Consider the following 134,526-nt stretch of genomic DNA (forward strand, 5'->3'; position numbering starts at 1 on the left):
TCTCCAGAGTTTACTTGCCTTTAATGTCTGTGTCTGGTGTTGACCTGGGGTCGTGCTGCCACCAGAAGCACATTTGAGGTCTGTCTGGAAAAAGTCCAGTCCTTGTTAATATGACAAGAACGGTTTGCATGACATTAATGTAACCCAGCAGCCAAGGGGAGGGGACTGGAATGCACATGTGTGAACAGTGACAACTTCACTGTACCAGTCAGTGGGGGCAGTAGATGCTGTTGAGTGAGCGTGGGTACTGTGTGGCCGTCACATTCAGAATGACTGAGTGAGTAGAGCAATGAATCTGCACCAGATTCTGCATTAAGCTTGAACACTCCCCCGTGGACGCTATTCGGGCGATTCAGGAGGCCACAGCTACGGCAGCTGTTGCCCGGCAGCTTCGTCACGACCACGCGCCTGTTCATGCGTCACGTCTCATGCAGTTTTCTGGCGAAACATCGAATCACCCAGGTGACTCAGATTTGGTGCCCTGAGACTTCTGGCTTTTCCCAAAACTATAGGCACTTTGGCCCTGACTGGTGTGGCTCAGTGGATTGAGTGCCGGCCTGTGAACTAAAAGGTCACCGGTTCGATTCCCAGTCAGGGCACAGGCCTGGGTTGTGGGCCAGGTCCCCAGTGCAGGGCATGTGAGAGGGAACCAGTCAATGTTTCTCTCACCCATCAGTGTTTCTCTCCCTCTCTTTCTCTCTCCTTTCCTCTTTCTCTAAAAATAAATAAATAAAATATTTTTTTAAAGTCAGTCAATAAAATTGCCTTTGAAAGGGAAGGGATTCCAACGTGGATGAGATTCGGGACTGCACAGCAGGGTGTCTGAGGGAGGTTCCCACAGAGGGTTTTGCTCTGAACAGTGGGAGCGATGCTGGGACAACGGTGTGAGGCCTTGAGGTGCCTCCTTGGAAGGGGACAGAGGTGTCACTGCCCCACACACCATGTTTCTTGTGCCTTCTCCAACATGTGTGAAGGAGGCCTGGCTGGAAGCTTCTGGACAGACGCACGTCTCTGTGGCCCACAGGCTGCACGGATGGGCGCAGGCCTGCTGTTTGCTCGGTGGTCCCGAGCCCTGAAGTGACTCCAGGGGGCGAGTGTCCCCCCTCAGGGAACGTCCAGCCGTGCTGCCCTTCGTCCTGGAACGCCGCTTCCATCCTTGCATTTGGCCTTGGTCTGTAGAAGCTGTTCACCTTTTCTTTTCCTTGCACATTTGGGGCCTGGGCCTGGTATCTGTGCAAAGGAGCCGTGTGGTGGGGTCTCTGCCCCCCGCAACCTGCTCACTGGGGTCTCTGACCACCCCTACCTGCTCACCGGGGTCTCTGTCCCCCCCGCCTGCCCACATGGGCTCACTGGCCTGGCCTCATCACTGAGGTCTCTGGCAGAACCCCCGAGAGCCATGCTTGGGGTCTGGAAACCCTGTGGGGTGTTCTCGTCTGTGTCATTTACAAGGTGAGCCCGGTGAAGCCAGGCTGCCCTCTCGTCTTGTGTCTGGTTATTGCCTTGATTTTACTGTCTCTTTTGAACTTTGGGAATGCCACTGCACTCTGACTTTGCCATTCTAAGCGGGGACCCGGGTCAGCAGCAAGCACATCAGTTTGGGGGGCGTTCCTCAGGGAGATGGTGCCCCCACACATTCCCTGCCCCTGGGGCCTGTTGGCTTAGCACCTGCTTTTCCACAAGTTCCCCAGGCCATTCTGTGCACATCAGGGGCTGTGCTGGTGCCATGCTTGCAGTCCATGCTGTTCTATGTATTTCGTGGTTTCGAGGCAGGAGATGGTCAGGACGGAGGAAACCGCAGGTACCCAGAGCTAAGTTACAGGACATCGACGCAGGACTGGGACCCTGTTTCAAGACCGGTTCCTAAGGAATGAAAAAACTCTGCAGGCGCCCAGGGCTAAGATGAAGGACATCGATGTAGGACAGGGACCCTGTTTCAAGACCGGTTCCTAAGGAATGAAAAAACTCTGCAGGCGCCCAGGGCTAAGACGGAGGACGTCGATGCAGGACAGGGACCCTGTTCTAAGACCGGTTGCCCCCGCTCTCTGGAAAAGCACTGCATCACAGTGACTCATGACTGCACCTGCGCAGAAGATGCTGCATGACCCCTGCTTCATTGTAACAGTGTTATGATAGATGAGCATTGTGCAACCCCCTTCGCCAGTGGCCAATCAAGGAAAATCACGGGAGACCACACGCGCGGGATCTTTAAAGTGATGTAACTACGTGTAAAAGCCGCCAGAACCAGCCAGGAAACATGTGTCCTTAAAAACAGAACCCCTCCAGCCCCTGAGGTCCACCTCTGCCAGGCGTCGGCCCACTCCCGCGTTCTGCAGAGTACACTGTCACCTAATCAGTCTGCTCTCTTTCTGTTACACACTCTCTGTGTGTTCGGTTCCATTCTCTGTGATCACCGAGAACCTGGTTACCTGTGCCCACCAGTGATGGTTTTTGAAGAGCCAGCTAGGAGAAGACGCTGGAATGGTGAGCCCCCTTTCCTGCCCTGGTGCCCGGGGAGGCCCCTTTCCATTGCCATCTACTGCATTTTGGTGAGTCTGGTGAGTCCCTGATGGAAGGGCAGCCGCTAAATTGCGGGCACTGATGGGGCAGTTCAGAGCCACAAGGGCATCCGCTGCTGGAAGACACCTTCGATAGGATAACCTGGGTGTGGGACGGGGTCAGCCTTAGCCCCCACCAGGTGCAAGAAAATGTCCACACCCCAGTCAGGCACACTGTGGAAACCACAGGACACCGCCCCACCCTGCAGCCCACCCCTCCTAGGCATGGGCTGACCTTCCATTCGGAGGTCAGTCACCACTGTGCCTGTGCTACAACTTCCTTTTGCAGTCTCCTTGTCAGACCCACAGATGGTGGTCTTTTACACGTGTCCTGCCCGGCTGACTTTTGGACCTTTATGCCTGCGCCTGTACCCCGCTTGCCTTTTGTGTGGGAAGGGTTCCCGCCGTCTTTGTACCCAGAATATCCACTTCGGGGTCACTGATAGGCCCACCACTAAGTATGGCTGCAGGAATGGATCACTCCCATTTTCGGCATGTATACACCATCATTGTAAGCAGCTACATTGGCCAGGGCCGCTTCACAGGCCCCTCCTGGGTCATTTGTCACCAGAAATGGCCATGTGGAGCCACTCTTACCCAAGCAGCTGAATCTGAAATTCTAAGGTGGTGTACTTGCCCCTACAGGGGTATTTTAACTTTAGAATCACCCACCAGCCCATCATCCCACTGCGAGATCCACCTCCGGTTTGAAGGGGGGAGCTTCAGACACCCCTTGAGGTCCCTTCTGGGGAAATTTCAGGCTCAGGTGCAATTTCTTAAAGCTCTAGCAAAATTAGGTAGGAGAATACCTGAGGGTCCTCTTCGTGATTTGGGAAAAAGTCATTTTGTAACAAGGTCCGTTGTGGTGGTTTCCGGGACCAGAAACTATTTTGCTAGTGAGATACTTCCTTTGCCCCAGACCTGACGGCTTATGGGAAGATGAGGGCCCCACCGATGGAGGGTGCAGGAACAGACACACACTCGGGCCGCCCGGGTCTGGGGGTGTCAGGGTTATAGGCAATTGCTCAGGGATGCTGCCCTGGTTCCTTCCCAACAGTTCTCTGCAGCCTGCACGCTCAGTAGGGCCCTGAGTTATGCAAATGGCGTCAAGGGAACTCACCACCTCTGAACTAAACACAGAAAAAGAACCAGAATGAGACTGTGGCAATGCTCTCAGGTCTTTCACTGGGATTTCTTCCACCAGAAACAGTGTGGTGGGATCGGGATGCCCTGTGGCCCACTAGGCAAGCCCCTGAGGCAAGCTAAGGGCTACGCCTATAGATTACACAGGAATGTCTTTGGGTTTCTGCTTTTCCCCCTTTCTCTTTAGTGTCACCCAGTCCAGATGGGAGCCACGCCCTCCGTCCCTTCCAAATCGCCACTGGGTGCATTCCTAGCGATTGAGATACCTTTGACCCTAAGCAGTTAAAAGGGAAGAGATTAGTTTTCTTTTGAAATGCTGTTCGGCCCCAGTAAGAATTAGGGGATGGAGACACACTGTCTGGGAGCAGAGCGGGAATTCCAACACTATCCTACAGTCAGATCTATTCTGCCTGAGGGAAGGCAAAGGGCCCGACATTCCTTTCGTGCAGGCATTTATGGCTCAGTATGGAGATCCCTCCTTTCACTTCCCCCCCCCAGTACCTATGGGCCCCAGTGTTGATGGGTTAGAAGACCCCCTCCTTGGCTCCCCACCTGTCTCTCAAGAGAGGTTAAGGGGACCCCAGAGCGCAAGAGTCTCTGCCCCTACCTTAGAGGGAGCAGCCTCTCCATCTTACGCTACAGGCAACCTAAAGCTAGGAGCTGAGGAAAAACTCAGCCCCACAGGACATACTAGGAGGGCTGCCTCTTATCTCCCTTCCAGGCCTACACTCCTGCCCTTGAGGGAGGGAGCAGGCAGCAGGCCGAAGCGGCTGTGAGGGTCCAAGTGCCCTTGTCTGTAACTGACTTACAACAATGTAAAGACAGGCTAGGGCGTTTTTCTGAGGACCCCTCGTGTCTCACTAGTAATTTCCAGACTCTTCCTTTAGCCTTTAGTACATCATGGAGGAATTTGTACATAATTCTGATCACCTGTGGTTCCCCAGATGAGAAGCAGCGGGTCTGGGAGGAGGCCCATAAATATGCAGACCAGTTGCATCCCAGAGTCCTGGCACCAACCAGCCTGCTACCCAGGCTGTCCCAGATCAGGATCCCAACTGGGGATACGATACTCAGGCAGGAATCCGGAGTAAGGGATGCAATGAGCGATTGCCTACTGGCAGGAGTGAGAAACTGCATTAAGAAACCTGTAAATTATGAGATGATTAGGGGAATCACCCAGGGCAAGGAAGGGAACCCAGTTCTCCTCAGAAACAGGCTAGTAGAAGCCTTCCGACAATGTACAAACTGGGACCCATCACCCCTGGAGGGTGGAATCTTGGTAGGACAGCATTTTCTAAGTCAGTCCACCCCTGATATTTGCAGGAAGCTTCACAAATTACAAATGGGCCCACAGGCCCCCCCAGACCAGCTCATGGATACAGCCTTTTTGGTCTTTAACAACAGGGACTTGGAGGGAAGAAACCAGGGAAATGAGGAAGGGGGAAGCGAGCTGAGCTCCTTGCACTAGCCTTTCGTAGTGCTGTGGGCGGAAACCAGCCCAGTCAGGGGAGCTCGAGGACGCCTCAAGAGAATCAGGGGCAAAAGGATCAGACCTGCTGTAAGCGCAGCTGCCCTCGGCCCCTCCAGGACCCTGTGCCCTCTGCAAGAACCTCAGTTCCGACCCCTGGCCCTGGGAGGTAGACTGCCCCCGTTCCCAGAGTGGAAAGGGGGCATCACCCAAGGCCATGGCTACCCTTGGGGGCTGAGGGTGGCCAGGGAGCAGGTGGCCGGGGAACAGGTCATCCCCAGGGAATACTCATGTTCTCATCTCTCCCGGGAGCCCCGGGTGACTCTGCATGTGGCAGGTAAGAAAATCGACTTTCTTGTTGACCTTGGGGCCACTTACTCTGTCCTCACCTCTTACTCTAGACCCCTTTCCTCCCAATCAGCTAAGGTAAGGAGGATCCAAGGAAACCTTAAGGCCTATTTCTCTTTTTAAAAGATTTTATTTATTTATTTTAGGCAGAAGGGAAGGGAGGGAGAAAGAGAGGGAGAGAAAACCTCAGTGTGTGGCTGCCTCTTGAGTGCCACCTACTGGGGACCTGACCTGGCCCGCAACCCAGGCACGTGCCCTAGACTGGGAATCGGACTGGTGGTCCCTGGGTTTGCAGGCGGATGAGCAGTCCACCGAGCCACACCAGCCAGGGCCATTAAGGCCTATTGCTCTACACTCCCTGTCACTCACCCATGTGAGAGTCAAATATTCAAACACTCCTTTCTGAAGGTTCCTCAGTGCCCTATCCCTCTGTTAGGCGGGGACCTTCTGGCCCAAGCAGGAACCATCCTGTCGTTCCCTGAAGAGCCACTGTGGTTAAGCGAGGTTGCGAGTCAGTAGGAGCCGAAACCAGGATGAGATCGCAAGTCCAGTTCTGGACGCAGTAAACCCTTGAGTTTGGGAGTCAGGGATTCCGGGGAGAGCAAAGACTGCGTTACTGGTTGTTACGATCCAGTGAAGCCCAGGTCTGGTCCCTCTCCAGGAAGCAGCATCCTATCAAACGGGAAGCTTTGCAGGAAGCAGCCCGTCATAACTACATTCACAGGCCACGGGCTCGCAGTTCCTTGTGAGCGTCCTTGCAACACTCCCATCTTCCCGGTGGCGAGCCCGCCGGAGAGGCTAGTCCCGGATCTGAGGTTAGTCGGTGACGCAGTAGTCCCTTTACATCCAATGGTAGCAACCCTTACACCTTGCTATCGCAGGTACCTGATGATGCTCAGGTGTATTCGGGGTTAGATTTGAGAGACGCCTTCTCCTGCATCCCCTTTGCATCCCGACTCTCAGCATTTGTTGGCTTCTGAGCGGACGGACCCAGAGACCTCAGCAATGCACTTGGACTATACTGCCGCCAGGGGTCAGGGACAGCCCCCACTTCTGTGCTAGGGTATTAGGAAAGGATCTTAGAGAGCTGCAGTTGCAAGGAGGAGCCATTTTCCAACAAGTAGATGACATACTCATCTGCAGCCCCTCCAAGCAGGCTTCCGATCAAAATGCCATCCAGACTCTGAATTTCCTCGCTGAAAGAGGATATCGGATGTCGAAGGAGAAGAAGGCTCAGATGACCAAACAAAAAGTAGATTATTTAGGGTATATGTTGACTCCCGGGTCTAGGCAAATATCACAGGAGGGAATTGAAGCCGTTACTGAGTTAACTCCACGGACCACTAAGCAGTTTCCCACCTCTTTAGGGACAGCAGGATTCTGTAGGATTTGAGTCCCTGCTTTGGGCTAATTGCCAAACCTTTGTATGAAGCCACTGAGGGGCCAGACAGGAACCCATTATACGGGAAAAGGAAGGTGATCGGGCTTTTAACAAAATTCAGCAGGCCCTCGTTGACGACCCAGCTGTAGGCAGCCCTGACTTAAACAAGCCTTTGTCTCTATACATAGCAGAGAAGCAAGGAATGGCTTTAGGGGTCTCAGTCCCACGACCAGGGAATGAACCTCAACCCGTTGCCTATCTCTCTACAAAACTGGACACGGTAGCAATGGGGGGTGGGGGCCTCCGTGCCTCAGAGCAGTTGCAGCCGCAGCCACGCAAACCGAGGAAGCTGCTAAACTAACTCTCGGGCAGAAGTTAGAGGTCTTAACTCCATCCACATCAGGTACAAGCGGTATTGGAAACGAAAGGGCACCTCTGGTAACAGGAACTAGACTGACCAAATATCAGGCCCTTCTCCTAGACAATCCTGAAGCAACTGTGAAGACCTGTCATACCTTAAATCCAGCCTCCTCAATGTCCACAGCATCAGCCCCAGACTTGACCCATTCCTGCTCACACATTATTGTCTTCCTCACTCCGGCAGGACTGACTTGCTGACTTAGAAAACCCTGACGAGCGGCTCCCTGAGGGGAGCGGCTTTGTAGAACGGGGAGCAAAAGGCGGGAGACGCAGTGGTTACTTTATATGACATCGTTCAGGCACGACCTCTTCCACCCTCGCCCTTGGCCCACAAGGCGGAGATTACAGCCCTTACTGAGCTCCATCCTAGGACAAGGAAGAAGGGTTAATAATCTATACAGACTCCGAACATGCCTTCCCTGCTGTGCACGCTCACGCTGCCACATGGAAAGAAAGAGGGCTTCTCCCTGCTCAGAACTGCCCCACTGAGCATGGGCCAGAAACCCTGGGTCTGTGGGGAGTGGTCAGGCTCCCTGAGCAGGTGGCAGTCATGCATGGCAAAGACCACCAGAAGGGCATGTCCCCTGTCTCTCGGGGAAATGGGAGAGCAGGCCGAGAAGCAAAGAAAGCAGCACTAGGGCCTGACAAACAAATGGCCTTATTTTCCTCTGTAAGTGGCTCAGATATCAAGGCCGACTACACATCCGAGGAAATATCTTGGGCTTTGGAGCAAGGAGGTGTCCACGAAGGACCCTGGATATATACTAGCCAGAGGGTCTTCCTTCCCCAGGCCTCCCAGTGTAAATTCTTTTTTAATATATATATTTTTTACTTATTTATTTTTAGAGACAGGGGAAGGGAAGGAGAGAGGGAGAGAAACATCAATGTGTGGTTGACTCTTGTGCGCCCCCTAGTGGGGACCTGACCTGGCCCACAACCCAGGCACGTGCCCTGGACTAGGAATCTAACCGGCGACTCTTTGGTTCCTAGGCTGGCGCTCAATCCACTGAGCCACACCAGCCAGGGCCCAGTGGAAATTCTTAAAGGCTTTGCAGGACCCCTTGCACTTGGGAAGGGATGCTACAATGACCATGGTTGATAAATTATTCGTAGGCGGGGGAATAGCTACTGGCATGAAGAATATTCGCCAGGCTTGTACTCTGTGTGCCTACGGCAACCCTGGGCGAAGCCATCCTTGCCCCTGCTGACAGAACCTATTCAGCAAAGAGGGACCTGCCTGGGAGAGGACTGACAGGTTGGTTTTACAAAATGCCTCCTTGCAGAGGACACATATGCTTACTAGTCCTGATAGATACCGTTATTGGGTGGATCGAGGCTTTTCCGAGAAGGACGGAGACGGCCGCAGAAGTAGCATAAACTCTTCCTAAAGGAAATGATACCCCGGTTTGGTCTCCTGTGATCCCTACCGAGTGAGAATGGGCCATCCTTCACCTCTAGGGTCCCTCAAGCAGTCTCTGAAGCTCTAGGCATAAAATATTATCTCCACTGCACCTGGGGACCATGGCCCTCTGGAAGAGTAGGATGGGCAAATCAAACTTTCAAAGGGACATGAGCAAAACTCTGTCAGGAGACTTCTGAAAACGGGGCTAAGTTGCCACCTACAACCCTCCTGAGAAAGAGGGGCTCCCCTGAGGCAAATACTGAGCTCAGCCCACGTGAAATGCCCACCCTTTTTAACTCTAGATCGGATATTTGATACGGGGGGGCCAATTAAGTATATAATAAGCTTAGGGCAACTGCAGAAAGCTTTCCAGGAATATGGAAACAAAGTTTCACCAGCCCCAGAAGGGAACTTTCACACTGCCATATCTCCGGGGGCACTGGGTACTCCATAAAACTTGGAAGGAGGGGTCACCAGCAGACCAACTCAACCCTGAGTGGAAAGGGCCCTACCAGGTAGTCCTGAGTACCCCCGTAGCTGTAAAACTTTTAGGGGTGCATAGCCGGGTTCATATTTCCAAGGGAAAGCTGGCTCCCTCCGATCCCGATCCGACTCAGGACCAGCTGGAGACCCGAAGCCCAGGCTGCACCAGCGCACGGCTGGAGGGCCTCAGGTTCCCGTTCAGAAGGAGGAAGCCCTAAAGCGCAGGTGGCAAACACAAGGCCCGTGGCCGAATCCGGCCTCCACCTTGTTTTATCCAGCCCGGCACCTTGTTTCTATCTGGCAGCAGCGCCGAGCTCTCGCTTAACTGTTAAGGAGTAGTTACATTTACACATTCCTAAAATTACATTCGGCCCTTTGAAGGCAACTGCGAGGCTGATGTGGCCCCCAGCGAAAATGAGTCTGACACCCCAGCCTTAAAGGGTAAGTGACAGTTGATGACGCTGTACTGACATCACCCTTGTTCTGGAGAGTCTCGCTTCTTGGAAATGTCCTGTTGATACTGGTCCTCTGCATGAAGGCCTGTTTACTTCCTTCTGGGTGGAATCCTATCTACAAGTGCCCGAAATGGAAATGGCTTTGTTTCCATTAGCCATTTCCTACTCACCTACACCCCGGATAACGGAATGGGATGAAACTTTTTCAGTAAACGCTTCTCGAACCTTAGCAGCAGGAGAAAACCCGGCCCAATGTTGGATGTGTCATCCTAACCCAGAAACTCCTTCCATATATAATACTCATATAAAAGCCTACCCAATAGCTAATGAACCCTTAATCAATGCTGTGAATTCTTCCTCCAGTTACAAGCGTTCCTCTTTTTCCTTAAGAGTCAGTTGGGAGTGGAACTGTCCTTTGTGCTTCCGTGGGACCCCAGTAGAATTAAAGCCATTTAATGACGCCAGTACCTCTCCTAAGTGCGCAGTCCTGTAGGAGGCACCCACGTTATAATAATACTCGCAGGGGCCATTAACCCATCTGAGGCCCTGGCCTCTCTGTCAAGACCCAGCTTTCTAGAGAATCTTTCTGAGGGAGAGACTGTCAAACCTTTGAATTGGCCACATACAGGATGCTAACTGAATCATGATTCCAACTGCATTCCTCATAGTGCCCACTGCTGCTTCGACAAAACTCATAATGCAGATACGAACAGCACTTTGAAATGTGTTCGTTGGAAATTGAACCAATCCCTTCAAGGGGTATTAGCCAAGTTCTACCACCTCCTGCAGGAGGGGAAGATCGGGGAAATAATTTAGTCCCCCTTAAGGATTGCCTTTCCCCTCACCATGCGCCCTCCTTAACCAGCACGACTCCAGTCACTGCGGCAACCCTGGGCCTCGTCCGGCGGTGTGGGCCTCCCAATAACTGGCTAACAGATCATTCAGAAGTTCAAGAAGCTGTTGCTTATTCACATCTCAGCAACTCTAAAACAGGGGGGCAACTGTACCTTAGGGACCTTGGTACCCCAAGACCTTACCATTATAAACATAACCCAGGGTCCTGGAAGTCCGTCTCTCAGCAGAAAAAATGAGCTGTTGGTCTGGTAGTGGCTGGAGCTGCTGCCACTATAGCCGCTGCAGCCCCCTGGGGAGGCTCTGCCGACCACGAGGCCACCCTGAGGGGACTCGCTAAGAGTATAGAAGTCTCCAAAGGTCCTGCTGATTCTCTAGCTGGATTCTCAAGGTCAGCAGACTCACCAGCAAACGTAGTCATGGATGACCGCCTCGCCCTTGATTATCTTGCAGAACAAGGTGAAGTGTGTGCTGTTATCAATAAAACCTGCTGCACCTTGTAAATAACTCCAGAATGGTTGAAAGTAACATAAGGAAAATTTTTGAACAGGCAGACTGGTTACATAAATACAATCAACAGGGCCAAGGAATTAGGGATACCCTGGCCTCCCAGCTCCCTAGCTTAACGTGGCTATTACCTGTCTTAGGTCCCTTAATAACATTGCTAGCAGCTCTTGCTACTTTTAGGACTGTGTTTTTTTAGTTTACTTGTTAAATTTGTATCTTCTAGGCTTAAGCAGTTCCACGTCAAATTGATGATGCTCCAGGGTTTCCAACCAATCCCTGAGAGCGATGTTGAAGCTGACCAACACACAGCGTCTGTGGCGGCCTCGGGAGTTCTTCTTCGACCTCTAGAGAGAATAGGGTGAGAGTTTCCTGGTTCTCGATAGGCAGGGACAACTGCCCCATATAAGCTGGAAGAAGTTACAGAAGGATGATCTTTGTCCTTCAATAACCCCCAAAAGATTTTTGAGAACCATGTCTCTCAAGGGGGAAGTGGAGGCAGGAGATGGTCAGGAAGGAGGAAACTCCGGCCCGCCCCCCTCCCCCAGGGCTAAGACGAAGGACGTCGATGCAGGACAGAGACCCTGTTCTAAGACCGGTTGCCCCTGGTCTCTGGAAAAGCACTTCATCATAGTGAATCATGAATGCACCTGCGCAGAAGATGTTACATGGCCCCTCTTTCATTATGATAAATCAGCATTGTGCGACCCCCTTCTCCAGTGGCCAGTCAAGGAAAATCATGGGAGACCACATGCATGGTAGCTTTAAAGTAATATAACTACTCACACATGCACAATAAATCCCGGCCAAAACCAGCCAGGAAATATGCGCCCTTTAAGAACAGAATCTCTCCAGCCCCTGAGGGCAAAGAGGTGACCAGCTCCCATGTTCTGCGGAGTGCATTGTTGCTGAATCAATCTGCTCGCTCTCTCTGCTACAAACTCTGTGTGTTCGGTTCAATTCCATGTCTGTGATCACCAAGACCCTGGTCACCTGTGCCCACCTGCGACAGTTTTATGATTTTGCTCTTGAAATTTGGTATTTCAGTCAACAGAAACTAATTTTTATGTTAGGTGTGGAATAGTGCTCTAAGTTCATCTTTTTCTCAACGATTAATCCGCTGCCCTGGTCTCTTTCACCGACCATTCAGTCCGTCATTTCTCTACTGGGGACGTATTGAGTGGGAATGAAGAAAAGCAAGTTACAAAGTCACATACTACATAGAATGAGCTTGTGTTTATTCAAAGAAAAGATACTGGAAGGGACACAGGTGGCATCCAAAGACTTTGGTGTCTAAGCAGGGACAGTGCAGAACCTGCTTGGGAGAAAACCTCCATCAGGAGCCTTTCAGCACCGGTTCCCGTACACAAAACCAACCATGTGGCGAGCCGGGTGCAGGTGCGAGGGTACAGTCATTATTTTGAGGCTGCAAAAGTAAAGGGCACCTGTTCTATGATGTTACTTACACAGGATGCGAGATGTAGGAATAGACAAACCTTTAGGGACAGAAAGGAGAGGAGCGCCCGTCGGGGGTAGGGTGTGGGGAAGGCGAGACGCAGCTCACAGGCACCGGCTTCTCTCTCCCGGAGCGACAGTTCGGCGCAGTGAGCACTACCGGCCCCTGAACCGCACGCTCACGTGGACGAGCGGTGTGGACGGGGCGTAGTCTCAGCCAAGCTGCTCGAATTGAGCTCCTTGGCCAGCATTCGTGGAGGGCATTGCTGCACGCCCGGCGCAGCCCGGGGAGGAACTGGGACCTGCTGGCTGTGTGCATTGACCGGACTTCCCAGCCGGCACACCTGGATTCGGGGCCCCGTTTCCCTTGTCTACTGTTGGGGCGCACGTAGACTGCGTGCGCCCACACGCAACCCCTGGAACCCGCGGTGGAGGCGTTCCGGCCCGCGGAGGCGGGCACAGGGCAGCCTGGCCCCGCCCCTCACCCCCGCGTGCGCGCGCAGCCCGGGTCCGGCTGCCGCGGGCGAGGGGCGGGGCGGCGGGCGGTTGGAGGGCTGGGCCAGCGGGCCAGGGGTGCGCAGGGGGAGGGGCTGCCGTTGGGGGCGGGGCCGCGCAGGCGCGCTGGCCCGGCGGTTTCCGGCGCGCCGTCTGCGGGATCCCGTCTGTCGCCGGCCTGCCCGCCGCGCGCCCCCCGCCGTTGGCGCCGGCATGTCGGGCCCCGGGCCGCGGGAGCCGCCGCAGGCGCAGGCGGGCGGGCCGGCGGGCCCCGAGGGCGCGGACGCGGCGCTGGGCGAGGCGGGGCTGAGCTTCACGACCACCGACCTGAGCCTGGTGGAGATGACGGAGGTCGAGTACACGCAGCTGCAGCACATCCTCTATTCGCACATGGAGGCGGCGGCCGAGGGCGAGCTCGAGACGCGCCTCAACTCGGCCTTCCTGGCGGCGGGCGGCGCGGCGGCGGGAGGCGCGGCAGCGACGGGGGGCGCGGCGGCGACGGCGACGGGGGGCGCGGCGCCCGTGTACCCACTGCTGTGTCCGCCCGCGCTGGCCGACGGCGGCTTCGCGGGCGCCAATCCGTGCCTGGGCCACATCGACTTCCAGGAGCTGCGCATGATGCTGCTGAGCGAGGCGGGCGCTCCCCCTGCCCCCGCCGCCGCCGAGAAGACGCCGGGCGCCGATGGCCCGGGCGCAGCGCGGCCCAAGGCGCCCGACGCCACCGGCAAGGAGAACGCGTCGGCCGCGGAGGGCGCCCCCGAGGCGCGGGCCAAATCGGCGGTGCGCGTCCGCCTGGAGGACCGCTTCAACAGCATCCCCGCCGAGCCCCCGCCCGCCCCGCGCGGCACAGAGCCTCCGGAGCCTGGCGTGGCGCTCAACAAGTGGGTGCCCGGGAGCGGAGGGCTGGCCCCGCGGGGTCTGGGTGTGGAGGGAGGAAGGGGTCCTGTGCAGGGACGCCGGCTCCCCTCTGACTGCTATCCCCTAGGGAGCAGGCCTGCCGGTCTGGGAGCAGGAGGTGCACAGCGAGGCTCTGAGTGGAACTCGCAGCTTCCCCTGCAGCGATGGGGCAGCGCAGTGACCCCTCAGCCTTCTACCCACCCCCACGCTGAAGTCCCCCCCCATGCTATGCACTGTCATGACCTTTGGAGGATGGCTCTCAAAGGAGATTGGGGTCAAGGGCGGGACAAGGAGAGAGGATACACAGCTCCTCCCTCTGGCGGGAGAAGGTTGGAACTGGCCCCACACCTGCTGGCAGTTGCCTTGTGGAGGTTTTCCTGATGGGGGCGTTGCTCTCCAGAACAAGCCGTGTTATCCCCAGCGAGGAATGGATGGCAGATGGGGCCCCGTGTCAGGAAGCCTTTTTGCCACCATATCGTCATGAGTTTCTGGGTTTTCTTTTGTCTTGGCAGTTTGGTGACTCTTATTCGACACCCGTCGGAGTTAGTGAACGTTCCTCTTCATCAACAGCAAAACAAATGCACAACGTTAGTGAAAAATAAGACGGCGGGTGCGGCCACCACGCTGCAACTCACCTACCCCCTGTTCACGGCCAACGCCTGTTCCTCTGGGGCAGGCACCGGCCTCTCGCAGACACAGGTTCGGAAAGCACGGTCTCTGTTACCTGTGGCCCAGGGGCCTTTCCCTTTCATGGAGCTTATTTTATTTTAAGATTTGACGTATTTACTTTTAGAGAGGGGAAGGGAGGGAGAAAGAGGAGGAGCAAAACATCACTGTGTGGTTGTCTGTCATGTGCCCCCTACTGGGGACCTGCCCTGCAGCCCAGGCATGTGCTCTGACTGGGAGTCGAACCAGCGTCGCTTTGGTTCGTAGGCCAGCGCTCAGTCCACTGAGCCACATCAGCCAGGTTGAGTTTATTTTAAAATCGAGACCACTTACAGGTTTGGGGATTTTTAGAAGTCATCAGTGCACCAAAGCTCTTCCTCTTGCCTATGAATAGCTTTGAAGTCACTTTTGCTGCAGTGCATTTTATTTGTGCAAGAAAGAAGTCACACACTGATAAAGTTCCCTTGCTTTGTCTTTTCCAGAGTTCTAGTAACTCCTGTTCTATACTTGAGGCTGCCAAGCATCAGGATATTGGGTTGCCCAGAGCGTTTTCTTTCTGTTATCAACAAGAAATTGAGTCCACTAAGCAGACTTTAGGTAGTAGAAACAAAGCTTTGCCTGAGCAGGTTTGGATTAAAGTGGGAGGTAAGCCACCTAGTGGAAGGCAGCAGGTCCTTCTGCTGCTGCCTGACCTTTGCCCTCTTGTCCTTGTGGCCTGGGTGGGGGGGGAAGGGGCAGGTAATTTATGAACATGAATGGTCTTGGACGTGTCTCTCATCTTGGGGCTCCTTCCATTCCTGCCCACTCCCAGTCACCTCACTTCGAGCACTCTCCTGAGTTACAAACATCAGTTACAGTCTGTGGAAAGAGTTCAGGGCTGCCTTTTCTTAATAGTAAACATGTGAACACAAAATCTCTATGTTAAGAGATTTACATAAATTTCCAGTTACCGTCATACCATCAGAGCACATTGGTTTTTTCCCTCCTATTTTGTTCCTCATCAGTGAAGCGGGGCCCAGGTTGGAGCCAGCCCAGGCTGGGGTTGGCAGCGAGCGATGTAGCGTGATTCAGACGTTTTGCAAACAGACCCTGCTGAAGGCACACCCGGCCCCCTGGCCGGCCACTCCCAGTCCCTTTTTCCCTGAAGACCGACCATCTTTCACGTTGCCCACCACAACAGCACGGCTTACGCCGAGCTTCTCTGGGAGCCGGTGAACACAGCGTGGGGTGCAGGGCTGCTGCTTTCTCCTGTGGCAATACTTAGTCTCCCTCGTTTTTGTGACACTTTCTGCAGAAGCATATGCTGACCCTGTGGGGTGTGAGGGCGACATTAAACTATCCTGTACTGACTGCGCAGCAGACGGAGTAAAATGTGACCCATGCCTGTGGACCCATCTGTCTCCCGTGAAAAGGTGTCCACCAGCGGGACTGTGCTGAGGGACTCTTTCAAACGTGGCCTGGCGTGGCGTCTGGGGATGTGGGCCCATGCACAGCAGTTAGACGTCTGCTGCTCCGTGTTTGGTGGGGAGTTGATGAATTTCTTCAGCCCGGGCCAGGGCGATGGAGTGACCACCCCCCTCTCGTGGGGAAACGCACTCGTCAGGGGAGGTGTATTGAAACCTGAGCCACTTAGCTGTTGTCCGCTCCTGAGAACTGCAGGTAGAATGTCAGTTGTCACATCAGAATTCCAGTTTTCCCTCCACTCTGCAGATCAGAAAAATCAAGCAACTTCTTGCTTTTTCAGTTCATAGATGACAGTTAACGCCTGTTGATTAGCGACGAGGCTTTGACGAGATTTTGTTGGTAACACTCGGCGTGTTGTAGTGTAGTTCTGGGTTTAGGCCCGCTGGGCTTTTGGACACGTGGACCAGCCACCGGGGCTAGCTTGTATTTTGCGGGTCTCTGCTCCTTACTAATGTTTATGTCTTGGATTGAAGATGCCAAAAATGTAGTCAGCATTAAGGTAGATCAGTTAAGGAAAATAAAAAGTTAAAATACCTGTTTTTTTTCCTTTTGCAAAGAAGAAGCGCTGTGCAAACAAGCAATAAATAAGAGGAATCGGAGTAGGATACGGCAGCTGGACACCAGCGTGGAGCGAAGAGCCCTGGGAGAGATTCAGAACGTGGGGGAAGGTGCACCCGCGGCCCCGGGCCCCTGGCAGTCCACGTCCACCGAGCCGTCGCAGCCCCATCCCGGGGAGCAGGCCCAGAGCGCCCCAGGTGGGAGGTCACAGCGCAGGGAGAGGCACAACCGCATGGAGAGGGACCGAAGGTGAGGTGCGCGCGCCTTCCCCGCGTCAGCTCGTTGGTGGACGCGTACCTTAGACTCACGTTAGAAGCGGTGGGTGCCCTATCGTATACACAAGAGCGGCTGTGACCGAGTTCAGAGGGAGGAAGCATCGGCATGAGGAGACACGGGCTGGGCTTTGCTGGGTGGGTTGAGGTCCTCAACACCCCAGGCCCTCCTGGTGGGTGAGGAGGGCTCGCGGCTTTGATTCATTATAGAGAAAAGACGTGACAAAATTGGCAAAGGCTCCAGGGGAGGAGGGGGGACCAGGGACTCCACCTGGGGGAGTCCCTCAGGGGCACTTCACCCCCAGCCCCGAGGTCTGGGACACGGGGACCTCTGCCAGCAGGCTCGGTGCCTGGGACTTTGTCGGGGTCAGTCCTGTGGGCGTCCCCTGCCTGGTACACGGCCAGGTGGCTGACCCAGAAGGAAAGCCCGTGTTTCACACACACTGCAATGCTTGTACAAACCACTTAGGCACAGGGAGCCCCACTTAACCAATGGTGGAGGGGGGGCCCACCTCCCCACAACCCAGGTTCCCAGAGGCCAGCCAGGCCAGCCTCGTGGGCAGCACTTCCTGACAGGTCGTCCCACCGGCCAACTCCCTGCACCTTTGTCACCAGTGCGTCCTGGTTCTTTTGAGAATGTTGGGGACAGAGGAGGTTAAAACTGTTACATTTAAGCCGCTCTGTCTGTAGATTTTATTTGTGCTGTTCTGCGTAGAACCAAAGGGTAGTGAAGCTCTCTCTCACCACGGGGTTCTTACACAGAACTCACCAGCCTCGTCACACACTGAGCACGTGCCCATTCCTGTCCTGGGCTCGGCTTGCCCATTCTTTCCACCTCGTCTTGAGCTTCTGTCTGCCAGACAGAGATGCCGTCTGCTGCGCAGGTCGCAGCAAGGAGGCGAGCCGCTATGGCGGGCACCAGGAAATGCCGGCTGTGTCTGCAGAAAGCCCCACGTGTCCTGTGGGGGGCGAGACACCAGGGCCATGCCGTCTAAGTCGTCCAAGCATCGGCTTCGGTTGGGCTCTGCCCGTCACTGCATACGCGTGTGAGAGCTACAGATGGCCCAGTGGTTGCTCTGGCCATGATTCGCGTTGTCTCTGAAATTGCCTGGGTTTCCTCTTTGAGCCAGGCCCCTGGAGAAGCAAGGCTAGGGATCCGAGTCCTGGGCACGTACGGGCAGGCTGCCCAGAAAAACCACACACAACACTTTCGTCCGACTTCAGGGGTTTGGCTCCATCCTTGGTCTGGACACTTGTACTCGGCCTCTGAGAAGCAAATAGGGAAGCTCCTGGGGAGGGCGCCTGAGGCAGCAGGGGCCTCTAGGGAAGGCGCCCGGCCGAGGACAGTGGTGTGCTCTGGGTCCTGAGAGGACGGCAGGCCCTGCCCGAGCCCTCGGTGCCAGGTCCCTAAGCGCCAGCCCTTTGAGGGCGGACGGTCCTCTGTGTGGTCACGCCGGGTTTTGCCGCACAGGCGCAGGATCCGCATTTGCTGTGACGAGCTGAACCTCTTGGTCCCGTTCTGCAACGCCGAGACGGACAAGGCCACGACCCTGCAGTGGACCACCGCTTTCCTGAAGTACATCCAGGAGCGGCACGGCGATTCTCTGAAGAAGGTGAGTCTGCGGGCTGAGGCTCCCATCCGGGCCGCTATCGGGGCGCTGTGGCCTTTCCCCTGAAGATCCCAAACCGTCGTGTGAGTCCTGGAACCTGATGTCACGCAGAGTGCGGTGTGAGTAGGGCTCTGTGCACTCACAACAGGACTTATCATTGGTGAGCACGGTGGCTACAGCCTGGACTGTTCACTGGACGTCAGAGTGGCCAGAGTCAGGGGAAGGGTCCTGACAGGTTGAGCGCCTGCTGTGTGCAGTGGGTGGTGCTGGGCACGAAGGGGCTTAGAGACCTGCAGGGGGAGATCTTTTGTTTTGCCCTCAGAAAACCCAAAGGGATGAAGCAAGAATAGACGTCCCCCCAAAAAAAAACCCAAAAGCAGAGAAATGTCAAATGGTCTGGAGTTCAGAAGGCAGGAGAGAGAGAGACACCTGCACGGGCTGGGTGCCTGTGGACGACTTGGGCCTGGGGCCCGAGCACCGTGGTTCCTTCGTGCGGCCAGTGAGCGCGTAGCGGGGCTCCCGTTGGACCGAGTGTGCAAGTGCGGGGGCCTGTCTGCCCCGTCCCTGGTTCAGAGGAGAGAGTGGAGGTGGTGTGGGGGCCTTGGCTCGGGTACTGGCCACAGAGCGGGCAGCCTGGGTGGCGGGTGATGCGGCCTTGGGGACGGCAGCCTGCGCTCCCTGTCCGAGCCGTGGCGCGGTCGGAGAGCTGCGCCTTCCACGCCCGAGTGCCGGCTGTGCAAGTACCGGCTGTGCGGGGAGCGGCTGTGCGCCTGTCTGTCTCATGTCCTTGCATCTCCAGGCAGCATGTTAGTAGGTCGGGTTTCCTCCAAAGGACCACTGTGTGTCTGCGGTTAGTTACTCCACCGCCATTTGTTGCAGGTAGACTGGTTACTTCTGTGAAACAAAGCCGTTACATTTCTTAAATGATTTAGTGTTGCCTCTGTGTACCTGCTAGAAAATTACTGATAGAATTCATTCCAGTACAAGGAAGGCATCACAACAACAAAAGCCTCATCTCTGTGTGTGTGTGTGTGTATAATGCGCCCCCACACACTAAGATTAAGTAGATTAATAGCTTATGGATGTTCTATTTTGCGGACGTTATCCTTCCTGAATATTTCTGAAGTTCAGTTCCACTGAACGTGCTCCTTCCTTCTGTGCTGCGCCCTCGGACCCATCCAGAAGTGGGCTGCCGCGAGGTCAGCTAGCGTTGGGGGTCAGGAAGTGATCAGCCCACACGCACAGGGGCTTCATGCTCTCCCAGTGACCCCCCTCTCACTTGCCGAATATTCTTGTTCTCCAGATACGGCGTGTGAGACCGAAGTGATTTTCCTGAGTTACTCTAGTCCATGTTTCATTCCGCAGACCTTTCCTGCGCCAGCCAGGCTTCTGCGCTTAGTCGTCTTTAACTTCATTTGAAACAGTTTTGTTAGGTTGTGTTGTGACAGCTGTCCAATCAGTGTGCATTTAAAAAAAACTTATCAAAATTAGTGAACTCTTGGGTAACCATTCTTTTACTTTCATTTTTTAAAAGCTCCTATTTATTTCTTTTTGGTGGGGGGAGGGAGAGCAAAAGAGGAGAAAGATATGGGTGAGAGTTACATCCACTGGTTGCCTCTCACACACCCCCTACTGGGGGCCTGGCCCGCAACCCAGGCATGTGCCCTGACTGGGAATCGAACCAGCGACCTCTTGGTTCACAGTCCCGCGCTCAATCCACTGACCCACACCAGCCAGGGCTATAGCCATTTAATATTGAAGTTGGAAAAAAATAAGCGACATTTTCAGCGTGTTATACTTTATTATTTCAAGAAAGGTAAAAACGCAACTGAAGCGCACAAACAGGTTTGGGCCGTGCGGGGAGAAGGCGCTGTGACCGATTGACGGGGTCGGAGTGTGTGTGGAGGTCCGTGCAGGATGCAGCTTTCTCGCTGGGTGGTGCTGTGCGGTTGCGTAGACCAGGTGCAGTTGACAGATCCAATCGAGACATTAATTGAGAACAGTCAACGTTACACCACGTGGGAGAGAGCCAACATACTCAAAATATGCAAATCAAGTGTTCCTGGTGAAAATGGAAAGTGTCTTTCTTTTTGCTGACAAAACTAAACAGACTTCCTGGCCGACCCAGTACTTGGAACGCAGCAGAGACTCCCCTGGCCTGTGGGCAGCTGTCCCCAGTGTCTCAAGCAGGCGACATGGCTGTGCAGACCTGCGGCAGTGGGCGGCTGCGGCCGGGCGTCCAGGGGCCCACAGGGTCAGGCCCGAGCGTCCCAGTCTGGTCGGTCTGGTGGACACTTGCTGTGTGGGGAGCCGGGGCTCTGGGAAGGAGAGGTTGGGGCGGGAGTGAAGCCTCTGGCAGGGGCCGCAGAGCTGACTGCCTAGACTGTGGGGCGCGGCAGGGGAGCCGTGGGCCGTACTTGCAGGGATGTGGGGTGCTAGGTGGGGATGGGGGGGGCGCTGGGGCTTCTGGCTGCAGCGCCCCCCTCTCACCCCCCCGCCCCGCCCTGCAGGCAGGGAGAAACTGTGGTGGGCGGAGCCCATGCTATTTCAGGTGCTGTGGCACTGGGTGTGGCTGTCGGCGGACTGGCGGGTCCTTGTGGGCAAGCAGGTGCTTGGCTTTGTGTCGTGCTCAGTGAAGCCCACCGCACAGCAATGCCCGCGTGTGTCGCCGACCTCACGCAGCTGCCTGTGCGCCCTGAAGTCACCCATCGTTACGGCCGTGGCCATGCCTCCCCAGGCGGGCTGTACTTCTCTGATGCTGTCTGATATCCCCATCCCCAAGATGACTTTATTTTATTTTATGTTTATTCTTACCTGAGGACATATTTTTCAGTGCTTTTAGACAGAGGGGAAGGGAGGGAGAGAGGGAGAGAAACATCAATGTGTGGTTGTCTCTCCCATGACCCCTACTAGGGACCTGGCCCACAACCCAGGCGTGTGCCCTGACTGGGAATCAGACCAACGACCCTTTGGTTTGCAGGCCAGCCCTCAATCCACTGAGCCACACTAGCCAGGGTTTGAGGTGTTTTGATAAATCGTGAAAACCCCTTAAAACTCAGCTTTTTCTCTGATGTCTTGTTGAAAACAGATGCTAATTGACAGAAGTGAATGAGAACGACCAGCTGACCATCAGCTCAGCTGAGGAGGGTTGGGCAGGCCCCCGCCTGTGTCACAGTCACCCCCAGCTCCCCATAATTTGGTCCCCCAGGACCGAGAGAGTGCAGGCGGGGCTACAGCTTAACCCTTCTGGAAAGTATTAGAAGTACAGGGGCCCCTGGGGCTAGCCTCACATGTGAAGATGGCTTCGAAATCTCTGCTCGGACTTTCTTGTCTGAGAAATGGCCGTTTTGCTTCTGACGCCTGTTTAGTTATTTTAAAAGGCAAATTCTGCCCTGGTCGGGTAGGTCAGGTGGGGAGAGCGTCATCCCAATAGGCCAAGGTTGTGGGTTCGATCCCCAGTTAAGGCACATAGAAGAATCAACCAGTGAATGAAATGCATCAATAAGCGGGCAACCAATCAGTGGTTCTCTAAAAAACAAAGTCAGTGAAATAGAAGACGGCCTTGCCGTCTGGCCAGGCATTCGGGAAGCAGTTGGAAAACTAAGTGAAAATATGCATCACTGACTGTGTGACAGAAGTGTTTGAATGCCCGTTTTTATCAGGTAGGCCCCAGTGAGATGCGCCACGGATGCGCCGCGAGTGTGCAGGTGGCGCCCTGACGTCCCCGTGTGCTTGGAAGCAAGCGGCTCAGCGCTGAGTCCAGCCTTCTGGGTGTGAAGGCGGCAGTGCTCACGTCTCAGGTGGTGCCCTTTATCGTCCGTAGGAATTCGAGAGTGTGTTCTGCGGTAAAACCGGCAGGAGGCTAAAGCTGACCAGACCGGACTCCCTGGTGGCGTGTCCCGTGCAGGAGAGTCTACAGAGCAGCCCCGCCACGGAGATCAAGTGACCTGCGGGGACGCTGGTTCCTGGGAAGCACGCGGCCCTCCCGGCCCCACACGTCCGCAGCCCTGGGGCTCACGCCGACCGCCAACTCGGAGGGACGCAACTCCAGTGAGACTCCAGGGGGGACTCCGAAAGCACATTCCATAAAAATATTTATCTAAAACAGAATATCTGTCCACCAATGTCCTCTTAGACCATTCGGGCTGAACACACCTTGACAATTAGTAAGTACTGTTTCAATTATCTGTCTGATTCCATCATGTTTTCTTAACATGATAACTTAAAAAATTAACATCCTTTGTAATTTCTTTAGTCTTACCAGGCACACCGCTTTTTAATTATTTTATTGACATTTAAATATGCCCCCTTAGCAATTGGAACAAGTCAAAATGTTCTTCACTAGAAGTAGTTGGAAATTTATTTCATTTGTTTATCGCCTCCCCTTGTAACAACCTCCGGCCTCACGGCTGTTCTACAGAGTGCGGCTGAGTTCCACCTCTCGGCCGGAGGTGCCCAGCACGCCCCTCAAGCCCCTTTCGTCCGTAGAAGAGATGCTTTCCGGGGCAGGGGCCGCTTCGCCGACCTCGCCTCCACGCTGAGAGACATTATTTTCCGTGTAATAAACTATAGTGTTCAGAACCGAGTTTTCAAACGAGTGGCTTTATTCAGGACAACAGGTGACACCGACAGGGTTAGTGCAATACAGAGTCACCTCCCACGAATACTGCTGGTCGGAGACGGTGTGAGGCCCACACATGAAGGAGCAGGCGGCTGGACTGGGCCGGGCCGGGGCATGGAGGGCGCTGCCTAGTAGGAGCCCTTTACCTCTGTTGTAGCCCTGCGGGCGGCTGTGACGCGGGTCCACTTTATCATTTCACTGGGGCCGCACCTGGCGTTACACCAGTGCTGGTGAGCATGCCGCCGAGCCTTCTTTCAGGACTTGTGTGCGCCCAGGCCCTCCCTGCGGTGCCATGCACCGCCCCTGTCCGAGGTGCGAGCTCCCCGCCGGCCAGGCTGCTGTGAACACAGGAGGAGACCACCTTCCCAGCGGCTGGGGAAGGAAGCTCGGGCACAGGTGTCCAGGTGCTGCCACTGAGGATGCAGGTGGGGGGGGGGGGGCGGGGGCAGGCCGGCGAGGCTGAGCGGGATGTCAGCGCAGCATGGTGTCCTTGCGGGGCGCTGCTGAGCCCCGCTGTCCCCCCGGAGCCCGCTGCTTTGGTGGGCATCACCCTCACTGCCTGGGTTGTGCTTTAGGAGCTTCTGGGACCCGACTTCTCCCCGCCCCCGCCCATCACGGCTCCTTGGCAGGCCGAGGTGTCGCAGATGCCGGGGGTCCCCTGAGCACCAACGGCGCCGGGAAGGCCGGGGTCTCCGGGCGGCCCAGGCTCGCCGTGGGCCCCGTCTTGGCCGTCTTTGCCTACGCCAGGCACGCCTTGCGGTCCTTGAGACAGATGAGCAAGGTGAGTGTGGATGCAGGAGACCTGCTGGCAGTGGGCCCGCCGCCGCCCTGCCCTGCTGTGTGCTGGCCTGGGTCTTACCCGGAGGGGCCAGGGAGGGGGCCCGGGCGGGGGAAGCGCAGGGCAGACAGGGTGAGCGAGGGGAGCCTGGTGGGGACCGGTGAGGACACCCCCACCTGGGCGGGGTGCAGGTGGAGGTGTGTCAGCAGGGGAGAAGCCAGGAGCCTGGGGTGCGGCCTCAAGGGCCCAGGGAGGAGATTGGGGGTGTTGGTGGGGGGGAGTCCTGTGCCCCAGAAGCGGCAGGGCTGGCCTTCGCTGGGGACAGTGCTCAGGTGACAGTGAAATGTAAACATTCAGGGTCAGTTAGAAGGTTCTGTTAGAACTTAACTGACATGGACACTAGATGGCGGTAGTGAGAGTGCACGGAAGGGACCTGTTTGGAACCGCAGTGGGATTAGCCAGGCCTGCTTACGGGTCAAAGGCCCACCGGCCCCACTGCTGAGGGGGCCGCGCCTGGGAAAGCTCGGGCGCTCAGAAAAGGTGCCAAGAGACAAACGCGGGTGACCCGTGGCCTCATACCTGGCAGCCCCTGGTCTCCGTCAGGCCCGTCCAGACCCGCTCCGGTTGCGCCCTTGTCTCCTCTGTCCCCCGGGTTTCCTGTTGGAGGGGTTTGGCAGACACACGGGTTTAGAGCTTTGGGGCCGCGACATGAGCCTCCCGGCACCTGGGACCCCGCTGTAGAGCACTGTGACCCGAGGAGACTGGTCCGTCTGCCCTCTAGTGCCGAATTGTCCAGTGCCTGAGCTCTCTTAGAACAAAGTTGTGTGGCCAGTAGGTCAGAGCAAGTTGGAACCGTGAGCTTTAAATTCTTCATTTGGGCCACAAGTTTCCACGACGAGCTGCCGGCCACCGTGCATCTTACGGTAAACTAAGTGCTAAAGGCCATTCGGGGAAAGGCTCGTGTCCGGCACGGTCTGTGCTGCTGCCCCGAGGCACACACCTGGGATTCCATCCCCTCTCTGAGTTGCGTGCCCTAGTTCTTTGTACGTGGACTGTGAGATTTTGAGCATTTGCATTTCTGGAGAGGGGCCCTGCGTACTGTCCGCCAAGTGCGGTTCTGGTGGTTTTGGGGGAAAATAGCGCCTTTTAAACAGCGTGGGGCCGGCCTGCAGGGTGGGAATGTATGTGGCTGTGCTGGGCCCCAGGCAGCTCCTGGCGAAGGCGCCGCCTGCCACAGCTTCGGGCGGCTGTGTGTGGGACACAGGCACAGAGTTCCCTCGGGTTCCTGTCCCTCTCTCGTCCCCATGGAGGGGACATCTCCTTCAGGGGATGCAGAATGTGTGGGGTTCCTCAGGGGGCTGTGGTGGGGCCGCCTGGACTCACCTCTGGGTCCGGGGTCTCCCAGCTCTCCGGTAGGACCACGATATCCAGGGGGCCCCCGAGCGCCAGGGTGACCGATGGAACCTGGGGGGCCTGGGGGGCCTGGGGGGCCCGCAGGTCCGGGCCGACCAATGGCTCCTGGCTCCAGTGGCTTCCTCAGGTGAGCGGCCAGCTGTGCAATTTGTTCTTTGGAAACAAAGGTGCGCAGTTACCTGAGGAGGGTCACCCAGAGCACACTGTGCGAAGCATGGGGACTCGGTGCCGCCTTTCAGAAGGGGGTTTGCTGACTGAAAACGGCTTTAGCGGCTCAGGGACTCAGGACAAATGCCGTCCATTCTGCGTGCGCCCAGGAGTGAGTCACAGCCTGGGCCAGAGACTCGGCTTGTCTGAGCTCCTGAAAAGTGTCCTCATACTGGCCAGAAATGTCCACTTGGCCCGCCAAAGCCGAAGGGGCACAATTCTGTGTCCTTGTATTCTGTTCAGCGGACACTTAGGACTGCCCCACGTGCCGGGCATGACGTGGCCTGGTGTGTGGGCCCTCCGGCGGCGCAGCTGTGCCCCGATGATCGTGGGGCACAGGTGGGGGCTGGGGAGGGAGCACTTACCGCTGATCATGCCCCCACACAGCTCCCTGATGCGCTGCTCACTGGCTTCTTTCCCCTGAAATTCACCCAAAGTCAGTCAGCACACGATGGCATGCTGGTCCCCCACCGAGGCCCCCCGACTCACGCTCTGAAGGAAACGTACCGGGACTCCGGGCTTCCCAGTGATGCCAGGCATGCCTTGGACGCCCTGGATGCCCACGGGCCCAGGGGGGCCCGGGACACCATCTACGCCGCTGGTGCCGTTGGGACCCTGGATGCCTTTTGGGCCCAGCTCCCCTCGATTGCCAGGCTGTGGGGGGAACAGCAGGACCAGGTGGCCGGGTGGCCCAGGGGGCCAGTGGGCTCCTTCACAGTTTGTCCTCTGACCGTTGTGCAGCCACTCACCTCTCCTTTGGATCCGACGGGGCCCCTGGGTCCCTGCAGAGAGAAGTGGAGCATTGCGGTGACTCGCGTTGTTACTTGGTGGGAAGCAGTTGCCAAGGAACTGGTTAAAGTCAGATCGTCCATGAAACTGCCACACGACTCTTGACTACATGTGACTCCTGGCGTGGCTGTCTCCTCCTGCCCGGGGCCTGCAGGCGGCCCTTCTCCATGTGGGCGGTCCCCGAACCTGGCCGCCGTGCCCAGCTGTTACAACAGTGAGGTCAGCGGTGCCATCACACTCACCGGCTCGCCTTTGTCCCCGGGAAGACCGTCGGAACCGGCAATGCCCTGAAACGACAACCCGAAGTTAAAGGGACTGTCCACACTGTTCCCAGACCTCAGTGCAGCCCGGGGCACGAGACCCCAGCTGGCATCGGCTGTTGACCCGAATGGGCTTTCTTCCCAGGAGAACCTCAGCCAGGTTCAGATTGTCCCAGGTCTCCGGACGGTATAAAAAGGGCCTTGGCAGCCTGGAGAAGCAGGCGGATTCCAGACCTGCCCCTGTTGCTGGCCTAAGCCAGCAGGGGGCCCACTCTCCTGGAGATTGGCCCAGTGTTCTCTTCGCCACCCTCCTCTGGGAGAAACCGGTGAGAGCCAGAGGACAAAGGTGGAGGAGGGAAGTGAGAAGCGAGTCACCACACCCGGAGGTCAGAGCCAGGCCTCCCCACACCTGCCTTGCAGCTCACCTGGTCGCCCTTAGGGCCTGTGGCTCCTTCTGGGCCCTGCACAGAGGGAAGGCTCAGTGTTAGAGGACTCGGAATTGAAGGCATGCGCACCCTCCCTGGACGCTCGGCCCCAAGGCCAGGTCCATGTGTGCAACCCCTCTCTGTGCCTGTCCCCTCGGTGTCTCAGGATCTTCTGTGGAACCGCCTGTCTCCCAGGGGCTCCGCAGCGTCTTTCATTTGGTCTCGTCTCCATCACCGGGAGCGGCGTGGGGCCCCTTGCTGCCGCAGCGTCGGAGCTGCTGAGTCAGAGGGTCCAGAGCACCAGGTGGTCATCTCCCAGCGGCCCGGGAGCTGAGGGACATGGCTGGGAATCACGGGCTGGACACTGAGGCGTGACACACAGTGGTGCCTCTGCTGAGATGGCGGTGTGAGAAGGGCCCAGTGGTGTGGCCAGCGGGGCCCAGATGCAGGCGAGGGCACGGCGGGGCATCGGTGGCTGGCCCCTGCCTTGCCCCTTGGAGGCCCTGCCGTGGTTGGACCTCCTAACCCTGGAACATCCCCCCGGAGGCTGAGAGAGCACCTGCTGTCCCCCCAGTGCTGCCGGAAGAGGGAGCATCTCCAGTGTCTGGGGCAGATGTGGCCTTGAGGACACAGCCGGTGGAGGGGCCCCCGCGGCGCAGCAGGGCAGGCAGCCAAGGAAGACGATGCCCAGGGGCCCTCTACAGCCCTAGTGGGAGCCTACTGTCTGTCACGAGACGACTGGGAAAGGCTAGAGAAGTTAGGTGCGGTGACGGTCACGGGTTTGGAGTGACGGTTTTCAGGCTCATTTCAAAGCCATGTGACCCTGCACCCCAGGGACCCTCGGGAGAGCCGTGCTGGTGCAGCCACTCACCCGGTCGCCCACACCGCCACGGAGGCCCTGGGCGCCTGGCAGGCCAGGGTCCCCGATGCTGCCCTTTGAGCCCTGCAAACAAAGGCCCACTGGTCAGCACCCACGAGGGAGCCACACAGGGACCCCTCCCTGCCGAGCTGGCCCACCTGGGCTCAGCCCACACCAGGGCCCCAAACTGAACCGGACCCACCTGGAAGCCTTGGGTGCCAGGGTTCCCGGGAGGGCCTTGTGGGCCGAGAGCCCCCTGAGAATCAGAAGGGCAGTGTGAGTTCAGCTCTGCCTCCCCAGGGGCTAGGCAGACCCAGGAGCCTGTCCAGAGCCATCTGGCCCCGTTGTAAGGGCCTGAGGTGGGGGGTGTCCTGTGGGGTAGCTGGGGGTGCGGGTGGCCAGGTCAGGCACACACTGGGCTCTCATGCATCAGCCAGACTTGGTGCCTGGAACCGAAGCCCAGGGCCCCTGGCTCTGGCCATCATCGTCCCCTTCTGAGGTGAGGACATGCGGTTTGGGGAGCGCCCAGCGCACCTGCTGGCCCCTGGCTGGGTCTTGGCTCTGTCTCCTCTGCACACAAGGAGGGCTCAAGCCTGGCCTTCACCACCCCTGGGTTTCACGCGCTCGGCCCTGGGTCCACACCCACCCCCTGCCCTTGCTTGCTCCCCACTCACCGCCGAGCCCCTGTGGCCAGCCTCACCGCGCTCCCCAGGCATGCCCATGTCTCCCTACGCAGGGAGGGAGGGTGTCAGCAGGGCCGGTGCCCAGGGGGTGTGGAGGGGAGGGTAAGGGAGGGGTGGGGAGGGGTCCGGGGACACTCACCGGGATGCCGGGCTCTCCCAAGGGGCCAGCCTCGCCCAGCTCTCCAGCTCTGCCCTGTGGGGGACAGGAGCCCTGAGCGCCTGCCGCCCTCTGTGCAGGGCCCTAGGCTGGCCTCCCCTCCCCCTGAGAAAGAAACCACCTACCAGTTCTCCTTTCTCACCCTTGGACCCTGCTCGACCCGGGAGGCCCTGCAGGACAGAGGTCAGGGGTCAGAGCTGCTGAGTCCAGGGGAGAACACTCGGGCCAGAGGCAGAGCGGCCCCAATGGATGTGAGCTTCCTTTCTGTGGAGCCCCCGTCAGGCACCCACAGCAGACGGCCTGTCCTGGGAGCCTGGCCCCTCCCACCCGGCACAGTCCTGGGGCCCCCTGGAGCCCCACACTCACCGGCAGTCCATTGGGACCCTTCTCTCCTGGGGCGCCATGGTGACCGGCCTCTCCCTGCAGGAGATTTGGGGGGGCGGGGAGTGAGGGGGTGCTGATGCGGCGGGGGGGGGGGGCAGGACTCCCCGCAGACCCCTCCCCTGCAGGCCACTGGCTGAATACTAACCTTCTCGCCATCCAGTCCCAGCATGCCGTTTCTGCCGTCCTTGCCTGGCATGCCCTGGGGACAGGCGAGGGTATGAGGCCTGATGGGCAGTGTGCTCCCCATACCCCATCCTCCCCAGCCCCGTTGCCCTCGGGTGGACGCCTCCTGCCGCCCCCCCCCCCCCCCCCCCCCGCACTGACTCAGCCTTCTGAGCTAGCAGACCCTGAACTGGCCTCGAGGCTCCGTGGCCGCAGGTTACCGTGTGCCCCCGCTCAGACCCTCCAGGTGAGGGGGCGCCCTGTGGGAACCTGCGTGACCCTCCACCTCTACCCGACCCCTCACGGCCCCTAGGGAGTCCCGTTTTACAGGTGGGGAAACTGAGGCTTGGGAGCCGGGCTTCGGCCCAGCCTGTCTGACCCCACACTCTTGACTGTTTGGAGCTGAGGACCCAGCTGATCCCGGGGAGGGGGCTGCCCAACAGCGCTTCCCTCATTGCTGCCCTTGGCCCTGGGTCCCCACTCCCAGGCGTCCTGCCCAGAGCGGGAGGTCACCAGGGGGTCTGGGCTGAGTGTGGGCACAGAGGGTGGGTGCCCAGCACTGTGTTTGCTGGCCCTGCTCAGCCCCCTGCGTCTTGCGGGCCCCAGATGCAGGCAAGTTCAAGCAAACAGCCCTGGCCTCCACGCAGCCAGGACGGCAGCCAGCGAAACGAAGACCTGGGGCCTGTTCGACCACCGTGACATATTTCCAGGGGACGACCGCATGGTGTGAAGCCCGAGGACATGGGCGCAGACGACAGGAAGCTGTGGGGTAGCCAGGCGCAACAGCAACGCAGCGACACCCGTGCCAACCCCTCGCCGCAGCGGCTGCAGGGACTCACCGGCTCTCCAGCCAGCCCGGTCACTCCGGGGGCTCCTTTGGGGCCCGGTCGGCCCTAGAAGACATGAAAGTTGCTGCAGCCGGGACCCACGAGGACCATCCCTCCCAGTGGGCTCTCATTCCTGGCCAGCTTGTTGTGCTGGGGCCAGAGGATGGCTGTGCTGGCCAATCCCCAGGGCCAGGGGCCTATCCTAGGGCCCTGCAGCGCCTCCAGCACTGGGCGGCCACCTCTGTATCTCTGGGCAGCCGCTAGGCTCAGCCCAGGGAAAGAACCAGTGTATTGGGGGGTCCACAGGCAAATGCCGGTCCGGGGACAGTCACTCTGGTGCTTAATCACCTCTGGCCTTACTGCATTTTCTTAACCTGAGTCACCTGCTCTGTGTTGGTTCCCCTCACAGGGCAGCCTGGGCTCGGGTCAGGCCACAGTGCCCGGGGCCCCTCAATGGGCGTGCATCAGGGCCAGCAGCAGCCGCTGCTCAGGGGAGGCTGGTCGGATGACGGCCGCTTCAAGGAGCCACTTGGAAATGGGCGCTGAGGGCCCCAGTGGCTCACCCCTGCCATCCCCGGGAAGGGGCAGCCACCCCATGTCCCCAGCTTGGGCCATCTGTGTGTCCTCCCAGACCCAGAGATGCACGGGTCTCTTACTCACGAGGTCGCCCTTGGGGCCGCGGAACCCATCGGGGCCCCTCTCGCCTCTGTCACCCTGAAATGACAAGGGGGGACAGGGACAGAGCTCACAACTCAAGCAGGTGGGGAGCTGTACTGAAGTGTGACTGGCTGGGGTGACAGCCCAGAGGTGGGCAGAGGTGCAGGTGGCCCATGCTGCTGAGGGTCTTGAGCCCCAGGGGATGCTGCCCCAGTCCACTTCATGCCCAGAAGAAGGAATGCAAGTAAGTCTTCCACGAAGCACAGAGAGCCTTTGGGGGACTTGCCCCCTGGGGGGCCCACTGGCTCCTGCTCAGGTGTACCCATGGGCACCTGCCCTGGGGTGCCCATGGATCGGCTCCAGCCCAAGAGGGGCCAGTGCAGCCCAGTGGGGCTGGGGAGGCGTCTGAGGGAGGAGGAGGGGAGGGGACAAAGAGCCTCCACCCCCAGGGTCCCACATACCGCTTTCCCGGGGCCTCCTGGGATCCCGGGGGGTCCTCGGAACCCGATGGGACCCTGTAGAGAAGAGGGAGCACCTGAGCCTCACTTCTGAAGCCCACCAGCAGCCCACAGAGCACTTCGTTCCATCTGGAGGGGCCCTGCCTTGGACACTCCACCCAAGCCCCCCAGCAGGACCCTCCTGAGTCGGCCACCCAGTGGTCCCCTAACCCCCCATCTGCATTTGCCGAGGTCCCCTCCTGCCCCAACCCCCAGGCCTGAGAAGCCTTCATAGCCCTGGCTTTGGGAAGGAGAGGGAAGGGAGGCCCAGAGATAGCCTCCCGTGGCCCAGCTGTGGCCACTGGAAAGGTTGGGCGGGGAGGGCCCCCACCACCTGGCTGATGTTGGGTTGGGCCACGGGGCCCCACGGTGCAGCACGTGGGAGCTGGCAGACTCACCCGGTCCCCGGGAGGCCCGAGAGGCCCTGGAAGTCCTCGGAGACCCCGAGGGCCCTGTGGGACGAGAGTGGAGATGCAGCCCCGGGGCCACAATCCCCTGAGGGCCCCCCAGCGGCTTCCCCGGAAACCCACGCCCTCAGCTCAGGCCCTGGCAGGACGGGCCATGGACCCCTGGGATCCGCAGCTTGAGAGGCAGGGCCCTGGCCACATCCCTGTCATGGGTGTTGGTAACTGTCTCTCATCCCCGGGCTGTCCATGGGGCTCCCATCCTGCACCCTCACCCCATCCAGCCTGTGCCCCACTCACCTGCAGCCCCACTGTGCCGGGGAGGCCAGGGGGCCCGGGGGGGCCAGGGTCACCCTGCAGGGGAAGTGGACAAAGCAATAGTTAGGGGGTCAGTTCCCAGCTCTCCCAGCCCCTTCCCACTCCCGCTGGCCCTGCCCCCATGTCCCCAGCCTCTGTTTCAGCCAGTGCCCCGCCACCACTCCTGGCTGGGGTGGCCCCTGCTGCCCACGTGGGGGCCTGGCCATACCCACCACGCTGGAGGGCAGGTAGCCTCACCCCAGCCTGTGGGAGAGGAAGGGCAGATCTGTGGGCAGTGGCTATTGCAGGGAAGTAGGGACCGCTGGGGACACTACCAGTGGAAGCCACCCTTCTCTGGCCACCGGTGAGGGTAACCCCAGCTGGCTGTGGTGGGGGCCTCTCCAGAGACCCTGGCCCTGGGCAGCCAGGCCTGCTGGGGAGGCATGCCATTGGGGTTCGCCCGCAGTGCTGCCAGAGCCCACTTGCTCCCACCTCCACCCGGCTGCAGCCCTAGTCACCACCACCAAGTGCCCCTCCGGCTGCCACGACCCGAGCAGACACCACCCTAGCAGGCACCATCCACGCACCTTCTCGCCGTCCTTGCCGACTTCTCCTTGCTCCCCTTTGTAGCCAGTGGGTCCCTGGAAGTGGGGGGTGATAAGTCACAGCCTGATCCTCCCAGTGGCCCTGGATCCCAAACCCCTGGGGGAAGCAGGCCAGGCCCCAGGGGCATAGCCGGGCCTGGAAGGGGTTGGGGCCTGACCACGCCAGCTCTCTCAGCTGCAGGAGGGGTGATGGGGAGGGGGAACAGAGCAAGGCGCCCAGGCAGGGTGGGAGGCCAGCTCCCCTTTCTGAGCCCCCACGTGCCCCCATCTCAGCCCATGGAGGGCCATGCTGCCCCCTGGGGGCGTGGAGGTGGGTTGGGGTCTGAGTCACATCGTGGCCACCACTGACCTTGAACCCTGGCATCCCTGGGGGGCCAGGGGGCCCTGGTGGACAGATGGCCGGGCACTGTTGGAAAACAGAGTGGTCAGCCCCCTCCCAGACACAGGGCCTCATTCAGGGCGGGCCGCGGGCTCTGTGGAGCCAGACCTCAGCTGTCAGGCCCCAGGGCCGCCTCCTCACAGCCCAGCTCTGATTTCTCAGCCTCAGCGCAGGCTCGGCCTGCTGCCGTGGGGGTCAGTGGGTATCTGCGGCAACACAAAAGGGGCCTTCATATGAGCCCCAGCTCCCTGCCGTGAGCGGCGGCGGCTCCTCCACACACAGATGTGCTTTAGGAGGGGAGGCCTGTCCCTCGGGCACAGACTGGATGCTCCACATGGGGGAGGGTGTGGGGTGGGGGCTGAGGATTCCAGACCATTCCGCAGCTGATCTGGCACAGCCAGGCCCTCAACCTTGGCAGACCCCTCGGGGGCTCAGCCCCCCCCTCTGGGACACAGGTGGGGAGGGGACACAGGTGGGGGCATTTCCCTTTCACACCAGCGAGGAAGCTCAAAGGCCAAGACAGCAGCGAGTCCCAGACTCTAGTCTGGACCCTTCTGCGAGGGGTGCAATCTGTCTGTGGTGCCCAGGGCCGCCGCTGAGGGCCGTGGGCAGCCCGGGGCCCTGGGAGGGCAGCTGAGCCCAGACCTGCCCCTGCCTCCCCTTTGGGGGCGGAACAGGCGGGCCTCCAGATGGGCACAAGGTCAGGGATTGGGCAGAGCCCCCTCCCACCAAGACAGGCCCCCTCCACAAACAGCGCCCACCTGAAGGTCCGTCGCGCCTTCGGGGAAGACCCCTGGGTGGCCCTGCAACAGAGATGGCCGACTGCAACCCGGCCCACCACCCTCCCCGTCCCTCCTCGCACCCGCCGCCACTGGAGACTTGGGCCCCTCGGCCCCGACACGGCCAGTGCTTCGTGCTGCTGACACATCTGGGGGCAGGGGACAGTGACAGAAACATCTGCCCTGGGGGTGGGGGGGCCACCCTCCCCAAGTCTCTGGTTCAGCCCTGGGCTCAGCTGGGTCTGGACAGAGGGTGCAGGTGTGGATCCTGGGGTGTCCTGGGGGCCGAGGATGGGGGAGGGGAGTCATCCGTGCCTGCAGCCCCCTGCTCAGTACTTACAGGGGGTCCCGGAGGGCCGGGAGGGCCGGGCAGGCCTGGGAGTCCAGATGGTCCCTGGGGGTGGGTTATGACTTAGATGGAGCAGGACTGGACTGTGTCCTTGGGGGCCGTCTCCAGCTCTGCCCACCTCCCCGGCCAGACCTGCTTCTAGTGTCTGTGCTCCTGAGGTCTGGGTTGTCCCTGTCCCCTGATGCCACCCGGGCTTCCCTCAAGAAAGGAAAGGGAGGAGGGGAGGCAGGGGAGGGGAGAGAAAAGGGAAGGGGAGAGACTAGGGAAGCCCTGGTGGTGGAAGTAGGGGGTCCCAGCGGTGGGGAGGGTCTGGGGAAGCCGCTCACCGGGGGGCCCCGGAGGCCAAGTCCACCTGGGAGCCCGCTGACTCCTGCCTCTCCCTGGGGGGGTAAAGAGGCAAGGGTGGGAGTCATGCCCAAGGGCTCCCGGACCTCCACACAGGGCCCATCTGCCCTCTCTGAAGACACAGAGACTCTGGGGGGCCGGCCAGGTCTCTGTCGCCTCCAGAAGCCCCGCTTCACCCCTGCCCTGGTTTGGGATCTGGCAGCCAGGCTGGCCCTGGGTGGGTGTAGTGGGCACGCTCAGGTGGGGGTCCCAAGGGTACTCACAGGGGGTCCAGGGAGGCCTTTGCCCTGCAAAGCCAACAACAGGGTCAGAGTGGCTGGGGACAGGACGGTGATCCCCCCTCCCCTGACGACCAGGCAGGTGCAGGGAAGAGCGCTCAGGGGTCTGGGTGCGGGAGAGCCTCCCCACCCCCAGAGGAGAGGACCTGCCCAGAGAGCACCCAGGACCGGCCCGGGAGGACGGCAGACCCTCCCGCCCCTCAAACTCCCACCCGGAGAAGAGACAGGACTCACCCCAAGCCCAGGTGGCCCCGGGGGCCCCAGACTTCCCTGCGGAAGGAAACTGGGTGTCAGGAGCGGGCTGGGCCCAGTTGCCCATCCTGTTCACAAACATGTTCGTCCCCCAATCCATCCCACACCTTCTTTGAGAAGGGGGCCCCATTGTATAGAGGACTGAGGCCCTGGGCATGGGGGGACCTCTGGACCCCCAGTGGCTTGCGTTCTCTCGGCCAGGAAGTCTTCCAGGTGAGCTGCCGCAGGGGTCACTGAGGCCTTGACCCATGGGAGGGAGCCCAGAACTCGGGCCAGTCTGCCCACATGGCCCTGGGCCTCTTGCAGCCTAGCATCCCGAGGACACTGTCCTTGTTCTAAGGCCACTCTCCTCCTGTGTCCCCCCAGCTCAGACTCCCTTCAGGAGGCCTGGGGCTCCCTCCCCCTCCCCCTTCCCCACCCCCCACCCACTGGGCCCCAAAGGACCCGCGGGCCCCAGCAGCCGCTTGTCTCCCGCACTCCCATAGCTGAGCTCCCGAAGGCGGGGCTGTGCCTGTGTCCCAGGGCTGGGGTGCACGGTCACTGCTCTCAAGGGGAAGGGGACAGCGTGCGGGCTTGGAGAGTCTTCCCCAAGAGGCACTGGTTGGTCAGGAAGCGGGCTTCAGGAAATAGTGGTCAGATGTAGGGCGCAGTCTAGGTGACCGTGGGCCTCTCGGGTGGGCACAGAGACGGAATGGGAGAGGTCCCCCCGGGGAGGGGGGCGCATGGGGTCAGTCGTCCCCCAACCACCCTGGCCTCCCTAACACAGTCCGAACGCCAGTACCACTGTGCCCGCAGGCGGGTGTGGAACAGGGAGGGCTCTGCCAGGGGCAGTCCACTCCCCCCCAGTGTCCCCTGCGCTCCTGCCCCACCTGCGGCACCGTCCCTGTCATGGCAACTGCCCCCAGAGCTGCCGGCCCCATGGCCTGTGGACGGAGGGGTGCCAGCCTGGCCTTCCCAGAGCCGGCCTCATCTGGAGCTGAAGTTGCCTCAGACAGCGCGGGCACTCACCCGTTCTCCAGGGGCACCCTTGGATCCCGGCGGTCCTTCCCTCCCGGTCAGGCCCTGGGGAGGGGGCGGAGGGCTCAAGGGGTCATGTGGAAAGGACGTGCCCCCGGCTCCCCCCGCCCCGTGTGCAGGGGAAGAACAGGCCGTGGGCCCTTCCCTAACTAAACTGAGTCCAGAGCTGCTGAGGAGACCGTGGGCCGGGCACCTTCCTCTCCTGGCCGCCTACTATCCACCGGGTGTGTCGGGCCCCTGGGGGGCACCGGGCAGCCAGCGGGAGGCCCAGCAGGCAGGACAGCTCACATCTCAGGGCCCTGCCACCCTCACGAAGCTCAGTGGTCCTGGGGCCAGGCCTGGAGCCCCTGGTGACCGAGGCACAGCTGGGGCTGGGAGGGGCCTGGGTAATGGGTGCTTGTCCCCTCATAAACAAGAGGTGCTGGGCCTTTCACCTCTGCAGTGGGTAGGCTCTGTCCCCTGCCGGTCCAGCCACACTAGGCTCCGGGATAAAGGCCAGGGGAGCCCTGCTGGGGCATCTGGATGCTGGGGCAGGCCCGGCGGGAGGAGAGCAATTAACCCAAACTCCTGGGGCTGGGAAGGAACCCTTCCGGCCCTGGCGCAGAGTGAGGACTGGGGGCGGTGGTGGGAGAGGGGGCTCAGGGGGCTCAGGGGGCGGGGAGGGGCCCTGGGGAAGCGGGAACACTCACATCTACGCCGGGGAGCCCTGGCAGCCCAGCCTCTCCTGGTTTCCCTGGCTTCCCTGCAGCCCCTTTCGGTCCCTGGGTGGGGAGGGCAGAGGCGTGAGGAAGCAATCAAGCATTTTCCAGCCTGGGCGCCAATAGGGGCCCTCTCCGCCAAGGTGCAACTCGGTGTCCCAAAGACCCTGCCCAGCCGGGGTCCCTGCCCACCCCACACTGGCCCCAGGGGGGCCTCCCTCTCCCCTGTGCCCTTAGTCACGTCTACAGGATGTCCACCTGGACACTTCAGCCTCCCCAGCTTGGGGCTGGCTCCCTCTGTGGGCCCCCTCCGTGAGCCCAGGACCCCCAGTTCCAGGCCGAACAGCTCTGTGAGGGCTCACGAGCGGGACCTCTGACCTGCTCCCCAGCAGGGCTGCATTCCAGGCCCAAAGGAAGCTTCGAAGCCAGAACCTGTCTGCAGTCACACAGAACCCTGTGCACTGCCTCCCCCGCTCCCGGGTTCAGCCCCTGCGGGGCCCTCCATCCGGTTACCCAGGCCCCCTGTGGGGGGCGGGGTATCAATGCCCCCTCTGTTTCAGGCCCGCGCTTCCCTCCCCCACCACAGCAGGGGCACTCACCGGGGGCCCAGGCAGGCCAGGAGGGCCAGCTTCTCCCTGCAGAAGGGGAGACACCCTGTGTGACCAAGTGTCCCCTGAAGACCCCACCCCTGATGGATGCCCCTCACCCCCTCGTCCACACCTAGGGGCGCTTCCTCTCCAGGACCAGGCACAGGTGAGCCCCGGGGAAGGGGCGAGCCAGGCAGGCTGGGTGTGGCACCCACATGGCCCACACGCTCTGGGAGATCATCACTCTGAGAGCTCAGGGACGTGACCCCCAGAAACGAGGGCGCACATCCTGAGGCCCTGGGCCTCCACTGGCCAGAAAGCTTCAGAAACTCGGCCTCCTGCCTCCATGTGGTCAGAGGGGGTGGTCCTGGCCCTGTCGCAGCCCACGAAGGCCACCCCGGCCTCTCCCCCACACCCAGTGGGCAGGGCTTCAAGTGCAAGCCTCCTCGGAATGCCTGACTGGCTTGGCCTGGGAGCCCCGGGAGCCAGGGGCCCAGGCGGGTGGGAGATGTGTGGGGTCCAGGTTGAGGGGGAGGCATCGTGGAGGCGCCCCTGCCCTTCATGGAGGTGGCTGGGTGGGGGTGGCCAGGCGGCAGGGCTTCTGCTGCCCCTCCACGGGCTGCCTGGGCACCTGTGGGGGCTGCACGCAGCACAGGCCCCCCCAAGGCTGGCTCCAGCCCCCAGTGTCCCAGGCGGACGGCCAGGCCCCAGACAACCATGCCCAAACCCCAGAACACAGGGGCGCAGGGCCCCACACCTCAGGGACCTCACTTCCAGTCCAGGGACCACCATGTTGTCATCTCCGCACCCCGCCCGGGGATGCGATCCCACGGGGTGTGTCCCAGGTGAGAACAGGGCCACCTTTGTCTCATCTCACACCCCACGAGGGTGCTGGCCATTGGCCCTGGCATTGCCCAACCCTGGGAGGTGGGACTTAGTCTTCTCTCCATCAATCCTGGGGGTTCGGGGAGGTCTGGGGCAACCAGAGCCCACAGACCCCTTCCGGGCCCTTCCCACACCCCACACTCACATCGATGCCGTCCTTGCCTGGCTTCCCAGGTGGCCCTTGGGGGCCCGGGGGGCCTCGCGGGCCCGTTTTCTGAAATGGAGAAATGCTGTTAGGCACCTGGGCCTGGTCACCCTCCCCTCCAGGTGGGTCTCCTGGCCGTCGGGTCACCCCCAGGGCAACCTTCTTCCCAGGTTGCCCCACACTGGGGCCCATGGGTCTGGTGGCCTCAGAGACCCCGTGGAAGTGTGGGCTGCCCTGTCTGGGTAGCCAGGAGGGGCTGTGGCGGCCCTGCCAGGGCGGGCGCCTCGGGGAACAAAGGCGACATTGTGTCTCTGGTGGTGGCAGCCCTGGTGTGGCTGGACCCCAGCCTGGAGATGAGCAGGCAGCCACCTGGGCTCCTCCTGAGTGGCCCCGGGGTCTGTGGGGGCTCAGCCTGCCGCTGCACTGAGAGTCGGCATCCCAGGCTCGCCTGCTGGCCAGCTCAGTGCAGCGGGGACTGGGCAGCGGGGACTGGGGGTTGTCTCCCGGGCTGCGCTGCTCCATGCCTGACATCAGAGCCCTGGGCCCCCGCCCCAGCCTGCTGTTCGCCAGTACGGGCCCGGCTCTCCCGCGGCCCTGTGCTCACCTGCGCCTCGGTCACCAGTGTCTCAGCCAGTAACTGCCCAAGCAGGAGCAGGACCAGTGCCGGGGCTCGGGCCATGGCTGCGCTGGGTCTGAGCTGCGCAGGCAGCGGCCGCTGGGCTGGGGCTCGGGGCTCAGCGGGCGGGGCGGACCGTGGGCTGGTCGCCAGCGCCCGCCCCTCCAGCTGCGCACAAGCCCCCCATTCAGCGGGGCCCACCTGGGCGGGCGGGGGCTTCCGCTGCCCGCGCTCCCCGCCGAGCCGGCCAGGGGGAAACAGCTCCAGCGGCAATTTTTTGGCTGGTCTCTGAGTTAAAATTAACCCGGACTGGTGAGTTACACACACACACCTTTTAGCGAAGAAGAAAGATGCTCTTTACTCCCTGCTCCTCCCCCAGGGTGCGGAGAGCCTTCACTGAGGGGATCCTTCGGGGAAGCAGTGGCTTTCGTCCCAGAACTGGGATCCAGAAGCTGCCCACTCTTCCCTGGGTCCTGAGTGAGGTCCCGGCTGCCCAAGGCCCAGGCAGACCCGCAGAGTTGGGGAGTGCCCAGGCAGACCCCCACAGCCCTGGTCCCTGTTACGGGCCCCGCCATACCTGCTGTCTGGATCCCAGGGCCTGACCCCAAACTCCATATGGACACATGTGCCCCGAAGGCCAAGGCCAAACTTCCCCCTGGCCCTCCTCACGCCAAGAGAGAGCAGAGCCGTGGCACTGGCAGAGAGGACGGGAGGGCCACCTGGGGCCTGAGCAGAAACTGTGAGGAACAGGAGCCTGCAGGCTGGGCCCAGGTGCTCTGCCTCTCACAGCCTCGGGCAGCTCCGGGTCCCTACCCTGGGCAGACTCTGGTTATTCGGCCCGGGAGGGGAAGGGGCAGCACCTGGGGCCAGGAGGTCCCACGGTCCCCTGGGGCCTCTCCACCTTCCAGATCACCTGCAAGCCCACCCCCAGGGGTCTCAGCAAGCTGTGTCAGGGCTGGGAATTTCCACGAGTAGGAATTCAGGGCTTTTGAGACAATGTGAATTCAAATGGGAGGCCGTGGATGAAGCAGGAGAGGGAGCCTCGGGGAAGCACCTGGCTCTGGAGCGCTGGGCTTCACCTTCGGCCAGAGGGCGGATCCAGGCCTGGCCACACCGCAGGTGGGAGGGAGGGGGTGGGATACTCTGGGAAGAGCTGAGAGAAGCTGGAAACTCGTGCAGAGTCTGAGCCAACCCAGGGCCGCCTCAGAGAAGGGGGCGGGGGGGGGGGTGCTGTCAGGAAGCGGCAACCACCTCCAGCCCAGAGCTTGGGGGCCAAGATTGCTCACCCCTCAGTCCCTCCTGCCTGGCCCCAGGGCTCTGCAGGAACACCCACTGGCCTTCAGCTCCATCAGGGGAGCCACCTGGTGTCTGGTGCCTTCTCCCACCGCACCCTGCAAACCCACCCCCAGCTGCTACCAGACCCTCCCCCTGGAGAGCAGCCACCACCTCCAAGCCCAAACAGTGGGGCTGGGGCTGGGGCCACAGGGACCAAAGCTTGGGGGTCAGTGGACTGGAGCTGTCCACCTGCTCCAGGGCGGCTCCAATTGGGTTTCCTCCTGGCTTCAAGAATCTCCATCTGAACTGGAGCCCCCCCAGGGCTCTGGCCTGAGGACCCCGATCCCCGGTCCGTGAGCGACTCATGTGGGACGCTCCACGCCCGAAGCTGTGCCAGTCCCCCCCCCACCGGTGGAAGCCGAGGGCACGCCCCTCCCCACTCCGGCGCTGGTGAGCGTGAACTCTGGGACTCCCGTCCAAAATGACTCGCGTGTCCCCACACCCTGCGCCCAGCTCCACCGGAACAAGGGCGAATCACCAATGCTTCTCACGAAAAGGGACCCAGATCCAGCGCCCGCTCCCCGCACCTCCCCCAGGGGCGTTGCAGCTCATCCCTCCATTTCTGCAAGTGTGGGGTCCTCCGCGAGGCCCTGTGGGCCAGTGTCAGTGAGGGAAGGGCCCTGTCCTGTGGGGAGGGGCGCACCGTGCCCACACCAGGACGGAGGGGCCGAGGGAGCCCTGGAAGGCCATGCCTCAGTGCGGGGGGCCAACAGGGGGCCGTGGCCGGCAGGGACAGAGCCACAGAGAGCGCCACCGAGTTTGCCCCCAAAGCACTACGCTGCACCCCAGTCAGGGCAGGCGGGGGCGTGGCCTGGGCCCCGGGAACCCCTGGCACCGCCCTCCCTCCGTCCGCGAGAAGGGACGGTGCCGAGTCCCCAGACTTACTCCTGCACCAGTGACAGGAGGCAGTCAAGGGGCCACCTGTCCAGCCCCAGGGGCCCCGGGAGGCGGTGTGGTAGGGCACGTTGGGTGGGGGCCCCTGCACCTATGCGAGTGACGTGTGGGCGAAGAGGCGCCACAGCCCGGCCAGAGCTCCGGGAGCAGAGGCAGGCCCCCAGCTCCCCCCACTCCAGGAGCACCGCCCACGCCAGAGGCTCTAAGTCAACGAGTTTATTCAGAAAAGGCCTGCACACTAGACTTAGAAAACGCACCCCGCCCCGCCCCCAGGCCCTCAAGGGCCGATTTACAAAGACAGCGGACAGGGCGAGGTGAGTTCTGAAGCTTCCCCGGCAGCAGCGACCACCAGGGAGGGGCCAGCACTGCTGGCACCGGGAGCAACTGGCGCCGCGGCTCTCGGAGCACAGGGACGGGCCAGGATGCCCATGGCACCCCCCATCGCCTACGGCGTTTGCAGCTCGGCAGCCAGTCCCGCCGCCGCAGACTCGGCCTTCTGGTCCACGGCAGGTTGTTCCGCGGCCGAGCTCTGGGGGGCGCCCTGGCCTTGGTGGTCCTCCTCCGCCTCCTCCACCCCATTCTCGTCCATGCCGGCCTCAGGGGGCCCTGGCCGGGCAGGGGGCCAGGTGGGGGCCAGAGTCTGGTCCACCTTCCTCCGCTTCCTCACCTCGTCGCTGGCCACCTTGGCCCCTGGGGGCGGGGGACAGGGCTGCTCGGTCTCCTCGGGGTCCTGGCTGCCCGTTTCCTGCGTCCCCGCCCCCAGGCTGCCCTGGCTGAGGGCGCAGCCCTCCAAGTTCTGGGCGATCTTCTCCACCTCGGAGGAGCTCTGGGGGCCTGCATCCCCCGGGGCCTGCTCCCGCCGGTTTGCCTCCAGCTTCCTCTTCTTGCTCTCCTTGGGGCTCGAAGGTTCTGGCCCCTCCTCTCTTCGGTCCCTCTCCTGGACCCCCTCCTCCTCCTGGGGCTCGGAGCTCGGCAGCTGGGGGCTGGTGGCCACACTGTCCCCGCCCTCACCTGTCCAGGGTCCACAGGCGCCGGCCTGGAGGACGGCGTCCCCGGGGCTCTCCTCCCCCTGGGTCTCGCTGGGGGCCGCGGGCGAGGGCAGCCGAGGGGGAGAACGCAGCGCACGCCTCTGCAGCTTGTCGTGGGGCCCCCAGACGAACTTGTGGCGCGGCCGAAAGTGCTCCCAGGCGAAGCGCAGCAGCGCGCGGCGCTGGCGCGGGCAGCGCACAGTAAACACGAAGTAGTCCAGCGCGCTCTGCCGCACGCCGGGCAGTTGTCTGTGCACCAGCGTCTCCTCCAGGAAGAAGCGCACCAGCGGCGCCTGGTAGCGCTCCAGGCCCAGCTCGCCCAGGGACTTAAGGATGCGCGTGATGCGCAGGTTGTTGTGGCTGTGCCTGAGGGCGGGGATGAAGGGCGCTGGTAGGCGGTCCTCAGCCAAGGCCCGCCCTCCCCCCCCCCACCTCCAGGGGCCTAGGGTGGGTGATGCGTCCTCTATCCCCCAGGAGGCGACTGCCCCTTGGTCCCATGGAACACCCCCTGCCCCTGCGCGGCTACAGGAGGGTCAGAGGGGCCCCTGTGGGTTGTGCAGTGGGCATATTCACCCCCTAGGCCTACGCCAGACCCCGCGCCTCTCAATGGGGAGGAGGGCTGTGCCTGCGAGGCTGAGGAGCCCAGCGGGACTTTCTTTAGGCCTTCCCACCCCACCCTGCAAGGCAGGAGGAGGGAGCTCATCAGTCCTTTGCCTGTCTCCCCCCAACCCCCAGTGATCCCGGGACCCCTGCCTGAAACCCAGTGCAGACCCTTCCTCCGTAATGGGGAGCCTGGCTGGGCCAGCTGGCGGGGGCAGGGTGGTCCTCACCAGTTGAGGTTCTGGAAGCGCTTCTGGTAGTTGTGCGCTCGACGCACGGCGCCAGAATCTCGGTCCTGGAGCTCGATCCCGTAGAACCCCAGCATGAGCTCATAAGCGCGCACCAACCGCTCCCTGGCCTCCTTGGAGCTTTTAAACTCCTGGGAAGCAGCCCAAGGAGAGTTCAGGGGCGGACCCGCACAGACAGTGGCTGGCCGCTGCTCCCTTGGGCCCAGACTCAGAGGTTTAGGGTGAAGAGACAGGTGAAGGAGCCCTGACACACGTTAACGTGACTGTCCCTTTACTGAGCTGCTCCAAAGTCACCAGGGCCTGAAGGGTCACTTTAGCCCAGAGAGGAATTCCTCCTCCCGCTGCCCACCTGACCTTCACACCTCCCTGGACTCCGCTGCCGGTCCCCGCTCCTGCCCCAACTGCCCGCACACAGTCCCATTTCTCTGGCAGCCTGTGGGGAGTGCCCAGGGAGGAGACGAGGGCCACTTTAGAGGGAAGACAATGTTGGGGGAGTCTTCCAGCTCCTGCACTGCAGGGGGCTCCCAGGGGACACCCAGAAGCCCTGGCTCACCTGGATCTCCCGCAGCGTGAGGGGCTTGGCGTGCCAGTTTACCCCCGGCTCCCGCAGAGGAAACAGCCTGCAGGAGAAGCGGCAGCACAGGCCCATCAGAGGCAGACTCGGCTCCCTGCCCTATGGGCGCTGGCGGTCTGGGTGGCTCACCCCCTCTCTGGGCTCACCGCTGAACCTGGGCGGGGGCTGGACCCTCACACACCACACGCTCTGGAGATAAAGCCGAGGGCGAGGGCAAAACCCTGGGCGGGGGCTGCAGACCAAACACACCTGTGGCCCCCAAGGTCCTCAGCACGCGTGCTCAGCAGCCTGGGTTACCTGCCTGCCTTTTCACCCAGGGCAGCCAGCGGCCCTTCTGTTCTTCGTTCTTTTTCTCTGGCCCCTGACCCTCCTGTGCCCAGGAGAGGCCCCCGCGAGCGGTCCTCAAAGACACGCTGCTTGCAGGGCAACATCAAGGGTCACCTCAAGCCACTGGTCGAACCCCGCCATGCAGGACAGGCCAGCTGCCTCTGGGGCTCGTGCAGCTGGTCAGGGCTAAAGAGCCTAAGCCTGCAGGGGCCTGCAATGGGCACCGAGTGTGGCCTCGGAAAGGGCCCAGAGTACCTTCTGGGGGGCGCCTGGACCCCCCCCCCCCACGAGCCCTGCCTGGGAGCCCCAGTGCCACCGCAGACCCCAGCTCACCACTGGATGTAGGAGTGGCTGTCCTCCAGGGTGTCATAGTCGTCCTTCCAGTCCTGAAGGATGGTCTCAATGAGACAGCCTGGGGGCCCCGTGGGGACAGTCAGCGTGGGGCGACTCAAGGCCCCAACCCTTCCCCCTTGTTTTCTGAGGTCCTCGGGGCTGCACAGCTCTGAGTCACATGCCTCATGTGATTTCCACCCTCAGCCCCCTCGCGCTCTGGGAGCAGGGGCCCCACTGCTGACCGAGGGCAGCCCCCAGAGAGACAACCACGCCCCCCGAGGAAGGGGCCAGTGTTCCCAGTCTTGCCCCTGCCCTTGCGGGGGGGGGGGGGCCCTCACCACCCCAGCACCACAGCTCACTCACTAGGCTCTGCCCTTCCACAAGACCTGTAGCAGGGTCCCGCCCCACCGCCTGCCCTCCTGCCAGGCACCCACCGTTCTGCAAAGGGCCAGACGGTGAGCATTTGAGGCCGGCGGCCACGTGGCCCCCATGGCAGTCACGTTGTGTTCTGGGGAAAACGGCCTCTGGCCATGGGTCCCGATAAAACTTCATTCATGGACACTGAAATCTGAGTTTCCTATCATTTCTAGTCACAAAATTATTCCTCCTTAAAATTCCCCCCACCATTTAAAAATGCAAAACCCACACTTATTAGTTGGCACATGTGGCTTTCCCGCTACCACGGGAGAGCCACGTGGTTGTGACAGGGACCTCAGCGGGCAAAGCCAGGGTTCACTGCCTGGAGGGTTGCAGCAGGTTTGCCTGCTGGTCCAAGCAGCAGGGGGGCCCTGGTGTCCCCTCAGCAGCCTCCAGGGGGTGCTGTGGGGCGGTCTGAAAGCCACAGGCCCAGCTGTTTGCTCCCAGCCTGGGCCCTGCAGGCTGGCAGAGAGGGGAGGGTGGCCCAGCAGGGGGGGGCTGCAGGTACGCACCATTGGGCAGGAACTCGATCTCGTTTCTGTAGAAACTCAGGTTTGGCATGTCGCCGTTGCTGTCTCGTTCGATCAAATCCTGGAGAGCCAGAGAAGGTCCCGGTTGGGACAGCATCAGGACAGGCTGCCTTCCAGGCCCCTCAAACTAGAGTGTTCCCGGGGGGAGGGGGCGTCTGCTCTTGGCCAGAAACCTCCAGACATCCGGAAGGCTGCCGAAGACCCCACAGGCCCAGCCTGGGCCCTTCTCCCATGGGGTCCGCACTGGTCTCTGATCCTCTCCTCGCCAATGTGGGCCAATGCTGGGACGTCCCATCTGTCCCCGGAGGCAGCCCAGGGTTGCCTGAGACTCATGGGTGTAGAGGGCAGTGGCCAGCCGCACAGGAGAGGAGACCCCTGCAGCCCAGGGGTGTGGGCCCTCAGGGGGAGGTGCCGAGCGCCAGCACTGTGACCACCTGTGAAGGCGAGGACGCTGAGGCTCAGAGAGGCAGGGCGCCGAGGGACACATGGTCCTGCTGGCCTTGGGGGGGGGGCAGGAAGGCTCTGTCCCCGGTGGGCTGCAAAGGTGCGAGGGTGCCGGCGCAGCTACCTACCGGGTAGTGGTGGCGGTACCTGCATGTGTCCTGCATGGCCCTCCAGTTTCGGAGCCCGGTCACCCTAGACTGGGCAGAGAAGGGAGGGGATGAGACCCCTCGGGGAGCCGTCACCCTCCTCTCGGCCAGCAAGGCAGGACCCACCCCGTGAGACCCCTCCAGGAGAGGGTAGCAGGAGAGAGCCCTGTGTCAACAAAACCTGTGGGGCCCCAAGCAGCTGGAGTGAGGCCTGACCCCCACTCAGCCTTCAGGAGCCCCCGGCCCACGAGAACCCTCTGGGGGCACAGCCCTCAAGCTTCACTTCCTCCTCCCGTGCTCGCTGGCGACCCCCCGCCCCACGTCACATCTCCCCAGGAAACCTGCCTTCCCCAGCGCCTCCTCCTTGAGCTGTGCTCTGAGCTGTCACCAGGCTTGTGTGCCCACTTACCCCCTGGTGGGGCCCCAAAAGCCTGGTGCAGGGTCTGAGGAAGGAATGAGTGTCCGAGGCCCAGGGAGCCTGTCCCCTCTGACCCAAACCTACCAGCCCCTTCAGAGTGGGCCTCGGGGCTTCCCCTAAACAAGGCAGAGGCCCCTTGCCGCCCTCCGCCCCCAGCCCCTGCAGCCCTGTCTCTGTGGGCCAAGCACCCTGGGGTCACAGGAAGTGTGGGGGTAAGTGGTAACGCAGCCCGACCCAGGACCCACCCTGTGACAGGCAGGGGCACGGGGTGGGGCTGAGCCCAGCTGTCTGACAGGCTGGGCGAGGATGGGGGCCAAGGCAGAGAGCTCCTGGGCACACAGGAGGGGACAGCTGGGAGGAGCCAACTGCTGGAGGGGTCAAAAGGCCAGGCCCACTCATGTGTCCCCTGGCTCGACCCCACCCCCGGCCCCCAGGCCCCTCAAAGTCTGAGCTCCAGCCAGGGTCTGGAGCTGTCCCTCCGCCGACTTCTATGCCAGGGCCAGCTGCTGAGCTTCCTCCTGGCCACTGGCCAGGGAACAAAACCGAAACTCAGCAGCAGCCGGTCCCACTTCTCCATCAGTTTCTGCTTCTCCTGCCCCTGGGCGGGCAGGTGTTGGGAGCAGCATGGCTCCTGGGGGAAGCTGGGAAAGAGGTCTGAGGGTCGGGGCATCCCACAGGGTGACAGGGTGGGCACAGCATACTGCGGACCTCTGGGATGACTGCATCCCCTCACCTAACCCTCACCACCCCTGCCGGTACCTGCTGGGGGACAGAACCAGATTCCTGCCCCTCCAGGCCTGTGACCCTGGGAACTCGTCCCAAAACACTAGATCTGCAGAGGCCGCTGGCCTTGCAGGCAGGCCCAGGAGCCTCTTGGGGTCCCTCTCCCTGCCCCTCAAACACTGAGAGGGAGACCTGGAATCCAGCGCTCTCATCTGCTCTGGGGCAATCCACCGGAGAGACCCCACAGACATGTTCATGCTCCTCTGGACGCACTGCTGAGGGGCCATGGTCCAAAAGCAACCGGGACACAGGGTGACAAATACCATTCTGGGTCCCATCCCCCCAAAACTCCTGGGACCCCAGCTGGAACAACGGCACCCACAGCTCGGTGAGTGCCAGCAAGTAACCCCTGCTAACGACAAGTAACCAGTGCCAAGACAGGTAACGGGTGGCAACAAAGTAACCAGCGCTAACAAGTAACCAGTGGTAACCAGAAGTAACCATTGGGCAGGCCAGTGGCCCTGGCTCAGGCAGGTCACCTAAGTGCAGCCTCCAAGACCACCTGCAGGAGGGCGCAAGGCCAGCCCCAGCTGGAGAGGGCTGCCCGCACCCCGCGAGGAGGCCCAGTGGCGCGGGGCTGGGGGGCTGGCCGCCTGGGCGAAGAGGGGACTCTTGGGATGGGGGGAGCAGAGCGAGGTGCTCCCTGAGGGGCCCTGGCTGAGAAGCGCGGAGGGTGGGACCCAGAGCACAGAGCACAGGCCTGGAGGAGGATGTGTCGGAGGGAGGGAGGTCAAGGAGGTGCCCAGGCTTCCCTTTGAGGAAATGCCACCGCCGTGCGGATGCCGCCCTGGGGGCGCCAAGCAGGGCGATCTCAGGGTGTCCTGCGGTCCGTGCAGGACCCTCCGGGAGGCCAGCAGGCCGGAAAGGGGGCCGCCGGAGCGGGAGTCGGGCTCGAAACGCGTGTCCGACAGGCGCTTCCGCCCCCGGCCTGGGCAGCGGGGCGGGTTTCCCCGGAGCAGGGCCTCGCCCCGAGTCCGCGGCGGCCCAGCAGGCCTCCCGAGGGGCGCGGGGGACGCGGGGGGCGCGGGGATCGCGGGGGCCGCACCGGCAGCGCGCTGGGCCGCGCCTCCTCCTCCTCCTCCGCGTGCTCGTCCTCCGCGTCCCCCGGGGCGCCCGCCTCGCCATCGTCGTCGCCTCCGGCGCTCGGGTCCTCGCCGTCCTCCTCGTCGTCCTCCCAGGTCGAGTCGCGGTCGGGATCGTCCATGCTCGGGCGGCGGCGGGGCCCGCGCTCCGCCGGAAGCGACCGCGAGCCCGGGAGGAAGCGCGGGGGCGGGGCGGGGCGGGGCGGGGCGGGGCTCCCAGCGTCTCGGGGCCGCTACCCCGCCCGCCCGCCCGAGGGCGCTCGCCCGGAAGGACGTGCGCGCAGGCGGCTGGCCCCCGCTTCCCCGACCCGGGAATTTCTCTTCCCTCGCCCCGAACGTCCCCCGACCCCAAGTCCCTCTGCCCGGGGGTCTCTCGCAGGGAGACTGCCGCTGAATTCAGCATGACCCCCGGACGCTGTCCCCAGAACCCCTCCCAGATCCTCCCACCCAGGATCCGCCCACCCCAGGATCCCCCAAAGGCTCCCCATTCCGAGAACGCTCCGCCCTGGAGGACGCTTGCCCCCTAGAGACCCGGCCCTGGGGGCCCCCAGCAATGTCCCCCAGGGAATGTCCTCGGAGGACGCCCCCAGGAGGGTGCTGTCTGGAAGTTGTCTCCCTGCCCCCCCAATACCCCCCAGGTGGTGGCCGCCCCCCCATGGTCCCCTCAGGACGCCCTCTGGGTGTCAGATGGGCCGAGGGCTCCTCAGGGGCCTGTTTGGGGAGCCACCTGTCCCCAGGCTCCCTCGGGCCCTCCACCCGCCCTTGGCACCTGGCAGTGGGCTCCCCCCAGGCCAGCGGGAGCATGTCCGCAGCGTGGTGACTGTCAACGCAGCCCGAGCACCAGGAGGCAGAAGTGACTGGGGGTCCCCTGCGGACGTCCGGCGCAGGCCCACGCCTGTTAGTCGCCCCTTGGGGGTCTCTCTGGGGGCTGGGAGGTGACCGATTTCGGATGGCTGAAAATTACCCGCTGCTCCAAATTTCCCCTTAACACTGAGTCCCTCAGTTAACCTCTGCCTCTGGCTTCTGCCAGGTGATACAGAGCTTTGGCAAAGTGGGTAACTCACCCTGGAAATGAAGACTGGGTGGGGTCACCCCAGGTAAAACTGTCTGCTGTGACTGCAAGTCCACTGCCTTTCTGCAAACATGTAGCTAAGACCCAAGTCCAGCGTTTAGATTCGGCCACCAGGAGAGCTGGCCGCAGGTGACAGGTGCCGATGGGGAAGCCCACAGTCTAGCTTTGCAAGGGACGCGGACATCTCCTGGCCCTGCGAGCCAGCGAGCAGGCATCGGGCTGCCTGTGCTTGGGGGTGGTGGCCCTCCTGGCCCCATGCAGCTGGTGACAGCCGACAGCAGAGCAGGACAGGGGAGCAAGCACAGGGGAGGGCTGGCCTCCATGCTGTGTTTGTGGATTGCTGGCGCGTCAGCTTTCAGGAGCTTTCTGGGCCCCATCTCACCCGACTGCAACCCGTGCATGCACACCTCACTTTCCAAAAGGACAGTGGCGGCTCCCCCAAAGGCACAGGGCTCTGGGCATTTCTGTAAGTCACCTGCCAGAAGTGGCTGGGGTAGGCTTCCCGGGGAGTGCAGCCATGGGCCCGAGCTGGCTTTGGAGACCCTAGCTTGGACACCCGGGTACATGGGAGCCTCTGGTGGAGGCACTGGGTGCTGGGGCCAAGGAACCTTCAGGGTTTGGTTGATCTAGGAGCTCCTGGGAGGGCAGGCTCCGCCCCTCCTCTGCCCCAGAGCGGGCCAGAGGATAGACACCCAGCTTCTCTGCCCAGCCCAACCCAAAGACCGGGCCAGTAGGGCAGTCCGCTTTCCTGGCTTGTTCTGAAGACACTGCCCAGCCGCTGCTCTGGGACTAATGGTCCCACCCAGTCGTCTCTTTAGATGCTTCCGCATGCAGTTTGCAAGAGCTCACCTCGTGGGGGAGCGGTAATCCTGGACCCCAGACTCTGCTGCTGGAACAAGTGGGGGCTCTGGGGACACCTGCCATGGGCTCCACATCCAGGCGGCTTGCTGCCTAGGCAGCATGAGGCAGCCCAGAGCATAGCACCAGCCTCAGGCCCTCAGGCCCTCACCCACGTGGCCACCTGCACTTGGCCACGGGCCCAGCAGTCAGCCGCGTACCCGGAGGTCCAGTGAGGGCTCTGATAGGGGTCTGGCTGAGGGGGCTCGGGTTGGACCTGCTCTAACACTTCCCTCAGGCAAAAACAGTCTCAGCTGTGTCATTCGGCCCAAGTCCTCACACAGCCAGCCCCGGGGTGGGGTGCCCGCTGCACCCTGCTGCCGCTCAGTGTGTGTTCGACAACTCCCAGGGGCCCGCTGTCCCTCCAGATCCCCCACTGGCGGCCGGGCCAGAGCACTGAGCACCGAGACGACACCCACCTGGTTCCCACCCGCCAGCGATGCGGGCAGGGTGCTCAGGCCCCAGTGTCCTCGGCACAGAGAGCTGCTTGCTGCCGGGGTTGCCAGTCTGAGGCCAACCCTGAGTTCATACCCACGGCGTTTCTCTGTTCCGCAGCTTCAGGTGTGTGTTTGAGTCTCTGCGCCTCGCCCCCACCTCGGCCCCCAAATCTTTCCATTTTCTTGTTCAGATAAAGCTTCCACGCTCCCTGGTGGGCACATGTAAGACCCCTGTGTCACAAATTGGCCCCCGGGGCTGGAGACATCACATGCCACAGGTGCCTGTGTGACCTGCACAGGCCTCATGCAGCCGAGGGTCCCGGGAGTCCTGGGGGCACTGTGTCTGCTCAGGGCAGGGGTGCTGGGTAATGCTGAGGACTGCAGCCCCCAAGGGCACCAGGGCACATGGGCATGGGGCCGCCTGTTCCCCTGCCAGCCCTTCCACCCGTGTTCTCCAACCAAGTCCCCTAAAATGCTGAATAATTGAAAGAGGCAGGTTTGACTTATTGACTAGGCTTTTCCACCAGGTCCTGAGGCCCCTGAAGGCATGTTTCAGGAAAGCATTTCCCAGTGAGCCTGGCGAAGGGAGCCAGCCCCCACTCCGCGTGTGCCCCCCCAGGGCTGTTTGTGCGGGGGAGGACTCTCCCTGGGCCAGGTCTCTCTCTCACGCATCCTGACTCCTGGACGTAGCAGAGGGGCACTGAGTGAGGGTGGTGGGCACGGCGAGTAGGAGGGAGGGCAGCACAGGGGGGGGTCATGTCCTCCCCCAGTCGGTTCTAGAAGTCTCTATAAGGCAGACCTCTGCTCCCTGCCCTGGGAGAGTCGCCACCACTCTGCTGCAAGGTAAGGTAACAGGCCCTGCGTGTCTGGGCAGCAGGGGAGGGCATGGTGCTGTGTGAACACGGACCCCACCAGCCCTCAGCTCAGGAGGAGAAATGCCAGGAGCAGGAGGGTGGCGGGAGGGCGGCCTCAGACCCCACCCTGGGCTCTGTCTAGATCCCTGCCTGAGCGGCAGGGTGCTTTGACCCGGGTGTGGGTCTTCCGCTGGAGACACACCCCATGGGGCCGCAAGTTGGGAGTGTGGGGCGGTTGCCGAGACTTCTGCTCACGGTTGGCAGACCCTGGCACAAGACGCTCTGAGTCAAGTCCCACCGGCCTATGGGGGAAGTGGGCGCCGGTGACATCTTCCAGGCCCCATGGGGCCTGGGTTGGCCTTGGACTGGACATGGGATAGGGGATGGGAATTCAGAGTCCTCGTGTTCCCCCAGCTGAGGAGGTCAGGCATGGCAGCTGGCCAGAAGGGGGCACACCTGTGAGGCGCACCAGAGTGGGCTTAGGCCAGGGTGCACGCAGCTGTGTGTGTGTGTGTGTGTGTGTGTGTGTGTGTGTGTGTCCGCCCCAAGGAGGTGCGGGCTCTGCCTCCCTGGCTCTCCCAGCAGCACTCCAGGGGCCTGTCACATTCACAGGTCACCACCAGCCAGTCACTGGCTTGCACCTGCGTCATACGGAGTGAGTCAGGTGCATCTGAGGGTGCGCTGCAGTTATCCACCTTGGAAAAATAAAAACTCCCCACTGTAGCAAAAGGTAACTTATTTTGGCATGAAAATCACACGAGTCCAGGTCACTTTTCTGGGCTTTAATGTCCTGTAGTGCCCGGCCCGGCGTGAGCCCGGGCGGGCCGCCCTCCACTCAGTGTTTGGTCTGTTTGCAAGTTACTCGGTGATACAAAAATAACCACAGATTCTCTGTCTGGCATATAAAAACTGAGCAAAAAGTATCTCAGTGGTCATTACCTTAGAACAAAACATCTCGGAAAAAATACAACACAGGTTTTTAACTTCTGCGGTATTTTTTCATATAAAACACTAGTAAAATAGGCTTCTTAGAAATTAAATAGTGAAATATCAACCAAATTATATACATCGTTACAGTACAAGTGAATGAGGCCAAGTATCCAGTTCCTGTTTCTCAGGCGACGGAGGGGCCACCGTGTGCGCGGCTCACTGGCCTTTCCCCAGAGGCCACAGTCACTTGACAAGAGCGAAGAGCGGTGGGTGGACAGGCGGACAGGCGGACCAACGGGAAGATGGGTGCTCCTGGGAGGGCAGGGCCGTCCGGCTTTATTGCTCCTCATGCCAGGCGTGTGTCACACAGGCGGCAGCTCGGTGCCGCCGAACCCACCACGGAATGCGCTCTCAGCCTGAGCGAGCGATCCTGGCTCTTCATGTTGTCCGGGCTCCAGACGGGGAGTGGGCGCCACACAGCCCCGGGACCCCCGATGGCCCAGTGCCCGCAGCCGCCCGCCCTCCTCGTGGGGCATCTACGTCCGGCGCCGCTTGGCGGCGCTGGGGCTGGAGGGGTTGCTGTTGGCGGTGAGGACCTTGTCGGCAGCTCGGCTGCGCTTGCGCTTGTCCGCCCCATCCTTGGCCCCCAAGTCCGAGGGGTTCTTGTCTCTGTCTTTGCTGGACTTTTCCGTTACTTTCCCCAAGCTTCCTGAAGATGAAAAAACTGGGAGACAAAATCATTTGGCTGAAAACAGAATATCCAGAGTTTTATTTTATCTTCCTGTTCAGTTAAAAACTCTGCATCTACACACGGCACTGTCAACCCACAGCCTCTCCTGAGCTGGGGGCGCCCGCCCGGCCCACGGAGCGCCTGGTCCTTCTGAGAACGTGCCGGCCGCGGGGGACCCGCCCCGGCTGCCACTCACGCCTGTCCCGCAAGGTGGAGCCGGCTTTGCTACTCAGGGTCTGTTCTGCACTGAGACCTCCGGCACTGCACACGGGGTCCACCTGACCGGGCCCGCCCGCTGCCCGAGGCTGCCCTGCGGTCCGTTCCTGGTGCTGGCCGCGCGCACGACGTCCACGCCCGGCGGGGCTCCTGCCCGAGCAGAGGGAAGCTGCCTCTCAGCTGCTGGACCAGACAGAGCGGCTGTGGCTGAAGAGGACTGGGAAGGCAGGCCGGGCACCTGCGCTGCGCCCTGCAGGAGGCCCTGCCACGGGTGGTCGCCGTACCCCCGGGGCCCCAGCAGCGGGGCGCGACGATGCGATGAGCCCCACACCTACCGTCGTCGGCCCCGTTGTGGGGGTCCATGTCCTCTTTCATCTCCTCCTTCGTCTCCTCTTCAATGGCCACTTTTCCTGTGGGGGAGACAGTGGGCATTCACCAGAAGCCCACACCGGCGGGTGGCTCAGGCCGGGCCTGCCCTCCGACATGCCTGCACACATAGGCCCCTGTGGGCCCCACAGCTGCAAGCAGCTGCCTGTCCCTCAGCACGTCTCCCCCACCCAGGTGGACTGAGCATCACAGGCTAGCAACCCCACCCCTCTGGGAGGCTCCTGGGTTCACCTGACACCCCCCCGCCCCAGCCTTTCCTAACCCCCAACACCGACCTGGGCCGAGTCTCACCTTCACGGACTTCTTGAATGATCTCTTCCGGAAGGACAAAGTTCCTCTCTGGATTCGGGAATGGAAGAATCTCAGACTCATGCTGATGGCAAATACAGAGTTTTATTTTTTTAAGAAGCAAAAAAGACAACGTGATTTTGGTGAGTGACTAAATGTGTGTAAGAGCCAACTCAGGAGCACCCCACGAGCTGTCCTGGGGGCTGCCGAGGTGGGCGAGGGGTGAGGGTGGCTCGCCCCCTGTCCCTCTGCACTGTTGGCAGACCTAGGGCAGGTGACACTACGGTGCCAGCACGGGAGGAACGCTAGGTTGGCGGTACACGCCCTCAGGGGCAGACTGGCAGCAGATGTCAAGCTCAGAGGGCAGTGACCGCACTCACAGGAGCCATGCCGTTCACCTTGACCTGATGGGAACACGGTCACCTGCCTGCCTAGAGCACTCTGGGGCCTCCCCCGTAAGACTGATGATGGTGCAAGGACCCCCTCGCTCTGGCCCGGGCTCCTGGGTGAGAGACCTTCCTTGACCACCAACCCAAAATAGGTTGGGCACAGGTGACCGGCGGCCATCGCCAAGACTGTGCTTTTTGCAAACCCATCCAGAGCCCCTCGTTTCAGGGCCGGCCCCCACGGGGATGACAGGTTCTCTGGGGACAGGCTCTGCACAGACCAGAGGAGGCACGGAGGGGACACTGCTGCTAGCTCATCTGGGGACTGGGGGGGAGGGTGGGGTCCAGCTCACCAGGGCCTGCATGTCATACATGGTGCTCAGGTGGTCCCAGATGACCTTGGATGGCACCTGCCTGCCGATGTTCTGGCTGAACTTGTCCCTGATACAGATCATGTGGAAGTGCCGGTTCACACCTGCAGGAGAAAGGGGTCAGTTGAGGGAGGGTGGGGGGCAAAAGGGGTCAGGAGTCGGGGTATGGGGGGACAAAGGTGAGGGGAGGATAGGGAAGGCAGGCATCAGTGGGTAAGGGGTAAAGATGAGGCAGAAGTGGGGATGCAGAAGGGGCAGGTGCAGGAGGTGGCAGGGGGTGTGGGTGCAGGAGATGGCAGGGGTTGGGGGTGCAGAGGGGGCAGGGTCGGCGGGGGTGCGGTGTAGGAGGACCCCGCCCGGCCGCGCGCCCCCCGGCCGTTGCCGGCTTGCCCCGCCCCCACGCGGGTCCGCGGCGCTCCGCTCACCGACGGGTTTGTGGCCCAGCATGGCGTGGAACAGGCACACCTCCACCTCGGGGCTCCACACCACTGTCTCCTCAGCTGGGCTGGTGGCTGCCTCCCCCGGCCCCTTGTCACCCGCCGCGCCCCCGCCGCCCACCTCCGCCTCCCCCATGGCCCAGGCGCCCAGCGACGAGCCCCCGGCGGGAGCGGCGGGGCCACGGGCTCCGCGCAGGCGCAGTCGTGGGGGAGCGCGCTCGGCGGGCTAGCGCTCGGGTTCGCGCGCGGCGCCCGCGCAGGCGCAGCTGAGAGTCGGTCACGCAGCGCCCCCTGGCGGTCAGCTTTGCAGCGCAGCTCCGTCAGATCCCGGCGGACCTCCGGAAATGGAGCAGATTTGGGGAGGGGGATGGAAACGCTCTAACTTAGGTTGTGGCGATCGCTGCACAACTCTGGGCAAACCCCGTTGAATGTAAATGGCGGAATTGCAAATTACACCTCAATAAAGCGGTCAAGAAGAACAAGAACAAACCACTGTCAATTCTGCGACTGTGGGCTTTAAAAGGTTTCGTTTGCTTCTGGCTGACTTCTGGTCTCAGCGCTGCACAGAGGGGCTCCCGCGCACCGCGGAGGGGCCCGGGCCCAGACGCTGGGACTGCGGGCTTCTGGGTGACCTGCAAGGGAATCCCTGGGAGGTTAAGCCGGGCTGAGATGTAGGCAAGGCCCCGCACGATTTACTGCGGTCCTCAGCGGGGCGTAGCCCGGGCGGGGCCAGGCGGAGGTTCACCGCGGGTCTGTGTCCCGCACGCGGCGGGGTGGGGCTGGGGCGGAGTCTTGTTCGGGGGCGGGGCCAAGGCGGGGCCAAGGCGGGGCCACCGACTGGGAGACAGCCCAGTGTGGAGCTCAAGGCAGCACCCAATCAAGGTCGCCCGGGCCTCCCGCTCCTCCAAGCTCCGCCCATGCCCTCCCTCTTCCCGCCACGTCTCGCCCCCGTGGTCCTCTATCCTGGGCCCCGCGGGCAGAGCTTGGTTCGCCTCCCACCAAGTGTGGGCTCTCGAGTTGGGCTCCAGGTCCCCTCCTTAGCGGCCCGAAAGCCGTATGAGTCGGGCAAGGCGCAGAACCTCTTTGGTCTTCAGGTTCCTCTTCCGTGCATGGGACCAATCAGGCTGCATTCCCAGGGTGGGCTGTCCTGACAGCATCTGCTTGGTGCCCCGGACACGGCTGGGCTCTGTAGAAAACGGCTGGAGCCACACAGCTGAGCGCTGTCCCCTGGCCGGTGCAGGCGCTGGTCAGCCTCTCCTGCTGGGACGGCCAGGTGCACTCAAAGTGGGGTCAGCTGGCTGGGACCTGAATCTCGGCTTCCCATCTGTGCAGGGAGCTGCTGGTGATGCCAGTTCCCTCCAATTCCAGGCGGACAGGTGGCCCAGAGAGGATTCTGCAGTGGCGCAGGGCCACCAGCTGCCATGGGAGCCCGAGGTGGCTGGGCGTTCTGATCGGCCTGTGCTCGGCCCTGGCCCAGAGGGGAACTTGGTTCAGCGGAGGCTGCAAGGCTGAAATGAAGCTTGGCCACTTAATCCAGACCCCTCCCGCAGTCAGGGCTCTGCAGAATCTTACTGTGCCCTGGGCACCTTGGGGTCCCTGCTCCTCGGACAATTTCACCCCAACCTCGCCTTTTTCTAGTGGAGAACCTCCTCTCCCAGGTGCAGGTGGACTCACCTAGCACCTCCAGCTGGGGGTGGCAAGACTTCTGCTCCGGCACCAGCTGGGGCTTGCAGTCCACACGTCCCACCTCCAGGGGGCGTCTCCCATCCACTGGACCCAAACTAGGGCTGTCACAAACGTGCAGGCAGGAACCAAAGGAAGGCTTGTTTCCTGGTAACCTGGCTCATCCGAAGATTGCCAGTCGGGGCATCTTGAAAAGGAAGTCCAGTTCTCCAGAAGGGACATATGCAAAGTCTCTGCGATGACGTCTGTCCCACTGGGGAGCGCGGCTGTGCGGGCAGGTCTGTGGCTCTGCACAGCACCGTCCTGGTACTATTATGGTCCTCCGCACAACCCCCCAAGGCTCAGCCGCGCCCAGGGGAGGCGGGGAGCCCCGCAGAGCTGGGATCTGCTGCTGGTCACTCCTGCCTGGTGTGCGGGGTTGGCTTCTTTTGGGGGTTGCCAGCTTAACCATCATTTAGATTTGAATTTCAGATAAACAACGAATGACTTTGCGGTATAAGTATGTCCCAAGTATGTCATAGGATATGCTTATATCAAAAATCACTCATTATTTCAAGTTCAGATTTAACTGGGCACGCTGTATTTTATCTGGCGATCCCACTCCTAGACTCGCCAGAATTACTTTCTGGTCGGCAGCTAGATTTGTCCCGAGACGTGGGCCCCCCAGGTTGATGTGTCCCACCCGCCCACCTCTCACTGAAGTGAGCTCTGTGAGCGAGGGCCAGGGTGGCCCTGTCACCACTGGGCACTCAGGGTCTGTAGAGGAAGTGGGTGTCTCTGCTGTGATGGCCAAGGTGGCAGGCCTCAGGCCCTGGATCTCTGGGGCTGGTTTTGTGGGTGCAGAACACCCCCAGGTCGGGGCGCACAAGGATCAACTCCGCCACCTGCCGTGCCGATGGACAGAGTCTGCGCACTTCTGCTGCGAGAAGCCGCACTCTGCTGCAATCCTGCGTGGGCACGCGGGTCCTGGGGGTGTGGGGCAGGCCAAAAAGGGGGGGATGCAGGTTCTGGCCTCACCAGCAGCCCCCGCATCGGCCGGGGCACATGTGTGTGTGTGCACACATGTGTCAGTGCGCACACGCAACTCCTGCTCGGCCGAGCCAGACTGGAGTGGGGCATGCAGGGAGATGCCGCCCAGCTGCCTCCAAGGTGGATCTCAAGTTGTCTCCCAGTGGGCTGGGCGGGGGGGGGGCGGGGAGGGCTGAGCCGCTTTTTGTTACCGTTTTATTTTCCAGTTTCTTGGGGGAGACCAGCCTGTGGTGGCATGTGTGGCCTTTGCCATCAGGGCCAGGCCCTGCTGGAAGGACCTTTGTCCAGTGGGCAAACGGTGACTGCCGGGACCAAGCAGAGAGGAGGGTCTCCTGGTTATTCTGTGCCAGCGGCCATTATTATTCCCTTGTGTTGGGGAAACTGAGGCACAGGAATGCTGGGTAACTGGCACACTATGCTTAGTGGAGTGCCAGGCTTTTCACCCTATCCAGGTGACCCCCCTGCTCCCTTGTTTTCCCTGAGAGTGGGGGTCCCACGGGTCCCACTCATTTTTCCCTGCTGGCACTGACTGACCCAGCCCCTCCTCTCTCCCCTCCCTCAGCCCCAGGGAGCCTGTGGGCCAGTTTGCAGGGGGCCCTTCCTCTGGCAGGGGTGTCCCTGCTGGGGGTGAGGGGCAGGAGCCTTTCTGACGAGGGGCCTGCTGGAGGCAGGGTGCTCTGTCCTCAGTGGGGGAGCAGCTCTCAGGGGTGACTGTGCAGGCCACGTGGCCACAGTGATGGGGACTCTGTCTCAGCTTCTCCGCTCAAGGTGGCCCGGCCCTTGGGGTCCCTTGGTCTCCAGAGGCTGGTGTTTCACTGGTGTCAGCCTGGAACTCTCCATCCCCCCCCCACAGATGACTCAGAGCCAACCCCAGCAAGGCCCCCTCCCCGCTGACGCCCCCCCCGCTCATCCCCCCTGACCCATCCACTCTATCCTTAAAGACAGGGATTTTAACACCTATCTGGTGGTGGGTGGGCATCATGCGCATTTCCCACTGTTCCTTGCTTCTCCCTGGGTCCCTTGGAGTCTGGGGACAATGACAACTTCAAAATGCCACAGGACAGGGATGGGGTGTGACAGCAGCGGAGGCTGTGCCTGGGTCACTAATCATTTCAGCTCTCAAGTCAGTTTCAAGGGCACTGACAAGGGCTGAATTTATTTTAAAAAGACAGAATCTTTCCCCATAAATTCAGCTTCTAAAGCCCAGCTCTGCTTTCTTGTGCAGGTTCAACAAAAGGAGGTGGTTCTTTGGGTCAGTGTGGGGAACAGCAGATCCCGTCTGTGTAAAGGGCAGGCAGGCACTGTCTTTACAGACAGGAAAAGTCACCCTGGAAGAAAATTCGTTCTGCCCTGCGCTTACCGCCCCCCCCCCCCACCACCCCGCCCCGGCCAGTCCCTGCGCCATCTGCAGTGTGGCTGCCTGTCTCCTTCACCACCCAACTCCCACCCCTCCCTCCGTCCCTCCAGCCTACAAACCTTGGCCGGGCTCCCACTCTCTGTGCTTGGCACGGAGGAGTGAGCACAGCCTGATTGCTCCTGTTTGAGAGGAGGGAGACAATCCGGAGAGTGGATGTGTTGGGTGGGGTCAGTCGGTGGGAGCCCCACACCCCACCCCCACCCCAGCCTGACAAAGGGCTCAGGTGGGGCTTTCTTTCTTTCTTTTAAAAAGAGAGGGAGAGAAACATCAATGTGTGGTTGCCTCTCTCCCACCCTCTACTGCGGGACCTGGCCCACAACCCAGGCCTGTGCCCTGCCTGGGAATCAATCGTACAGGCAACCCTTTGGTTCTCAGGCCGGCAGTCAACCCACTGAGCCACACCAGCCAGGGCACAAAGCTTTCTTAGTAACAAAAGACTGGAAAGCATGTGGGGCCAGGCTTGGCGAGCGGCAGAGCAGTCACACTGCCTGGATTTCTCAGGGCTGCGCAACAGATGGCAACAAACAGAGCGGTTTCAAACCCCAGGCTCTTGCCGTCTCACTGTGCAGCTCAGTGGGGGGCTCGTGCGGCTGCATCCTCTGCTCAGGGTCACACTCGGACATCGAGGTGCAGTCAACCGGCGCCTGGAGAAGCCGCTGCCGGCTCATCCCCACTGTGCTCCGGCCCTTCCTCCAGCTACCACACGAGCAGAGGCAGGTGGGGGCCGTCACACCCCAGTCCGTCTGACTCCCCTCCGGCTCCGGAGATGCTGGAGAGATTGCTCAGCTTTCAGCTGCTCATACGGCTTCATGGGGCCCGAGTGGCAATCAGAACAGCCTCCCTACCTTAGTGCTTGTGGCCTCAGTTGCATCTGCTCCTTCCCTGTGCCTTGTCCCATAACCCCACGCACACCACAGGCCCCGGGAACTGGGGTGTGGACACCTGTGGACACCGATGCTGAGCCACCTCCCAGAGAGCAGGCGGCTATGCGCTGACGTGAAAGGACCCAGAGCTGCCGCTGGAGGCTGACGGAGGGCTGCCATCCCCCCTGGTCTCTGTGCTGGTGGCCTGTCCCTCCCCAGGACAGGATGGGCTCCTGGGGCTGCCTCCGGGGAGGACCTGAGCAGTGGGGAGGGACAGAGATGTTTCCCTGCGTCAGCTCCCCCCGCGGTTTGTATCTTGCCATGTGGCCTGCACCCATCTGAAAACTACATGCATCAGAAAATGATACATTTTCAAAACACAGATGACAAGAAGACGGGATGTGGGATCAAATCTGGGGCGGGGCCCGCACAGCCCCGCAGGCTGCCTGGTGAGTCACAAAGGGAAAGTCATTTGAAGTTGCCCACTCGCCCTTGCCTCTCAAGCACACAGCCTGGCGTTCGAGGCGGGTCGTGGGCGGCCCGCACCAGGGGAAGGTGCTCCCCGAGTAGTGTGTGTGGCTGGCTTTCTGGCTGGGCTGCAGGTGATGCCATGCACACCTGCCGGCATCCCTGGGGACGGAGCAGGGTCGCTTTTCCTTTCAGGAGTGACAGCATCTTGGGCCTGCACGTCCCCCGTGAGTGGCACGTGGGCTCTCGTCCGAGAAGGTGTCGAGTCCAGGGGTGCGAGAGAAAGTTCAGAATCGATGATTTAGCAACTTCAGACTGGAAAAGAAGCAGGTGACATAGCGCCCCGCACACAGGGGACTCCGCGGCATGCAAAGTTGGGGTGCTGAGGGACTATAACTAAAACCAGAACCTGTCCGCAGGGTAGAGGAGAAAGAGAAGAGTTTATTGTCGAGGGAGCATTAAACCGGGATGTGGCATGCACCCCAGCTCACCACGGGAGGACCCACAGATGGAGGGAGCCACAGCCTTTGCCAGAGCTGGGAAGAGGCAGCGTGGGCACCTGCTGTCCAGGTGACCAACTGCTCGCGCTCGCGTGGGGGGCTTCCCAGCCTCACTGCTCACTCACAGTTCATCCACACCCCCGATCGCTGGGGTGGCCGTCTGCGTCAGCTGACTGACTTCAGCCAAAGGGAAAACGGACCCTCGTAGCTGCGTGACAGCAGGTAGTTCGGGGCGAGGGCCCCCGGGACGTTGGGCTGGGAGACGGTACCCCGCTTCCTGAGGGTGACACCCCACAGACAGCTCCTGGCCCTTGAGAGAGCCAGTCCACCGTTGTAAGCTGCCAAGCAGCTTATTTAAGTTTTAAAAAGATTTATACGCCTCTCCAAGGAACTCGCAGTTCCCCTTTGAGACAAATTGTGCAATTACGTGTTCTCTGGAGTGAATACAGGGAAGCCAGGGGGAGGGGGGCGCTTTCTTCTGGCCCCAGGAACAGCTGCTTCCTCCTCCTTTCTGACGTCTGCCTACCTGTCCGGGCCCCGCAGCGAGGCGCCTGCTGGCCCTCAGGGGTGGGACAGGTGCTGCTGGGAAGGTGGGCTTGGGGCACAGGGTGGTCCTGGTCCCAGGCCCCGGCTAGGGGCCCAGCCAGGCTGCCTGACGCCCTGGAGCCTGTACCCTGTGACCCAGCCACGGGGACGGCCCCCTTCTCCAGCTGCAGCTCGGAGGAAACTGCAGGAGGCGGGAGAGCCACAGGTGCGCTCCAGGAGTGCAGCACCTGCTCACCGTGGTGGCGGGGGGGGGCGCAGCTCGGAAACCTGGCGCATCTAAGGGAAGGTGGGCACCGTGGGGCTGCAGATGGGGGGTGTCACTCCAGGGGGGACACAGGGGAGGGTGCTGTGGCAGGTTCGGGGAGCAGCAGGTACAGCACATCCTAGGGTCCATCGAGGTCACCCTTGCGATGTGACCCAGAGGCACAGCTGCTGCCCGGCCACGGGAGAGTCTGCGTCTCACGCTTCTCGGTGCTCTGAGTGGGAGAGGCCTGGGCCGGAACTGGGAAGGGGGTCAGGACCCCAGGGTGGAAGGTGGGCCTTTTTTTAAAAAAAAAAAAAGATTTTATTTATTTAGTTTTAGAGAGAAGGGAAGGGAAGGAGAAAGAGAGGGAGAGAAATATCAATGTATAGTTGCCACTCTCACGCCCCCTACTGGGGACCTGGCCGGCAGCCCAGACAGGTGCCCTGACTGGGAATCGAATCGGCAAACCCTTGGTTCACAGGCCCACACTCAATCCACTGAACTACACCAGCCAGTAGAAGATGAACCTTAAAATTCATTTCCTACAAGCCCCCTCTGTCTGGCTCTGTCAGCCCCCACTGAGACTGAGATTCCCACATAAGCATGGGGACACTGGCCTGCCTCAACCCCACCCCTGTTTGTAAACTGAGGACAAGGGGGTCCCAGGGGACATCTCCTGGTGGGACCAGCCCATTCAGAGCCCCAGAGCCACAGGGTGAACACAACCCCCCAGGCTCCCTCCTGGGGCCCTGAGACCAGCCTGATGTTTGAGAGCGGGGGCTGGACGGAGGCCACCATGCCGTCCCACCCTGGACCCCCACGTGCGGCTTCTTCCCGGCTTGGCACACACAGTGGGTGCTCACTGATTGGGCTGGGTGAGGTGACCAGCACAGACCGGCTGAGTGAGCCGTAGGGACAGGTGTGGAGGCCCCAGGGCACGGTGCTTGGGTGTGGGGAGCTCATGGGTTCGAGAAACCTGGAGGGGGTGCCCAGCTCCGGGGTCACCTCCTGCAGGCCAGGGTCTGTGCCATCTGATGGGAGGGGCCACCCCGGGCTCTGTGGTCAGGGAGCAGCTCACTGCTTGCTGGCCCCACTGGACGCGTCACTTTCTGACTCAGATGAATGATGGGGCTGCTGGCTGGAGCCGGACTGCCCTCGGGGGAAGCGGTTACTTGATTATGGGGGAGCCAGGCCCCGGCAGGCAGTCTGGCCAGGCAAGCCCAGCTCTCACTCGGACGCCAGGGTCCCACGCACAGGGCTGGGCCAACTCCGGGATGGGGTATGGTGGCTCTCGGAGGCCTGGGATGCCAACCCCCAGCCCACATGTCCCCTAGGAGCCACATCACCTGCGGGGCCCTATGATATTGCAGGCCCACCTGCCCCCTGCTGAGCCAGTTCTGCTCGGGCCTCAGTAGTGTCACCTGAGGGAGGTGTGACCTCCTGTGCCCCCTCTGTTCTTGCCCTGACAGCCTCACATCCTTTCTTTCCCCCTTGGTCACCCCCACTCCCCACGAGGGCCCCAGAGCCCAGCCTGCTCACCGCGGTCCCCCAGCAGCAGGGTCTGGCAGTGAGCAGAGGCTCCGGTCACTCTGTCCATGGGGCTCTCCACCCACGCGGGGGCTCTCGGGGAGCAAGGCCAAGGCTACGCCCTGGCCCCTCCTCCAAGTAGTCTCCCTGGATTGCAGCCACCACTGCTCTGGGTGCCAGGTGGGGGGTCTCGGCTGCTCGCTGAGCTGGAGGCTCCATGCCCTGCATGGTGTCCCGTCCCTGAGCTCCCCCAGGGGCAGCTGAGACCTGCGGACACTTGGCCTGTCCTCTGCTCGGACACTCTGGGGATGGGACCCTCAAGACTGCACAGGGTGGGCCAGAGTGGGGTTGGCAGCATCTGAACGTCAGAAATTTAATTCTGTGTCTAAAAAAGATGGCTTTGTGAGCGTGCACACGAGGGAAGGAGGAGCCCCACGTGTGCTGACGTGGCCTGACATGTGTACGTGTGAGTGTCCGTGTGTCCGTGTGCACCTGCATGCATCAGCTGGGAACCACTGTGCCCACACGGTAGCTGCTGGCAGTGCCGGCAGCACGGGCAGGGTGCAGGCCCGTCTGCTGGCAGGACCAGCAGAGACCTCACTCTGTACCACAATACCACTGCGTGTTATTGGAACGTTCACGAGAAACTGAGTCGCTCTCATACTGAAAGACACAGGTTTTATCTTGAAAGGGGATGTGTACACAGCAAGCTGGCCAGGCCCAGGGTCCCCCTCCAGCCTAGCCCCAGCCTCGGCTCCGGCTCCCCCTCTGCTCCCCGGTTCCAAGCCTTTCCTGGCCCGGGAGCTGAGCTCTCACCCCCGAAGGGTGAGCAGCAGGCAGGGGCGTGTGGGCTGTGGGCATGCAGTAGGGGTGGCACCTGGCGAGAAGCTCACCAGCCAGCCGAGTAGTGACACAGGATGCCACCATTGTCGCCTGCCCCACTGGAAACCTCAATGCAGGCTCCGGGCACGGGGTGTCCCTGAGGCAGCCTGGGTGTCCCCGGGGAGGCAAGGCGGGGTCCCTCGACTGCTTGCAGGACCACTTCCCAGAGGCTCCGTGCGTGTTCACCTGGCTGCCCAAGGAGGGGCACTCACTGCGCAGAGGGAGAGCTGCTGGGAGGCGCCGGTGACCCCAGACCTGAGGTGCCAGTGCTGTCCCAGGGGACGTCTGCGACTCTGAACGAATGTGTGAACAAGTCAGCAGATGGATGCACGCAGGCTCACGGCCCCTCCACATGGGAGCCCAGTCACAGGGCCCACTGTCTCTTTCACTGAGAGAGTCAGGGGGCTCTCTGCATGGCCAGGCATTGTGGTGGGGGTGTGAAATGACAGGACTACCGACCAGTCACAGGGGACACTGGACTCCCAAGCCTAGACCCGTGTACAGCACAGGGAGCCGGCCTGGAGAGCAACACCCTGACTGGGCCAGGGGTTGACGCAGAACAATGAAGTTGGACACGGGTGCTTGGCCGCACCCCTACCTACGTGAGTGTGCAGACAGGGCCGCAGAGACGAGGATGGTGAAGTGGACCTGGGGCTGCCACTATAGGTGTGCCCTGGCCGCATCCAGGTGGGTCTGGGGCGGCCAGGGGTCTCCGTCCCACATCTGCTCTGCCTGCATCAGAGAGCCCCTCTCTGTCTGTGCCGGGCTGGGTCCTGGGGGACAGTGGCATCCAGCCTTGGCCCAGGACTGGCTTGTGGGTCTGACTCCCTGGCCCTGTTCCTGAAGGGCTCAGAGAAGGACGTCGTGGGGCTTGAGCCGCACAGCAGAGTGGCCAGGCCTGAAGTGACCCTGGCTGCTGTGGCAGCCTGCTCGCTGGGTTTATGGGTGGGAGACTGATTCCTGGACCCCAGGCCAGGATGGGTCCCCCACGTGCTGAGTCCACACTGCCTACTCAGGCTGCCTGCCCATCTGCACGCTCCCCTTCTGGGCAAACGGGCCCCACACCAGGGGGAACAGGCCTGTGTCTTGCTTCCTGGGCCCTTTCTGCCACTCGAGGGCCTGGCTGGTCTAGGATAGCTCCCACCTTGTCCTGACTCGGGGGCCTTCTTGGGGCCAGGCTCTCTTGTTCTGTTTGGAGACCGGCTCCTACAGCCTAAGGAGGCGCCTGCTTTGCTGGGCGCCGAGAGACTGGGCCGGGCTGCTTGCCAGAAGTGACAGGCAGGTCTGGGCTCAGCCTGGCGGCCTGCTGGCGGACCTGCCGGGACCTGCAGCTCCTCCCTCTTACTTGGGGCTGCCAGAGGCCCGCTGGGGCTCACCTGTGCAATTGGAGAGAGAGCGTGTTCTGCCCTGGTCTGGGCCACCTGGGTAGGTATGGGGAGGCCAGGACCCGCTGACCCGCCCCAGAGGCCAGCATGGAGGACTGCCAGCCAGCCTGCCCCCTTCAGTGGACATGCAGTGTCCCTGCAGAGCCTTGGCAAGGAGGAGGAGGAGGAGGAAGGGGAGGGGCAGCCTAGCAGTGCCAGGCTGACCTCTAGGGCACATCTAAACTTCGCAGGAATCGCCCAGAGAGGCGAGGCCCCCGGGTGCCCACTGCTCCAGGGGGCTGATTGGCTCCTGAGCTGGACCTGAGGCGGAGGGACACGGTGCCCTGCCAGCCTGGCTCCTCCCAGGGGCCTTCTGAGGGGCATGGCCTCCCCAGGACCTGCCTAGCTGCCCCAGGCCTTCATCTCTGCTCTCTGAACATCCATTAGTCTGGGAACAAGACTGCCTTTTGCCCAACACCAGTTTCTCCTTCCAAAAGGCTCTTTTTGGGTCTGGGAGAGAAATGATCTCTCCGGCTTTGAAAGAGGCCGGAAGGGAGGGATGGGAAGGGCGGGGAAGGGGTGGTGAGAGAGGAGCCGCTGAAAGAAATGGTGTCTTGGGGTGTGAGTGCTGGTCCCAGGCCTTGTGGGCCCCAACACTGGCTCCCAGCTGACCCTCATTCCAGCTCCGGCAGAGGGGTGGAGGCGGAAGCCCATTGCCGGGCCAGCACCGCCCCCTCCCCTCCCTGCCCCGCTGTCCCCTCCCCTCCCCAGCCCTAGTACAGTGTCTCTCGGGTGACGTTGCTGGAGAAGGTGTGGCTGCTGGACACGCTGTTGGTCTTCCTGGATAAGGTAGGCCCCCTCCGCCCACGCCCCCCCAGGGGACAGAGGCAGGCCAGCGTGGCGAGGAAGGTCTGGCGGAAGCTGGCGGAGACGAGGTTGTACAGGACGGGGTTGATGGCGGAGCTCACGTAGAAGAGTGCATTGGTCAGCAGGTAGAAGTAGTGGTAGAAGTCGTAGAGGAACCTGGGATGGGCAGGGTGCTCAGACCCCAGGCTGTGACAGCCCGCGGCCCCTGCCACCCGCAGAGGGGCGACTAGGGGCAACGACGTAAAAACCGGTCATGCATTTTGGGATGTGAGGGCATTTCATAATAAATTCCAGGTTCTGGCTTCTCCCGAGAAGCTGGAAGTGCTGACTGCAGTCCTGCCTGGCCCTGAGTTCTGAGCACAGGTGTGGCCACCCTGCTTTGTCCTGTCCCCACCTCTCCCTGCAGCACCCCCACCCGCCCTGCCTGCTCCTCTGTGTGCAGATTCCCAGGCCCCCGGGGCTGCGGGGCTCAGCTGAGTCCCGGCCTCAACCAAACAGCTGGGGCAGGGACCCCTCCAGGCCTCCTGGACAGTGGGCTCCTCAGCTTTCACTTGTTTGCCTCCACCCACAGGGAACTCACTCCCTCACCAGACTGGTCACTTCACCACACGAAGCCCTGAGTTTCGGACACCCATTATTTGGGTCTCCTTGTAACTTCACATCCGTCTTAGGTTTGTCCCCCCCGATGGTTCCCCTTCATTGTGAAAAACCAGTGCCCCTTGGGCCCGGCAGCCCGGCTGGGTAGAAAGACACTCACCAGAGGCTTTGTGCTTCTTAGAAAGGCCCGCTGTGAGGGGCATGGCCCTCTCTGAGTCCCTGGCTCCTTCTGGCCAGTTGCCACCCCTCCTTCCACCTCCAGGGGAGCCAGCCCTTCCCCCTCCGTCCCTCTGCAAATGGACATTTCTCACCCTGTCTCAGCGCAGACGCCCCTAGGATCTGCCTTCCTTTCCGGCTGCCTCCTGTCCCTCCATGGCCTCCTGCCTCCCCCTGGCCTGGTCACAGCTGGGGGACACCTGACCGCACCTCTGCTCTGAGCTGCCCCTCTCAGCGCCCCCACGCCCACCTGTTTTGGGGAGTGCACCCCTGCCCCAGCTTCCTGGTACTCACGGGGTCCACTGCTCCCCGGAAATGTAGCAAAACATGAGGCGCCGCACGTGGTAGGGCAGCCAGCAGACCACGAAGGCCACGACCACAGCACCTGAGACAGGGACAGGGACACAGGCCTGAGGGGGAGCCAGAGACAGCCAGTAGCTGAGTGCGGTGAAGGCGTCAACCCCGCCCACCCGACGCACAGCTGCAGTGACGTCTCTCAGGACCCTGGCCTCACTTCTCGTAGAGACAGAAAAACAACCCACCCTAAAATTCCTACGGAATGTCCAGGGGCCCCCGAGTGGCCAAAACAATCCTGAGAAAGAAGAATAAAGCAGGAGGACTCCGCTTCTGGTTTCAAATCTTAGCCCCAACGCCACAGAAGGCAGACAAAGTGGCCCCGGCAGAAAGACAGCCCACCACACAGACCTGCGGGAGAGAGCGGAGAGCCGGGGAGGGGCCCTCCTTAGAGGGGCGAGTGGTTTGCGCCCCGGTGTCGGGAGCATTTGGTGGGGAAAGGACGGGCTTTGCGAAAATGGCACCTGGGAGCCTGGGCACCCACGTGCACAAGGCCAGAGCGGGACCCTTACCTTACACACACGTTATCCAAAAATATGCAGAATATACAAAAATTAACTCAAGCCGGATGGAGGACCTAAATGTGAGACTGAAAACTCTCAGAAGAAAATTAGGACAAAGGCTTCACAACTTTGCGCTTGGCCACACCACGGCTGACACCAAAGGCCCGGGCAATACAAGAAAAAACCTGACGTTTTGTACTTGAGAGTTAAAACCTCTGTACCCAGGGACAGAGTCCAGAGCGAAAGGCAACACCGGTTGGGAGAATGAGTTTGCAAATCGCGTGTCTGATAAGGGTTAGCATCCAGAATGTGCGGAGGACTCCCAAAACTCAAGAACAAACTAGCAAAAAACCCACTTAAAAATGGGCAACAAAGAACCGGAACAGACGTTTGAGCGAAGAAGAAACATCCATGGCCAATAAGCCTGTGAAAAGACGCTCAGCGGCCCCGATCAGGGAAACGGAAATCGAAGCACGGTGAGATGAGGCCTCCCACCCAGCGGGGCGGCTGCGGTGGAGAATCAGACCAACCAGAAAAGCAGCCATTTTTGGCTAGGGTGTGGAGAAACTGCGAACTTCATCCGCTGCTGGTGGGAACAGACAACGCTGCAGCCACTCCGGGAAAGAGTATGGCAGTTCTTCCACAAACGGAGAGCAGGATGCTTCCACCAGTCCTCTGCGGACACAGGCTCTGTGGACGCACCTTGAGGACTGGACACTCAGTGACACAAGCCAGCCACAAAGGACACTCATGTGACCCCACTCCGAGCACCAGCTCTCCCCCACCCCAGGGCCTTTGCACGACCGTGCCCTCAGTCTGCAGCTCTGCGGCCGAGATCAGCTCCCGGTCCTGCTGGTCTCAGCGGGACATCACTTCCGCAGAGTGCGGCTTCATCTGCTTCTTCACACTTGCCTCTGTCTGCACTCATGCAACGTGCGTTTGCTGGAATGTTGGGGTGACCCTGCCCCTGCTGTCCTGGCTCTGGGAGCCACTGTCTGACCCAGAGTTGGTGCTCAGGAGGCTGCAGAGTGGGTGCATGAATGAATCAGTGGGTGAATAAATGAGTGAATGAATGCCTGATGAGTGAGCAAGGGAGTGTGTGGGTGGATGGATGGATGATGGATGGATGATGGATGGGTGATGGATGGATGATAGATGATGGATGGAGGGATGGATTGATGATGGATGGATGATGGATGGATGGGTGGATGATGGGTGGGTAAATGGATAATGGACAGATGGGTGGATGCAGCAACCAGCAGCACCGACCCTGGGGGAGCCAGCACTCCGAGTCTTGGCCCCGACATGCCCCACTCTGCAGGTCTTTGAACTTTGCCCTGTTTGGGGGTGCAGCGCCTGCTGCTTTGCTGGACTCTGGCCACCCCCCACCCCTCAGAGGGCCCGGCAGGTACGTACGTAAAACCCGGACTCCGTGGCGCAGAGCCTGGACCCTGCCGGGCTCGATGGCCATGCTAAACGAGGAGTGCGTGTCCCCGGCCGTGCACACCTGGCCCTGCTCGGCTGCCTGGCGGACCATGACCGTCAGCTTGTTGGCAATGACGGTGTTGAGGACGGAGATGACCACCATGGGGAGCACGAAAGACGTAAAGGTGTTGACCTGCGGAGAGAAGGGAGCGGGAAGCCCGTCAGGCCCACTGGTGGGGGCCTAGGGCCCCGGTGTTGGCAGCTCTTGGTCTAGCGGGCTGCCTGGCAGACACAGACTTCAGCCTCTGACTGACCCCAGCCCCTGGCTCGGAGCTGCTCTGTAGCCTCTCCGGCCCCTCGGGGAGCCCTTGCCCAGGGGGAGCATGCAGGCAGCGAGGAGGCAAACTCTGGGGTGTCCGGCTGTGGCAAGGAGACAGGCCCCATGGTCCCAGGTGTGGACACAGAGCACCCCTGGCCGTCACCCTGAGCACCAGGCTGCCCTGCCCGACCTCTTGCCAGGACACTGAGCCCTGCGTCCCTCGCTGTCTGTGGTCAGTTTACAGGTGGACACAAACCCTCCCCTGTCCTGACTCCCAGCACGTTGTAAAGGGCTTCTCACTCCCTTGTCACTCTGCATCTGGGAAACCAGGTCTCAAAGAGGCCAAGGGGCTGGCCAAGGTCACTGCTCAGAAGAGGCTGGACGTGGACTTGATCAGGCCCTCAAGGGCATCAGGCTGAGACTGGACTTGCAGGCACCACCCTTCTGGAAGGGCGGCGGCCGGGCCTCCTCCGGGGGTGGAGCTGCTGCTCAAGGCCGACCGGAACAGCGGGAGGCTGAGCTGAGATGGGCTGCAGGCCTCGGGAACCAGTGCGGAGGCTCACAACCCCGCTGGGCCTCCCATGCTGCTGAACGGGCCTCGGCCTCACATGGGGCAAAGCTGCGTAGGGATTTCATCCTCGTTGAATGCGCTCGTGGGCGTATTGGGTCCTGGCACCCTGCTTGTCAGGCACCCAAAGCGCCCAGCACCGGGCAGCAGCGTCTCTGTCCCGCCCGCCGACCTGCTTCTCCCAAGGCTTGTTTCCAGCTTCCAATTCCTAGGAGGCTTTGGGTGGCCCTTGCAGAGACTGCTGGGAAGGGCTGCAGCCTGGGGAGGCCCAGGGGGTCTGGGCTTGGGGTTCCCTTGGCTCCAGGCGTCCCTCCTGCCGCCTCTTCACCCTGAGAGCGGAGCCTCCTCAACAAGAGGACTGTGACACTCTCACCAGGGTAAGGACGGTCACAGCGCTGTCCTGCAGATGTGGCCCCACCCGCGGAGCCCCCGGCAGCCACTGAGCAGTGCCAGAGGTTCCATATGTGGGCGGGCTCTGTTCTGCTCTCACGGGGCACTGGCAGAGCCCCCGCGGTGCGCCAGGCTCCCCCGGGCCTCTGCTTGCCCCCAGTCCCACTTGCACTTGCACGAGGCTTCGCTAAACTGGAGGACAAGCCACTGCCAGGGGCTGCCCAGTCTCTTGGGAGGACGGTCTTTTCCACGCCAGCTGGCCCAGCGCCCATCACTGCCTGCCCACCCGGCTGGCACCCTGCTCTTCCACGTCTCCCCAGCTGGGGCACAGGTCTGGACGTGGGGGGCCGGCCCCTGCCTCAGGTTCGCTGCATTCTGTGTGGAGCCCACCTTGCGCAGGACGATGAGGGGCAGCCCTGGGAAGGATTCGGGGCTCCCGGCCAGGCCAGGAGCTGGACAAGGGGGCTGGGAGATGCTGGGCCCCGGCCCAGCAGACAAATGGATTCCTGGTGAGTCACTGCAGCTGGACAGAATCTAAACAGAACGAATGTATCCAACACAGGTTTTAAACATCAAAACATTTAAAATACTGCAGCTCAGTAAGGGCCGGCAGCATAAATAGCAAGTAACACCAGTAGTCAGGCGGGGCCACTGGGCCGGTGAGCTGTGGGGTCTGGCCTGAGGTTCCCAGGGGCTCCTCCTGCTGGAAGAAGTTCAGGCCCTTGATCCGGAGGTCCTGGGTGAGGGGCAGGCCCACCTGACCAGACCCTGGGCCCTGGGCTTGGAGACCAGGCTCATGCCAGTGCTGACTTCCCGGGGGCGGGAGGGGCCTCCTCCCAACTTCCCCCTGCCCTCCAGCGTGGAGACCAGACAGACTGGATTAGGGGGGTGTCCGACTCTTGGGGGTCTGCCTTCTCTCAGCAAGACTCACGGTCGGATTGGGGCTCAGGCTGGGCACCTTTTTCTGCCCTCTACCCCCCACTTCCGGGAACTGGGGAGCAGCCCACTCCTCACCCCAGCAACAAGCAAAGAGCAACGCATCCGGCCCTGTGCAGTACCTCTGGCAGACACGGGGGCGCGGCCACAGGAGGGGAAGCCAGGGCCCCAGACAGAGACGCAGGACATGAGCAAGCTGTGCCTGCTCTGTGCATTTGTCCCAATAAAACGTGGCAGTGTGGGAGCAGACAGGCTAGTCCGGAGATTCAAATGGAAAAAAAAAAGTATAATCTAAGGACAGCCAGGAAATTTCTGGAAAGGCTGAGCGATGGGTCAGTGCGAGGGCGGGGGACACCAGCCCCACCAGCCAGGAGGGCATGCGGAAAAGAGGCTTTTAAAAATCCTCCCCCAGGACCCATCTGTTGATTTCAGAGAGAGAGGGAGAGAAACGTCGATCGGTTGCCTCCTGTATGAGCCCGATATCGTCCAGGTGTCAGTTTGCCCTTGGCTGTCCCTCATCTAATGCTCTAGATGCCACTGGGACCCTGCATTCAAAGGTCAGCTGCCCACTAGGACACACACAGGCCACAGTGACAAACATCGGGGAGATGAGCCAGACAGGCACTGAGCAGAACGCTGAGGACCGTCCAGAACTCCAGTTCCAGCTGGAGGGCTCAGGGGCGGGGCCCTTGCAGGCCCCAGAACTGCCAGCATTTCTGAGCCCCAGGCGGATCACCTGGGGACAGGATGGGGTGTGTGACCTGGAGGGGCCACGGGAGCCATCTTCCTGCCTGAAAGGCTGCCACAGGGAGGGGTTCCCGGTGGACTGTGTGCAGCTTGGGGCTCAGCCCCGCACAGCTCAGCCAGTCCGCCTTGAGGGAGCCAGATACGCAGATTTGGGCTCAATATAATTGAGGGCACGCCGTGCCTCTGACACGCGCTTTCCGGTTGGCACACAGCCTTCGGCCGACATCAGCCAGACGCCACTCTCAGAGCGGGGCATGCCCCTCGACGCTCATGCCCCTCACATCCACGAGGCAGAAGCTGCTGGCGTCTCGCTATTTATTTTGCATTGTCCTAAATCGCTTAGGAGGGAAGAGTGTTAGACATTATTTCTCTGGGTGGTAACGGTGGGGCTGGGGGCCACCGTGCTGTCTCCAAGCTGCCACTGGCAGTGTGGTGGGACGCATGGCCGTCTCCTAGGCTGCAGCTCATGAGGCCGCAGGTGGCAGCCCTCGCCTCTCCCTGTGCTTGGGGACCGGTCTGCTGACCCGCTGGGTGTCCGGGTTCCTTCCAATAGTCTCACGGGTCAATGTGTCTGTGGGACCGTCACCGACCCAGGAGAACTCGGGACCCTCAGGGCCCCTTGGAGGCAGACCGAGGGCTCCGAGCAAACCTGAGCTGGTCCTTGCCACAATGGACAGGCTCACCGCAGGCCACATCCTTAGGGACGGGGTGTTTGTGGCCACCACAGTGCCCACGCATCTGATAGGTGATGTGACCTTGCTTGGCCTTGTATCCCAGCCTGCGGCTTTATCAGCTGGGTGGGGTGGGGGTGGGGCTGTGGGGCACAGAGAGCTGGTGTACGGCAGCACACCCCAAAGCATCGGACTGCTTCCTCCTCCATTGCTCCTGGGGGTGCCTGTGGTGCCCACCTTGGCTCACCTGGCATCTGTGGACAGATGGGAAGGAAGAGCCTTTCTTCCCAGCACCCTCACCTTATGGAAGAAAAAATGCAGGCCCGTGAATGGGCCCGGCTGTGAGCTCAGACCTGGTCTGACCCACGGCGGAGTGCTCACTTCACACGTCTCAGGCAGGTCTACAGCGGAGAGCGATGAACTTGAAGGAGCATGTGGGGCAGGGGTGACAGCCAGACAAGGGCTAGGGTCCCATCCTTATTCTCGAAGTTTTGCTGGGTGGGTGCTGCCCCCAGCTCCCCAGAGGGGACACATTTTGGGGGGCGGTAATGGAACATTTTTGAGAATAACTTCCAGTCCTTGGTGACCTCTCAGGGTTGAACATCTGTCCACCTTTCTCCTTTCTCTGACTGCCCCTCTGCTCTGTCCCGTTCCCTGGGGGAGGCTGGACCAGAGTCACTGCGGACTCGGAGAGGAGAGGAGGCTTCAGTCCCAGGGTACCCGGGATTCAGCACCACGGACAGTGACCACAACACACCGGGAGGGTGCTGGGTCTGGTGGACAGGGGTGGGCAGGGACTGAGCCATCCAGGGGCAGAGGCCATCCAGAACACCCCACCAGTCCCCAGACCCTTCCTGTCCTCTCAGGAGGGGCAGGCGGGCGCTCCAGGCCCCATGTGGGGTGTCTCCCCACCTGGGGCACCAGAGACGCAGTCTGCAAGCGACCTTGGCAGAACAGAAGCCCCATGGAGCCACATCCTGTCTGCTCTCAGCTGCCCTGCCACCCTGGCACCAGCCAGGCTGCTGGGAGACCCTCAATCAGATTAGGGAGGTGGCCTTCCCTCCACCTGTGCCCAGATGGTGTCCTCCCTGGGTGGGGGGTAGGACGGGGCCCCTACCCTTGGTACCACACAGGACCGGCACTGGGGGCCTGGCCTGAGCTGAGAACTTCTGCCCTGGACGCAGCAGCTAGGTGGCGAGTTGCTTTTTGGTCCCACCTGCACCTCCCAGAACCACGTAGAAGCCATCTGCACAGGACAGCGAGCCCCTGAGGGCATGGGCCCCCTCGCCGTGATTTCAGATGTCTGTTGGTTAAAAAGGCCACATGAATGTGCAGATCTGTGGGACGTCTGCTTGGCAGCAGCAAAGGGGCTTGAAAAATCCTTGGCAAGGGCCGGGATCAGAGCAGTGAGCAGGGGCTGGAAGCCAGGCCCCGGCGCATGGCCCCCACCCCCATGCCCGACAGGACTGGAGCAAGAAGGAGCCTGAGTGGTCCTGACTGTGGACAGCTGTCAGGCCCAGAGAGTGCGCTCTGCCCCACGCCGGGGAGAGCTGGGGGCCAGGTCCTGACCGGGACCCACTGGCGGCGGCTGCACGGGGGCTGAGAGCGGGTTCACAGGTGGTTGTTCAAAATCCCTCAGCCGCTGGACAGCGAGGCCCTGCGCACCTGGGACCTGCCACCCTGCCGGCCAGAGTCCCGAGCAGGTGCTGGCTGCGCACAGGGTGCCTTCCCGCTGCAGCTAAAGCCTGGCTGGGCCTGGGGACTCGTCCCCCCCACCCCGTACAGCTGGCCAGCTACATGTCCCCCGAGTGCCGGTCCTCACCAGCAGCTGAGTCTCCAGCCCCACGATTTTGAATGTTTTCCTGCCACGTAACTGTGTGGGCAGTTTAGCCAATATCCTGTTGCTTCGCAATTTTGAATTCCTGTTCACTGGCAGAATCGGTCCCTCTGGTCCCTGTGGACATCTGGCTCTGAACCCAGAGTCTTGGCTCCTTTCAATAGAATTAGCACTCCATCCTGCCTTAGGTAGATCTGATTACAGTGGACCGGAGCCCAGCGGCCGACAGAGGAGGGCTGGGGGCCGGCCCCCCAGGCTCCCCAAGGGGATGGGACTCATCACAGCTCAGCCAACATTTGGCTGTTTCTTCCCAAGTCCCTGGGCTTAGTGGGGACCTTGTGCACTGGGTCTAACCCTCAGGGTGTGACACTTTGTAGCCCTTCGGCCGGCCCCCTCCTGTGGCTTCCTCCCTGGAATGGCTGTGGTTAGGGTTCCTGTACCACCGCGCCCCTCAGCCCCCATGTGCGGGTGAGCCTGGCTGGGTGGGGTCCTCTCAGGACAAAATCGGTCAGTTAGGAAAGAGGGGCAGACGTGGGCTGCTGGAGGGCCTGCATCCTCCCAAAGCACGTCCCAGGCCGAACAGCCACGTCAGTTAAAGGCCACTCTTCTCTCCCTCCCGAGACAACGCTTCTCTGAGACTGGCTTCCACGAGCCGTAGGCCCAGAGCACGCAAAGCGGCTGCTGTCCAGGCACGTGAGTGTGGGACCGGTGGCTGTGAGCGAGGGGCCAAGACTGCGTTTCTCACCTGGAGTAAGGAGCAAGGAGGGTCAAGCACCCCGTGCATGGCCCCTCCTTAGAGGGGGCCTGCTTCCTGACGATAAAGAGGGGGCTGGCCCACCTGGAAGACCGGCCCCGCCCTCGGCTCCCATTCTCACTCATTGCCACAGGCCCCAGGCGGAGGGGAGCGGTGTCTGGGAGGGGGGGAGTGGGGGAGGCTGTTCAGGGCGTCTTGTCCTGTCCCCAGGCCCCTTCCTCTGCACCCGTTCCTCCACCCACAAAAGGAATTTAATCTCCCTCCTAATAACAGTTTGTCACAAAGACATAATTGGTTCGTTTGTTAGACTCGAGAGCTCCAGGCCTGCACCGCTGGGGTTTTGTTGAAGAGAGCCGCAATCCGGCTGCACCGCCAGCAGCCTTTGAGGAAACCAAATGAGGCATTTTTCCCTCCCTGTCTGCCGCCCCACCTCTTCCTCCCGCCAAAATCGGGGCAATTCACAGAGCTGTGAATGGGGCTGGCCACGGAGCCAGACCGTGTGGGGACAGGCTGGCCTCTGAGGCGGGGGCTCCCCCAAGACCTGCTGCTGCCCCCCTGCCTGGGCCCTGGGAGAGGGTGGAGCAGGTCCTCCACTCTTTCCTGTAGTCAGGGCGGCACATGGCTGTTCTCCTGCCCCACCGCCACCCAGGGCTCCTGCCTGGGTATGGAGCCTGGTGCCACCCCCCCACCCCGGGTCACTCAGATGCCGTGTGAATGAACGAATGAATGGCCGTGGCTGTCTTAGCTCGGCACATCCAACAAAGCACCACAGACCGAGCAGCCGATCAATAGCAGAAATCTGCTTCTCCAGCTCTGGGGGGATGCCCCACGCCAGGAGGGTGGCAGGGACAGGTTCTGGTAAGGCCGCCTTCTAGTGTCCCCCTGGGGCTGCAGGGGGGTCAGGGGGCTCTCTGGCCTCGTTGTGGGGACCCCAGCAAGACCTCACTGCCAGGCAGCCCCTTCCCAAGAGGTGGCATCCACACCAGGGTGACCCCAGGCAAACAGCGTACCAGGTACACACTAGACTCAGACTTCACCAGCACTCCACACAGAGGTGGGGAGAGCATGTCCAGTGTTGCCGGGAAGGTCAGAGCGGGGGATGGTGCAGCCACGTGACGGCTGTCACAAGGCTTCACCGAGGTGGTGGCTTAGTTACACGTTCCTCCCGGCCATGACTCCTCACACGTGGCCTGCTCACCTTCTTCCCCATCAGCTGGGACCCTGGTCACAAGTGGCCACCAGCAGGTGGTGCCCCCTCCCTGTCCCTCTGTGTCTCTCTCTCTGGCCCCCAGAAGAGGAACCACCAGGCCGTGTCTTCCCCAGCTGCCCAGCCAGGCCCTGAGTGCGTCCATTGTGGCCCAGCTTTCTAGAACTCTGCCCAACCTGGAACACCTGGACAGTCCCCGCTGACCCCTGGGGCGACCCTGTCCCCGCAGCTGCAGGAGGCTTTGACGCCCCGGAGCCGTGACTCGGAAGGACCGTGGTGTGTGTGGAGGAGCCTCGGACGGGGCTGCCGGGGCTGCGGAGGCGGCTCCCCTGTTGTGACTGCTAATCCAGACACATTTTCTCTGACACATCTCCTCCCGAAATCCCGTCCCCACACCGCCTGAGACACTTCAGTCCCCGGAGCCTGCAAGTCCAGCGCTGCCGCAGATGTCTGCGGCTGTGACGGCGGCACTCCTGTCTGCCAGGACGTGACACGCCGGACCGGGGCCCATGGTGGCGTGGCGTCTCACCGGAGAACATTCTGGAACTTCAAAGCTGCCGGCTGCCAGAGGCCCCTTTCACCCAGACTCAGCCATGTTGAGCCAGGGAACAGAGTGGTGGAGTGGGGAGGAGGGACTTGTCTTAAACCAGAGGTGGCTGTGAAGGGCTCCCGACCCTGGCCCCACGTTGGCACTCCCCTCGCCCCACGCTCCTGCAGACGGGGTCTGGCCCTGGGCAGAGGGGCGCAGGCTGAGCAGGACACAGCCCCGGGCTCTTTGCAGGAAAGGCTTTCGGCCGGAGACGTGATGACGGCCCCAGGGTCCACGAGTCCCGGCCCCTGGCTCCCGCCCGTGCAGCCACACGGGACCCATGTTCTCGCGGAACCATGTCCAGCTCACGGTTGGCGCTGCCTACCCAGCTGTTTCACTGCTGGCTGGGGCTCAGAGCCACCGACCAGGGGCCATCTGCAGGGCCAGGTGTCAGGGCCATTCCTGCTGAGCACCAGTGGCCCCGCCGAGCGACTGCAGAATGGGGCTCTGGAGGCGCCTACTGGAGCCCGGCTCGGGAAAGAGCTGCAGTCCCAGGTGGGGACAGTCTTGTTTATTCCTGGTGGCAGAGGCACGCTGTCCTCGACACCCTGTGCTCTGGCACTTGGGCCCACCGGTTCCCGGCAACCTCCTGGCAGGGTGTCCTGAGGGACAAGCAGGCGCCCTGATACTTGTGGATAACGGCACCGCTGGGCCCTGGTCAGTAAAGTGATGGAGGAAGCCGTCCACACCTGTGAGGCGTTTCCCAGCGCTGAGGGCCCTGACCCCACGGGAGCTTGGGGGTATCCTGGGACCGTGTGTGGCAGCGGGGACACTGGACTCCTCACAGGTGCGATGCAGAGTGACGGGTCCCATGGGGCCTGTCCTTTGCCCCTGGGCATGGGCACCTTCCTGGTTTTAGTCATAAAGAGCTTGTCCTGCCCTGGCCTGGGGTCTCAGCTGGTTGGAGCATTGTTCCGCACACCAAAAGGTTGTGGGTTCGGCTCCCAGTCGGGGCCCCTACGGGAAGCAACCAGCTCCTTCTCTCTCTGTCTAAACACAGTGGAAACCGCCCTCCTGGGCCCCATCCTCCGACAGCAGCCATCCATCTCCCCAGGGGAGGAACAAGAGTGAGTTTAATTTATTGGTGGAGCAGGTAGAAGCTCCCACACAGCTGTAGCTAGGCGGCCAGCTCTTGGGAATGGGCCTCCCTGGAGCCCTGGGCCTGACTCCGGGCTCCTGCAGCGTGACCCCAGCTCCCAGTTCCGGGGGAGTCGACCCCATCTATAATAGATGGGGAGGTGCCCCATCTATTTTGTGAGTTAGTTTCAAAGGTCAGGGAAGGATCCCATTAAAACTCAGCAGGAGGCACCCCCAGAACAGGCTGAAACCTGTGCTAAATGCTTTAGATGTCCAAGGACTGGAGCCCCCACACTGCTGGCCTGGTGAGTCTCGTTGGGGTGTGGCAGGTCTCGGGCCATAGGCAGCCCCTTTTGGCCCCTGTCCAGCCAGACCCAGGGCTAGGACAGGGCTTGGTGACCACAGCCCCAGGCCACTAGTACATCTGTTCGAGAGGCCTGTGGAGCTCCCTCCCCATGGCCTCCGCGACAAAGGGTGTCACAGGGCATTTTCAAACGTGAGGACCTTCCCTGGGTGTCAACGGAGCTTTCTGAGTGTTTCCAGCGGTTCCCCAGGCCCACACGAGTGTGGGCACTTTCAACACGTCCTCCAAACAGGCCGTCAGGAAGACGGGCTGCGGGACGCAGGAGGGGCTGGCCTGGTCTCAGCGCCCTTCCATCCTCCACGTCCAGTCCGCCCGCGAGTCTGACAGGGGGGACCCAGAGGCTCCTCCTGGTCCAGAAAAGCCGCTGTGCATGGGGGGCCCTCCCGACCCCAGACCACCACGCAAGCGCCTGTCTGGCAGCTCACTGCGGCCACCCAGTGTTTCCCCGACCTTCCAGGCCTCTGAGGACGCACAGGGTCCTCGCCTGCCCCTCTGCCTCCCGTGCCATGCAGCCCACATCCCCTGGGAGGACGGTCTACCTCCATACAACGGGCCACAGGGGCTGGGCAGCACCTGGGCCCCAGGCAGCCAGCCTGTGGGGATGCAGGAGCCTTGGGGTGGCCTCTCTCTGTCCTGCCTGCTGCCCTGTCACCGGCGCCCCTGACCTACTGTCATGGATGACGAGCAGACCCCCGGAAGGCCCCCCAACAAGTTCTGCAGAAGCCACAGAGCTTTTCCTGGGCTAGCCTGGCCTCCCCAGGCTCACTGCTGGAGGGGGAATAAATAGGTGATGTTTTGGGGCTCCCCAAATTAAGGACAGTCCAGAGGGGGCTCTCCAGGATGTGTGTTCAAGAAGGACCCTGGGTCCCCACTGGGTGCCCCCCCGGGGGGTTCCTGGGAGCAGCTGGCAGAGATGGGAGTGGAGGGGGAGCCCAGGGAGTCCTGGGGGAGGGGTCAGTACCGATGGGCCAGCTTCTCCCTCATCTGGGGGATAAATACCGACCTGGACAGCTGCTCCCACCTGTGCGCATCCTGTTGGGCGCGGAGCCCAGGCGGCTCACTTAGAGCCGAGCGAGTGCTCGACTTTGGCTCCAGAGCAGTGTGTCCTGCTCCGCCCGGCGCACAGGTCTGCTCAAGGACACGTGTCCCCAAGGACGTGGCCGGGATGAACTTCCACTCTGCCCTGTCCCTCAGCAACCAGAGTGTGAGCGGCCCAACTGGGGACTTATACTTGCCCCGGACACAGCCCTCCACTCCGGCTGCCCGCAGTTTCGGCTCAATTCCTAAATGGGGGTCACCCCCAACAGCCCCAGGGCTCCCCCAGGCTCAGGAGGCTGGAAGCAGCTCGGGTTTTGTAAAGGAGCAGTTCTGGAGTTCCCAGGGCGCAGGGCTCTCTGGGGAACGCTCTTAGCTGCCACACGGGACAAGGGGGAGCGGCTGGAATGCGCAATAAATTCACCTCTCAGCAGACAAAGGGCTGAACGTGTTCTCTGTCTAAGCTTCCCCCAAACACACACCGACTCTGGCTTTGTTCCTGGATGAGTCTGTTTCTTTTTCCTCTCCTGTTTGTAACATTGTTTTCATAATCCCTCTGAGCCCGTCTTTTCCCATCAACTACCTCAGATATTTTTGAAAGTAGGCCGCCTTTCAGGTCCACAGAAGACTCCCCCGTAGGGCCCTGGGCTGTGTCTCCTGTGTAAACAGCTGCACGATGGGGCTCCACGGTGGAGGCGGTGGTTTGCAGACACTGGGCAAGCCGCAGTGCCAGACCCTGGTGCCCGAGGGGGGACGCGCAAGGTGAGCCCACTGTCACCCGCTGGTTTCTGTACTTGGGGACATTTTCCTGACCGTGACATTCGAGCATGGGAGGCAGAGATGTGAGGCTGGGGCAGCCGAATGGCTGGAACCTGCAGAGCAAGGCACTGGTTGTGGGTTAGATCCCTAGTCAGGGCACGCACAAGAATCAACCCACGAGGCATCAATCAGTGGAACAGCAAATCGGCGTTTCTCTCTCTCTTAAAAAAAGAATTACAATTGCCCTGGCTGGTGTAGCTCCGTGGATTGAGCTCGGGCTGCGAACCACAAGGTCGCCGGTTTGATTCCCAGTCAGGGCACATGCCTGGGTTGCAGGCCAGGTCCCCAGTAGGGGGCGCACAAGAGGCAACCACAGATTGATGTTTCTCTTCCTCTCTTTCTCCCTCCCTTCCCCTCTCTAAAAATAAATAAATAAAATCTTTTTTAAAAAAGGGAGAGAGACCTACAGGTGAAGAGGGAGGGGTGGGCAGGGTCAGGTGTGAATGGCCTTACCAGGCCTTGAAAACTCGGAAGCGTGTTGATGGCCAACAGCTGCCATTACGAGAACAGATACGAAGGGTTTCTACATGTGGGATCTGCCTGCTGAAAACCACTGCCGGGATGAAGAAAGGGGCCCCGAATGACCGGTGAGGCACTGAGCTCTCGGGGGACAGGTTCCGGGTTGGGGGCCATGATCCCACACTGGACTGGCGGTGAGCACAGCCCCAGTCGGAACCGCTCAGAACCGCTGCAGGCTTTTGATGCGCACGGACCACAAAGCTGATTCTGAACTCCACGTGGAAAGCAAAGGACCTGGACTAGCCGAAGGGCCTGGGAAGGAAGAACCAAGTTGGAGGACTCAGGGCCATTCGGACCTGTCTGCAAAAACTCGCCTGTGTGTCATGCCCTGGAGAAACATTAACTCGGAATGGACCACAGCCCTAAATATAAGACCTAAGACTGGAGCTCCCGGAAGACACTGGAGAAGGGAGTCTTTGCTGCCTCGGCCCGACTGCGCCATGTGTCCCAGCGATCTGACTCCTGGTTGGCACTCAGGATACATGGAAACGCGAGTTCACACTCTTGCATGTGCCAGTTACAGCTCAGACCCGGAAACACGTCCTTCCCCCGAGGGGAGGCCACTGGCCACAGCCGGTGGCACGGGACAGAGACACTGAGACGGTAATCAGTGGCCTGGTTTCATTTTCCTCCACTTTGTGGACACAGGCCTCATGGGGCGGCCTCCTTGGAGACACATCAGGGGCCTGGAGCTCACGATGCCGCTCGGGCTGATGTGGTGCCCGTGGGCTTGGAGCAGATGGGCGTGGACGGTGCCTCCCCCAGGGAGAGGGGCCCCCACCTCTGAAGTCACTTCTGTTTGCACCGAATGTGAAAAGAGGTTTGCTGCACAGGCGGACGGTGAGGCGGGGCCCCCAGGAGAGGGCCCCCCAGAAATGGCAGCCATGAGGTGACAACGGGACCAGCCCTCAGACACCACGCACGCAGGACCCTCCCTGGCAATGCCATTCTCGGCGCGCTGCCCTCCCGGCCACCGGCTGCGCGGTGGGCCTTCACTGTGGGACCCGACACGGGCCCTGCCCCACCTCAAGCCACCGACACAGAACCTGTCACAGCAGGACCCGGAACACATCTGAGGGCAGAGCACAGGGCCGGCCGGAACGGCAGGGGACCAAGCAGGACTCAGCCCCTCAGGCAGGGCTACGCGCGGATGGCTAGCACCTTGGAGATGCCTGAATGGACGGCAGGGGCAGCCCTGCACCTCGGGGGGGCTTCCTCAGGGGATCAGCACACAACTGCTCGCTTACACACAGTGTCCTCTGCCCCTGACGCTGTCCCTGTGACCAACAGTCTGTTTGGAAGGGTTGGGGTCAGACGGGGGACTGGCAGGGAGACCACCCTGCTGACTCAGGGCTGCCCAGCCTGGCCACCCTCTTTGGCCTTGTTCAGCCTGTCACTCGCCCCCCCAGCCCCACCACACTCAGCAGTGCCTGCCTGTTCACCGTGATTCAAAGTTGCTCAGAAATTTGATCACCAAACTACCTCATTTCCAAACATGACCTGTTGGCAAGTGCCTGGGAGGGGCCACAAGTGTGGCCGCTGGGTGGGACCCTGTTGTGGAAAGGGACCACAAGATTGGCCGACACCCCCAAACACAGAGGATGAGGGGGACACACGGGGACACCGGCAGCCAGCCCCTCTCTGGCCAGGAGTCACTTTAAAAGCAGTGGAAGTCTGCCCATTTCTGCCCAGTGGCCAGGAAGCCCCGATGAAGCATCCCCGGGGCTGGGGAACCCTCTCCTGAGATGGCGGAGGGCCTCGTGGAAGAAAGGGGGCGGGCTGAGGCCACGTCCCTGTAAGGAATGCGGTACGCAGTCAGAGCAGCCTGGGGCAGACACCAGAGCCCGAGGGCAGCTGTTGGCCTCGGATGCATGGACAAGCGTCTCACGAAGCGGCTTGTCATCACGCAGCCGAGGCCCCCAAGGGCGCTGGGAAGCCCGCAAGCATTTGGCAAATGCACGAGCAGAAGCAAGGCCAGGCCGCCATCCACACCCGGGGCGAGTGTCCGGGACACGCCCCAGGCTCTGGGTGTTGCAGCCCCCCAGCTCTCCCTCCCCAGCAGAAGGACTCAGAGCGGTGACCCTTTGGGAGGCGGAGTGCTGTGGAGTGGGTGTCTGTTCCGTGGGATGAATGGAGGGGCCACAGGGGGCAAAGGAGGGTGCTCTATGGGGGTGGGGGCTGTGCCCCCTCTGCTCCGGGTTGGATGAGGGCAGACTCGATTGCTCTCGGCCTAGCACTCAGGGTTTGCGTGGGGGCGTCTCTGGCTGGGCAGCAAGTTGCTGACAGGATCCTGCCATGGTGTTGTACCTTCGAAGGCAGGTGGTGTGGCTGCTGCTCTCCCCAATCCCCCCACGCAGGCTGGGAGAGGCCCCTGGGCACAGCTGGTCAAAGACAGGGCTGGGGAAAGACAACGGGACCTCGAAGAAGGGGACGGTGACTCCCACTGTGCTCCCCATGGAGGGCCCTCGCCTGGAGCGCAGGGAACGTCTGCCTGTATTTCCTCCGGGGATGCCCTTCCCTGGAAGCCCCTGCTTGACAAGCCTTCTGGGGGGGGGCGGGTCCCTCCTCCCAGCTGATTGCCAGGGCAGGGTCCCACCCAGCTGGGTTCCCTGCACTTTGCTCAGACCCTCGAGGGCAGCTGGTCGCTGGGCCTCAGGGTCGTTCGCCTCACACAACGCCCCCCGACCTGCCACCACGCCCAGACACCTCAGGATCTCGGCAGCAAGGACAACACTGTCACCACCGCTGCTCAGGACAGCTCCCCGAGCTTCTCTGGGCGCGGGAACCTGCCAGAACTTCCGCTGCTGTCTCTCCAGCCCTCTGCCTGCTGGGGTTGGGGCTCAGGTAGGGAAACTGAGGCTAAACCAAGCACCAGGCTCAGCTGTCTCCCAAGTGCAGGTGGGGCCGGGCAGCCGGGGTTGGGGGGTACCTGCTGCAGACAGACAGACCCAGCCTCCTGGGACAGATGCTCATGGAGAAGTCCCACAAAAGGGACTCTCTTCAGCAGAGGCCACACACAGGGACGCTGGTGCCCCGGGGAGGCCGTGACCTGCGGCTCCCACACTCTGTGACAAAAGTTGGGGATTGGACGAGGGCTGAGACCTGGCCTCCCCGGAGTGAAAGGTGACCAGGAGGGGGGGCAGGCCGCTCCCCACCCCTCCCGCATCCTCTTCCCAGGAGTCATGAGTCTCGGAGTACACACACAGGAATGACTTTTGGGGTGAAGGAAGGAGGCACACGGGGCCTTCCCTGAGGATGCGCCCCAGGTGAGACCCCAGTTTCTTCCCAACCCTCCCCCCGCAAAAAAAAGGCTGCTCACCTGGATGACGACCTTGATGGCAGGGGCACTCACGACTGGGGTGCACACCAGGCCGCTGGGGTTCTGGCCGTCAGTGCTGCGGTTCTGCTGGCCCATGACAAAGAGCATGGGCACCGCCAGCAGGCCGGCGGCGACCCAGATGGCGCTGATGAGCTTCTTGGTGCGGCTGCGGGACATGAGGGTCTTGGCCTTGAAGGGGTGGCAGATGGCCAGGTAGCGCTCCACGCTCAGGCTGGCCACGTTGAGGGCGGTGGCGTAGGTGCAGGCGTCTCGCAGGAAGTAGTAGCCGCGGCAGCCGGCGTCGCCGAAGGCCCAGGGGTGGTGCACCCAGATGAAGTTGTACAGCTCCACGGGCATGGCCAGCAGCAGCGTCAGCAGGTCGGACAGCGCCAGGCTGCCCAGGTGGTAGTGCACCGCGCTCTGCAGGCTCTGCAGCGACTTCTTGCGCGCCAGCGTGAACGCGGTCACCGCGTTGCCCACCGTGCCCACCACGAAGAGCGCCAGGTACACCACAGTCACCAGCACCTTGGAGTAGACGTCGGTGTCCACGTCCAGGTCGCTGATGGAAGAGGCTCCCGCGGGCTCCGACGCGTTGCCCGATCCGTTGCGGAAGTTCGGGGCCAGCAGCGCCTCATCCAGCCCCGACGGCGGCGGCAGCGGGAAGGGGTCGGCGCCCCGGGATCCCGGCGCTGAGCTGTTGAGGCGCATGGTGGGCGTGCTGGGCGGGGTGCCGCGCGCCGCTCCTCGGGGTCGAGGCTCTGTCTGGCGCCTCCACCGCTGTAAGTCCAGGGGAAGGTGGGCGCGTCTCCGGCAGGGGCAGGATGGGGGGGCCCAGGCGAGAGCGCGAAAGAACGAGGGGGCGCGTCTTCCAGCGGGAAGCACCGGAACGGAACCACGCTACCCTGGAGCGCTCGGGGCTTGCGCTCACCGTGGACTCTGGGCCCCGCTCCTCCTCCGACTCCCGGCTCGGGGCTGCGGGTTTCCTCCAGGCTCTGCTCCTGCCCCGACTTCCTCCGGATCTCCCGCCCGGGTCTGGCTGCGGGTCGAACCTGTGGCGCCGAGCGGAGCGCACGCACTGCCGCCGGCGCGCTCACTACCTCGCTCGCGCCCTCCGCGCACGCCCGCCCCGCCGCGCCCGCGCCCTCCTGGCCTCCGCGCCTCTACTGAGCGGGCAGCTACGCGGCGCGCCCAGCCTGGGGGGCGCGGGAGGAAGGAGGATACGGCCCCAGCCGCTGTCCCCGCCCCGCCCGAGTGCAGGGCCCGCAGTCGGCCCTGCGCGCTCGCAGGGGCATTCCCGGCCGCGGTGAGCGCCCCGGGAAACTGGATTCCAGCGTGTGCGTAGGGATATTGGCTGTTTCCAGGCTCCCTCCCCGGCAACACGCCCTCCTTTCGCGTCTTCCCAACTTTCACGCCCCCAGCAAGGCAGCCGCCTCCTTCTCACCCCGAGCTCGCTCAGCAGGGAGGAGGGGGCCATGGGGAGGCTTCCTGCTGCGGCAGCTGGGTCGCCTCTCCCTCCTGGGGCGCCTGCGCGGTGCCAGAAGCCAGGCACCCTGGGGCGCTTGCACACTGGGCGGGGTGGGTGACGGGGGGGGGGGGGGGGGAACAAAGCTACGCCCCTCCCAGGCAGGCTGGGCTCCGGATCCCAGCACCCTGGGGCGCTCGCTGCGGGTGTGCGCCAGCACGGTGGCCACCTTATCCTGCCTGGATGTGGCCATCAGAAGTCTCCCTGAGGCCCTGTGCTGGGTGGGGTTTGGGAGGGGTGGTCTGGGGTCACAGCGTGGACTGGCTGGTTGCACCTGCTGGGAATAGGAAACCTAGTGGGCAGGGGAGGGCGGGGCGGAGAGGGAAGGGGGAGAGGCCGAGGAAGCCCAGTCCAGCTCAGGGCCCCGCCCCGCCCAGGGGTGAAGTGCAGCCTAATGAACTGACTGATGGCTGTCCTGGGTCCACATGTATTCCTGCTTTCGGCTAGCCTTGGGCTTGCCTGTTTCAGTGAAGCCTGTGTTCTCACCGGGAGTCCCAGCACGTGAAACTACACGCTCAAACGTTTAGCCTTCAAAGCAAACACCGGTGTACCCCCTCCTGAAGCTGGTACGGCCAGCTGGGGCCACAGGGGCTCGAACAGGGCCCCACTACTTAACTGGGCGAGGTCCCCACTTCTCTGTGCCTCCGTTTTGTCCGGAACAGCAGGGGACCGAGCTGCTGCTGGAGCTGACTGTGCAGGCACAGGGTCCACCGTCAGCGGTCGGCGCTACCTGCGCAGCTGTGCCCAGAGCACTGTGGAGCGGTGGGTGCCCGGGCCAGGAGGGGGCGGGGGGTGAAGTGCCCCGGCCAGCAGAGGTTGCTTTAAAACACTGCCGGAGTGGACCGGTCTGTTCTCTGGAAGACAAGCCCAGCAGTTAAGATGCTCTGGAGTCAGAACCTGGGTGTGCACGGCACAGGAGGCAGGAATGGGGCCTTCTCCAGACCTGCGGGCGCTCAGTGCCGCCAGGGCACTTGTGGAAATACCGGGCCTCACCAGCAATGGTGCCCTTGGCCCCCGCCAACTGGGAGCCCCTCGGAGGAAGGTCCAGCTGGCAGCCTCTGGGGCCTTCCCCTTGCTTGGCTGGAACCAGAGCTGCCGGGACGCTGCCCACTGCTGCCCATGGAAACGTGGCCTCGCCTGCTGCCTCAGCTCACTGTTTGGTTTTCAAACCCCTGACCTTTCCACTGAGGCACCTCGCTAACCAGAGGTTTCTCTTGGAGCCCGCCAAGGGGCTTAGGAAATCACAGAGGGCAACTTAGCGCGGATGTGCGACAAGGTGTTTGCTTAAAACCACCTAGAAGTCATCACCCTGGGGCCTTGTTCTACCAAGTGGGTAGGCGGGGCCCCGGTCCAGGCTCCCTGGCATCCGGCTTGGGATGTCTCTTCCAGGCACTGCAGAGCCAGGATGGCGCAGCCATGCCACAACTGCACGTGGTTGGCCCTGGGGGAGCGCTGCCTGGGGGTGCTGCGGCTGGCTGGGGAGCCTTGGGGGCCTGCTGCCCCGCCCCGACACGCCCACTGATGAGTGTGATGGGAGCCCGCCCGCCCGTGGGAAACGAGGGCCTTGATCCATTCAGGAGAGTCTCGCTCCCTGGGTGAGGCAGGCAGGCGGTTTGCTGAGGGAGTGGACGGGCTGGGACAGCACCAGTGTCCCTGGGGTCCCTGAGCAGCCGGGTCCTGGTTGTTCGATACAATTGCCCCAGGCCCCGGTGCCGCCTGCACTTGTTTGGGGCTTTGTGGGCTTTTCTGACCCAGAGGAAGAGCCGGGACCACGGAGCCCACGGCACCCACGCTGGAACATGCCACGTCCACTGTTGCTTCCAACAGGCTTCCGGCTGTGGGGGGCCGCTGGCCATGATGGGAGTGGGAGGGGCTCGGCTTCTCCTTCCTTCTCTGGCTTCAAGAACCCTGTTCTGCATCACCGAGTTCCTCTCTCCCCTCTGGTCCCCATGCCACCACGGGGCAACTCTTGCTTGCAAGAGGGCTTCCTCCTAAGTTTTAAAAAACACGTCCATGCCCTGACCCATGTGGCTCAGTGGGTTGGGCGTCATCGGGCAAAGCAAAAGGTCTTCGGTTCGATCCCCGGTCGGGGCACAGGCCTGGGTCTCGGGTTCGGTCCCTGGTTGGGAGTGCGCTAGAGGCAGCCGATCGATGTTTCTCTCACATCGATGTTTCTCTCCCTCTCTTCCTCCCTCCCTTCCCCTCTCTCTAAAAACATATGAAATAATAACTCCACAACCATGCGTGTGCCAGTTGTCTTTGCTGCCAACGCGGTCGGTGAGCCGAGTGGCTCAAAACGACAGACGTCACAGTCATTGTCACTGTGTGTCCGGAGGGCTGCAGGCGGGGGTGGGGGCAGGGTTACCGAGACACTCGGACACGAGACGTGCAGGATTTGTAGCGTTCAGCTGGAGATTTTCCCACCGGTGGCGTGGAAACTGCACGTTCCAGAATGCAGTATTCCGAGGAGGATTTAAAAAGAGATCGCACATACAGACGTAAGCGAAGCTCAAGCTGGCCAGAGGGGCCAGGCAGGGCCTCCCCCCACTCCCTGCCCTGCTGCACCCACGCTGAATTCCGGCTGTTGGCCCAGCCCAGGCCCACGGGGCCTCAGCCACCACCTCCTCGTCCTTCACAGTCCCAGGTTTCCCCTCAGCTGTTAGCCGTCCTCCTAGACATGGGAGCCGCATTCACTGGGAAGAACCAGAGGGACAGGCTGCCATGGGGGCTGCAGGGTGGGGGCGGGACGGGCAGTGGCTCTGAGTGCCCACGTCCACCCTCCCCTGACCACGCGCTCCAGGCTGAGGTGGACAAAAGCAGGAGGAGCTTCAGCGTCCTCGTCTGTAAAATGCAGACGATGTGGCCCGCTGTTGTTCGGTGGCTGCGGGCACCTGTGACAGGGGCGTGACCTCAGGAAAGAGGTCTCTAAGTACCAGTCCCCGGGGGAGGGCATTTTCTTTTGCAGATTTGCTCTCGGACAGAAGGCAAACACCAGAACTGCACACCCGGTGCAGGAGGACACACGTTCCCATCTGCTCAGTTTCCGAAGAAAAGCAGCGTTTGGCCAGCACCCGCCCTGGGAGGCCAAGCCTTTGTTCCTCCTATAGAGGCTCTGCTCTGCCACTCCATTTCGCAGGCAGGCGGCGGGCAGACTGGGCAGTGAACGCCGAAGGCTCACACGCAGCTGATGCTAGTTCTCTGATCACTCGGGAGACAGGGGATGGCAGGTCCTAGGATGTGATGGTGCGGTCCAGGGTTGGGACGTCCCGACAACAAGGGGTGGGGAAAGGCATGGAGGGGCAGCTGAGCGGGGGCATCTCTGTGTCCTCTGTCCTGTGACTTCCCCCCTCCCCGGGCGGGGCAGGGGGAAGTTCCCACAGACACGACCTCTGGCAGCTCAGCCCCTTCCCTGACACCCGGATGCCCCCGCTTTGTCTGCAGTCAGGGCTCCACTTGCCTAGAAATATTGGAATAGAACAGCATCACTCATCTGCCAGTGACTCCTCACGAGCTCCAAGAATAAAACCTGAACGGTGCCTCTTTTGTCACTCTCCACTTGGAGTTCTGTCATTCAAGGAGACACCAGGGGAAACAGAGCCAGGTGCGGGGGTGGGGGTGGAGGGAGGGGAGAGGGGGGCACAGGCAGGCAACCAGGGCAGGGAGGAGGAGGAGGGGTTCCCTGCAGAGGCCCCAGCAGGCCAGGTGGCCTGGGGATTGTGAGGTGCAGTCCCCGCAGCAAGTCTGGGCCGGGCCGAGGAGGTCAGAAGGCTCCTCTGGAGCTGCTGACCTTGAACTGGTCCTCGTTTGGGCCTGTGAGAGACCAGGGGCTTCCGTAGCCAGTGACCACGCCCCAGGGCTCTGCATTCTCTCTCAGTGAATGTAAGGTGGGCGTGAAGCCACGCCTTTCTCCGGGGGCTTAACGCAGAGCAGAGGGGACACATGTCACTTGCATCCCTGCTCACAGGTGTCCCCGAGGGCCTTCAAAGGGGGATGAGCGTGGGCCATCCCTGCAGCCCAGACCCGGGGCTGCCCTTTCTGGGGCCGGGCGTGGGCTCTGCAGACACTCCATCCATCTGCTGGAGCCTCACGTCCCACTGAGGGCAGCTGGCTCGATCGCTGGCACAGCTGTGCAGTCTGGCTTCTAAAACCATACCATCACTGGGACAGGACCGTGCTGAGGGGACACGTGTCCTGGTACGCACGAGCGGTGAAAGAGTACCAGATCCCGCACGCGCCCGGGCAGACAGCACTTGCAGGGGTCACCCCCCCTCCGCCCCCACTGTAGGTACGTATCCATGTCGTTGTTATGGTGATGCCGCACGCTGGCATCCACCCGGGCACCTTCAGCGTGTGGGCCCCTTGGACCCTCGCACGCGCGCCCGCACACGCCGTGTGTTAAACATGTGTCTCTGTGCATCGGGCCCCACGGCTGGGGGACGCGGTGTGTTTGTTGTTCTCCTTTCCTGCGGGTGCCGCTGAGCGAGCAGCCTCGCGGCCAACGTCCTCCACAGCCCTGGAAGCTCCGTCTGGCTCCTGTAATCTTTTCCAAATGCCACTTTTGTTTGACAGCCTGGGCCTCTGGATGAGAAATCCATCGCTCCTTTGTTAGTCTTCAAAACAGGTCAAACAGGCCCCTCTGCCGGAACAGCTGGCACCAGGCCCCCGAGGGGACATCTGTTGGTTTTGCTCCTCCAGACCCAAGGCGAAGACATCCGCGCCCCCGCCCCACCCCGCCCGCCCCAGGCCCGTCCCTTCTGCTGGGTCTCCCGTCTCTGTTCCTGAGAGCCCATCCGTGCAGCCTGGGGAGGGCTGGCCTCCATTCCCCTGCCCCCGGTTATTAGAGCTGCCGGTCCTGCGGGACAGGGATGGGCCTGAGCGTGCCGCCAAGGTGGACACTCAGAGCCCTGTGCTCGTTGCTCTGCTGGCTCCGGGCGGAGGCACAGAGCCCAGACCCATCCCTCAGCCCTCGGCCTGGCCGCTCCTCTCCTCCTCCAGGGGCTGCACCCAAGGGCCGTGACCACGGGCACTTCAGACATCACTGTGGTGCCACGCGATTCCTATGCCCTCTATACATGAAGACAGAGAGATGGCAGAATGGCAGGCAGAGTAACCATGGTGTCGTTTTGCTGTAATGAATCAGAGACGGTGATGGTGTCACACACGAACAGGGTTTGTCTTTTCCGAGGGTGCAGACATCGGCCTCTGTGTGGCTCCAGCCCCGTGGGAACCGTGTGGAGATGGTTGGCCTCTTCCGGTGATGGCCAGCGATGGACTTCGTGACGGCAGGTGGCTGTCTCAGGCTGATCCTCCTGCCCGCTGACTTCCTGAGAAGGAAAAGCAATTTTCTGAGAGAACGTTTCTAGAGCCTCGCCATTACTTCTTGAGAATCACTGCACAACTTGCCCCCCGCGTGGGGGACGTCCCGGCCTGGTTCCCAGCGCATTGTCTTCAGCTGCCCGGGGTCTGCGGGGCGCCGGCAGCCCTCCTGAGTCCTGGGACTCACCTGACACCAAGATTTCCATCCATTTTCACCTCGCCAATGGGTCGATGAGGGGTGTTTGACTATTTTTTCTTTTTTAAAGATGTTATTTATTTATTTTTAGAGAGAGGGGAAGGGAGGGAGAAAGAGAGGGAGAGAAACACCGCCTCTTGGTGTTGGTTGCGTGCGCCCCCTACTGGGGACCTGGACCGCAACCCAAGTATGTGGCCTGACTGGGAATCGAACCTGCAATCCTTTGGTTCCCAGGCTGGTGCTCAATCCATTGAGCCACACCAGCCAGGACTGACTTTTTCAAATAATATTTTAAAACAATTTGGGGGGAGGCTGAGTGGACGAGTGGATGGAATCGGATCGGCCGCGGTCAGGGGCACAGGGGGTTGGGCGATGGGCATGTCGGCACTTTCTGCAACACAGTTAACACACACAAAGTGGGGTGCAAATAAAAACCTGTTTATCAAAGTGAATTCTCTCTCTCACCAAGTCACGGAATTGCAAACCAGCGGGGGTGTCCTCCTCGCTGTTAGTAACTGCATCTCAGAATCAGTCACCAGGTGTCTGGCTGCAGAGGGGGATGATGCTCATTTCCTATCACAGCTTCTCCCTCGGTGAAACGAGCGGCGTATTCAAAATTATAACACCGTGTAAGGGGAGTAGGGCGAGTGGAGCGGGGGCTCCGAGTGGTGGGGGTGGCAGGTCGGGGCGGAGGGGTGTGGTCCACTCACTCCCTTGGTGGGGTTCTTGCTGCTCCAGGAAAAGCCTTCCCTGAGCGGAGGAAGGGGCTGGAGTCAGGTGGCCTGGGTCCGCTCCTGGCTCCCTGTCAGTGGCCCTGGAGCACAAGTAGGCAGCTCCTCACCCCGGGCCCCTCCCTCCCATGGACAGCGGGGCAGGATGCCTCCCCGCCACCCAGGCCGTGGTGGGAATCTGGGAGACACTGTGGTGGCCAGGCAGCTGCCTCCGTCTCTCTCTCTGGGGCCCCCCTGAAAAAATGTGGGACAGGGAGCCCCACGCAGGCCGTGCATGGGGAGCAGGGCTGGACACAGCATTCGGGGCAGGTGTGTGAGGCCGGCGGGAGGTGACTGATGAGACAGTGCTGGCACAGTGCAGTGGGCCCCCTGCCCCAGGACATGTGGACCCCCACCTCGGTGTGTCCCACCGTGGGAGACTCCTGGTGGATGGGGGGCTGCTCACTGGGCCCCATTCAGCTGCCACACAGGTACCCAGGAAAGGAATGCGGGTGCAGGGGGGGACGCCAGCAGATCGCGGGAGGAGGCACGAGCTCCTCCAGCAGGGTGGGCACTCCCCGAGAGGACTTCCTTCAGCTCAGCCCCCTTCCTCAGCCACAGGGACTCCCCCAGTGCCCGGGCCCCACGGGAGGGGAGAGTGTGAGAGGGAGACACATTTCAAGAGGGACCTGGCTCTGCTGAGTCCAGGGCAGGGGTCCCCTCTGCTGTCCACCCCAGAGGCCCTGTCTATCTGTCTGCACAGGTGGTATCCTTGGTTTCCCTGGGATGGTGTCGACCCCGTTCTGGCATCTCCACAAACCCAGTACATCACTGAGGGAGGTTGAAGGATGGAAACAGGAAGACACAGGTTCATGTCCCTCCACCCAGGTGTGGTCCCCGAGGGAGCGCAGATGGAGGCTGGTCCCGTTCAGGGGCCCCGGCTTGGTGCTCTGAGGACCCGGCTCTGTCCACTCAGGAATGCCCCTCCGGATGCCTGCAGGCTCAGCGGACCAACCACAAGAGGGAAGACCGAGGCATTTTGATGGGAACTTAACTTTTTGCGGGCTTTGGCGATGAACCCAAGATTCCTGCTTCAAAACCTCAATGTGCTTTCAGACTGAGAGGTGCTCATTGGGTTGTTGGAAAGAATTCATGGGTTTCTCAGAAAATGACAGGCCTCCCTCCCCCCCAGCCTGGCGTCCCCAGCCACCCCCAAGACCCTGGAAGTGCCCTGCCCCCTCCATTCAGGACCCTGGGTCTCCCAGCTGTTGGCACTGCGGTGTCGGGCATCCTTCCCGGGCAGCTCTGGTTCCGGGTGAGTGTCCGCCTTCCAGGTTCCGGCCCTCGCAGCTCACTGAGCGCTCTGCAGCTGTGCGGCCCCAGCTCGCATGAGGGACGTGGCGGCGACCTTCTGGGTCCCGGCACCCCACAGGTGTGGCTTAGCCGCAGCCTGGCCTTTGGGGGATGGAGTCTGGGGGAGAAGGGTTGCACCCCCAGGGTCTCACAGAGAGGTGCGGGGGGCTCCTTTCTTCAGTGTGGTGCCTGTGGTTCTGGGATCTGCCTCCTCACCGACCAGCCTGGCCACAGAGGCAGAGGAGGTGCTCCTTCGGGGGATGGTGGGGGTATCCCTTGCCCTGCACCACGCAGTGTCCTTTTGTTCCCCTGCTGCCTCCTCCCCAGGCCTCGGCTCCCACATCACTTCCTTCACCAGCCCGGCCCTCTCGGTGGCTGTGCAGGGTGAGGCCCCTAGGGTCCTGGGGACGTCCTGGTGCCGCCCAGCGCTCTGTCCTGGGTGGCAGCTCTGGGCCTGGCATCTGGAAGACGCTCAGCACATGTTTGTTGACCGACCAAGCGCACTGAGCACATTGTGTCTCTGGGGGCCTGTGGCTTTCAGCTGTCTTCGTGGTCCTCAGAGCATCGTGAGGTCAAGCCAGAGGCTGCTCCAAATGACGGCTGGTCCCCTCCCCACCTGCCTTTCCTCTGCCGCCCTAGATACGCTGGCACCCTCTTCCCTCCCCCGACATCACCCAAATCTGCCATTGGTGAAATGGCTGGTGGTAATTCAGACTAAAGGGTGAATGACTGCTAAGAGTTAATGGGCCCCTTTTTACTTTATATTACATAACAAGAGTTTTTTTTTTTTTTAAAGACCAGTCTGACTGTGGAATGGTGGCCAGCTGGCAGGGACGGGGTGACGGGGTCTGAGCTCCCTGGGGGAAGACATGGGGTTTGCTCTGCAGGTGGTGAGCCATCTGCCCTGCCTGTCTATGCCTCTCTCCCATCTCTGCACCCCCAAAGAAGCCCGTCGTCTTCATTCCAAAGCTGGGGAACATGATGGTCCCTCCTGTCACATCCTGTCACAACGGGGACATTCACTGAGTAACAAACCCCATGTCTCTGCCGTTATCCTAGGTAAACAGGGGGGTAGCCGCCACATTTCTCAGCTGCCTGGGGAGAAAGGCTCATTTGAGCTGGGAGCTTGGAGAGAGCGTGCTGTCCTCGTGAAGAGCTCTTTAGCTGTCACCTGCCATCCTGAGCACGAAGCTCCTCCTGGGGCCAGAGTCGCACAGAGACACAGCTCAGTGGACAAACACCACCTGGGGAGCCGGGAGTACGGCCGGCTCTCAGGGCCCAGAAGGCCCCCACCAGGGAGGGCGCCGTCCCCACTCAGGACCGTTTATGAGGCCCAGGCCGGGTCGCAGGCTTTCTGGGGTCACTGACTTTCCCCTTAAGGACACCCTTCCCCCACCCCCACCCCCTGGGCTGTGCATCCTGCTGTGGCTGGCCCGTCACCACTCCGGTATCTCCCTGGACGTGTGGAGCTGCAGGGCCAACAGCGACTTCCGCTGCCACTCGGGGATTTTCTGGGAAAGTGGGGAGTACAGGAAGAGCCGCCTTAGTGTGCTCGCTGAGAAGACACAATCATTAGCTGCAAAAGGAATTCGTGCTGGGCCGCTGTGGTGAGGGGTGGAGGCCTGGGCCTAATTAGGCTGCTAATTAGTGACTGCCAGGTGTGTGATTACCTGCCGCTGGGCTGCCCCACTCAGTCGGCTCCTGTGATGCTCTGGTGGAAATCAGTGACTCCAGGGAGGGACTGACTGACCTCGAGGCCAGGGCTGGGGTTGCGTCGCCTGCATGCTCAGGAAACTCGAGGGCTGGTGGGACGCACAAAACAGTGGTTTGAACTTGGTGACAGCCAGCTGCCCCAGGTGCTCTTTGGATGCAGGTGGGGAAGCCACCCCCATCCCCGAGTCTAACCCAGGGGCGAGGGCACAAACCAGCCTTAGAAGCAGGTTCCCACATGGTTCTGGCAGAGATGGGGAGGGTCCTGACCCCAAGAAATGCTGGCACAGGGGACAGGCTTGCTGGGGAGACCTGAGGCTCTGCCAAGAGGCAGCGTGGCCCAGTGTGAGTGGTTGAAGGTTGATTTTACATGTCCACCTGCCAGACCACAGGGCCCAGATTAAACGTTATTCTGGGGGTATCTGGGAGGATAGCACTCGAATTGGTGGGCTCAGTGAAGCGGCGCCGTCCGCAGTGTGGGTGGGCCTATCCAGCTTGCTGATGGCCTGGATAGAACACACACAGAATGCGGAGGATGCCCGCCCTGCCTCTCCGCCTGAGCCGGGACCTCGGTTTCCTCCCTGCACTTCTCAGCCTCCATAACCACCGACCAGTTCATCCCCCCCCCATGTCTCTCCCTTTCCACAGCCCCCCCATTGGCTCTGTGTCCCTGCAGAGCCCTGATGGAGGGAGGCTGCTTGTTCAGCTCCCGGTGCCTCAGTTTCCTTACCTGTCAAGCAGGGAGGATGATTATTTTAATTATTTCATAAACACGTATACCTGCTGTTTAATCCAGAGACCTCTCTAGTCTTCAAACGCCCAAGCGAGATCAATACTGAGGTGTCCTCCTCACCTTGGATGTGGGGAAACCGAGGCACGGAAAGTATAAGTAAAACGCTCAGGATCCTGCACATCTGCCCCAGGCCTGTGGAGCTCACGCTACGCTGGTAGCCCTGTCTGGCGCGTCTATAGGTCCAGGTCACACGCTGGGTTGTTAGATTATGTATCGGCTTCTCCATCTGCATCCTCGTCACCTTGCTGCTGCTGGCTGGGAACCCCCATGAGAGCCACGAGAAGCTCAGCCTTGTCCCCGACAGGCGCAGCCAGGGCGGAGGGCCTGGCTCCTTCAGCGACAGCTCCTGAGAGCCTGCGGTCCCTCAGCACCACTCGGAATAAATGATCCAGTTATGAATTAAATGCAGCGGAATGTAATTACTGGGGGAGCCAGCCGAGAATGAAACGCATTATACATATAATAGCTATTAAGTCGCTGTCGCCTCTGCCTGTCCAACGTGCTGCCGACCGAAACAAGTCCAAGTACAGATTCTCAGCAGGGGCGACTGCCCAGAGCAGCCGGCACGCAGAGCCCGGGGATCTTGCCCACGAGCACAGCTGGTTCTTCAGGAACCCCCAGCCTCCAAGCTCAGACCAGAGAGGGGCCACCTCAGGGCCCTGGGACTACCGGACAGTGGCAGTTGAGCACCATGCAGGCCAGGGACGTCCTTGGAGCCTGGTGCAGACCGATTCCTCCTCACCTGCGCCGATACCTGCGACATCGCGGACGAGCCTCGAGCGTGATGCTCCGCGAGCCCAGCCAGAGCCACACGGCCACATGGCCTGTGATTCTATTTAAGGGAACATCCAGAACAGGCCCCTCCAGAGATCCCCATCACCCAGCGCAGGGCCTGGCTCAGAGCAGATGCTCCCCCGACTCTCCCATGTTGTCCAGCTTCAAGCTGGCTGCTCAACCCCATGCCCTGCCCGGGTCCTGGCAAACGGAGGTGGCTGGTCAGGATTCATGGAAGGGGTGGCGTCCAGCTCACAGTCACAGAAACGTCTCCTGGGGGAGTGGAAGGAAGAGACCCCTGAGTGGCTGGCATATGTGGGGGAGAGGCTGCTAGGTGGGCATGGAGACAGGGTCCTGTGGGTGGGCAGGTGGCTCTGTGGTCTTCAGGGAACCAGACACCCAGGGTGTGCATATGCTGCCCCCTGTTGCCCAGTGGCTGCAATGGCAGCCCCCACCGCACCCACCAGCCCTGGGAGGTGGTCGGCTGGGGGCCGAGCTCACATCAGACGAGAGGCCAGGGGAGCCCAGGTCCCGGCAGAATCAGGAAACGCCGGCAGGCTCGGCCCGTGATAGGCCAGGCGTTGCTGATGCCTTGAGGCACTTCCAGCTGGCAGCGCCGTGCTCCAGGTGCTTCCGTTTGGTTTCTTCTGCCGAGGACTCTGCCACACCCTGAGCCTCCAGGAGACGAGGCCCACAGGGTCCCCCACAAGGAGCCACAGGCGAAAGGACCCAGGAGAGCTGGGCCGCGCTCAGGGCTGAGTGGGACATGGGGCCTGTGGAGGGGGATACCCCCAACGACTGACCCTGCTCCAGGTCCCTCAGGCTACAGAGGGTGGAGGGCAAAGGTCAGAGGTCAGAGGGCATAGTCCAGCAGAGGGTCTGTGGGACCTGCCTGCAGGTCGGACGATGTGAGGAGCCCAGGGGCTGGTGTCTCAGTAGGGGATGCCGTAGGAGTGCCCCAGCAGAGTGGGGTGGGCACAGGAGGGGGGCAGGAAGCAGGAACCAGGCAGGGGCAGCTGACCCCCAGGGAGCGGGTGGGGAGGTTGCCGAGCCCAGGGGTCTGCCCAGGGCTGGAGGGGAGAAGCGATTTGAGCTTCCACCGGGAGGCTCCTGGCCAAGAGAGGGCTCTCCCGGCAGCCCGCTGCTGCGGACTCGAGACAACCCACACGAGGGACGGGCAAACCCACCAAACTCTGCAACTTCGCAGAAATCAAGCACACCTAGAGGACATATGTTTTAAATATTAAAATATATTTATTCACACAATTTTGACTGAGGGCAGCAGGGAACAAATATTTCACAGAGGTCTGACACCCTCAGGCAGCATCCACAGGTAAAAACCAGATTCTAGAAATAAGTGTTTATGCAAAATGTGGGTCCATAAATATTCACTTATGCAACCTGCTCCAGTCCCGCCGGGTCACGCAGCAAGGACGGAGGTGACAGTAGATTGGAACCAGGAGCCAGCCCCTTGGGGACTGACTGCACCCTGGGAAATGGCCTCACACTGGCCTCTGCTCCATCAGGACAACTCAGGAGGTCGGGTCCCTGCAGCAGACACACTCTGAGGCACCATCCGGCCACCAGCGCCCATGTGGGGCCCACGCGTGACACTCCCCACGGAGCAGCTGTGCCAGCGTCTGTCTCGTCCACGAGAGCCGAGCAGGTCCAGTGCACACGGAAGGTCGAGTGGAACGGATGAGCCGCCACCTGCTCACCTCAGCAGTGGACAAGGACTCGGGGGGGCGGGGCTGTGGCTCAGCTCATCCGAGATGGCCCTGCACGTTTTTACAACCACTGACAGAGCTAAGTTGGGATGGCACAGACTGATTCAAAAGCTGGGCTGTTTGCGCATCCCCGGGCTCCTGAGACCCCCGGGGCAATGCTGTCGGGCTCCGTCCACTGGGAAAGGCCACAGAATGTGAAATGGCCAGAAAGGGGGAAAGGGAAGTGGGTCCAGTGGCAGGGTGGGCACGCTGGGCCGCTCCTCCCATCCCTGCGCTTCCCTGCGGGCTCTCCGATGTGGCTTGCATTCCTTCTCTTTGCTGCCTTCTGGGCTCAGATACGCATAGCCCCCCTGGCTCGAGCTCCTCCCGACTCAAATCTAATGGGAGAATTTTGAAGGGCACCCCTCTCAGCACTGGGTGAGCGGTTGGTGAGGGTCAGCCCTTTTGGGCAGCAGCTAGATGGTGTTTTCAGGGAGCACAGAGTGCTGACCCAGGCCCCGAGCGGGCGGGTGGGCGTCAGACGTTGCTCTGGAGCTGAAGGTCCGAGGGGGTGGCCTGGAGGTCTGAGGACTGACTGGGCAGAGATGCTTCCAGGCCGTGGGAAGACCCCGACGGGGGCCGGTACAGGACGTATGCAGTGGCGAAGAAGAGGAAGCCCAGAGCCTGGGGAGAAAGGAGCCGCTGGACTCGTGGAGCTGCCCACCTGGGAGCCCCCCACCCCGCCAGCCCGGCTCCTCTCGAGGTTCCGAGGACGCCCTGCTCTGGCGAGAAGTCCCCAGCACGGCCAGTCCCCAGCGTGAACACCAATATTCTTAGCCAAGGAACGAAAACGCCATTTGACTAAAAGCAGAGGCACTGGATAAGGAGGGGCGCTGAACGGTGTGCCCCCAAAGCTGTGTCCAAGTCCTGGTCCCCGGAAACTGGGAACGGGGCCTGTGTCTGGAAACAGGCCCCGTAGGAGTAACTAAGGAACTTGAGTCCAGCACGCACTGGATGGGTGGGCCCCCAATCCAGTGGCTGGTGCCCTTACGGGAGGGAGGGGAAGAGGTGTGACACAGATACGCAGAGGGGGACCCGGTGAACATGGAGGCAGAGATTGGGTGACGAGTCTACCAGCCCCGGGTTGCCGGCAGCCCCCAGGAGAAACTGGCCCTGTGACACCTTGACCTTGGATTCTGGCCTCCAGAACTGACCATAAATTCCTGTCGTTTTAAGCCGCCCAGTTTGAGGGTCTTGGTTACAGTGGCCCAGCAACCTAACCCAGAGCTGGTGAGCCCAGTGCTCCCACCTCACAGGCGCAGCCTGGAAAACCAGAGCGCGGTGCCCAGGCTGGCCTCTGCACACACCCGCATGCCCTCACCCTGGAAACACAGGTTTGAGCAGAAACGCCCACCCACTCCCTGAAGCCTCACAGAGGGCTGACCCGCTCTGGCCACTTTGGGGCAGAGGTACTTAGGGGCACACCTGCTCGTGCCCCCTGCTGGAAGTAGCAGGCGGTGCAGGCTGGCTGAGCAGAGGTCACAGGGTTATCTATGGCCCAGGGGTTCAGCCTGATGCCCTGGTGGGGAGGGGACCACAGGACATACACGCAGAAGAAAGTGGGGGCCAGCTCCCTGGGATGGCTGTGTCTCTTTAAATCCAACCTGGCACTCTTCTGCAGCGCCCCCAAATCCTTGGTCACACTCGGCTATTTTTATGCTGATCCACAGCCACCTAACCCAGGGTCAGCCCAAGCCCTTCCGCACGAGCTTCCCGCCAGTGGACACACTGTCCCTGCCCGGCCCTAGGAGTCCATTTTATTTGAAAAGTCCTGTGACTTCTCCTCCAGTGGGGGGATTCAAAACACCAAGTTGGTGTCCATGGGGGGCACTGGCCGGAGCTGGGGCAGGGCGTTTCAGAGTGCAGCGTGGAGCAGAGGGCCTAGTGGGGGCCAGGAAGCCCCTCACTGTCCTGCTGACCTGCGCCCATCACGCTGAGTGGCCTGGACGTGCTGGGGCTGCAGGTTCTATCCTCCGAAGCCTCAGCTGCCCACAGCCACAGGGCACAGCAGCAGGCTCCACCACAAAGGCCCCAGCAGGCAGGCGCGGGGCTGCGAGCCAGGGAGGAGGAGGCTCTGTTACAGTCACCACACCACCAGGGTCCCTCCCAGTGACAGGCTCTAAGCAGGGAAGGGCGCGCTTCTGCCTCATGGGCTGCAGGCGTGAGGGCCCAGACCCCCTTGCAACGAGAAGCTTCCACCCCGCAGCCCCACCCCCCGCAGACGCCCACTCACCTTGTACACCAGCCCGGCGATGAGCATGTAGCGGCTCATGGCCGCGTTCTGGTACAGGAAGCAGGCGCCCTGCTGGCCACACTGGCTCTGCCACAGCAGGCAGGCCTTGTCGATCACCCAGCCAAAGGCGATGGGTCCTGGGATGCCCCCTGCGGCGGAGAAAGGCTGCTCAGAACCGGTGTGCCCAGGCTCCAGAGAGGGGGCCGTGGCTGCCAGTGCTCTCAGGGGTACAGCAGGGACTGAAATGTTCCTGCTCGGGGACGGGCATCAGGCGGGGACAGCCCCACGGCCTCTGGGTTAGTGGGAAAGAGCACCCTCCGGGCAGGTGACCGTGGGTCCCTCTAGTGGGCTCTTAGGGAATGGCACCCTTCCCTGGGCGGGAAGAAGGCCAGCTGGGTGGGGGCTCCGTACCTAGCGTTCTAACCACGATCCACTGGATTCCCAGCGCAAAGGACCTCTGCTGGTCACAGACGCACCTGAGAGGGAAAACCACAGCGTCAACGTCCAGGAAGCGTGGCCACCGCCACAGCCAGGTCCCACGCCCAAGCCCGCGGCCAAGTCCAGGCTGAGCCCCAGACTGCATCACCGCCTCCCCAGCTGGAAAGTGCCTCGCAGGGGTGCGGTTCTCTCTCGCCACTGCTTTGGGGGGCCCCGGCAGGGACCCCGCGGGCTCTGCAGAGCTGCACCTGGGCGTGCCGCAAAGGAGGGCTGTGGACCGGAGCGACACCCAGGCCCGTGCTTACCGTAGCGTGGCCGTCAGCGCGGGGATGCTGCTGAGGAAGGTAAAGATAATTACAACGAACATGAAAACCAGAAGGAGGGGCTTGCTCCGACAGGCGGAAGTGCATTTCCCCGCGGCAGCACGGCCAGGGCCAGAGGACAGATTCTGAAGGGCACACCTACAGTGTTGGTACACCTGAGGAGCACAGCGACAGCGCTGATTACAGGGGGCAGGGACGGGGGCCCCGGGGGCCCCGGGGTCCCGGGCGCGGGCGGACGCCAGGTGGGCAGCGGCCGCACTCACCTTCTGGCCACTGGGGCCAGGTGCAGCCTCGCCCTGGCACCCCGCGTGGCACGGGGAGAAGTACATGAGCCCGTCGGAGCCGCACACGGGGCTGTAGTGCTCTGCCTGGCAGCTGCAGTTGGCGTTGCAGGCGGCCATCAGCTCCAGGCGGCCCTCGGGCAAGGTGCTGCCAGTGGGAGAAGCGTGAGGTGGGGCGGAGGCCAGGGCAAGTGGGGTGCCCCGTGGACACAGGGGCGGCCCTGGTCTCGTCCCCATGGCCCATGCCGGTTGGTTCACAGTCCGCTGGGATTGCCCCGCCCACAGATCGGAGTTTCGCACAGGGCCTCACAGGATTCTGGGAATTGTCGCAGCAAAGCAAACCCAGCCCTGAATCCAACCTACGCGCCACACACGACCCCGGGGGCCTGTTTTTCGCACGGGCAGCGGGTCCATGTGCTTCGACATGCTGGGGCCCAGGAGTGACAGGTATGAAGCCCCCCAACACGGCTTCTGCAGCCGCTGTGCAGTCCAAGCCTTTCTCAGGCACAGCGGGCACCAGGCGCACTGCTATGCCTCCCTCCCACCCACGCTGCCTCTGGGGGGAGGCCCAGGGCCCGCATCCCCTTCGTTCAGTGGTGGCAGAGCGGTCTGCGCAGGGACAGCGGCAGCTCAGCTGGTCCACTCTCCACCCATGGGACCCCGCCAGGCGAGCTGCAGCCCTACCTGCCGTTGTAGTGGGCCGTCACACCGGCCATGGGCACGTTGGGGCAGTGGGTGAAGAAGACCAAGGTGGCCAGAAGGCTGGTCAGGGAGCAGGCCAGGCAGAACTTGATGACGCTCGAGCCGCGGAGCTTCAGCTTGTTCACGAAGAAGCCGCCCAGGAAGGTGCCGCCCCCACCTGCCGGCACCACCAAGTACCCTGTGGGAGAGGGCGGGGCTCAGCCAGGAGCTCAGTGGAAGCCTGGGAGCCTGGGAGCCGGGGTGGACCCTGAACCCTCTGCATCCTGTTATCCCCACTTTACAGATGGGGAAACCAAGGTGCAGACCCATCCCTGACCAGCAGCGCTCGGCTCTCGGGTGCCAGGCCCTGTCCGGAGCTCACAGCCACCCTGCCTCTGGGGAGGACCCGAGTCACCCGGCACGGGCCCTGCACACAGCCTCCACCCGTCCACCTGTGGGGGCAGGTTTGAAGACACAGCCAAGGCCCCTCAAAGTGAAGTTGAGATTGGTTGGCAGGGGCTCCCAGGATGAGAGTCGGGCTCCAAGGGGCAGAGGGGCCCATCTCCCCAGCACTGACCAGAGCCCTCTTGGGGGATGGGAGGGGGACCCAAAGGACATGGCTGTCCCAGGACAGGGAGAAGGCTGCTGTGGGGGTGGCAGGCAGTTGCTGTGGGTGGGGTCTGGGTGGGGGAGTCACTGAGAGGAGGCCAGGAATGGAAAGGTATGAGGGCGTTAGAGAAAGGGGGTGGCCCCTCATCGAGGGACCCCTCGCGTGCAGGAGTAGAAGCCTGAGGGGAGCTGCCCGCAGACCCCCACTGCGCCCACACGGCAGCCACGCGTGCTGGGGCAGCCTCTCCCTGGCCAGGCGTGTTCTTAGTGGGCTGAGGTCGCCCCGCAGCCACAGCCGCCCAGGGAGGGGCTTCAGGAGGGTCCTCCCCCTCTTGGGTGCCTGCAGCTGGGCTTGTCCTCTGAGAGCCAGGACGGTGGCCAAGGCCCTGGGCAGGAGGTTCCAGGCCAGTTAGCGGCCACCCCATGCCCCCAGCAGAGTGGGCTCCCACTTGGAGGGCAGCATGGTGCGCTAGGGCCTCAGAGGGACCCCTCAGCACACCAGGCATGCAGTGGTCTGTGCACCCAGCCCCCTCAGGGAGGGCGGTCTGCTCCGGTCCATCTGGTCAGACCTGGGAGCAGTGTGCCCAGCCCTCACTCTCGGGCTCCCCCTGCCCTTCCAGGCCACACAGGGAAGGTGTCGTGCCTGGGCCTTCCGGAACATGCTCTCAAAGACTGAGAACTGGGAAAAAGCTGAGGGCCCCGTGATGTGGGGCTTTTCTCACCGAACAAGGTGGCGGCCTCGGAGGCGCTCAGGCTGAACTGGGACTCAAGGAACTTGGGGCCAAACGTGGACATGCTGGCAATGAGCGTGGCCTCGGTGGCACCAGCCAGGCAGAGCAGGATGAATGTGGGGTTCCTCAGGAGGAGCCAGATGGAGCTGCCGGGGGGACGGGAGTGGAGAACGGATAGAAGAGATGGGCGTCAGAGCCGGGATGTGGAGACGCCGAAGTTTTTGAGGAGGGGACAGAGCAGGCTGCCAGGGAGTGGGCAGGCACCCCATGTTTATTCCAGAGAGACCGGGGAGGGGTATAGGTGTGGCTGAGGGACCTGGCACCCGGGTTCACAGCCTGCAGTTCATGGTGGAAGCTGCTGCCACCGGTTACGGAACAGCCTCCTCACCGCCTGGGCTGGAGTGTAGGCTTCGGTGTGAGGGGGGACTGTGAGTGGCCCATGGTGCTGTTCAGTCCCCTCTGGGGGCCGTCGTCACCAAGTCCAGGACTGGACAGGCCCCTGGGAAAGGGGACTGGGGCACGGAGGGGTGGGGCCCCTTCTCAACCAGCAGCCTATGGGGAGGCCCCCCCAGGAAGCCCTGGTGATCTGGACCGAGAGGCCCCTCCCGGGAGCCCCAGTGGCTTGGCTGGCTCCCCAGTTCCGCTTGCTGTGCACTTGGCAGGTAATGTCAGTCCCTGAGGGCCTGGCCTGCTGGTTCCCTGGCGGACCCGCCTGGACCCCTGTCTGAGGGCTGAGCAGGCTCAGAGCCCTGCTCAGCCTCGGTGGGGAGGGTTTCAGGAGCATCAGACGTGGGCCATGGGCCTGGAGGTGCTGGCGTCACACCCTGAAGCTTTGCCGGGGAGGCGTCCCCAGAGTCACAGGGCATCACGGCTCCGTGCCAGGCCGTGGTCCACCTGAGCGACCAGCACACAGGCTCGAGGAGGGCCAGCCCCACGGGGAGGCGCAGGGTCCTGCCCCCACCCGTCAGGAGTGGCAGCATTGTGAGCGCCTAGGGTGCCGTGCAAATTGGGGCGGGGCTCAGAGCCAGTGGCGATGTCAGGAGAGGTGCTGGCAAGGGGGGCAGACCTTAGCGCGGGAAACAGGGAAGTCCCGACCCCCGGGGGTCTGGGAGTAAAGGGGCTCAGCCTGTGCGGCAGCCAGCGGCCCCGGTGTGCAGAGGGGCACCTGAGGTTCCCACCGCCCAGCCCCCATCAGCCACGGGCGCAGGCGCCCAGCCCGGTGCAGAGATGCTGGCTGATGGGGCTACGTCCCTGTGCCCAGAAGTTGTGAGGGACGCGGGCCGGGGTGGGTTAGCCTCGCTTTTGCGCCCTGACCACCAGGCAGGTCCTATGATCGGTGACGAGTGTGTGGCTAATGGGTGTCTCCTACATGGCTCTGCTGAGCTCAGAGTCTCGCTGTGACGGCCCAGAGGCTCTCGGTGGCAGCTGAGGGCTGTCCCACCAGGGGGCTGAGATGCTGTCCTCCTGGGTCTCCTGCCCGAGAGCTGCACCCCCGTGGGCACCCCCACGCTGGTGCTGCCCCTACCACACTTGTCAGAGCAGTTTGGAGCATGGGGCTCCCACACGCTCTCGAGTTGGGGACACAGGCCAGCACCAAGTGGGACTCTGAGAAGTGGGACTGTGCAGGGCAGCCCAGAGGAGCCCCGGTGCCCAGACCCTCAGAGCAGGCGGCCAGGAGGTGGCCACCTGGTGACAGCCCCCGACTCGTCTTTTCAGATACAAGGGGTTCGCTAGGCTTCACCTCACAGCGGCCCTCTCAAGGCCTCTCGCCACAGGTCTGCTGACCGAGCCTTCTCACCGAGTGCCAGAAAGGCCGCGGATGAAATGCCATCGGAGTGGGTGTAGCCAGGGGGCGCGCGGGCTCCGGGCCGCGGGACACCCAGCACCTTTTCCACCCCCCACAGGTCTCAGGTCCTGTGCGTGTGTTTGTTGGGAAGGGTGCCCGGGTGCGGCCGGCCCTCCTGCCGCCTTGCCCAGACCTGCCCGCGTGGCGGGCAGCCTTCCTCGTTTCTCCCCCAGCCTGCGGGCGGCTCGGCGGAGATTCTTGTGTGGAATGTGCTCAGAGAACTAACTAGTCTTGGCCTTGACAGAGAGCACCCACTGCCAGGCTTGTTTTACTACCAGCAACCGGCCGCGGGAACCAAGCCTGGGCCTGCACTTCCTGGTGTCAGCCCTCAGGCCCTGGGTCTGCTGGGGACCAGGCGGCAGATGGGCTCAGTGTCCCACAGAGAGTGGGCGTCAGGGGACGACGCCCCCGCCCCCTGGCCAGCTTGGCCCTGGGCCACCTCACCCTGGTGGGGGCACCCTCCCGAGGGGGCGGCTCCCCTGGGTGGTCCCACAGGAAGTTGGATGGGGAGAACAACACCCTAAACGCTGCAGGGACTGTCCACAAGCCAGCCTGCTTCCCCGGAGGCCGCCTGCTGCCCGCCACCTCCTCTGCCCCCTCCACCCTCCCGTGCTGAAGTCAGGCACTTGGCTGTTCCCACTGCTGACAGCCCCTCTGTGGCCCGTCAATGCTGCCATTAACGAACGGGCTGGGGAGGCTGCAGGGGCGGGTGGGCGCTCAGCAAAGCTGAGGACTGGAACAGGGAGAGACCCCCATGGCGGGTTGGGTGCTATAAGGGGGGGGCATTGGGCAGCCAGCATCCCCCAGTGCTGTGTCTGTGAACGGGGATGAGAGCGAGACCATGTCCTCCCAAGGAGAGAGAGGGGAGACAGTGGACAAGAGGCATGTGTGGCAGGGGGGACAGGTGGGGGGGCAGCACCAGCCTGGAGTCCCAGTGGCCGCAGGCTCAGGGCAGCTAGTGAAGTGGTTGGAGGGTACGAGAGGGAGGGGCTGCAGCCAGTCAGGGGTGACTCTGGGGGAAGGTCAGAGGGTCAGATGCGTGTCCCTGGGCACCAGGTTGTGACAGGGGCTTAGGAGCTCTGCACTCCCACGGGATCCCAGAGGGTCTTCGGGTCACGCAGCAAGGGCGAGAGGCGCGTAGCAGGCGACCACCCCCCAGTTCCTTACAGAGGCAGGTCTCGGATGGTTTTCCCGAAGTCGGGGCTGCTGGCCGCCTTGTCACCACTGTCCTTCAGCTGGTACGTCTCAGAGGCCCTCATGACCACGTAGCGCTGGGAGCCTGGGAGGACAGGGACGTCGGTGAGAGGCGGGGACCAGAGGCCGGCTGGTGGCCCTGCCCCTGCCAGGTCGGGGACCCCCGTGGGACAGAAGGCATGAGGATGCACCACGGTGGCAAGAGGTGGGACAGAGCTGGTGGCACAACCTGGGGCCAAAGAGACCAGGAAGGGTGCTCCCGTCCCCCACTGCAGCCAGCTTCTCCCTGGCCTTGGGGTGGGGCAGGCACACCGCTGGCTGGCCGCACCCTGCAGGGTGGCAGACCCACCAGAAACCTGGACTCTCCTGTGCTGCTCAGCAGACCGGGGGAGGGGGCCGCTTGCACACTCGGGAGGGCACCCACCTGGCAGCTGCCGCGGGTAGGCCAGGATGGGGACCGCGACGAGGAAGGCAGCGGCCCCGGCGCCCAGGAAGCCCACCCACCAGGCGCCGACCCACAGCGGGCTCTCGGTGGTCAGCTGGGTCCTGTGGGAAGAGGTGGTGGGGTCAGCGTCCCGGGCCCTTGGGCTGGGTGCCCCTCGGCTGCCGGCCCACGCAGGCCAGGGGGAGGGCGTAGCAAGGGAGGGGCATGGCCCCACCTACCTCCTGCACTGCCCAGAACGCGCACATTTGGCACCCCACTTAGTCAACCTGAGGCCACAGGTGGCGTTCGTACCAGGGCAGGGCACTAGACACCTCGACGGGAGGCGCGCCATCTGCAGAGAGAGTCCGAGGGGTAGCCCGCGGCGCCCGCCCTGTGTCTCGGAAGGCGCTGGGCAACTACCCGGAGGGTGACGCCCGTGTGCTCAGGAGGACTCGCCTCCTTCCTCTGCCCTCCCTCTCACCTCTGTCTCTGTCTCCCTGTGCCTGTCTGTCTCAACTCTGCCCTCTCTCTCTCCTGCTCAAGTGCACAAAAACTAGTATCACAAGCAAAACGCACGAGGAAACAGAAGAAGCGCACACTGTCGTTCCAAGAAACACAGCTTTGGCCTCTGCCCCAGTCCCTGGCACAGAGCTCTGTAATTCTTTGCAATTCCTGGGTGATGGCGGCGTCTTGAGTTCGGATGTGGCCCCTCTCGGCAGGTCCCTCGAGAGCTTAGGAGGGGGGCTGGCCACCAGAAAGACCCTCCGTGAGGCCAGCGCATTGGGACTTCAGCTGCATGCCTGACCTCCGGGGAGCTAAGCAACCACACCTACCGAGTGAGGCCTCCAGAAAACCCTAGCAGGAGGGCGTCCAAGAGTTCCCGGGGTGGGGGACGTGTAGGAGGGGGCACGTGGGCACCCCGAGGGGGAACTGAGCTCCACCCCTTCCCACATGGCGCCCTGAGCTCTCTGCCACCTGCCTGTCCCTGAACTGTTTCCCGTGTGAGAGCCCGGTGACCGAGGGAATAACGAGCCTTTCTGAGGTCTGGGAGCCACCGAGCACATCACAGAGCTGAGGAGGAGGTCGAGGGGGTCTCTGCACTGTGCCCAAGGGGGACAGAACTTGTGGGCCACCTGGTGTCCTTACTGGGGGCGGCCACGGGGGACTGAGCCCCTGAACCTGTGGGCCTGCGCCGATGCGGGAAGTCGGTGTCAGAACGCAGCTGCATCTGGGACACCCAGCTGGCGTGTGGGGAACTGCTCGGTGTGGGAAAACCCACAGAAAAGAGTCTCCCCGGCAGCAGGAAAACCCACTCTCAGTTCTGCAAAGGGCATCAGTCTGGTCTCGCGTGGCTCCTGGAAGCCATCCAACCCCCACCCTGTCCTGCCCCCCTAGCCACCCTAGACCAGCAGGTGCACAGGGCTCCTCCACACACCTGCCCCGTGGGCACCGTGCCCTCCCGCGTGGACGGCATGGGGATTTCTGTGCTGGCGCAGGGAGCTGGGCCACTCACCGTCGGCCGATTTCCGTGTAGATGTTCAGCAGGGCGCCTCCAATCAGGTAGCCAGCCGCGGGCCCGAGGATGGCCGCCGTGTAAAAGATGGCTGTGAGGGAAGTGACACTCAGCAGCCACGTGGGCCATTCTGCACTTCACTGACCCCCCACCCGCCCGGGGATGGATCCCTTTAAACCAGGGTTTTCATCTCTGAATCCTGGCTAGGGCCAACTTTTTAAAGGGATTTAAAAAACTTTCTCTTGAAGCCCACTGCAGGCACCCTTGGCGCTGTTCCCCCCTCACCTAGGAGCCCCTGGGGCCATGTGCGGCCACGCGTGGCAATGGGAAAATGCGTACCAGGGGCCAGGCTCTGCGCTGGTGGCTGGCCGGTGTTGTCGCTCGCCCCCCGTCCCCCCCGCCGGCCTCACTCACCGATGTAGACAGGCGAGTAGCTGGATTTGACGTTCTCGTCCAGGTAGGTGACGCCCAGCGTGTACAGCGGCGTGGCGCCCACCCCGTGCAGGAACTGGCCCAGCATGAAGACCAGCTGGTAGCCGGACGGGCCCGTGGTGCGGCTCCCACACGCCACCCCACTGCGGTTGGCTGGGCACGTGCCAAGGCCCTCGTCTACCTCCACCTCGTAGGGGCCCGTGGCGAAGTGGGGCAGCGCGAACACCAGTGAGCCGGCGCCCATGATCAGCACGCCCCAGCCCAGCCAGCGAGGCTTGTGCCCGCTGCCGCCAAAGTAGCTGACGAAGGTGAGGCAGAGGCAGGCGGCCAGGTCGTAGGCGCTGGCGATGAGGCCGCTCTGGTAGCTGTGCAGGTCAAAGCGGCGCTCGATGGAGGTGATGACGGTGTTGATGAAGCCGTTCACCGTCATGCCCTGCAGGAAGGAGGCCGCACACAGGAAGAGCAGGAAGCCCCGCGGCGTGTTGAAGGCCTGCAGGCACGCAGGGGCGAAGGCCCGCCAACCACACTCAGAGCTCTGCGGCCCCACAGAAGCGTAGCACACTGTGTGGGCGGCCCGGCCACCGTGCTTCTGGGCCCTGGGCTGGCACAGCGGCTGGCTGCAGGAATCCAGGGGCCCATGGGAGGCCGGACGCAGGGTGCCCAGGCCCAGGGGTGAGCCCAGGGACGCCCGCCGGCTGGGGGGGGTGCAGTCACCCCCGTCATCCAGGGCCATGGGGGGGCTGGGGAAGACCAGCTGTGGCATGGAGGCGAAGGGCTTGTCCCCCATCGAGTGCTGGGGCATCTCCACCCAGGTGGTGACAGTGACCGTATTCCAGTGGCTGGTTTGTTCTGTGAGAAGAATTTCTGGTGAGTAAACTGGCGTCTGCCCATGAACACACTACCATTTTGGGGAGAACAGGCCCATGCGCCCCGTCCCCTGGACCAGCCCCCTCCCTGAATCCAGGGCCCCACCTGGACCCACACACTTAGGGCTGCAGTGTGCCCCCAGCAACCCTTCTGAACCCCACGCCCTGCCAGCTCTCAGCGACCTTCCACACAAACAAGAAATCTATCTCAGTCCAGACTCTGGGGGTGGGGGAAGTGAGGAAAGGGACACGGCCGGGCATGCACCCCAGACCCCATGGAGCACGGCCACTGTGGGGTCGGACGGCAGGGGTCCTGGCGGACAGACCACGAGCTGCCTAAGAGGACCGGGGTGGGAACCAGGTGGGACCCACCCTGGTCGGGGAGGCAGTTTTGCATTTGTGGAGACCAAGCAGCACCCATCTCCCTGTGACCCCTCCTGCGGCAACATGGTGACCCCCGCGCCCTGTGGGGTCTCAGAGCCAGGGGGTCCCAGTCCACCCACCACGACCCCGTCCTGCTCCTGGGCCTCCTGCAGGGCCATGTCACCGAGGCAGCGGGCAAGGGGCCACCACTATGCTCCTCCGTGGAAGTGGAAGGTCGCACCTGCTTAGCTAATGATTTAAGCCTCACACGCCTCTTCCACAGGGTGTGGGTGTGGGGTGGATGCTGTCGGCCCCCCTTCCCTCATGGTGACATCCCACGTTCCCAGACTCCCTGTGGATGTCCCCTGTGCACTCCTGGCCATGCCTACCATACAAGTAATGGAAGTGGGCCGCTGACAGCACCAGTTCACACTGCCCGGCTTCAGAGCCCACGAAAATGCATCACAGCTGTCCTCTGACCGAGTGGCATTTACACGCCAGCCAGCTGTTTGCTTTGGAGACCGCTGCCGCCAGGCTATCAGCGGCCAGTCTCAAGACTGTGGGCGGACAGCAGAAGTTCTGCCGCAGACATTCCCTGGGGCTGTTCCACCGCCCGGTGCAGGCTGGTATGCCAGGCTCGGTCACGGGAGAGCTGGGGCCTGAGGGGCAGTCAGAGCTTCCTGCTGGACAGAGGGGGGCACCTTCGCACAGCTGCCCCGGCTGGTGGCTGCCTGGGTGAGACCCAGCACGCCCGCGGGAGGCAGTAGGACAGCTTGGAGAGTGACCAGCTCGAGCCCTCGGACGGGACAGCCCTGCCACCCACCCGCCCCGCAGCTCAGGTGGTGGTGACCCAGAAATACAGAGAAATGCAGAACAGGCACAATGGAACACACACATGTGCACACACACAACTGTCTGCACGCATGCACATGCAAACCACAGGGTCCTGGGTCTCATTCTGGGGCCCCGGAGCGTATCCCCAAGGGACAGGGCCCGGCCAGGCTGAGGGGCCGGTGGGACGGAGGGCCAGCACTGCAACCGGGGAATTACTGCAAACCCAGCCCGAGAGGTGGCGCCTGCGGACCCTGCACTTGGCTCTGCTCGGGGGCCGCAGGAGGGCCAGGCCTTCGCCTGGTGAAGGGGCAAGGCTGCTGGCTTTTGTCACGAGGGATGGCCCTGAAGAAAGAGAGAGCTTCCTCTCTGAAGACAGAGCCGACCCAGTGCCCTAACCACAGGTGGTAGGTGGCCCCCGCAGTTCCGTGGTCAAGTTTTGCCTGAGCTGGGAACTGTGGGTCTGTGACCCAGACAGACAACGGCCAACCCAGAACCCTGCAGAGCACACACACGTGTGAATCAGCTCATGGAAAGTCTCATTCGAGAGGGTGGCCAGCGCCCCACCGCCAGCCGCCACCCGCCCGTCATGAGAATAAAGCACCCAGTTCTCATCCACCAGCCCTGAGGCCTCACTCAGGGCCTCAGGACCCGTTTCAGCATCCGAAGACTCGGGGACCCACAGCCACCGAGGACGGAGGGCCCTCCAGCCTCATCTGGGACCCCGCTTCACCTCGGTCCAGTGAGCGCGGTGACAGTGCCTATCAGCGCTTCGCTCAGAGGGACGGCGGGCTCCTTTCTCTGGGAGGCTTCGGCCCGTATATCGGCGTGTCTGGATGGGAAGGAGGAGCGGTGTGCCCCAGTGACTGAGGCGCTGAGGTGCAGGGCAGCTGGAACAGGACACCGTGGAACCGTGGTGTCTGGAGTCTGCCAACGGCGGCCGCATCCTGAGCGCAGCCAGGGCTGTGTGACACCCAGACTCTCAGGGCCCTGAGGTCAGTCCCACGTCCCTGGGAGCCTCCGAGGAAATGCCCCGGGATGGGGGAGAAGGCCCTGCGGCTGGCTGAGCCCCCACTGGACCACCAGGGCCCTGTGCTCCCCCGCTGCCCCAGGACCAGAGACGAGGCCTCCCTCTGGGCGCTCCAGCTTTGGGACCCCAGAGCTGGGCATCGGCCTGGCGCTCCCAGCTCTCCCCCTCCACCAGGCCGTGGGGCTCAGGCACAGCTGCACAGCGGGCCCGCTGGGGGCAGGGGGTCGTCCTTGTTCAGGTGGGCAGTGGGACTCTCCCAGTCCAGGACAGCAAGTGGGGAGGGAGCCTGGGGCTTTGGTGGGAAGGGGGTGGGTGTGCTCACACTCATGAAGGGACAGACACTGGCCCATCGGCTTCGCCCCGCCCGCTGTGAAGAAATCCAGGCCCTGTGGCTCGTCTGCGAACACTAGGACCCCAGCCCCCCTGAAGGGCCAAAACGCTCTGGACGTGCCCACCCGTCTGGCTTGTCTTATTTCCTTCGACGCCTCTGCAGGTCCCCGCAGGCGCCTGCGCGGAGGTTTACGATGAAAAGGGGCCGGCAGGGAGGAAGCAGGGTGACCAAGAGGGACACTTTAAGCCCCCGAGGGATAGTCTGGCGTCTGGCCCAGCAAATGCCCCCCTGGGAGCCCTTCCCTTTCGAGCTCCCCCAGGCTCTGTCCCGAGCCCTCCTGGCAACCTGGCTGCCGGGGAAGTCGCTGATTTCATTTCTTCTTTCTCGTTATGTGCCAGCGGTGAAGTCCCTCCTGGCTGCACCTGATGGCTCTGAGGCTGACGGCCATGACGCACGGCGCCATGGCACGCCCCACACCCCTGCCTGAGCCCCAGCACCCTGGCTGCACCCTCCATCCTTGCCTCCCCCCGGTTAACCCTGGGGTTCCCCAGGCAGCTGCCTTCTCTCCTGGCCCCATCCTGGTGTCCCCTCCTGGGGGCAGGGAGGGGGCCTTTCACTTCTTCAAGATGAGGTTCAAGGCTATTTATATTGCAGACACCTCTGTGGCCTGACCTGGGGCGGCCACAGCAGTGCCTGGTTACCCCAATTTGCATACTTTGTGAGCACAGAGCTGCTTTGCATGGAGGCCGACAATGAAGGATTGTCTGGGCGGGTGGGAAGGGCCTGTCCTTCAGGGAGTGTCCTGTTCCTGTTCCTATGCTTGTCCTCAGTGCCCGAGCCCCAGCGTGGGGAGGGTGGGGCGAGCGGGGGTGGGGGTGCTGAGGGAGCTTATGCCTCTTCCCAATTAATAATGTTTGATTTAAAAAAAGGGCCATTCCCCGCCACTCCAGGGTGATGCCCAAGCAGAGAGGAGATGCAGAGGGGCTGCCTCTGAGCCAGGCAGGTGCTCCACCTCAGGTTGGGTCACTCTGAGCCTCAGTGTCCCTACTGGGACGGGGGCAGGGCATCAGGGGGGGCCCCCCCGGGGGTGAAGGACCCGACTCTGCTCTCGGGCACCACTCGAGGCTCATCAGAACTCGGACTTACAGAGGGGTCTTCGTGGGGCAGGGGACGCTGGGGGCAGCAGGCTCTGCCCACGGGGTGGACCTGCCCGGGCTGGACTCGGTCATTTCCAGAGGGCCTCTCAGGCCCGCTGGTCCAAGTATGAGGCCCATGGTGCCTGCCGAGAGGTAGATGCCCAAAAAACCTAAGGGCCTGGAGCAAGGTGTGGGTGGGGTGCCATGCTCGGCCCAGCTCATCCCAAGCCTTCTGTGGCTCAGGCTAAGGGGTAACCCCAAGGTTTGCCAAGTAAATAACTCACTGAGAGAGGCAACCCATGGGGGGACACAGCCAGGGTCCGGCGTTCAGGCAGCCAGGCCCCGGTGCCCCAGTCCCCGAGGAATCCCAGCAGGCCTGTCCATTGCCTGCTCCACCGTCTGCCGCCACGCCCACCATGCCCACACCAGGCCAGGCGAGCAGCTGAATGTCCCAGAACAAAGGTGGCCTTGAAGTCCTGAGGCACATTGTCTGCTTCCAAAAGCAGACAATGGGCTCATAGGTGTGCAGGAGCACAGGCGACCACGTGACTCAAGAGGGGCGGTTTTCGTGGTCTGTGTCCACACCCCAGGCAGATGACACCTGGAGGGGGTAGGGGGGTGGCCAGGCAAGTCCTCTGCATCCCCCACTGGGCCAGCTGCCCCAGCCCAGCTCCCTCCTGTGCAGCAGCACCAGGCTCTGGTCTGGCTTCCTGCTCATCACCCATGTCACCCACAGGGAGGCCTGAGGGGCTCAAACTCACCACAGTGGCGGCCACTGCCCCCGGGGTATGAGTCCACAAAGCCACAAATTTATACAGCTCAGCAATGCCGACCTGGGGGTTGGATTCCCTGACACTCCCGGAGACTTCTGGAGGGAAAGCACCGCAGAGGTGATGCTAACTTAGATTTCACAAGGAGCCAAGCAAACACAGACGGAGACCCCGAGGCCCAGTGCTGCAGCCCGGGTTTGTTAAGGCGAGGGCCCATCAAGGCCAGGGAGAGCCAGGTGCTCCACGCTGAGTCCCTCAGAATCAGGTGGGCTAATAAAGACAGGTCAACCCAAGACCCTCATTCCCTCAGCCACCATCCTGCCTGACTCCAGACATCTGCCACCTTGGCAACGGGACCTGTCTGGCACCTGCTTCCAGAGCCACACCCAGGAAGGAGGTGGCCCCATGAAAAATTTCCAGGTAGTACCTTCCGCCCTGCCCAGCAGGAAGCAGGGCAGGTGCCCATGCAGAGCAGTCAGGACCTGGGTCCAACCAAGACAAGACGTCCCTCTTGCCTCCCCCCAGCCCCACAGGGGCAGCCTGGCTGTGCAGGCCGGTTCCTGAGAGGCCTCCTCCCTGTGTCTCTGGGCCAGGAGCCCACCCTCTGGGACAGTGTTCCCTGTCAGGCCTGCCCCCCCCCCCCCCCCCCGGGTGCAGAGCTCTAAATATCCCACAAACCCGGACTCAAGCCGCTCCACCGGACAAGCTATGTGGCCGTGGGCTGGTCACCTGACCGCTTGGGGCCTCGGTTTGCTGATCGGGAAAGTGGGAGCAACAGTGGCCGCCTTGTGCAGAGGCCAGGGTTGGCGAGGTGGGTGTGTAGCTCAGGGCCGGCGCGTGCTTCGCTGTACAGACAGCTCCCGCCGTCCTCATTGCTGCGATGGTTAGAGTCCCAGCTGCCGGCGGCCACAACCGGCAGCTTCCTGTGCCCTGAGGTCCACTTGCCCCACCCGGCCCAGAGAACAAAACCCTCTGGCCCGGCCTCTCAGGGTTCAGCGAGTCCAGTCGCTTCCCAGACCAGTTTCTGATCAGACAGAGGAAATCCAAGCAGAGGCTGAAGCTGGGTGAGCCCTGTGGAAAACTACTGCTGTTCCACCCGCCCGGGGCGGCCACCCCAGGGAGCTCAGGCACTCTGGGGCCTGGGGCCTGGGGGCTCTGGGGCCTCCCCTCCACGCCTGGGGTGTTGACCCCACTACCGAAGCAGTCTTCTCCACCCTGTTCCCGGAGTCAGAGTCTCCCTCCACCCAGAACGGGCCTTGGCCTCTCCCCCAGTCTCCCAGTCTGGGGACCCGTGTGCCCCCCAGGCACCAGGAGTGGGTCTGCACCCACATTTCCACACGCCCCCCTCCCCACTTGCACCCGGGGCTCCGGTGTGGGACCTCACGTGGTGGGGTGAGGACAGGCACGTGGCCCGCATAACCCCGGCTGGGGACCAGCCCAGGAGGCCACCCACAGCCGCCCCTCGGGGCTGCCTCCGCCCAGGCTCCCCTCCCCGCAGTATTGGGAGCGCGGAGTGCGGATGGCGGGAACAAAGCGCGGCCTCCCTCGAGAAACTTCATGACTGGCTTCCTCCTTGACTCAGCAGCAGCGGCATCCGCCGCAGGTGGCGGGCCGGCAGCTCCCGGGGCCACATCTGGCCCTGGCTGGGCCTGCGTAGCCTGCTCCAGCATGTGCGCCCGGACCTGCCCTGGTCACCCCCCTGGACCGCCGCCGCTCCCCGCCCACTTCCTCCGTCCCCATCTGAGCCCCAGCCGCCCACCACGCACCCCCTTGCCTTTCGCCTGTCTCCTCCCCAGGCTCCCGGGGAGCTGGAAGGGACAAGGGATGCGTTTTCCGTCCGATGCCCGGGAGGCAGCCGGGCTGTGGGGCGCTGGTCCATGTTCTGTCCCGTATGCCCACCCGCCCGCCAGAGGGTCTCGGGGCGCTCCGCGGACCCCAGGACCCTGCCCGGCCCGGGTCCCCCGCCGCGCGCGAGCGTCACCTCGGCCCCGCGGGCCCCCGCCCCCCCGCAGGCACCTGCCGCGCTTCTGACGTCAGCAGGCCAGGGCCCGGCGCGCCCGCCCAGCCGGCCCGCACTGCTCGGAGCACTCACCGTCCGCGTCCCGGCCGCCGCGCTGCGCACCGAGCTCTGGCGGCCGCTCGCAACCCACTCGGTGCTTCATTCATCCGCTCCCGGGCCCGCCCCCGCCGGGAAACAGGCTGCTTAGCCCCGCCCCAGCCGCGCCCCCGGTCCCGCCCACTCAGGGGCAGCAGCGGGGGCCCGCAGCGAGGGCGGGGTTGGAGGGGCTGCTCTGCTCCCCGGGGCTAGGGGCTGGGGCCTGGACTGCGAGCCTCCAGCGGGGGGCCATCGCCCAGGATCCCAGCGCCCCTGGAGCCCGCGCGGGCCTCCCGCTCGGGCTGACTAATCCCTCCCCAAGCGCGGAGACACGGCACCGCGGGCTGCCGGCGCGGACACCGAAGCCCAGCGCTGAAGGCCCCTCCCCAGGCAGTGCGGCCACGAACTGGCTGGGAATCCGGGCTCGTGGGGCCCAGGCCGCTGGGAGATGGGAGGGAGCGGGGTTTTGTTCCCCAGTCTTTCGGGAAGGCTGCCTGTGGCCGGGTTGGGGGCAGGCCAGAGAGCGGCGGCCACCCGAAGGTCACAGCCGGCCTTGGGCTGGTCACGACGCCCACCTGCGCAGCGCCGCGGGTGTGCTCCCTGGAGCCCCCCCCCTCCCCCCGCCCCCAGGCGTGGAGCCGAGCCGGCGGGGGAGGGCCACCTGGGGACGCGCCCTGGGTGCAGGGCGAGGCCAGCACCCTCGCCTGGGGAATCCAGGGTTTCCTGCCTGTTGTCTTTCGGTAAAACGATCCTGTTTTGAAGTCAGCACTGATGTCAGGCCACAGGGAGTACCAGACACAACGCCACCAACGGGGGGTCCTGTCTGAATTCCTGCCACCAGGCCCGCCGTGTGACCTTGCACACGTGGCTCCATCCCTCTGAGCCTCGCTCCTCCCCTGGAAACCTTCCGCGGCGCGCGGCGAAAACATGAAGTGCAATGAAGCGGGATGAGGTCCCGGAGTTAACACAGTAACAGCTGGTCCCGATAACACTCCGCAACTGTTCCCTTTCGACTTCTGTAAAATGAATTCATTTTTACAAGAAGTCAGCCCTGCGTGTGTGTTTGAATCCTGGGCTGCGTGGGGTCAAGAGGAAGTGACCAGAGTGTGGCCTTAGGCTGCCAGGGAGCACACACAGACCTTCGTTCACTTCCTGTGGGCTGGGGGTGGGGAGGGGGCGGTGCTGGGTGTCGCGGGAAATGTCCCCATTCCAGTTACTTAGGAAATGATCTTTCTTCAGAAGGTGGGGCCTGTGCCCACTGGCTCTGATACCACAAGTCCCTGGCTGTCCCCGGGCAGGCCTCCACTCCCCGAAGCTGGGTGGGGGTCCTGCTGCTCCTGGAAGAGGGGCCTCTGTTCCTGAAACAGCCGTTTAAGAGAAAAAGACATTAACTGTTGTCCCCGATAGAGAAGGTCCCTCCAATAGCATGAGGACCTGCTCGAGGGACAGGGAGGAAGAGGCTGCTGGGAGTAGACAGGGTGCACTCTGCACCCCCTCTCCCAGGAAAGCAGAGCTGCCCTGCACACCTGGCCTCAGCTGTAGAAGCTGCTGGGAGCAGCTTTTCCCAGTAGAGCTGGCTGGAAATGCTTTTGAGGGGTAGTGAGCTCCCTGACACAGGAGGTGTGTAAGCGAGGCTGGCTAATTTTCTGATGGGGCCACTGTGAGAGGCTTTCAGATGTCATAAGCAGGATGGCACTCTGTGTTTCTGAACTTCATTTTGGATTTTGGTTCCTTGAAACCATTATTTACACAAACAATTCATGTATTTTACTAAAAGGGTAAGTTTATTTTTTTAAAAAGGTAAATCTGCAACATTACCACAGAGAGAGTACCATGAAAATAGGTAAAAGAAATGGAAAGTGGCATCAAGTTCCTGCCAAGAATGGCTGCTACCTGCTGAGAACACGGAGCCCAGACCAGCTTCTCCCCGACTGCAGAAGGATGGGCCGGGAGACAGGGGGAGCCTGCCTCCTGCACGTGGTCCGCGCTCTGGAAGGGGGAGGGGAAGAACCGGTCCCCTCTGCAACCTTCTGCTGTTTGCAGTCTTTCGTGTGAGCCTTCAGCACCCACATGCCACGGGGCCTTCACCATCCTGAAGAGCAGGGGCCCCGGGCCCCCCAAAGGAGCCTGGGCTCATGGCCCCACCAAACCTGTCACATGGGAGGGCTCCCCCATCCTCCTGCAGCCACTACATAAAAGGGAGATAGGAGCAGAGATTCTGGCATATTAATGCAAAACGCAGGCCTTCGGTCCTCAAAGGCTAACCTGGTGCCACCTTTGGAGGCCTGGAGCACCTGTGTGCCCCGGGACCCCACTCTGTGCACTCTGCTCTCAGGGGCACGGGCGAGCCTTGGGGTGTGCGGGGGCAGGAAAGAGTGGCCCAGACTCCAGGTGCCGGCACTGTGGGTGGGGCTGGAGCCTGCTCTCTCTCCCGCTCTCCCATGGTGGAGGAGTTGGGGGGGGGGACAGGGAGGGGCCCCCCAGAGGTCACCCACAGAGCACAGCGGCTTTGAGAACAAGGGCAGCCTACTAAAGTGCCCTAGAACATTCTGAACTCAACACGTTCTATCCCGGCGGGGTTTCCTCTGGAGAGAAAATAATTAGAAGGGGAGGGAAGAGCAAGCCCAGGTTCCCCCGGTTCCCAGGCACCCTGCCTACAGGGGCTGCGCTGCTCCCTGCCGAGCACCTCCTAGAGCCTCGGGCCAGGCACTGCCCACTCCTTGGCACCGCTCCATGAGGTCACCCAGTACGCTGAGGTCAGGGTGCTGGGTGCACAGATGCACCCTTTCCCCTGCAGACTCCGCCGGCTTACGGTCCTCTCACCTCCAGGAAGGGGTGTCTCCTCCTGAGGTCAGGGGAGGAAACTTTCTCCAGGTTCTGGGACAGGTCAACACAGCCCCGGCACTCGGCTCCCCCATCTGGGGGCTTGGCCTGAAAAGCACGGCTCTAGGCGACATGTCTGAGAATGACCGGGGTCGGCGGGGGGTGCCCAGTCTGGGGAACACTGAAATCCCACGTCAACGCTGCGCTCTGTGGTCACTTCTGTGTCGCCGAGATTTGTGTGTTTAGCAGCAGAGTCCTCGGGAATGGCCAAAGTTGTCCCTTTTCGACTCCCCACGGTGGACATTGCAGCCAAGTGACAATCGATTTCTGTCTCAGAAATGACGACAAGCCGTTGGGTCCCGAGTAGAGGCTGTGACCTCAGTGGAGGTTCTGGAAACACCTTTTATTTTAAATACTTGCAGTCAGGTTCTCACGATTTTGCACGAGAAAGAGGGTTTGGGGAGCTGGAGAGGAGTCGGCCCCAGGCCAAAGGCAGCTCTGCCCCCTCAGCAGCCCGCACAGGAGAGCGGGGGCAGCAGCAGCCTGTGGGGCACTGCGCTCAGGTAGGACCCGTCGTAGCAGTGCCGTCCAGGTGTGGGCTGACTGCAGGTACCTGGTTTACCAGAGAAAGCGAGGATGAGGTCAGAGGGGTCCCAGGAAGAGGCTCAGCTGGGAGTTCAAGGTTCCTGCCAAGCGGCGCCCCCTGGGGGCATGAGGTTGCCAGGGAGGGGAGGGCACAGGAGACCGGGAGGTCTGTGGTAGCCAGGGTCTGCAGAGGGTCCAAAGCACGTTCGTCCCCAAAGTCACAATTCCACCCGAGGAGGGGAGAGCCCCTTTATTATTTTAAAATTATTTTTATAAGTCCTCACCCGAGGATATGTTTATTGATTTTTTAGAGAGAAGAAACGGGTGGGGGGGGGAGAGAAACATCGATCGGTTGTCCCCAGTATGTGCCTGAACCAGGGACCAAACCTGCAACCTTTTGGTGTTGGGGCGACGCCCCTTCCAGCCGGGCCACCTGGCCAGGGTGGAGAGGGCCCCATTAGAGCAGGGTGCGGCCTGAGAGCCCTCCAGGACCACCCACTGGCTGCGGCCGTGGCCCTTCATTAGTTTCCCCGGGCCTCAGTTTCCCCTTCTCACAGCGCCTGGCACCGTGGGGGCCCACATGTGTGGCCCTTCCACACTGATTTGCAGCCTCTCATGTGAACTGAGGCGGTGGCCTCTCTGGGCTGGGACCCTGGCCAGCTCTGTACAAAGGCCCGGGGACCAATCTGGGCAGCAGTGACCTGCTAGGGGCGAGGAGCCCACCCAGGGCCACCAGCCGCACTCCCGCTCTGTGTCTTGCAGCAATGCACCTCTGGGGAGACCAGGTTGTGACCCCCTCTTTGTCTTTCCCTCAGCACGTGCCGCCTTGAAAACAGCTGCTGGGGAGCCCGATTCCACTGCCTGGGGCCGGGCGTCCTTCCAGACCCCCTGAGGCCACAGCCACACAGAGACCACACGGGAATAACCGCGCTCACCACGGCCACGCAGGTGGCCCTGCTTGGCGGAAGGCCCGGTAGAACAGACACCGTCCCCCACAAGCACCGGGGGCTCATCCCTCCAGAGAGGCGCAGGCGCAGGCGGTACCCCGTTCTCTTCTGGGCCACCCACTGAGCAGCCTATGCTCAGAGCCTGATGTGGGAGATGGGGTTTGGGCAGGAGACAGGGCCTGCCCTTCCCTGCCAGGCTAGCCAGCTCCCAACTCCCAGCACCATCTGAGGACATGGCGGGGGGTGGGGGGGGGGCAGGGAGGGGGGTGCTGAGCTCCAGGAACGGCTGACTTCACGGGGTAGGGAGGAGCCCAGCCGCGCGGGCGACTTTGTGATGCAGGCTTCGGGGACCGGCGGGGGCAGTAGTGCCTGGATCCTGGTGCCCGCAGAGCCTGGCCTTGTCCAGACCGGCATTTCCCTGTGTAGAGATCTCAGCGTCACCGTGGACCCACCTGCCGTCCTTCTGCGTAGCATCTACGAAGGGGAAAAGGTGTCTTGCAGTCGGAGGATATTCTGGGCTCCGGGTGAGCCCAGTGCCCACCCTGCAGGTCTGGGCGGAAGGGTGGTCAGCGGTCCACTTGGCAGAGACCTTGCATTCCAGAAGGACCTCACCTCAGGTGAGTCACTGCATAGCTTCACAGACAGTGACGCAGGCAGACACAGGGCCTCCTGGCGAGGTCAAGAGACGGGCCCCATCAAGCCTTCCACCAGGTCGGCTCACTCACCTGCAATGCGGAATGTTGTTCATCCATCCCGTCCCTGCCTTGTGACTAGCAACATTGTATTGTGTTGGGGTGCTTCGGGTTAAAAACGTTAAAAGCAAACATTCAAGTGGCCCACAGCTCTTTGCAGCCCCGTCTAAGTGCCTCTTCGTGTCTTACTTTGTTGGGGACCTCAGCACATCAGGCAGGAAGGACTCTTCCCTGTCGTCAAAGCCCTGCCCTGGGCCCCTTCTTCCTCCACCTGCCCAGGAACCAGCTGCCCCAGTCGCTACTCAAGACAGCCAGTAACAGAAGGCCCCCGGAAGGGACAGTCTCAGGCCACAGGGTGGCCGGGGCCTCCGCTTCACCTGTGGAGCCACTGGTCTGTTCTGTGCTTGCCTCTGGGTCCTGTGACCCTCTGTCCCTGACCCTCCCTTGTTCAGTGCCCTCATCCTGTGTCTCCCACTGGCTGGGGATGGAGCTCACCCCAGCCTGGTTCTCGGACTGCTGGCTGGCTCTCAGCCCCCTGCCCAGCCCCACCCCTCCCTCCAGCTGGACCCTCCTGCACCACAAACACCTCATAGGTCTTCCCACCACCCCTATGCCTTTGGACTCCCAGTGTTCCTCTTCTTGAAAATGTCTTCCTTTGCTGACCATGCAAATCTCATCCCGCCACTTCCAGGAAGTCTGCCGGGACTGCGCCTCCTCTCTTTCCTCTCCTCCACTCTGGAAGCCAATGTGCTGGGCTCTGTCGCTCTTCCCCGTTTCGTGGGTTAGGCTTCTCCCTGGCCCCGGGCAGGATGCACGTTTTCTGGAGAACCTTCAAGCAAGCTGATCACCCAGTGACCAGCACCCTGGCCCTGGGTGAGGTGCTGGGGGTGAGAAGCAGGGAAAGCCTTAGTCTCCCCACCCCTGTGACATCTGTCTCAGGGGTCACAGCCTGGAACCCGCCCTAGCGCGCCCTCTGTCCCACTGACTGTGCTCACTGAGTCACCGGGACTCGGGTCTGGTGGAGCAGGTTGGTCAGTGACCTGAGCCCTTGGTCCGCCTTCCTCCCCCACCCAGGACCTTCCAGCCTTGGAGGGGCAGCCTTGACAGGCGTCCTGGACGACCCTGCTCCACCCCAGCTGACCCTTCCCCCGGGGCACACCAGACGAATTCCCAATCAAGAAACCGACTTCCCGGAGCTCCTGAGGGACCACGGGGCTGAGACTGCACGCCCAGGCAGGGAGATGGCCGGCATCTGCCAGGCAGTTCTCAGGGAGCACTGGGAGGCTAGCCACTGCCCAGGGAGGGGACACATTGTCCCAGGTGTGTGGTCTTGAAGTGGAAGGTGGTCCTGGGGCAGCCAGAATGGAGGTCTGGGCAGCCCCCTGCCACGTAGCTGTTCCACAGACTTGCTGGGCACTGTGCACAGTGGGTGGGCAGGGGGGGGCTCAAGCCACCAGTGGGTCCTGTCTCCTCAAGGGGCCACCGAATCTGGAGTTGGTCGGGCATGCTCGGGGACAGCAGGAGCTGCAGGCAGGGTGAGACCCCCAGGGGATCTTCTGGCCCAGGGTGATTGTGGGAGCAGCTGAGACCGTGGGGCTTTGCCCGAGGGTGTGTGTTGTCCCCAGAGCTTCGCCAGGGGTAGAGTGACCAGCCTGACCTTCTCCATGCTCCCTGGCTGCCCACGGAGGGCTGCCTGGCCAAGGCCACGGGAGGCCAGGGCATGAAAGAGGGGTGCCCTGCAGCCCCTGAGTTCTCCCCCTGGGGAGTGTCTGCCGTCCGTGGAGCGGGCCCAGGGGAGTTCTCAGAAAAGGTGAAGGACAACGCCGGGGCCCACTCAGCGGCTGGGAAAGCCTTTCACACTCTCTGGTCGCGGTGCCTGTGGCTGGTGCCCGGCGAGCTTCTGGGCACTCTCCCACTCAGCGGGATTTTTGTTCCTGTCCCAGGGAACAAATGAGACTTTTGGGGTCACCGAGAGGTCTGCATGTTCTCCTGGGAACATGGAGCCCCAGAGGGGCTGGGAGCGCCAGCCCATTTCTGCAGCCCAGATGGCTGCGCTGTTGCAGGAAGTGAAGTGGCTCGCAGCTTCTCCAGGCCCGAGGGTGCCCTGTGTCTGCAGCCCTGGCGTGGCCTCCTCCACCCACCCCCTCCCTGGCACATGTTCCTTTGTCTTAAGCAATCACAGTGAGCAATCTACGGTGGGGTCGGGGGTGAATGGCCAGGTCCTCAGAGGGCACCCCCAGAGGCCAAGGGCCCAGCCCACCACACTGGAGTCAGCCAGGAGAAGGAGCCTCCTCTGGGGACAGCTGAGCCCAAGACTCGTGGTTCGGAGACCTGTCCCCGTCCTCCAGCAGGGGTTATTCCGCTATGGGTGCCAGTGCCCTGGGAGGCTCTTGCCCGCAGTCGTTAGCTCTGCAGTCACCTCCCACACACCTCTCGCACATCTAGCTCGTCCGTGCCAGGCCCACCCACGGGCAGGGGGCTGGGTGCTGGGCATCTCCCAGCGTGGCCCTCAGGCAGCAGGCTCCCCACCCGGGGAGGGGCCGGGCTCCCTCCTTCCTGCCCTTCCTCCTGATAGCCCACCAGCCTCCCTCAGGGGTGTCCCCATCCAACCTGTCACCTAGGCTGTGCCCTGGTGTGATCTTGCCCCTCCGTACGCCTGTGCCCACCTAGTTCAGGTCTCCCCGTCTCTGACCACAGTCTACCACAGGTTCCTGCACCTCCTGGCTCCATCCAGCCTCCACTTACTGTCCTTTACATCCTCAGGGGGAAGCTCTGTCCCCTCCCAACTTCCAGGCCTGGACCCCCCAGAGGAGGTACCCCACCCCACCCCACCCATTCATCCCCTGTGGGAGGCGCTAGCGGCTCCTGGGTGTGCAGGGGCGCGACTCCCGGCAGAGGGGCTGCCCGGGCCTGCACAGCAGCCCAGCCAAGCACCCCAGAGAGCGAGCGGTTTTAGGGAGAGGCGAAGGCTGAGTGACCAGACAGGCCACCCACCTGCTAGGTGTCCTGTGGCCAGTGGCCCCTTTTCCCAGCTCATCCCTGCAGGCCAGGAGTCAGCCCTGCACCTGCAGCCCTTCCTGCCCAGGGCGACCCTGGTTCAGACGGGGGCTGTCTCCTTTGAGGGCCGATGCTGGGGGACTCCGCCTTCAGGAGGACTTTTCCAAGACCCAGCTACCCTCCCTGCCCTAGCGGGCTTCTGAAAATCTCTCCACGGGTACTGATGGGGGGAGTGGTAAATGGCGAGGTCGCTGTGGAAAACAGCACAGGCTTCCTGCAAAAACTAAACAGAGCCACCCCACCATCTGGCCATTCCACTCCTGGGTGTTTTCCCGAAAAAGCGAAAGCCGAGGCTTGAAAAGATGCTCACACAGCCACGTTCACAGCGGCATGGCCGCTGTGGACCAGGAGAGAGAGACCCAAAGACGTCGAGAAAGGCGTTATAGCATCTCCCTGTCCCTGGTCCGAGGCCACTGCGGTGGGTCATTCGTCATTGGAAGTTGAGTTCATCAGTCGGGGTGCCCCCACCTCTCTGGCCAAGTGGGAGGCCTGCCATCCTGAGTCTCACCCGGCCATTCCACGGCTGCCCATTCCATGGATACTCACACCTTTTGTTTATCCACTAGCCCCTCAACGGACTGGTCGGGGTGGGACGAGCCCGGAGCAGATGTGGGTGTGGGACAGAGGGTCACCTGTGAGCTGAGGGGGGATGGGGAGACCTCACCGGCATGGAAGTCCGATTGCCTGCCCCAGGCAGCTCTGAGAGGCCTGCTGGCCCAGAGGTGACAGTGAGTCAGCAGCTGGACATTCCGCTCTGGGTTCCAAGGACAGTCGGACCTGGAAGTGCAAAATGGGATGCCTGCTGTGGCGGTCAGGTGGCATTTATCCGGCACCCAGGCCGGGGGTCGTCTGGGTGGGGGGTGATGGAGAGGGCGGCTGGGACGCGGATAGAAGGGAAAGCCTCAGCATCTTTCCGGTGACCAGCACCCCGGATGCCCACTGGCAGGTGGCTGACCCCTCCCCAGGGGCTCCTCCACCCTGGAGGTTAAGCTGAGGCCCACGAGGACCCGGAGTCAGGGGGGCCCAGCAGGAGGGGCACCTGGCCCATGACACCCGTCTGGAGTCTGGGGCAGCCCCAGGGGCTCCGGCTGGCATGTCACGTAGGAAGACACAGAAAGTCCCCACGGTGAGGCTCCCAGTCCCTGCTCTCCGTCACGTCCTGAGGTGCTCGGGGCGAGTCAGGAGCCTCCTCAGAGCCTCAGTAAAGGGACAGAACCGAACTCCCTGCACCCTCTGACGCAGCCTTAGCTCTGCGGAATTCCGGCCCTGGTCTGAGGCCTCCGCCGGCTTTGAGGTGTCTGGGACAAGCCTCTGTGAAGGAAGGGGACCCAGAAAGGGACAGGCCACAGGGGAGGAGGGCCCGCTGTCTGCCTTGTCCACCTCCTGAATGGAGCAAGTGCCCTGGGGCCCTGGCTGAGCGGCCCCTGCGTGTCCCAGACCTGGCTCAGCTGCTTCATTGCACACGGCGCCACGTGTGGAGACCCGCCTCCCTTCCTGACCAGCCAGTGCCCTGGCTGGCGGGCCTGCCCTGGGCCTCACACGCCCCAGCAGGGCTGGGCGGCCTTCTCGTCCCTGTCTCTGCAGGACCTGGCCCAGCCAGGACATTGCATTCCCAAAACTGCTGTCCTGGGCCCTGCAGCCCCTGGGCGGGCAGAGGGAAGGCGGCCTAGGACCAGTGTTCTCAGTCACAGTTTGTTCTGTTTCCGTTCAGGGCGGCATGAAGATAAACTGAAGGTGAGAAGCATTGGGAATTTCATGGCACATGGCAGAGTGGGGTTTCTGTGATGGTGACAATGTGTCACTGCCTCACGGGGACCAGGCTGCTCTCACCCCCACCCTGGGCACAGCCTCCTCTGCCCCACACAGGCTGAGCTCTGAGCTGCTGCCTCTCCTAGGCAGTCTTGCCCCTGGGAAATGGGAAAACAGTCCGTGGTGAACCTGAGCTCGTGGAAAGGGGCTTTGCGTTCACGTTCTCTTTGCCTCTGGTTCTGGGGAGGGAGGCGGAGGCCGGGACCTGCATAGGGGCGGCTCTGGAAGGTGTGTCTGGGCGCCGTGACCTGCGTGCACCCGTGGGCTCTCTTCAGGCTGACCTGTAACTTTCAGTGTCTGGCAGGGATGCAGGGACACCGGGACTCGGGGGCCTGGGGAGGCAGGGACTCAGGGACGCGGTCTGCTTCATGCCTGCCCGCAGACTCGTGGCTGGAGCCAGCCTCTGCCCCCTCCCCCGGACCCAGGGCCCCGCCTGGACGGCAGGCCTCCTGCTTGAGGCCTGAGGAGCCTGCTCTGCAGGCGGAACTGGCAGCCGTGCGGTTTGGCTGGGCATTTCCCTTTTTCGACAATGGCATATTTAGATACTAATTGAGAGCTTCCCTTAAATACTCAAATACAGAACTGCCCGGAAGTGGCTTAGAAGACAGGGCTCAGTCAGTGTTGCTTCTGGGCGGTGCCCTGTCCTGAGGCGTCTGTCACACAGCTCTGACGGGCAGGTCTAGCAGGCCCAGGTGCCACCAGTTGGGAAGGAGGGGTCCTGAGGGCTCCCTCCTGATGGGGGGTAGGCCCTTCCTGACACCTCCCAAGTGGGCCCCCTACGAGCAGGGCGGGGAGGGACCCCTGCCGAGTGCCCCGAGGGCGGACAAGGACCTAGGTTTAGCATAGCACGTAATCCTTTATTGGGGGTTGGTTCTGGAGAATCTGGACAGACTCCAGCCTCATGGCCATGGTCAAGGTGCACAGTGACTGGGGCCCTGCGGCCTTGGGGCAGACGCGGCCTGCACCTCCTGCTTCCCGATGCTCCCACCACATGGGCGCTGGAGTGAGTCCCCTCTCCCCCGCCTCGGCCAGGGCCTGAGTCCTGGCTCCCAGGAGCCTCTGGCCACGGCGAGTACTGCACGTATCGCTGCTCGTGTACGGGCAGAGATGCACACAGCCGGAAAGCTGGGGGACGGCCCGACCACTGAGCACCCCCTTACTCCTCCTCGCCCCCGCCGCCCCCCCCTGCCCACTTCCCTCCAGCTGCTGAGTCACAACCCGCTCCCGCACCTGCCGCTGGCTTCTGCCGGGGTACAACCCCTTCTGGTTGAGCTGTTGGTGTCTTGATGTCCTTCCTGCCCCCAGAGGAAAAATTCTGCTCTGGAAAATCACCAGGCCAGAAAGCAAGAGCGGTGTGTGCCCCAGGTGGCGTGAGGGAGAAGGTTCCTGGGCAGCCTCCATGAGAGCTGGGTCAGCGGGAGGCTGCGTCCTAGGCTCTCCCGGCACAGGTGCACGCTCTAAGCAGTGTGTTCAGAGACACAGGGCTCCCTCCAGGAGCAAGGGGGCCCGGTGGGGGCCCGGTGGGGGCCCGCAGGGATGGACATGTGCACAGGAGCCTGATCACCCTCTGGCCCCCCAGAAAATGCAATGGCCTGGGTCAGGCTCTGAGTGCCGGCAAGTCCAGAGCTCGCTGAGCTCCCCAGCCTGCAAAGGTGAGGGAGACCACGTGTCTACCCTCCTCCTCCGCTCCGAGGCATTGTCGCCCTGGCACACACAGGTGCACTCCCCAGCTCCAGGGTGGGGTCCTGAGCTCTCCGAAGGAGCTACGCTGCACTGGGCAGGTCCCAGAAGACGAACGGGTGGGACTGCAGCGGCCTGACTGGGCCTCCCAGCGAGAGGATTCAGGGCCCGGTTGGTGCCACTGCAGAAAGAAAGCCACAGGACCAGGGCAGGTGCGCCCGAGGTGGCCTTGTGGTGTCAGGTGTGATCAGGTCACAGAGTCTGATCCTGAGAACAGACGTCAGGGTCGGAAGCCGGCCCTGGTCCTCACCCACCGTCAAGGCCTGGGGTCGGGGGGAGGAGCGGGCGAAAGCCTGGCGCCAGGAAGGAGCTGGGAATGAGAGAAACCAGGGGAGGCGACGGTGCCGCCATCAGGCACATAGTGTCCGCTGGCTGCTGTCCGAGAGTTAGGGGGTGTGTGGCATGGGAGGAGGGGTCTGGGGGCTTTGAAACCCCAATCCCCATGTAGCAGCCACAGAGCACTCCAACAAGACTTCTGTTAAATTAAAAAAATTTTAAAGATTTAATTTTGGAGAGAGGGGAAGGGAGGGAGAAAGAGAGGGAGAGAAACATCAATGTGTGGTTGCCTCTTGTGCGCCCCCTACTGGGGGCCTGGCCTGTAACCCAGGCATGTGACCTGACTTGAACTGGTGACCCTTTGGTTTGCAGGCGGGCGCTCAATCCACTGAGCTACACCAGCCAGGGCCAAATTTAAAATTTTAAGTCAAACTCAGTTTGGCCACTGACGACCATTACGTATGTGCGGCGTAGTTTAGGTAAACAAATGTCCTCTTTCGACTATAAATTTTAGGAAATTTAAGTACCATCGACAACTTCCGGTAAACGTGTCCTGTCTGAATTGAGAAATGCCACACGCATAAAACACACACCAGATTTTGTAGAGAAAAAGGAAATTAAAATATCTCATTAGTAATTCCTGATACCAATGCTATGTTGAAATGCTAAATTTTGGTGATATTGGAATAAGTTAAAAGCGATTCAAATTAATTTCCTCTGTTTCATATAAAAATCACACACAGGTCTGCATTATATATTTTTTTAAATCCTCACCCAAACATATGTCTGTTGCTTTTAGAGAGAGTAGAAATGAAAGAGAGAGAGAGAGAGAGAGAGAGACAGAGAGAGAGAGAGAGAGAAACACTGATGCGTGAGAGAAACATCAATCCTAAACAGGCCCCAACCGGGGATTGAACCCTCGACCTTTTGGTGCCAACCCACTGAGCAACCCAGCCAGGGCTGCTCTGAATTTTTACTGGCTGCTACCAGTCTGGATGCACAGCACTTGGTGGAAACTGTGAACGGGGGCTCACGCCTTCAATCCAGTCACTGCAAGCACCCCAGCTGGGGGGAACGGGTGCAGCGTGTGTGTCTGTGTGTCTGGGCGTCTGGGTGTGTCCCTGCAGGGGTGGGCAGGAGGCCAGTGTGTGTGAGGGGCGACTCCCTGCAGCCCGCAGAGTGGGAACATTTCCACAGTTCCTGGAGCCACCCCATGGGGGCTGGGCTTCGTGGGTTACTAACTGCCCTTGGCCTCTTTACCCTCACATCGAGGCCACTTCCTGGGGACCCGTGACCCTAGAATTACTCACAACCCGCGCCTCCGTGCTCAGGAAGTATCAGGTCATGTGGACGTCACCAGGTTTCACTGTGACCTTTCATGGGGCAGGAGTGGAAATGTTTGACAAGCTGTAACTCTTTCTTTGGGAAATTCTCAGTCTCAGAACGGCGGCATTTGGGCAAGGCGGTAAGGGGGGGTGGGGGGGGAGCACTGCCCTGTCCCATCCGTCTGACAGGGGGCCCGGCAGCCCCTCCACTTCCCAGGAAGCTTGAGGGTGACAGAGACTGAGGCCCAGGCATGCGGTGCATCTGTGGTCCCTGCCGGGGACAGGGTGAGGGAGGAGGAGAGGCAGCTCTGTGTGTGTCTCCCCCCCCCCCCCCCCCCCCCCCCCCCCCGCTGGAAAGGAAGTCATTTCCTTGCCCCTCCCACTGCGGCTGCAGTGGAAAAGCACAGCCGGAGGCAGGTCTCTGAGGAACCTCATGAGTGAGCTGGGAGTGAGCCAGGCGGGGGACACGGGGCCTCCGAGCCGGGACCACAGGAGGGCTGAGTCCAACCCCAGAGTCCTGGAGGGACATGTCTGCTCTGGGTCCTGGGTCTGCTGGGTGGGGGCCCCACCCTGTGAAAGCCCGGCAGCCTTTCTGATGGCCCCTGAGGGTGGCAGCAAGGGGCACGAACAGAAAGGACAGTTCCACCCTGGCTCTTCCCCGAGCTGCCCTCCCAGCCCTTGGAGTGGGGAGTGCGCCTTGGGGACCGGCAGGGACCTGGACTGCGGCTGTGGCTACTCACCGGCCACAGAGCTAGCGTCTTGGCAACGAGGGAGCTGGCCTGTCAAGTCCCATTGTCCTTTTAAAGTTCCCTCTTCTATAAAAGACACATGGACAAAACCAAGGGGGAGGGTGGAGGTGGGGGAGGGAGGTGGGTTCAGCTGGGGTGGGGTGGAGGGATGGGGAGAAAAGGCATACAACTGTAATTGAATAACAATAAAAATTTAAATTAAAAAATAAATAAATAAATAAATAAAGTTCCCTCTTCTGTACTTCTGCACACGGAGAGCCCGGTAGCGTGGTCCCTCCCCAGGCCCTGAGCCCCGAGGGCAGCACCTGGCTTGGCCAGGAGGGGGCAGCCGTGCCCCAGCTGAGTTGGGGACAGAGATGCAGGGAGGGGAGGGTGTGTGGCTGTCGCTGCCCTGCCCATGACCTTGGGCACTGCCAGGCACCTTCCCAGGATTCCCCTGCAACCAGCATCTCTAGGGTGGGGAACAGGAGACTCGCTCTGCCCCCCATAGCCTGTGCAGGCTCAGGGTTGGGGAGCAGCAGGTGGATGGGTGGGCACAGGGAGGTGTGACCTCAGTGTCCACCTGCCCTTTGCGGTGCTTCGCTGTCTCTCGGGGGGCTCCCAGTTCTCTACTCTTTTTCCTTCTCTTGGCCCAAGCCAGGGGGCCCTGTGGAGACTCGCCCCCGTCTGCTGTGCGCCCCTCCCTGCAGCCCACAGCTTTGAGACCTTCCAGACCAGGAGGTGGCACAGCTCGGGTCTGAGACGGCAGAGCACACCCAGGGAGGCGAGGAAGCCGGCTGGCTGCCTGGGGCAGGGATGCCCTGAGCCCACCGAGGACATGGGGCAGGCCGGGCAGGGTCCGGCCCTCCCTGTGACCACCCCTCCTCCCTCCTTTCCCTGACCCTGAATGAGGAGGGGCTCTAGTGGGGAAGGACTGGGCCGTCCTGGGTCTTGGAGCCTGCTGAAAAAGGCTGCCCAGTGGGGGTCGTCCCCTGGCCACTCTGTCTCTGGTGGCCACAGGACAGTGGGCAACTTTGCTGGTGCCGACAGGCCTGCAGAAGTGGGCAGGAAGGCGAGGGGGCCATCGAGGCCCAGAGCAGAAGCCCATATGTCTGGCCCATTGCCTGCTGCAGGCTCTGCTGAGCTCAGGAGCCTCTCACCGTGCTAGTGATGAACCCAGCTTCCCTGCAGGGAGGTGAGCGGTCAGCACCCACCCCACACTCCGCGTGGACGGTGGTGCTGCGTTGTGAACCAGGAAGGGCTGGCATCTGAGCCAGATTCCTGCTTGGGGCTCTGCGGGCAGGCCACGCCGGGCACGGCCACCATTGCATCCACTGCTTGAAAAGATAGGGAGACACAAAACCCAACCAGCCACTGCCTTCCCCCAACTCCGTGTCCGCTGCCCTCCCGGGAGGTGGAGGCCCGCCCTTGACTGAGGCCTTTGGACTCAGCTACTGAAGGAGCTGACGGGAACCTTGTCCCGAGTCTTCCCATCGCGGCTCCTCTGGGGAACAGAGCTTTCCAGCATCTCTCTGAGCCTCAGAGATGGAAGTGGACTCTTGAGGAAGCTCCAGAGCATGGGGGGGCACGTGCAGGGATGGGGGGCTCACCTCAGCTGGGGGAGGTCTGCTGTCTTTTAGCCTCTGCCCCTGTGCTTTGGAAGAAGCCAGATAACAGGGAGAATTCCCAGGACACACAATCTTCCTTCACACCTGGAAGGCAGGTGCGGGGTGGCTGCACTTCCTTACCTCTCCATCACTTGCTTTGCATTTTAAAAAATCCCATCCAGCTGTGGCCGGTGTGGCTCAGTGGACTGAGCACCAGACTGTGAACCGGAGGGTTGCCAGTTTGATTCCCAGTCAGGGCACATGCCTGGGTTGTGGGCCAGGTCAAGTACCGTGACAACCCCCTGGCCCTGCCCATCCACCCCATCCCCACGCCCCAACCCCCACCCCAACGCCGCTGTTACTGACTTGCTGGCTCCAGAGCCAGCCGAGAGGAAGGTGCCCGTCTTCCGGCCGTGTTTGCCGGTCTGGTTCAAATGCACTCCTCTTTGCATCACGGTTCCAACTAACCGCACTGAAAGTGATTAAATAAATGAACAAAATCAGTGGGAACAGAAAGATGATTACTCAGCATGTGAGCCAGGAAACTGACCGGCTCATCTGCTAATTCCTTCTGATTTACAGCAAGAAAGTGTAAGGAGGTCCCTTGGTCACCGGCGAGCGTTCGTGGGGACGGCCAGCCTCCGTCCACGTGCCCTTGACGAACTGCGTCATTGCTCCTTTCTCATCACCGAGCGCACTCGTGGTGTCCACTGTCATTGTCACCCTCCTTTATTCCACTCAGCAGCTGATCTCGGGTCACTGATCCCCTGGAGCAGCTGCAGTGGCTGCACAGTTCCACCACGGTCCGTGTGACTCACGGCGATCGTTGCCGGCTTGGGTGCGTGGTGACTGTCCTTGCACGTGACTTCTCATGCAGAAACTTATTTCCTCAGGATGTATTTCTATGAATTTGATCGGGATTTTGGTGCCTAGTGCCAACACGCACCCCACTGCCCCATCTCTCCACTCTCCAAAAAATGGCCAGCCCCTGTATACTCCTCTGGGGGGCGTCTTTCCTCTCTGCTTTGGCCAGAATAGGTGTTACCATGTAAAACATCGGTTGCCAGTTTGACAGAAGACGCCCGGAATGTCATCCCTGATCTCAGGATGTCGCTTCGATTCCTATGAAGGCATCTGTCACGAGCCTACTAACCAGGACACGGCTGCAGAAATGCCTGTCCCGGTCTCCTGCCTATTTTTCTATGAATGTCCTGTCCTTTCAAAACGCATTGCTCCGTGAGACCGAGGCTGACCGTCAGTCCGCAGCATGGGTGGAAACACTCTCTCCTGCTTTGCCGCTTCCTTTCCATTTGGGGTTGTGGCGTCTTTAGCCACCCCAGTGGTTTGGAGGCTCATGTAGTCCAATATACCGACCTTTCCTCCAGTGGTGCCTGCAAAGCCCCGCCCCATCCCGGGGTGATATGTGATAGGTTTGCGTCCTCACTATTTCACCTGTCGTGGGCTTAGGTTGGTGGTGACATCGGCTTCTAAACGTCGCTTCAAATCGCTTCCTTCGATCATTAGTTGAAGGTTTTGCCTTAGTGAGCAGAGATTGCAGGTGGAATTAGTCTATGGTTTTTGATTTTTTTAAAAGATTTTATTATTTATTTTCAGGGAGAGGGGAAGGGAGGGAGAAAGAGAGGGAGAGAAACATCAATGTGAGGTTGCCTCTCATGTGCCCCTGAGTGGGGACCTGGCCTGCAACCCAGGCATGTGCCCTGAGTGGGAATTGAACCGGCGACCTTTGGCTCACAGGCCAGTGTTCAATCCACTGAGCTGCAGCGGCCAGTGCTGCTCTGTGGTTTTCAATGGGCAGAAGCCGATAGGCCTGGATATCTTCACCTAATCCCCAAACACACACCTGTTCGTCCCGGGCGGTGGACTTGGGAGCACTGTTCCCCTCCATCAGTCATCCTTTCATCGACTGGGCAGGGACCCCTGAGGTCGGGGTCTGACTCAGAGCCCCTGCTGACCCCAGCAGCACACACAAGGTCTCCAGTCGCTGAGAAGGAAAGTGACCACAAGCACAGACTCCGCGTCCCCTGAACTGGGTGCTGTGGGCGGTCTCGGCTTGGGCTGCCCAGGGG

General features: G+C 62.0%; 6 protein-coding genes across 22 annotated transcripts; 1 reads left to right on the plus strand and 5 right to left on the minus strand.

Annotated features, from left to right (window-relative positions):
- Positions 1–13,099: 13,099 nt before the first annotated feature.
- TCFL5 (transcription factor like 5) lies at positions 13,100–23,013 on the plus strand. 2 transcript variants are annotated; one of them, XM_053926181.1, is made up of 6 exons: positions 13,100–13,842; positions 14,371–14,557; positions 15,007–15,169; positions 16,546–16,795; positions 18,290–18,431; positions 22,252–23,013. In XM_053926181.1, exons 1-6 carry the CDS (start codon positions 13,175–13,177, stop codon positions 22,372–22,374), a joined length of 1,533 nt encoding a protein of 510 aa, XP_053782156.1. In that variant the 5' UTR covers positions 13,100–13,174; the 3' UTR covers positions 22,375–23,013. The 2 variants fall into 2 exon arrangements, with proteins under 2 accessions (XP_053782156.1, XP_053782157.1); XM_053926182.1 differs by having other exon boundaries at positions 16,549–16,795.
- COL9A3 (collagen type IX alpha 3 chain) lies at positions 23,012–38,893 on the minus strand. The gene is made up of 32 exons (XM_053926179.2): positions 38,772–38,893; positions 38,168–38,236; positions 37,150–37,185; positions 36,542–36,613; positions 35,844–35,897; positions 34,818–34,853; positions 34,569–34,592; positions 34,287–34,340; positions 33,952–34,005; positions 33,594–33,635; positions 32,803–32,859; positions 32,436–32,489; positions 31,852–31,905; positions 31,546–31,599; positions 31,112–31,165; positions 30,654–30,707; positions 30,006–30,059; positions 29,150–29,203; positions 28,987–29,040; positions 28,746–28,790; positions 28,603–28,656; positions 28,455–28,508; positions 27,983–28,036; positions 27,793–27,864; positions 26,922–26,957; positions 26,479–26,523; positions 26,197–26,229; positions 25,955–26,101; positions 25,813–25,867; positions 25,211–25,393; positions 24,407–24,484; positions 23,012–23,811 (listed from the first exon to the last, which is right to left on the minus strand). The coding sequence occupies exons 1-32, from the start codon at positions 38,844–38,846 to the stop codon at positions 23,621–23,623; spliced, it is 2,052 nt and encodes a 683-aa protein (XP_053782154.1). The 5' UTR covers positions 38,847–38,893; the 3' UTR covers positions 23,012–23,620.
- Positions 38,894–41,210: 2,317 nt separating this feature from the next.
- OGFR (opioid growth factor receptor) lies at positions 41,211–48,118 on the minus strand. Of its 4 annotated transcripts, none has more exons than XM_053926984.2 (7): positions 47,906–48,118; positions 45,661–45,705; positions 45,052–45,130; positions 44,123–44,201; positions 43,442–43,508; positions 42,871–43,019; positions 41,211–42,406 (listed from the first exon to the last, which is right to left on the minus strand). In XM_053926984.2, exons 1-7 carry the CDS (start codon positions 48,062–48,064, stop codon positions 41,458–41,460), a joined length of 1,527 nt encoding a protein of 508 aa, XP_053782959.1. In that variant the 5' UTR covers positions 48,065–48,118; the 3' UTR covers positions 41,211–41,457. The 4 variants fall into 4 exon arrangements, with proteins under 4 accessions (XP_053782959.1, XP_053782958.1, XP_053782960.1 ...); XM_053926983.2 differs by having other exon boundaries at positions 45,642–45,710; XM_053926985.1 differs by having other exon boundaries at positions 45,642–45,705; positions 47,906–48,117.
- A 3,851-nt stretch (positions 48,119–51,969) lies between these two features.
- Positions 51,970–55,134, minus strand: MRGBP (MRG domain binding protein). Of its 5 annotated transcripts, XM_053927312.2 has the most exons (6): positions 54,936–55,134; positions 54,493–54,614; positions 53,757–53,838; positions 53,414–53,488; positions 53,059–53,261; positions 52,718–52,856 (listed from the first exon to the last, which is right to left on the minus strand). In XM_053927312.2, exons 1-5 carry the CDS (start codon positions 55,081–55,083, stop codon positions 53,092–53,094), a joined length of 597 nt encoding a protein of 198 aa, XP_053783287.1. In that variant the 5' UTR covers positions 55,084–55,134; the 3' UTR covers positions 52,718–52,856; positions 53,059–53,091. The 5 variants fall into 5 exon arrangements, with proteins under 5 accessions (XP_053783285.1, XP_053783286.1, XP_053783289.1 ...); XM_053927310.2 differs by lacking the exon at positions 53,059–53,261 and having other exon boundaries at positions 51,970–52,856; positions 54,936–55,119; XM_053927311.2 differs by having other exon boundaries at positions 52,714–53,261; positions 54,936–55,133.
- An 11,109-nt stretch (positions 55,135–66,243) lies between these two features.
- Positions 66,244–85,291, minus strand: NTSR1 (neurotensin receptor 1). The gene is made up of 4 exons (XM_053927287.1): positions 84,584–85,291; positions 69,424–69,625; positions 67,445–67,535; positions 66,244–66,493 (listed from the first exon to the last, which is right to left on the minus strand). The coding sequence occupies exons 1-4, from the start codon at positions 85,289–85,291 to the stop codon at positions 66,244–66,246; spliced, it is 1,251 nt and encodes a 416-aa protein (XP_053783262.1).
- A 12,929-nt stretch (positions 85,292–98,220) lies between these two features.
- On the minus strand, positions 98,221–117,000 carry SLCO4A1 (solute carrier organic anion transporter family member 4A1). Of its 9 annotated transcripts, none has more exons than XM_053927140.2 (15): positions 116,848–116,911; positions 114,747–114,853; positions 112,222–112,320; positions 111,047–111,340; positions 109,411–110,277; positions 108,997–109,087; positions 107,484–107,605; positions 107,033–107,144; positions 104,011–104,165; positions 102,683–102,878; positions 101,981–102,146; positions 101,700–101,872; positions 101,368–101,432; positions 100,957–101,105; positions 98,221–99,347 (listed from the first exon to the last, which is right to left on the minus strand). In XM_053927140.2, exons 5-15 carry the CDS (start codon positions 110,228–110,230, stop codon positions 99,201–99,203), a joined length of 2,196 nt encoding a protein of 731 aa, XP_053783115.1. In that variant the 5' UTR covers positions 110,231–110,277; positions 111,047–111,340; positions 112,222–112,320; positions 114,747–114,853; positions 116,848–116,911; the 3' UTR covers positions 98,221–99,200. The 9 variants fall into 9 exon arrangements, with proteins under 9 accessions (XP_053783115.1, XP_071077830.1, XP_071077829.1 ...); XM_071221729.1 differs by lacking the exon at positions 111,047–111,340 and adding an exon at positions 115,434–115,826 and having other exon boundaries at positions 112,222–112,451; positions 114,747–114,850; positions 116,848–116,868; XM_071221728.1 differs by lacking the exon at positions 111,047–111,340 and adding an exon at positions 115,434–115,826 and having other exon boundaries at positions 112,222–112,451; positions 116,848–116,868.
- Between the last annotated feature and the right edge of the window lie 17,526 nt (positions 117,001–134,526).

The sequence above is a fragment of the Desmodus rotundus genome, chromosome 6, assembly GCF_022682495.2.
Source record: "Desmodus rotundus isolate HL8 chromosome 6, HLdesRot8A.1, whole genome shotgun sequence".
NCBI classification, from domain to species: Eukaryota; Metazoa; Chordata; class Mammalia; order Chiroptera; family Phyllostomidae; genus Desmodus; species Desmodus rotundus.

Bases quoted from the DNA above. Each gene is read 5' to 3' on its own strand.
- SLCO4A1 (XM_024559911.3), bottom strand. From the start codon at position 116,917: ATGAAGCACCGAGTGGGTTGCGAGCGGCCGCCAGAGCTCGGTGCGCAG. The intron at 107,145-107,483 runs GTGGGTGCCCTC...CTGTCCTCCCAG, and splicing joins CTACCCGCGGCAGCTGCCAG to GCTCCCAGCGCTACGTGGTC. The intron at 101,873-101,980 runs GTGAGTGCGGCC...TGTGCTCCTCAG, and splicing joins CTGGCCCCAGTGGCCAGAAG to GTGTACCAACACTGTAGGTG.
- COL9A3 (XM_053926179.2), bottom strand. From the start codon at position 38,846: ATGGCCCGAGCCCCGGCACTGGTCCTGCTCCTGCTTGGGCAGTTACTG. The intron at 34,854-35,843 runs GTGAGTGCCCGC...TTCCTTCCGCAG, and splicing joins AGGGTGCCCCTGGAGAACGG to GGAAGTCTGGGGCCCCCGGG. The intron at 31,906-32,435 runs GTGCGTGGATGG...CTTCCCCTGCAG, and splicing joins TCGGCAAGGACGGCGAGAAG to GGTGACCCTGGCCCCCCCGG.
- NTSR1 (XM_053927287.1), bottom strand. From the start codon at position 85,291: ATGCGCCTCAACAGCTCAGCGCCGGGATCCCGGGGCGCCGACCCCTTC. The intron at 69,626-84,583 runs GTGAGCAGCCTT...TTCTCTCCGCAG, and splicing joins CCATCAAGGTCGTCATCCAG to GTCAACACCTTTACGTCTTT. The intron at 66,494-67,444 runs GTGAGTACCAGG...TGCCCATCCCAG, and splicing joins TCCGGGGAGCAGTGGACCCC to GTTCCTCTACGACTTCTACC.
- TCFL5 (XM_053926181.1), top strand. From the start codon at position 13,175: ATGTCGGGCCCCGGGCCGCGGGAGCCGCCGCAGGCGCAGGCGGGCGGG. The intron at 13,843-14,370 runs GTGGGTGCCCGG...TTGTCTTGGCAG, and splicing joins CCTGGCGTGGCGCTCAACAA to TTTGGTGACTCTTATTCGAC. The intron at 15,170-16,545 runs GTAAGCCACCTA...CCTTTTGCAAAG, and splicing joins GGTTTGGATTAAAGTGGGAG to AAGAAGCGCTGTGCAAACAA.
- MRGBP (XM_053927310.2), bottom strand. From the start codon at position 55,083: ATGGGGGAGGCGGAGGTGGGCGGCGGGGGCGCGGCGGGTGACAAGGGG. The intron at 53,839-54,492 runs GTGAGCTGGACC...ATTTGCCATCAG, and splicing joins TGTATGACATGCAGGCCCTG to CATGAGTCTGAGATTCTTCC. The intron at 52,857-53,413 runs GTAGGTGTGGGG...TTTGTCTCCCAG, and splicing joins CCACAACGGGGCCGACGACG to TTTTTTCATCTTCAGGAAGC.
- OGFR (XM_053926983.2), bottom strand. From the start codon at position 48,064: ATGGACGATCCCGACCGCGACTCGACCTGGGAGGACGACGAGGAGGAC. The intron at 45,711-47,905 runs GTGCGGCCCCCG...TTCTCTGCCCAG, and splicing joins CGCGGCCCAGCGCGCTGCCG to TCTAGGGTGACCGGGCTCCG. The intron at 42,407-42,870 runs GTGAGGACCACC...CCCCGCCCTCAG, and splicing joins CGCTTCCAGAACCTCAACTG to GCACAGCCACAACAACCTGC.